This window comes from Emydura macquarii, unplaced genomic scaffold, assembly GCF_026122565.2.
Source record: "Emydura macquarii macquarii isolate MOO-44397 ecotype Brisbane River unplaced genomic scaffold, CSIRO-AGI_Emac_v2 contig_1363, whole genome shotgun sequence".
Classification (NCBI taxonomy): Eukaryota; Metazoa; Chordata; order Testudines; family Chelidae; genus Emydura; species Emydura macquarii.
The window spans coordinates 13,289,963-13,411,858 of record NW_027131500.1 but is presented as its reverse complement, the minus strand read 5'-3'; the positions used below and the strand labels follow the sequence as shown (position 1 = coordinate 13,411,858).

The following is a 121,896-nucleotide window of genomic DNA, read 5'->3' as shown; positions in this document are numbered from 1 at the left end:
TGGTCATATAGATTTATATTCTTCAGAAGCACCATGGGCCCCAGGGTGACTGTCCCCCCCCCTTACCCCCATCCCTGCATGAATTCACTCCATGCGTCTCCTTCAACCCCCGGCTCTGCAGCAGACTGCTCCTGCCTGGCAAGGCCACCCCCGCAGGGGGGTGCGCTGTCTCCTTCCCTGCTTGCGGCGGTGGTATCTCCTGCCTCTCCCCGCCGCGCTGCGGAGAGTAGTGCAGCCTGCGCAGGTTCTGCCTTTGCCTCTGCTTCCTGGCCGGCTCAGGTTGAGCTGGCGGAGAAGGTGTGAGCGAGCCAGGCAGCCGGGGCAGAGGCTGGGGAGGAGCGCGGGGAAAACAAAAGAGGCAGCTGCAGCCGCTGAGGGGCGAGAGGCTCAGCCCGCGGCACAAGAGAGGGCAGAGGGATGGCCGGGGCCAGGGGCGCGGGGCTGCTGGCGCTCTGCGGGGTGCTCGGTGCCTGCTGGCTGCTGGGCGCCGGGGCTGAGGAGCTGGAGGCGGCCGGCGGCGCGAGCCGGCGGCGGCGGCTGAGCCAGGAAGGCGGCATCTCCTTCGAGTACCATCGCTACCCGGAGCTGCGCGAGGCGCTGGTGGCCGTGTGGCTGCAGTGCCCCTCCATCAGCAGGATCTACACCGCGGGGCGCAGCTTCGAGGGCAGGGAGCTGCTGGTCATGGAGATTTCGGACAACCCCGGGAGACACGAGCCTGGTAACAACGCCGCCACCCACCCCCCAGCCCGCATCCCTCTCCGCCCTGAGACCCCCTCCCCGCCCCCGCCTGAGCCAGCATTAGTCCTGCGACTAGGCGTGGGAGGGAGGGAGGGAGGACGGGCACTGCCAGGGCCACGGGGATCATGTCCGTACCACTCGCAGGGCAGCCGGAGTAAAGGCAGGCTTAGCCCTGGCCGGAGGGGACACGCGTCATCCCTCCTTAGCCCTGATAAGGCGATAGGAGCGATGCACTCCTTAGCAATTCGCAGGCCGGAGGAGCGCTGTAATATTAGTGCGTCGAGGGCAATAGCGATCGCGTTATGTTACCACCATGGAAATAGCAATTAGTATGTCAAGGCTACCTGAATCATTGACCAAGTATGTCTTACAGGGTATAGGAATCCTAGCCTGGGCATAATAGCACTTGGAGTGCCACAGGCAGAATATAAAGAGACTTTCAGTGCTTTCCATTTTCAAAGCTCACTACAAACATTATTGCTAAAATCTTCTTCCCTTTACCAGCAGGGATAGAGCTAGGGGAGCTTCTCCCAGCATTTTAGCCCGGTATGTTTTTAATTTTATCGTTAAAATTAAGACCATAGGATTAACATCCACTAAGAGCAATATTAGGAATCCTAGAAAACAATGGGCCTGATAGGGGCTGAAAATTCTGTTTTGTGAGGGAAAACCTAGTGCGGACATTTTGGAGAGGTTGGAAATTACTCTATTTCCTGATGTAAGGAAAATTACAATTTAAAATCTAACATGTCTGTGTAGAAATCTAGGTCACCTTTGAGTTGTGTAAAAATGTTGTATTGTCTGTCGGAATCATAGAAATACATATTATTTCAGCTAATGATTCGGTGTTGCACCAATTAGATTTCGGGGAGAGAAACTAACACCTGGTTATTTATCTGTACTTACCTTTTGAGATAGTTAAAACAGGTGATTCCAACTGACACTTATAGGAATATCGTAAGGTATATACAGTGTATTTGTATTTCTAATCAGTGCAAGTGTACTCATTGGTATAAACATTTGCTGTCAAATACTGTGTTTTTAAAGACCTAATGCTGAAAGATGCTAAGCAGCTGAGGCCTGATCCACAGCCCTTTGCAGTCAATAGGAGTCTTTCCATAAACTTCAATAGGTTTGGGCAGCCCACATTAGCACTGATTTCAATGGGAGTTGTGGGTGCTGAGCGCCCCTCAGGTTCAGGCTCCACATGATTTGAGCTTTATCTATAATTGTCTTTTTGACCTCAGGTAACCATACCCCTGTCTGGCATTCTTTGGAAATTAGATGGCTTTTGACAGCACCATGACTACTGATAACAGTGTTAAAAATGAGAGGTGGTAGGATATCGGATATAATAAAAAGGCAAAATAAGGGAATATACAGTCTAACATTAGCATAATTTTGGAATGAAATGTGAATATTAAAAGTGGAAGTGAGAAAGTATTTTATCATTGGGGTCATTTTGACAGCAAGCATGATATTTAAAATCAGAGGTAAGTACAGTTTATTATTATTACTTAATATACACATTTGAATGATGAGCAGATGTTACTGTGGCTTTTCTGAGAGTTATTACTTTTTATTTTTATGTATTTATCCAGCATTCATTCAATCTATTTAAAAAAGGAAGAAAAAGACAATTTTATATATTGTGGGGTGGGAGAATATGATTTGCACGGAAGCTCTGATCCTGTCCCCTTTGAACTCACTGGGTGCTTTACTAGTGATGTCAGGGGAAGCCTGATCAGGCCCTATGTCAAGAAATAGAATTCATTACTTTGTCCTTTAACAAAAATGTTTTAATGGACTATGGGTAAGGAGCTTTCTTTGCTATTGATTCTGTAAATGACTGCAATGGACACCGAGGATGTTCACCACCTCACAGGAGGATCCCCTTGTTGTAATTAAAATGTTTACACTCAATATATTGTTTGATAACCTCTGATTCAAATCAGACCTTGTGTAATATGATGTATCCTAGCAATTTGAAGCAGCCAATGCTGAAAATGTGTATTTTTTTTTTCTTAAAGATTAACCAGGATTTAAACTATGTGAGTTCACTGTTGGATAAAAATCTTAAGGTCTGATCCTGCAAGGTGCTGTGGCACCTCTTGAGAGGTTCTGAGCTCCCTTTACCTTCAGTTGCACTCAGGAAGTACTCGGCATCTTGCAGGATTTTCTTAAGATGTCTAGAGAATAATATCTTGTGCTTGGATATAAACAGTAACTAAGGGCTCGATCCAAAGCCCATTGAAATAATTGGATAAACTACTAATGACTTCAGTGGGCTTTGGATCAGACACTAACTGCCTAAATACTATTAATGGACATTTTAGAAATGTGTTCAGTAATAATTAAAATGCTAGAAACTTTCTTTTTTCAGTTTAGTAAACAATGTCACTTTTTATTTTCCTATGTGTGCTTTTGTGATATCTGTAGCAAAAGAAGTGGAGCCATGTTTTAACCCTGCCAGAAAATGTGAGTAAGAATCTGCAACCCTAACCTATGAGAGTAATCCTTGCTCATATCAGGAGTCCCCACTGAATTCTTAGAGGGTGAAGACTACCACATGAGGAAGGATTATTCATGTAATTAAGGCTTGCAGGGTCAGTCCCTATATGATTTATTTTAATCTGTCATTAAATTATGATTTACAGAATTTTGTGGCAGGCTAAGGAGTTGTGATCTAGCCTGTTCTTACAAGAAAAATACCCTGAGTCATTGGTTTTTTAAAACACAGTGGCCAAAAGGGTAGTAATCTGCAGAGAGCTGATAACTGTAGAGACTGATAAGAATACTAGGCTGCACTTTGAATTATCCAGTCAGCTGCTGCAGCAATACAAACATTTTCAGTCTGGGTGCATACTTCAGGAAGTTCACATTTCTTAAAGAAACTCTGATTATACCCTTGAATTGCAAAAGTAACATCTTTTTAAAAGTAAAAACTGTACAGAATCTATTTGTGTTGGTTTTAATGACTGTGAAGGAATAAAGCAGCGCAAATCAGGACACCCTTTGATTTCTTGTGCGAAGCTGAACCAAAAGGGTGGTTCTAATCAAGTGTGTCCTTTGCTTACTTTGTCAATGTTTTATACGTAGACACACACACCACACCAGCAGCCAGCTGGCACGTAAAAACATGTGTATCAGTATATGTGCACAGGTACCATGTGCATAAGCATGGGCATCAACCTGTGGTTTTAGGGAATTATTCATGAAAGGAAACAATTTAATTTAGGTGCAGTATAAGAAAACATGAAAAATGGAAAGGATATTTATGTAAGCATGTATTACCCAAGCAACTGGAATGATTCTTTAAGGCCTCATATTTGCTGGGATAAATATAAGTTAACAGGTTTTTTTAAAAAACCCATAATATGTACATTAGAAACAAAAATGACTTTTTTGGGAACAAGTCTGGTTTCTTGCATAAGCGTATAAAGTATCTTGGCAATCTTTAAAACACAGATTATACACTCAGAAAACAAGAATGGCTTTTTCTGAGCTGTTCCCATAGATCTGCTAACTATTAAAGGTCAGAGTATGCCAATTTTTACTTTGCCAAAAGTTTTTGACTGTGCATTAAACACTAGCAGAATGTGTTCAATTTTGTACAATGTTGAATACAGTACAATTTAAGAGATTGAGTGAATTTTTTTTCTCTCTTGTAATCCATGACCATAAGATTGGATTCTGAGTAAAAAGGAATTAAATGTACTTTTGATGGGGGCAATTCCTTTTTGATTACTACAGAACTCAGAGAGGAGAGGAGAGCCCATTGCCACTGACAAAAAAGTGTTGAATAAGTAAAAGTAAAACCAGGAGATGAAAATGCCTGGAACTCCAGGAAACAGTTTTGGATAGAGAGGGGTGTCAATACTGGTAGCAAAGCATCAAAACCAGCAATGAGGTCAAGGAAATGGAGAAGGAACCAGATTCAGCTGAAAGCAAATCATTAATCTCACAGGGCACTTTTATTGCTGTTAAGGTGATGGGAGCTGAGTCCAGTCTGGAAATGATCAAGGACATTATTTTGGGAGAACTGGTTAGGTGAGAAAAGGCAACTTTCCCCAAGCTCTCACTAAAAATGGTAAAAGTGAAGATGGGACAGTAGATGGTGAGGTGTGGGAAATTCTGGGGCAGTGGAAGTCGATTGACTTCAACAGGGCTAGGATTTCACCCGGTGTTTCTTTCCTCTTTTTTAAAATGCTTTGGGCTCTTCAAATGAAAGGTGCTATATATGTGTGAAAGGTACCTATTCACTATCTTTATTATATAGAAGGCCTTGGCTGAGAGGCTAAAGGGGTCAAGGTGAAAGAAAAAAGTATGGCATTGCTTTTTGTTTAATGACTGCATGTCCTTTCTCCATCTTGTATATGTTTGTCAGTTCAGTTAATACACAGAATGCTTTCCTCAGACAAAAAACTCAACAGTATTTTGCTGTAATTCAATTGCAGGATAAATTTGCCTATTGTTCTAAGGATTTTATGGGATTTCCCTTCAGTTTATAAAGAAAACTATATGGGCTCAACCTCCGGAAATATGATTTCCCTGGAACAAACACACAATAGATGCTGATGGACACTTTGTGACTGGTCCTATGTGTCCTTTGTGACTGGCCAGATCCTATGCAGAAGGTTTTATCTGGTAATAGCAATGATACAGAGGAGTTGATCTTGTGCCACTGAAGTCAATGGGAATTTTGCCATTGATTTCAATGAGAGCAGGATCAGGTCCATATCATCCAACTGGTCCAAGAGAATAGGTTTCTGGGCCCTGTAACCACAATTTATACAGTTAACTAATATATTACTACAGCATTTTGTGACTAAAATGTAATGTTAAAAAGTAATCAAAACTTATTTTCACTGGTTTCTCACAGATTAATCTCCTAATCCTCATTGAGGCAAAGCTTTTAGTGATTTTTACCATGAAATTTTGCCTGAGGAAGGAACAAGAAAGTGCAGCAACAGGAACTAACTGTGTACATTATTGCTGTCCTTAGTGCACCTGAGGAAATGGGTAGGATGGGGTAAAGGTGTCTCTGTGCCTTAATAAGTGGCCTGATTTTCAAGAGCGCTTAGCAACCAGCAGATCCCATATAGATGCTTAATTGTGGATTAGGAGTCTAATTTTAGGCATCCTTTTTTTGACTGTCTTGGCATTAAATAACAAAACCTAAATGTGGGCACTGCACCTTCACAATTCTAGGTACCAAAAAAAAAAAAAAAAGTGTTTTGTTAAAGCTGGATGAAAAATCAGCCCTACAATATATTTTAACAAACAGCAAATAAAGCTACTTCCAGCCAGTGAAGAAGCTTATACCTGATGCTTAAGATGTCACCAGAGAGTCTATTTCACAGCTGTGACATCAGCATAAAATACAACATTTTCTCCTATAAGATTGTAAAGTTAATAGTGAGTGGTAGATTACTTGGCAAAATTACCTGTGACATTAGAATTTCACTGCCTCATAATGACCCATTTCATAATGTTTTAAAATCAATTTGTAAATTTAAAAGACTCTACTCAAATTTTAGAAAAATGGTGAGAAGTTTTATCATACAAAAACCAAGCAAATATGGGGGAGGAGTGAATGACCTTTAGCATACTGTGTGGGCAAGATTCTGTGCTGTTTCTCTTAAGAGAAGTAGCACAGGAGGAGCGGGGGAAAAGGTGGCTTTATGCCACCTTTGTGCCATCTGTGCTTCTGTGGGGGCTAAAATGCACCCAGCATAAATTAGAGCAAATTGCTTTAATTTATGGGAGCCTTTCCCCAGTCTGTCTATGGGCTGTGTTGCATCCAGGAATCCTCATAGCCTTGAGTGTTACAAGCACACACATTCTTGCTCCTGGTCCACCATCTCCTTTTTCTAGGTCCACCCTACTTTGGGGCCTTTGAGAAGGGGCACTTAAATTGGCTTTATGCTGCTTCTCTATGAAGGAAATTCTCTCTTGGCCCATTGTGACCTGTTTAAATCTGCTGTACACTGCCGAAGTGGTGTATAGGGGTCAAGGCAGGGGCAAAATTTATGGCAGATTCAGCAACATGAAAATGTTTTGCAAATTCATTAATATTCCACCTAATTGTTCATTTAAATGTCCTGGCTCTCAAAATGTTCCCAATTTTCCATTTTTTTGGTATGAAGTGACATTTTGTTTCAAAATTTTCTTCAATGTTTTATTTTTAAAAAATTCAAAAATACTTAAAAATTGTCAAAACTGAACTCAAAATGATTTTTTAAATGTTTTTTGATTCACCAAAATTTTTGACAATCTTTGTTTTCAGTCCAACCTTGAATAATTTTTTTTCCTGACTTTTCAAAATTGCCATGATTCAGCTTTAGCAGGGACTAGAATCGAACCTGTGAATTTAATTAAAATATTTCTTAAAATCTTGAATGAATTGATCATAAAACATCTTAAGGAAAACTCTGAATTAGGCAATACATCATTTCAGCTTAATGTAGACATTATAAACCATTTAAGCTTCTTTTCCTTGGTTACTTTGAAGTCATTAGAACATCAGATATTATTATTTATAGCTTTATTGTTTACAGCTGAGTGCACTTAATTGTGTAGTATTTTGTTCCTTTCTGTGTCTTTTTCTGTCCCTCTGTCTCCACCTAGGAATAGAAATCCCATGTGTTATTTGATAAGATTTATTATCATCACCTTTTTTGGTGAAACCTTAATGCAAATTGAATATGGCGAGTGACTTGTTTTTAACACTGGACGTTAGAGAGAGGCTAATTTTATTATATTTTTAATGTTTAAGTAGACAGCACTTTTTGTTAATTGATAGTGTTTAGCATTATCTTGCTGCAGAGAGGTAATGGAGAACATGGGGCCAGTCTCTCATGTGCAAGATCACCGATGATGGAAGCTGAGCTTATATTTCTCCAAGTGCACTGAATAAAGCTGGGGAGTTTACAAATACAATAAAGAGGAAAATACTTTGATGTTTCTAGAGTATAAGAGGTGCTACAGAGTCATCAGATTATTCCATATTTTCTCTAATCTGTTGTTCAGTGTCATAGAATCGTAGGACTGGAAGGGATCTCGAGAGGTCTTCTAGTCTAGACCCCTGCACTAAGTATTTATCTGGACCATCCTTGACAGGTGTTTGTCTAACCTTCTTTTAAAAATCTCCAATGACAGAGATTCCACAACCTCTGTAGGCAATTTATTCCAGTGCTTAACTACCCTGACAGTTAGGAAGTTTTCCTAATGTCTAACTACACCACTCTTGCTGCAATTTAAGCCCATTGCTTCTTGTACTATCCTCAGAGGTTAACAAAAACAATTTTTCTCCCTCCTCGTATCAACCTTCTATGTACTTGAAAACTGTAATCATGTAATCTTCCCCTCTCCAGATTAAACAAACCCAGTTTTTTCAATCTTCCCTCAGAAATAATTTTTTTGGTCCTTGAATCCTTTTTGTTGCTCTTCCCTGGACTTTCTCCAATTTGTCCAAAATTTTCCTGAAATGTGATTTCCAGACCTGGATACAATACTCCAGTTGAGGCCTAATCAGTGGTAAAGTGGAAGAATTACTTCTGATGTCTTACTTACTACATTCCTGCTAATACATTCCAGAATGGTGTTTGGGTTTTTTTTTTTTTTTTGCAACAGCGTTACACTGTTTACTCATATTTAGCTTGTGATCCACTATGACCCCCAGATCCACTTCTACAGTACTGCTTCCTAGACAGTCATTTCCCATTTTGTATGGCCTGGTCTACAACTGCCAGCGAAATTTGGCAGCAGTTGACAGGAGTTACGCAAGCTACTCTGCGTAGTAGCTTCGTAACTTCCATGTAGCATGCCATTTCCACTGCGCTGTGCTTTTTGAGGAGGTGGTTTTATTAGATTGACTTCACTGCTACTCAGTCGAACTGGATAAATTGATTTAAATGTTGGTGAATTTGCCGCTGTCAGTATAGATATAGCCTATGTATGCAGCTGATTGTTCCTTCCTAAGTGGAGTACTTTACATTTGTCCTTATTGAATTTAATCCTATTTACTTCAGACCATTTTTCCAGTTCCTTCAGATCATTTTGAATTTTAATCCTATTCTCCAAAGCACTTGCTACCCCTCCCAGCTTGGTATTGTCTGCAAACTTTAAAGTGTACTTTCTATGCCATTATCAAAGTCATTGATGAAGATATTGAACAGAACTGGACTCAGAACTCATGCCTGTGGGACCCGACTTGATAGGCCCTTCCAGCTTGACTGATCATTACTCTCTGGGAATGGTTTTCCAACCAGTTATGCACCCACCTTATAGTAGCTCCATCTAGGTTATTTCCCCAGTTTGTTTATGAGAAGTCATGCAAGACGGTATCAAAAGCCTTACTAAAGACAAGATATACCCACATCTACTGCTTTCCCCCTATCCACAAGTCGTTATCCTGCCAAAGAAAGTTATTAGGTTTGTTTGTCACAATTTGTTCTTGACAAATTCATGCTGTTACTTATCACCTTATTATCTCTAGGTGTTTGCAAACTGATTGCTTAATTATTTGCTCCATTATCTTTCTGGGTACTGAGGTTCAGCTGACTGGTCTGTAATTCCCCGAGTTGTCCTTCTATAGCAGCTCCTCATTTGGAATCTTCTTTACACATGTGTCAGCCTTCAGCTAACCTCCCCCACAGTAATTTTTTTCACATTCCTGTTTCTTAGTTCTGATCTTCCCTCTTCTTAACTGGGAGACTATTTTTTTCCCCATTCTCTCCTACTTTCACTGAAAATTATTCCAAGGCAAACATTTTTGTTGTCATACATACATACATGCTCTGAAAATGCCAATTACTATCACTGCCAAAAGTAACCCATTTTTGTTGTCATACATATATATCATTCTCATTTAAAAGAAAACACCTGGATGGTCTGGAAAATAAAAAAGGGGCCAAATACTGGGAGGTGTTGAGCACCTGTACTTCCCAATTAAATTGGAGATTGGTTTTTATAGAAATAAAATCCCATAGTAATACAGGGCCAGATTATACGCAAGGGTCCTCACAGAGAAGTGATTCTCTGTACATGGATCTCCTTTGTATGTGTGGAGAAGTTTACTACCCCTGTGTAAGTCCTCTCCTCTTTCCTACCTACCCCTGAAAAGCACTGTTGACAGTTCCAGGGAATTTGTTCATTGTGAGGTAGTTGAAAATGCGGAGGGCTAGGTTGTAGCTAGGCCACCCAGCACTCAGGGGAACAGCCAGTGGCTGTATTAACTTCTGTGTGAAACTCCCTCTGTGCTGGTGAATAATTTGCATTATAATAATAAACTTTAGCTTACAGTCAGTCCTCCTTGCCCCAAATAGTGGTGAAGATAGGTCATGAAGCAGCACAGAGTTTGTCAGCTGTAGCCATAACTGGGGTAGGTGGGTGGATGCTGGAGAATGGAAGGGGCCCATAATGAGCCTTCACCTTCTGCCAAATCTTCTGCTTACTCCTGCTGCTTCCTTCTCTTCTGGGGCTGGCTGCTTTTCTCCTGCTCAGATCTAGCAGGGGAAGCAGCAAGAGAGAAATATGGCTGCCGTGTTGCTTGCGTAGTAGGCACCACCCTAGTTGCTCACAGCAATTCTTGGTCATTCTCTTTGCTCAACCAGATGTGTAGGATCTCAGCTGAGCTGCAGAAATGTGTGACAGGACCACCAAGTGTTTGTGTGACATTGCCAGCAGCCCTGCTATTCCATGGAGTGCTCAGTCTTTCGGCTTGATGATAAATTAGGACAGAAAGAAAGAAATTCACTTCCATTAGGAGGAAATGGCATTCTGGATGCTTCATTTAGCTAAGCTGGACTCTGCACTGAATTATTTTTTTCCATATGTATCTATGTTTTTGTTTTCTGCATAGGCAGATAGCAATATGCAGCCCTTACTCTAAGACTTTGTGCACCTCCAGCCCTAGTTCCCTTTTCCTATATAGCACAGCACAATCCTCCATCCACTTTCCCTGCCTGAAATCTCTAGATGGTCAGTTGGTGAGAGAAGTAGCTAAGGAAAGCTTTAAGTGTATAGTAGATAGAAAGGGGGAGATAGAGTTGGAGGAACACCAGATTTGTTGAGGAATATTATTTGTCTTTTTAAAATCCTAAACATCATCTGCCTATGAAGAAAAATGGTCCCCATATGTGGCATTGGGAAGGAATTTTCTCCCAAGTCAAATTATCAAGGTCCTCGGGAGTTTCCACCTTCGTCTGCAGCTTGTAAGTGCTGGTCACTTGCTAGATTATGTCTCATTTAAACAATTCCCTGGCATTGCTGAGTCCTCAGGCATTGGGGTGCCTCACAACCCCTGTTCTCTGCCAACAGTTTGGTCTCCTGAGGACTTTGGTCTACTTCTAGATGTTAGCTTGGTGTGGGGTTGGCTGGCTTGTGTTGGTGGCTTGTGATATACATGTGGTCATATTAGATGATCTTGTGGTCCCTTCTGGCATTAAACTCTATGACTAACAGACATGCTTAAAGGAACAACCAATCTACCCTCAGGGGAAAATAATCAGGAAAGATTCTAACTTGCTTAAAATCTAAATATCCAGAGTGCTTTGTTTTTCTTTTTGAACCTAATGGTGAGGGAATTTGTTCTTGTTCACATAGCAAAATGACTGCCTCCATATGCTGAGTGAAGTGGGGTTTTTTTGTTTGTTTTTGTTTTTTTTTTAAGTTTTTTTTTTTTTCAACTTCTGTGCTGAATGTAGTTTAATTTTGTAAAAAAATGCCAATTTAATTGCTTTGGAAAAAACATTAAATATTTTGAAAATTTTGTAAATTCAGAGGCATTTTCCTTCAAACAAAAAGGAAAACAGTTTTACCAGAACAAAAAGGGGAGTTTGATATAGAGCTGGCTCAGTTATACTCTCCCTTCAACAACCCATCAAGCAAAGGGAGAGGGAGCTAGACATTGCTAACCATTATTTTACTTTGTTTTTTAAACATTTGTGAATTCATCCAAAAATTTTATCTTTTGCAGTTTAAGAACACTTTTAAAGTCTTTCAAAAGTTCAATTAAAAAACAAAAGTATGTAGTACGCTTGATAATTTCAAGAGCCGAACTGTGGGCTTGGATGGCCTTGCAGAATTTCCACCAAAATCCAGGGGCCATGACACGCATATTCATGTGCAGAATTTCAATCGAAGTGAGCAATTTAGGGCCCTGATCCTGCAAAAACTTACACACGTGAATAACTGTAAGCCCTAGGAGTAGTTCCACTGAAGTCAATGGATCTGCTCACCACGTGTAAGGTTAGACAGGCACATAAGTTATTGTAGGATCAGGGCATGCTATTTTTATTTCAGGTTGTACTGCTAGTCAAGGTATTTAATTACCTCAATTTTTATTAAGATCATAATAAAACATGGATCATAGAGCCATACTGTCAGTTCTTTATGCTACCTGGGAAGTCTCTAGGCCATGGTATTTTTCAGGGGCTGAATCCAACCAGTTTACAGCCCTTTTATTCTGCTGGAGTAGCATAAAGTGGGGGAACAGACTGTAGGCAAGAATCAGGGCCCAGATCTCCATAAAGGGCATTATCCTACACCATTGACTTCAGTGGGAATTTTGCTATAATTCATAAAAATCAGGATTAGGCCCTAGCATACTATGGAGTGCTGGTGAGTTCTCTGTTCAGAATCTGTTATTGATATGTGTTTTTTTAAAAAGTTGTTTACATTGACTTGGTTTCTCATGGGCAGTGCAATCATCATTACTTCCCCATATCTGTGGAATTCATTAGGAATTTTTAACAAAAACAAAAGGCAAGCCTGTTGTGTCACTGGCTTGGACAGTCAGAACAAACCTGGTGTTGTATTGTGGTGAGACTAATGTGAACTCCAGGTCATTAGTAGCATGAGTTTTATAAAGTCTGATGATTTTCTAAGGCATCATGAAGCATTTCATGAGAAGCAGCAAAATACAGTTGTGTGATTCACAAAATATGATCTTGCTATTGTGTTAATTTTCCTTATGTGAGATATTTACTGCTATAAAATTAATTCCTTTTATCCATGAACAGTTCTGTATTCCATAATTTCTTCCCCAGTTTCTTGATGCTTTAATTAAGGCATGTGATGAGACATGAGGTCAGTGCCTGAAAGGCTTGCCTTAACTTTTCCTGGCAAGAAAAAGGGGGGTACAAATTTGTGTCTGCAAAAATGGAGGTCAAGTTAAGTCAGACAATGCAGTCTGTAAATTTGGCACTACATGTATAGTCATGCAATACATTTATGGTGAGGTAAAAGAAACAAATAATATTGCTTTATGTGCTTACTTTGGGCTGCATACTACTAATAAACCATGTATGGTGCTTTCTCACTGGATTCTCTATATGGTAAATTCTTAAACTTCATTATAATATATCCTAGGTACTTTTTCTCAACAGGCTTTGTTGCATCACTCTTTTGTTCACAGGATCTCTTTAAACAAAATTATCACATGCCTGGCACTACAGATCTCTAGCAAAGGTGCTCCTAAAGATATACAATGGGGGAGGTGGAGTACACTGGGCAAGGGGATTGTAGCCACCAAATGTATGTGGAATCAAGAAAAAGAAGTGAAAAGGAAAGTGTGTAACTTACGGCTGCCAATTCAGTTAAGTAATATGATGATTAGAGGTACTGGGCATCGGTGAAGAGGATGTATAATAAAAGAGGATCATAATAAAAAATGGATGGTAGAGCCATATTGGCAGTTCTTTATGCTACCTGGGAAGTCCCTAGGCCAGGGTGTTTTTCAGGGGCTGAAACTGCAAAAGATAAAACTTTTTTGGATGAATTCGCAAATGTTTGAAAACAAAGTAAAATAATGCTTAGCAATGTCTAGCTCTCTCCCTTTGCTTGATGGGTTGTTGCGGGGAGAATATGCATTTTGGAACAAGTTCCTGGGGTGAAATCCTTGCCTGACTGAAGTCGATGACAAAATTCCCATTAACTTCAGTGGGAGCAGGATTTCATTCCCGGTCTCTGGGAACCAACTTCAGAGTATCCTGGGTTGAGTGAGGGCATCAACAAGAAGACAGTGGGGACTTGAAGGGATTGAGACCTGCACAGTACTGAGCCCAGAAAATAGAATGGTAGCAGGGTCTGTAGGTATCATTGTTCTCTCTTATGACTTAAATATATATGTTGAGTAGGTACTGACATGTGGGTGTGGGTGTGGGTGTGGACTCAGGAGCTTTGGAGGATCAATAGTCTGAGAACATACTAGCTGACTTACCCAGGATGCCTCTAGGGTTACTGGAAGAATGCATCGTGGAGTAGGAGCTTTTGCCATCCTATATTTGGTGTAAGAGATTGAAGTCATGACCTTGCCTCACCCCTTTGAGATGTCTAGTACTGGCAGGGGTGCTAGACTAACTCAACTCCCTGCTGCTACTGTGCCTGGTCCTGCTCACTGGAGAGAAGGCTCCTTTTTATGCACAGGGCCAGCCACATCTTGTCATTGCTGTGGCAAATGACAGGATGTTTGTTTGAGTAAGCACTGCAGTATTGGATCCAACAGATGGCCAGACATTAGAGGTAAATGTATGTAACGCAAAATTGTCAGAACAGATCTGTAAATAGTGAGCCCTGTGTAATGCAGTTCTTGGACAGTAAAACTTTGTTTTAAAATTAATTCAACAAGGATGCTGTTCAGTCTTTTCCCAAAGCCAGATGGGCTTTTTTATAATCGTATAAGCCATAATCAGTTTTTAGTCATCATATTTAATCTGGCCCAAGACATGGCCTGTTTGTTTACTCAGAAACTAAATCCTGTGATGTAGCTGAGATAAATTAAGAGGCAGCTTTTATGTGAAAACATTCATTGTCATGAAATACAAGCCGCTTAATTTGCAACTGTATACAGCCCTTGCTGTTACTGCAGAATGTGCATATGATCTATGTACTCATCATATGCTGTAGCTGTGGATCTGCATTAAAACCAGATAGAAAGAAGTTGTTTGTTCTGGTGAGATGTTGGGCCCTTTGTCTAAGATTTAATGAGGTTACAGTTTAATAACTGACACACTTTCTTTGGCAGGTATGTCTTTGCAGGAGTGTGAACTTTATGTCCTCATAGGTTTTTCCATATCTAACTGTGATCCTGTAACACTAATTTTTAACTGTTGGTGACCATTTTTCAGATCAGTTCCGCATTAACCCACCATAAAAAAAAAATGTAAAACAGAAATAATTGGGTATTTTTACTCTAAAAATAAAATTAATGTTGAAAAAATAGAAAAGAGGGCAAAAGCTTTTAATGTTAAGAACTTATTTTACTTTCACATCACATTAATGACTGATAAATAACAAGTATGAATTGTTGAATGTTTCTTTCAGGAAGTTTCTAGATGTAAATCATGTATATCCCACCTTCATAAAGGAACGGGTGCCCACACTGCACTGGTTCACAGGCCTGAACTGCATCTTCCCAGCACATTTATCTTTTGTAATGAAGAATTTTAAAACTTTTCCAACAGGAAAAGCTGAAAGCACTTTACTTATTTTGGCCAGTTCTACTTTTTGGTAATGCATAGTGCTGGAAAAAACAGCTCTAGGAAGATAAGCAAAATTCAGGTGAATCTAGAATCCAAACTTGTACTCCTTACACAGGCAAAACCTCTTATTTTAATGGGAGATTTACCTACTGGAGAAATACATGATAAGGTCTTTAGATGCAGATGTTAAAAATGGTCCTAGCTACAGTCTGATTTTCAGATAAATTGAGTGAGCACCTACAAGTCCATTGCGTGTCAATGGGAGCTGCAAATAACTAGTACTTTTGAAAATTGGGCCAAAGACACACATATACAAATGATGAAAAATGAGACCTGTGTGCCTGACTCAAGGGTATCCTTTTGAGAACATGCCTCTTTGTATATCACCGACAAAGGAAGGTTTGAAGTGACTTGGATGATTTACACAATTTCCTTTAACTTTATATTAATCTTTTTCGTAGATAAAGAATTAGCAGTTCATGTCCTTTCATGATAAGATGCTTGTTTTTCCATAGTTGGCAGATATGATATATTACCTATTTAAATAATTCTTTAGATGAGGAAATAAGTTGTTGAGTTAGGCTTGTGTTATATCCTGCTAGAGAATTAGATAATATCATTATAGGAAGTCATTCCATAGAGAGGAAGGGTGGCCTTGTGGTTGAGGCAATGGGTCTGCAGATATCCAGTTTCTCTTCCTGGCTCTGCACACATTTCCTATGTGTTAGGCAAGAACACCATCTCTCTGTGCCTCAGCTCCCCCTCTGTAATGCTTCCCTACCTGACAGGGCAGATTGTGGCTTTGCCATAAGCCCTGTGTATGGGACGTTGCTGAGTAGCTGTGCCACCTCTGAAAGCCACAATTCTCTTCCCATTTGCTGCAGTGGGGTGGGAGTAGTAATTTACTCCTGGCCTACACTAGCAGCAAATGATGACAACCCTTGTGGTGGCTCAGCTACATTGATAAACATAGTATCATAAAATTGTAGGACTGGAAGGGACCTCAAGAGATCTTATAGGTCAAGCCCCTGCACTTAAGTCAGGACTAAGTATTATCTAGACCATCCCTGACAGATGTTGGTATAACCTGTTCTTAAAAAGCGTCAATGACGGAGATTCTACAAGCTTTATAGGCAATTTATTCCAGTGCTTAACTACCCTGACAGTTGGGAAGTTTTTTCTAATGTCTAACCTAAATTGCCCTTGCTGCAATTTAAACCCATTGCTTCTTGTACTATCTTCAGAGATTACGGAGAACAATTTTTCCCTCCTCCTTGTAACAACCTTTTATGTACTTGTAAACCGTTATCATGTCCCTCCTCAGTCTTCTTTTCTCCAGACTAAACAAACACAATTTTTTCAATCTTCCCTCATAGGTCATGTTTTCTAGACCGTTAATCATTTTTGTTGCTCTTTTCTGGACTTTTTCCAGTTTGAAATGTGGCACCCAAACCCGGACACAATACTCCAGTTGAAGCATGATCAGCACAGAGTAGAGCTGAAGAATTACTTCTCATTTCTTGCTTACAAAACTCCTGCTAAGGTTGGCTTTTTTTTTTTTTTTTTGCAACAGTGTTACACTGTTTACTCATATTTAGCTTATGATCCACTATGATCACTAGTGCCCATTTTCATAGTACTCCTTTCTAGGCAGTCATTTCCTATTTTGTATATGTGCAACAGATCGTTCCTTCCCAAGTGGAACCGGGCTTTTGCATTTGTCCTTATTGAATTTCATCTTATTTATTTCAGACCATTTTTCCAGTTTGTCCAGATAATTTTGAATTTTAATCCTATCCTCCAAAGCACTTGCAGCCTCTCCCAGCTTGGTATCTTCTGCCAACTTTAAAGTGTACTCTCTATGCAATTAACTAAATCATTGATGAAGACATTGAACAGAACCAGACCCAGAACCGATCCTGGTGGGACTCTACTCCACATGCCCTTTCAGCTTGACTGTGAATCGCTGATAACTACACTCTGGGAAAGGTTTTCCAACCAGTTATGCACCTACCTTATAGTAGCTCCATCTAGGTTGTATTTCCCTGGTTTGTTTATGAGAAGGTTATGTGAGACAGTATAAAAAGCATGTCTAAAGCCTTACTTACATGATGGAGAGGAGTCAAGCTTTTTCCCACCCTGCCCACCAGCTCATCAAAGGGGATTAACGTGTGCACAGCATCCTCTTGAACATGTCTGTATAGCTTGGACAGGAATGTAAGGGAGGTTCTTCTTCTCCCTTATGACCTGTATGAGCAGGTAGGCAAAGTCACAATCTATCCCTTTATGTTTGTGGAACATTCAAATACTACCTTGATGGGCACCATAGAAATGCCTACAATTAAACAAATCACTGGGTGGAAAGACCAAAACTTCACCCTGGTGCTTCATGTTATGAGCAAAGTAAATGAAATTCTGCAGCTGTAGCCAATGCAAAATGAAAATGTACCTGATTGCATCAGACCCCTTGCTAGAGAAGTTTTAGAGCAGGCAGGCTCATTTGACTTGAAAATTGAAGAATTGTCTGAAATAGATGTTGCCATGGTGACAGAGAGGATTAGCAGTCTGAGACTGATTTCATTGGTCTGTTACTAGCACAAGTTGCTTGTTTGAGTAGCATTAATATGTTGTCTCCTGCTGCTTTATATGCCGAGACCATCTGGTTTGGTTGTATTTAAAGGTGCAGTTCTGTGGCAAAAAGAATTGGCTGATGTGATTTAATTTGTGTTTAAAATGCAGCTTATAAGAGTAAAGAAGTATTTAGAAAGAGTACTTGTGCCTTAAACATATTCTAGAAGTCACAGCACGTACAGTGATAGAGAATGAAGTGCCAGTTCTAGGCAGCAATACAGGGGATTTCTGAGATTTGTTGAATATTCAGTCAATGCACGTTTTAAATATTCACTGCATAAACATGTACTCTTGCACGTTTCTTTAGGTCCTGTGCATGTACAGCCACATTTCCCTTTTCAAAAAGAATTCTTGTCAATGTACACTGGAAAGTAGCTTGAGAACTACAGATAAAAGTCCTAAATAAGTGCTAAGTGTTGTTATTTTATGTTATAGTAAAGTATATCAATTATGGGTTAGTTGAATTTTAAAAAAAACCCAACTTAGTGCAGGATTCATTTTTCAAGAAGGAATTGACACCCATTTTATTTTGGAATGAATCTACGGTGTTCAAAAACACATTTTAAAATATTTTTTAGAAGACAAGAAAACTAAGATAAAATCCCAAATATCATTGATCTATTAATAAGCATCTTCCTTTGCCTTTACTGATGACTGCACACTCTACCATGGGAATTATTATCCTCTGAAGTGCTGATTTATCCAAAACTTATTTATAGTACAATACCAATTTACATAGGATCCTTCTGAATTTCGATTGATTTCTTTCCCTGCTGGTTTATGGTATAGTGTTTAATTATTCCCAACACTGTAGGACTAAATGAAAAAATAAAACCGTGTCAAATTCAAAATAAAAGCAGCTTCCATCAGAAAGCTTAAGCATTACATTTTTGAAATGTACTCTTTGGACCAAACGTTGTGTGGTTTTACACCCTTGACAGCAAAGTAGGATTGCAGAGGGAGTAAATCAGCACAGAATTTCGTCCTCTGTAGTGTACTGAAACCAATTTCAATCTTGATTATGAAAATATGAGGGGTATTGTATAGTATGATAGAAACATTATTCATATTCAAAACTTATTAACAGTGAAACTTCATAATGCTACTTTGCACTTATATATCACTTTTCATCCATGGATCTCAATGCATTTTACAGGGGTAAATCACTTTTGGCTTACTGTGCAAAAGTGCAGTTACATACAGAAAGGGGTCACAGATTTACTTCACAAATCCTTATTGTTAAGCCTTCTTGCTGAAGTTTTGGATTTAGTGCCAAAATCATTTTTGATTATAAAGTACACTTGAAATACAAGGCTTTATAGTTAAGCCTGTTGATGCTTTACATAGTAACAAGTACTCTGTTTTGTCCTCGGAAGGCTTTAAAAAGATTCATCTTTGATCCCTATTGTATTCACAACTCAGCCCTAGCATTATTCCTACTATATTAATTATAATTGTTGATTTCCAGTGTATAATAGCAGAAGGAATTTTTTTGCTATCTGAACTTAATTTATATTTAACTGCTGTAGTTCTGGAGCAAACAACCTTGCATTGCTGATTGTCATGATTGAATTCATATTGTGCGTATTTTTGGCCAAATGCTAACGTATTTCTTGTAAATATATTTGTGGTGGTGGTTGTTTCTGATCTCAGGAATCTGCTATCAGGATATTACTATCTAGAGGTTAGGAATGAATTGTAATTTTTTAACCAGTGGCTCAGTTCTACCACCTTTTATTCTCAATGAGTTGTCTCTTATTCCTCAAGTAGTCCCACTGAAGTTGATGGTGCTGTTTACAGATTAAAGTACTACTCACTGTAAGGAAAAATGGGCAGCAAATAAGGAGCTTAAATTGTAATTTGTCAAGAAATAAATTGGGCTAAATGAAAAAGAACAGGGCCGTCAGGCTGTCTGCCTGCCTGGAGCTTCAAGCAAGCTTTTTAAATTCATTGCCAACATGAGTTGAAGTTAAACAGGTTAATTTATCAGATATTTGTGGCTTCATTTCTAATCTTTTTGAATAGTGATAATGAAAATTTATGACAGCAAAATCTTAAATTGAAATAATATACCATATATGAAGCCATTGCATTACATGTGTAAGTATATATTTAAAAATACATCTGATCTATATATTGCATTACTGTGTTTGGTGTCAGTCCATATTATGGAGTTGTTATGGGTCTAACCACAAACCCATACTCATAGGAGTAATCCTTACCTACCTAGAGAGAAATTCACTGTTAAACCAAGGGCCAGCATAGGGCCCAATGTCCGTTAAAAGCATTATAAGAATTTATATTGGGTTTATGTGAGAGTATTATTTGTAGTCCTTGTGCTGGGTGAAATTCATCTTTAAGCAATATCCAGTGGGTAGTCCCAGTTAGTAAAGTGGCCTTGAAAATCAGGAAATAGTCCAGCAGTTAGGATGTTAGTCTAATACTTGAGAGATCCAGGTTCAATTCTCAGCACTGCCCCAAACTACCTTTGTGATCTTGGACGAGGTACTTAGACTACCTGCTTTACAGTTTCTCACCTTAAAATAGTGATAATAGCACTTCCCTACCTCACAGGAGTAATATGAGGATAAATACATTTAAAGATTTTAATGTGCTTGGCTGTTAAGGTAATGGGGGGTCATGTAAGTGCAGTCCAACTGTGTTTCTTTCCCTCTTCCTATACTGGGCAGTGGAAACGGGGCTGGTTTAGAGCCTTAAACTAATTTTACACAGTCCAGGATTATTATAGGGGATCTTGTTCTGCCCCATTTAAAGTCCCTTCTCTGCTTCCAGATCTGTGTAAAGGAGTCTTAGTGTAATTGAAAATCAGGCTCTTTGTATGTAGAGGTTGCTTCTTAAAGTATTATTACCTTTTTCTCTGTTTTATGTACTGTATCATTTTCATGTAGTATAGAACACAAAACCTCTCAAAAGCCCTTATTCATTTTAGATCAAAATATACTTTAACTTGATTTAGAGTTATTTCACAAATCCCAGAGCCTTGCAGCATAAATTAGGTTTTTAGTGCTACATACTAGACAAAGCCTTGAATGTTATTTTTAAGTGCTTATATAAAAATTCTAGAAGTCTAAATACTAAAATGGGTGAACTTGAGAGCATATTAAATGAGGATATTGATATAATAGGCTATTGAGTTCTGAAGGAACTCAAATGTGAAATTGCAGAATTACTAACTGTTGGTATGTAACTTATCATTTAAATCAGCTTCTGTACCAGATGAATGGAGGATAGTTGATGTGACACCAATTTTTTTAAAAAAAGGCTTCAGAGCCGATCCTGGCAATTATAAGCTAGTAAGCCTTACTTCAGTACCAGGCAAATTGGTTGAAACTATAGTAAAGAAAAGAATTATCAGATACATAGATTAATATGATTTGTTGGGGAAGAGTCAACATGATTTTTGTAAAGGGAAATTCGTGCCTTACCAATCTACTAGAATTCTTTGAGGAAGTCAACAAGCATGTGGACAAGGGTGATCCAGGGGATACAGTGTACTTAGATTTTCAGAAAGCCTTTGACAAGGTCCCTCACCAAAGGCACTTAAGCAAAGTAAGTGGTCATGGGATAAAGATGGAAGGTCCTCTCCTGGATCAGTGACTGGTTAAAAGATAGGAAACAAAGGGTAGGAATGAATGTTTTCAGAATGGGGAGATGTAAATAGTAGTGTCCACCAGGCGTCTGTACTGGGACCAGTACTGTTCAACATATTCATAAATGACCTGGGAAAAGGAGTAAACAGTGAGGTGGCAAAATTTGCAGATAATACAAAACTACTCAAGATAGTTAAGTCCAAAGCAGACTGCTAAGAGTTACAAAGGGATCTCACAAAACTGGGTGATTGGGCAACAAAACGGCAGATGAAATTCAGTGTTGATAAATGCAAAGTAATGCACATTGGAAAACATAATCCCAACTCTACATATAAAATGATGGGGTCTAACTTAGCTGTTACCACTCAAGAAAGAAATCTTGGAGTCATTGTGGATAGTTCTCTGAAAATGTCCACTCAATGTTCAGGGGCAGTCAAAAAAGCTAACAGAATTTTGGGAATCATTTGGAAAAGGATCGATAATGAGAAAATATTGTATTGCTTCTTTATTAATCCATGGTATGCCCACATCTTGAATACTACATGCAGATCTGGTCACCCCATCTCAAAAAAGATATATTGGAATGGGAAAAGATACAGAGAAGGTCAATAAAAATAATTAGGGGTATGGAAAAACTTCCATATGAGGAGAAATTAATAAGACTGGGACTTTTCAGCTTGGAAAAGAGAGGACTAAGGGTGGATCTGATTGAGATCTATAAAATCATGACTAGTGTGGAGAAAGTAAAAAAGGAAGTGTTATTTACTCCTTTTCATAACACAAAAACTAGGGGTCACCAAATGAAATTAATAGGCAGCAAATTTAAAACGAACTAAAGGAAGTATTTCTTCACACAGTGCACAGTCAACCTATGGAGCTTCTTGCTAGAGAATGTTGTGAAGGCCAAGACTATAACGGGGTTCAAAAAAGATAGGTTCATGCAGGAGAGGCCCATCAATGGCTATTAGCCAGGATAGGCAGGGATTGCTGTTTGCTAGAAGCTAGGAATGGTCAATGGAATGGATCATTTGATGATTACCTGTTCTATTCATTCCCTCTGAATCACCTGGCATTGGCCACTGTTGGAAGACAGGATACTGTGGTAGATGGACCATTGGTCAGACCCAGTATCGCCATTCTTATGTTCTTGTTGTTTTTCTAGCCAAGCAGTGTATTAACAAGAATTGTACTTCCCCAGTGTAACACCAGCAGAAGGTGAAAATTAAGAATGAATTTTTAGGGGGAATAGAAGAGATTCCTCCCTGAACCATAGCTGATTTCTAGATGCAGAATCTTATTTAAGATCTTACATGGTCAGGTTAGGGACTTCCAGCTTTTTTGTCTTCTTAAGATGGAAATGAGAAGTGGGGAGAGTAACACATCCCTGTACTCTCCCACAATAGGAAGACCTGCATGGGAGTTGGGATGAGGGGCATGTGGAAGGATTCTGGGGGATGGTTGTGTGTTATGAGGAGGCGAGACTGCAAAAAGATGGATAAATATTCATATCTGAACTGTTTGGGTTTTGCCTATCCCTACCTGAACTATTGCCTGAGCACTCTCTAGTAACAGTGAGAATATAATTAATCTTTCGATTCAGTGGCTGAACCGAAAAAAGGTCGTTTCAAACTGAAACTGAATATTTTTTGTTGCTGAAATAAAAAAATCAAACAAATTTGTTCTGGTCAAACAAAACATTTTGAATGCTGCTTCAAAATGACATTTTCAAAACAAAATGTTTATTTGACGCAATATTTCGTTTTGAAGAGGTTGTTTTGAAACAAAATGTCGAAACAGTTCATTTTGACATTTCTGAAATTTTTGTTTTCATTTTTTTTTGGGGGCTGAAACTACTTGCTGAATTTTGTCCTCAATCCCTGAGTAGTTTCAGTGCCTCCAGAATGTGTTTTTCAGCAAACACTATTTGCTGTAAATATTTCACCCACCTGTGCTCCCTTTGCTACTGTGTAAATATAAAATGGTAACTACGTGAACATTGAGTTGAACAGACTCCCAGTTCCATTTTTAAATTAAGTGTTGCACTGGCTGAAAGCCTCTTTTCTGCATGAATTTCTTCATGGGAGGGAAGGTTTAATTTTTTTAAGTAATTAGAAAGTTTTCTATTCTTTTTTTCCTCCCATTTTTTTCTCTCTCCCCATTGCTCTTTCATAACTCCTCTTTTACCCTTTCTCCTCTTGTTCTTGTTCATAAAGAAGCCTTTCCAAAATGCAGATAAGTTGGGACAATGGAAAAGAAACAGAAGAGATTAAAAATAAGATGTTAGAAGCATTGCTGTAGATTCATGGGGCCCTGATTTGGACTTGCATGCTACAGTATATGGTGGGGAATGGAAGAGAAGTCCAGACCCTTTGTCAAGAATTCTAGAAGGAAGCTATAACTATAGTTTAGAACAAGAAAGAAGAAAACTAAAAAGCAATCCATTTTTAATATTGTAGTTAGAGCAGAATGCACTCTTTCTCTAAGGAGGCTCATTAATGGATTCTGAGGAAAGTCAGAGCAGCTGCGAGTGAGCATTTTAGAAGGAAGTGTAAATAAAAAATCTGGAGAAGGGAGCCAAGAGATGCAGTGATCTAACATCAATAATAGTCCTGTTATTAAAGGCTCTATTCATATCTCTGAGCAAAGAAAAATCACACCTGTACATTTAGGTAGATACAGGAAAAAGATAGAAATAACAAAAATAGCTGTTCAGATGATTACAGCAGTTTATAACATTCCAGAATCTGTTATTTTAGTAAGTACTCAGACAGAAGCTGCCCCTCACATTCCACACTGAGTATATGAGATATCCAGGGCATACCTACTATGCACCCACTGGAAGAGTGAGTTTTAAAAAACAGCAATGGGCTAGCTTTTAGGGTATTGGTTTCTACAGGAAATGTTGGTAAAGATGGCACTGATTTGTTTACTGTGAATTTCTTAGAAAAATTTTACTTGAGTAGGGAGACTACTTGGATCCACCTTAGCTGAGGAATTCTTTGACCTTATTGCTGTAACCTTATCCTCCATCACCTTTTCCCTTCTCTGCCTTTGTTATACTCCTTTTCCTCACATCACATCTAAAATGCCACTGAAAGCTCTTTGGGGTAGGGACGTTTTCTTTCTATTTAAACTGTTTGGTGTGTACTGTAAGATGCACAGTAAAAACAATACATATTAAAAGTTCTGCATTTCAGTATTTTTTCCAGCTGTGGAAATGACTGGTTACTATTCAATTTCTCATAGATTTCAAGGCCAGAAGGGACCATTGTTGTCATCTGGTCTGACCTCCTGTATCACACAGGTCCTAGATCTTCCCCAAAATAATTCCTAGAGCATATCTATTAGAAAAACATTCAGTCTTGATTTAAAAATTGTCAGTAATGGAGAATTCACCACAACCCTTGGTAAATTGTTCCAATAGTTAATTACCTTCACCATTAAAAATTTCCACCTTATTTCTAGGCTGAATTTGTCCAGTTTCAAATTCCGGCCACTGGATCATTATACCTTTCTCTGCTAGACTGAAAAGTCCATTATCAAATCCTTGTTCCCATGTAGGTATTTGTAGGCTGTGATCAAGTCACCCTTTAACCTTTTCTTGTTAAGATAAATAAATTGAGCTCCTTGAGTCTATCACCATAAGGCATGTTTTCTAATCCTGTAATCATTCTCATGGTTCCTCTCTGAACCTGCTCTAATTTTTCAACATTCTTCTTGAATTGTGGGCACAAAACTGAATGCAGCACTTGCACCAGTGCCAAATACAGAGGTAAAATAACCTCTCGATGCCTACTAATGATTCTCCTGTTTCTGCATCCAAGGATCAGATTAGACCTTTTGGCCACAGCATTGCACTGGAAACTCATATTCAGCTGATTATCCACCATGACCTCCCATTCGTTTCCAGAATAACTGCTTCCGAGGATAGTGTCCCCCATCCTGTAAGTATGGCCTACATTCTTTGTTCCTAGAAGTATACATTTACATTTATCCATATTAAAACACACATTCTTTGCTTGTGCCCAGATTAGCAAGTGATCCAGATTGCTGTGTCAGTGACCTGTCCTCTTCATTATTTATCACTCCCCCAATCTTTGTGTTGTCTGCAAACTTGATCAGTAGTGATTTTATGTTTTTTTCAAGGTCATTAAGAAAAATATTAAATAGTGCAGGACCAATAACTGATCTCTGTGCGTCCTCACTAGAAACCCACCCGCTCAGTGATGATTCCCTGTTTCCACTTACATTTTGAGACATATCAGTTAGCCAGCTTTTAATCCATTTAATGTGTGCCATCTTATTTAATATTATACTATATTTTTATTCAAAATGTAATGTGGTACCAAGTCAAATGCCTTAGGCAAGTCTAAGTATATTACATTAACACTATTATCTTTATCAACCAAATTCATAATCTCATAAAAAAAAAATCAAGTTAATTTGACAGGATTGATTTTCCTTAAACCCATGATGATTGTCATTAATCGTATTATTTTCCTTTAATTCTTTATTAATCAAGTCCCGTATTGGTTGTGCTATTATTTTGCCTAGGATAAATGTCAGACTAGTAGGCCTATAACTATCCAGGTCATTCTGTTTAAATATTTTACCCTTTTAAATATTGGCACAACATTAACTTTCTTCCAATCTTCTGGAACTTCCCCAGTATACCAAGACTTATTGGAAATAAACATTAATGGTGCAGCAAGCTCTTCAGCCAGTTCTTTTAAAACTCTTGGATGCAAGTTATTTGGGCCTGCTGATTTAAAAATGTCTAACTTTAGTAGTTGCTGTTTAACATCCTTCTAAGATACTAGTAGAATGCTAAGAGTGTTATCATAATTATATGATCAGACTATCGTCTGTTTTTTTCAATACATTCAAGAATGGTAACATCCAAAAACCAGTAGGAGAGCACTTCAGTCTCCCTGGACACTCAGTAACAGACTTGAAAGTTGCCATACTTGAACAAAAAAACTTCAGAAACAAACTCCAGCACGAAACTGCAGAGCTGGAACTCGTATGCAAACTTGACACTATCAGACTAGGTCTGAATAGAGACTGGGAGTGGCTAGCCCACTACAAAAAATAATGTTCCTTCTTTTAGCATTCACGCCTTCTCATCAACTGTTGTGAATGGGACTCATCCACCCTGATTGAATTACCTCCTTAACACTCGCCCTCCTCACTGTGATGTAACTCACCCATCCTTGCATGTGTATATATACCTACCTAACTGAAGTTTCCATTTCATGCATCTGATGATGTGGGTTTCTGCCCACAAAAGCTTATGCCCAAATAAATTTGTTAGTCTTTAAGGTGCCACAGAACTCTTTGTTTTACTTTTAGAGTTGTGGAATACTTGAGGGCTATGCATTCTGGGTCCTTTCTTTGATTCACCTCACCCAGTTTTGAAAAGCTCCACCAGGAGCAATAGATCAGATAAAAGAGAGGCTGTACAGAGGGATCATTAGATGCTCACTTCTGACTACACCGTCCCACCTCCCTGAGAGGCTTCATCAACTCATAAAACTCATATTATAAAGATGTCACCTGATAGGTTATGACAGACTTTGATTGTGAACTATGCATTGCCCAAAACACATACTTGTTATGTGATGAGGATGAAATAGGAGGAGCGCTGAAAATATTTATATCAGTGCAGCAATATGTCTTGAACAAACATTAGGCAGTTATAAAGAAACAGAACATTTAGATTTATGAAATGAAAAACCAGGACATTTGGGATATTTGAAAAGACATTCTTAGGATACTGGGACATCATACGAAAAGCCAGGACTGTCCCAATCAAACCAAGAGGTATGCTTAGTTTACTGCGGTGCTGCATTGGAATCCAGTAGCACTGAAGTCAGTGGGGCTTTGCATGAGCTCAGGGGTCAGCTCATGTGGAGTAGCTTACAGGATCAAGGCTAATGTATGCTGTAGTATGGAGAGACCTAGTTGAAGTCAGTGATCACTAAAGAAACTACCAATTTCTTTCTAAAATAAAAAAATTACAGGGTTTTGAGCTTCAGTCCCTTCATTAAACCTTGGAATAATTTGACTTCCCTAATTCTTTGAGTGAAGCTAGAGGTTTCCAAATGCTAAATAGAGTAAACCATATTTAGATGTTCCTATTGCCTTTGGTTGTGATTATAGCTATTTTTCTCATATTATGGCCACTGCTGTTAATCGTGGATTTTTTTATCCACAATGTCCACACTCTCAGGAGACTATGCCTCCTTTCCATGGCAACAGCGGCAGTGCTCTGAGAAGTAGGTGTCCCTAGACATGATGTAGATGCACATAAGTGAGGCACTCTCTAATTAATGTAACTATTTCCATTTAAGTAACCGTTTGGATTCAGTCTTGAAACTTTGTTGCTAGGCTTGATATCTTTTCTATTTTTCCACACACCCTATGTCTCAGAGTGACCCAATCTGGCACAGTGTGCCTTTTCGTGCTTGGTAATTTTTTGTGAAAGGCACGCATTATAAGTAATTCCTGTAGTGGTCATTGCTCAGGCAGTTCTCAGTTGTCATATCATGAAGACTACACATTGCGTCTCATGCTTTGGATTATAAGGTTCACATTAATTTTGTAGATGGAATCTATTGAGGTAAAATTAACACTCAGCTTTTTATTTGGGAGGACACATTTGACCCTCAGGTATATATGCATTGGTAATCTAAAATGGTATGATATAAAGGATCTCTATAAAACAATAAGGGTTACCTTAAAAATTGTGTAAGGTCTGCAAGCCTTTAGAGGCAAAAAGGAGGTCAATCAGGATATGTTTGAAGACTCAGGTATGGCTATGTACCTGTAAGGCTACATCAGGATAAAAGTAGAGGAGATAGTATGTCAGTAATAATACCTTGCTCTTATATAGCTCCATATGAAGTCAAGGGAGTAGCAAGTGTTTAGCACTTCTGAAAAGCACTTCTCCATATTGTAAAAGGCAATGAGGCCACAATCTTGCTGGAGTCTCGAGGTATCACTAAAATACAAATAATTAATAAAAATGGAACTGATTCCAGGAGCTCATTCAGAACTCAGCCTGGTGGAAATACATGTAATCACAAATAGAAACAAACCAAATTCCAAGGCTAAAATTTAGCTGCAACTGAAGAGTGAACAGAAGAGGAGGCACAGTCAGCACCATTCAAGTGAATGAGAGATAATGTTCAAACTACAGTTTAGCAGATTTAGATTAAATCTCAGGAAAAACATCCCAACTATAAGAACACTAGAACAATGAAACAGACTGCCTAGGGAGGTTGTGGAAGCTCCTTCACTGGAGGTTTTCAAAAGGACCCTAGATAGCCATCTGTCTTGGATGGTTTAGATACCACTAATCCTGCGTCTTGGCAGGGGGTTAGACTAGATGACACTTGCGTTCCCTTCTAACCTCATCATTCTAGGATTCTATAATGTCATGAGTGAGTGAACACAGGCTGCTTGATGAGCTGGAAGCCATGGAACACATTGATGTGAATCAGGGATGAGGGTGCTGATCCAGTGCCGAGTTAAAGAGTGGTCTTTCATTTACTTCAGTGGATTCTGGATGAGCTACTCAGGAAGCAGGAAGTAATAAAATGGTTTAAAGAAATAAACAAGATGTTGCCAGGTGGCAGAAAGGGGACTAATAAGAATTGGAATTCAAATGTTCAGGTTGTGCCTAAAAAGCCTTAAACAAAGCACAAACCATGTTAAAGTCAAGAGGTTTGTATGTAATTTGGTGATTTCAAAGGGAAAAGTGTGGCTAATTGCTGGAAAATAAAAAGGGGGCTTAGAGAATGGGAACAGAATGTCAAAGGATAACTTTCTAAAGTTTTCTCATATGTTGAAGGGGTAAATGTAGAATGTGTATCTTGAATAAGCATGTAGATAGGTTAAATGTATAAGGTGCTTGAATAAGCATTTTGTTTATTCCTGTATAATTGTTAGTAAAAAGAAATAAAACAACATATTTTAAGGTTTGAAGACTCTTTAAATTAAAAACAAACAAAAGAATTCAACTGAGAGTGTTAGTGTGTAGCAACTGTGACTAACTGTAATTTAGTAATTGAAAGTGTTTACTAAGTACTCGCTGTTCTAAGGGTGATTTCTGTATGGAATATCAGAGGATAAGGAATAGTCTTTCTGATACCTACAAAAAAAATCTGAAATTTTGTTGGAGAATATTTGCTTTGAGTAAGTCAAGACAAGCATACTTACACAGAGCGGACAAGATCTTTCAAAGCTGCTGAAGAAATGTTGACAGTTTCATTATGTAATTGAAGGTTGCAACAGTTTTAATATTGAATCAAACTTAAAATATATATGGGTAACTATCCAATATCAAGGTAGTTTGATATCAAAGGTTTGAAAGAAAAAGGCAAATCCTGTACAATTGAATGTTTAAAGATTCATAAAGATAGAAGTTACTATTATTTATTGTATTTATATATTTCAAATTTATTAGTACTGAAGAAGATCAGTTAGGTTACTAATCCATCCCATTGTGTGGGATTGTTTTCTACTGCTATTGCACTGTTCTTCGGTGCTTAATCCTGACTTTTTTAAAATGAGTCACATGCAGGAGCTTTCATCTCTTCCCTTAGGAGACTCTTCTGAAGCTGAATAGCAAATTAGATTGTCAGACAATTTTTCCTGTATGTTCAGTCTCAGTCATTACTTTGGTTTAAATCTTTATGCATTTTGAATAAGCCCTTTGCCACACCATATCTAGGCATCCGGATAAAACTTTCTAAAGTACCTAAATCCCATTTTCAAAAGTAACTTAGGCAATTAGAAGCCTAAATGTAGGCTTGAAATGAAAATATATGCCTAAATCTCTGTCTTCCTCTCAGTAAAATGGAGATATGCTTACGTACCTCAATAAAATTTGTAAAGCATCTTGAGATGCTTGGAAAAAAAGTGATACAGATATGTGAAATATTATATAAAAGAACAATAATTTTCTTCACCACAGGAATGCATAGGGTGCCACAAAACAGGAAGTCTTCATGCAATGTGATTGCTCAAAGTAGAATTTGGACAGAAGACCAGAGTTAATATAATGCTATTCTTGTGCAAAGTGCTATGGGATTTTTCATGAACACAGATGGTTAATTTCTTAGGTCTACAGCTTATCTGAAAGGTGTTAACTCCAGTTAGAGTGCTCCCATGCAACATGATTGGTTTAAAATTTACTCAGTGAAAAGTGTGATCTACTGACTTATTAACACTTCTTATTGCAACACCCAGGTATTCTTTGGAAGCATTCCAGTTTAACCAAGTCAAACTCTGCTTACCTTGTGAGAGCTGATGAGTTCATTGCCTGAGATGGAATAACTGTAAACCCTTTTTGATTTTGTAATATTAACTCTGGATAATATCACAGAGATACTATGGAAGAGCCTTGATAACTTATTGGTGCTACACTACTGCTATGTTTTTACAATGGACTAGTCAAAATAAATATTAAAATATGATTTATTTCTAGTTTTTCCTTCCTCTAAGGAAAATCAAAATTTTGGAAACTAATACACAGACCTTACTCATATTAATTCCATTCCCCCAATTTAATTTTTTTTTATCATTGCACTGGTAGGAAAGTCCTGCCCTTTAGATTTTGCATTTGATGACTCAACAAATAGACACATTTTCAGTTCCAAACACGTCTCCTTAGGATTTCCTGAGGAACCAGGAATCCTGAGCTGCAGTTGCAGATATACTCTGTGGAATTACATTGCACTGACATGTTGAATGTAAGTAATGAATTATGAAGTGTTTAGAGTAAATTGTTAAGCACTATCATTTCTGGCACAAACCAGAAGAGGAAGACCTGGAAAAAACTTTTTATAGTTTTCATAATGATGAAATCACAGTATACACAGTGTGTTGATTAATTTGAGCTTTTAAAGTGCCCCATAAGTGAAATTTGGTGGCACCAGTTTAAAGGAATATTTGACGTGATTGTTAGATATATGGGACAATTTGTCTAACTCATATTACTTTTACCTGTAAATGAGGTTATGTACCAAAATGTGACTGCAAAAATATATCTTCCTACTAAATATACATAGGCCCTCTGTGTGATCATGTCATACCTGCTTACCTATGACAAACAGATTTTTGTTTTTGTTAGCATAGCAGAGAAAACCCAGCTATGGAAAAATGAGCTGGGATCTACTCTGGCTTGTGGAACATCTACCAAAGTGCCAAACTTTGATTGCAAAATGTTCATTACTGCTAATGATACCATGGTGATGAGTGTAATATGACAACGCAGAGACAGATTAGACAGGGTGAAAAGCAGTTTAATTTTTAGATTCCAGTTTGTCTGCAGGCTTGGCAGTTAGGAAAATTTCATCTTTTGATACGTAACCTGTGCAACACTTTTACAAATCCCCACCAAAGTGTAAATTATACCCCAGCAATCCCCAAAGTCCTTCACTGGGAGTTCACTGGGGCCTTGTGGCAGGCCCAGTGTTAGTGATTTTCAGTGCTTTCCCCTCCAACAGAATTCTGTGGGCGCTGAAGTATTTACCAGGTTTATCCCAACTATTGGTCACCTGATAGTTGTTGAGCAGGTAGCAAAAGTGACACCTTTCCCCCTGTATGTCCAGTAGGCATAAACAATGCAGGGGCAACTGAGTCAACTGGCAGACTCAGTGAGTAGAGCAATACAGCACAGTATCTCTTCTGTATGTGAGGGGAGAAGCAGCACACACTGATTGAGGGAGGAGTTGGGGAGAGACAGAAAAGAGACTAGGAACAGATAGTAGGGGTACTTAAAGGGGAGAAAAAGTGTAGAAAACCAGAGATAGAGGCTAGTGGTGAGAGGAGAACGGTGCTGAAGCATGCGAGGAGCCCACAGAGGAGTAAAGTGGATAACCAGCGAACAACAAGGCCAAGAGTAAGCTGTCAGCTCATTATGGAAACCAGGTGGATGTTAGGTTGTGGGTTGTGAGGTTGCAAAAGTCAGATAATAAAAAAGGGTCCATTTAGAAGTCTTGTAGCACATTTAATCTTGTGCTTCATATGCCACATATCGCTATGCTCCTGAACTTCATAACATTTCTATGGTCACTTTCTAAATTTAATTGCACTTTCCATATTACAGTGCTGCATCCCCCTCCTCCTCCCCAATCTTGGCTAGAGTCAGATTAAAACAAACACTTGACTTTCTGAAAGACATAAGTAGAATGAACATGTACTTTTTGTCACCTGAGGCATGCTCCACTGCCGACTAAATAAAGAATACCTGTAATCATCCACAGGCTATCAGACAATAGAGAATTTCACAAATATGTTATCTGCTGTATTAGGAGAGGCAGCACATATAAATTAGTCTATCCCCAAGGCACTAATAGCCAGTGTGATAAGAAGCCATAGTTTTCTTTGAGAAAAAATATATTTTTTGAAATTATTGCATTTGAATTGTATTATTTGCACCACAGAAAAGTAGCCAGTAGAGTATTACTGAAGAATACTGATGGTGGGGAAAGTTTCAGATACCCCCCTGAGCTCTGGAATACATGCTACTTCACCACTGCTCTCCATTAAGTAGACACTAATTACTGTGCCAAATGCAGTATTTTTCCATTTGGATAAATCACAACAAAAGACTAGGCTGAGACTGTGGTATGATCACACTTGCACACTACTTTGAGTTCTGAACACCCTAATAACAGCAACGTGATGACAAACTGGTGGAAATTTAGACAAGAGTAGCAAAACTAAGTACAAAAATATTGGGATGAATTTATGAGAAAAGATTGAAGGAACTAAATAAGCCAAAAACCAAGTAGGAGAATGATATGAGAATTGTCTATACATATTTGAAGAGTGTGACTCCAAGGAGGCAATTAATGTAAGGTGGTACAACAGAGCATGGGTTTGCTGAATTTAGTGTGCAGGTGCTGGGTGGTGGCCTGTGATATACAGGAAGTCAGTGTAGATGATCTGGTTGTCCTTTCTGGCCTTAAACTCTATGACTCTGTGAAGTTGGCTCTATAGCTTTCAAAATCTCTTCTATCCCTACCTAGAGCAGAGCAGTGGGGGAACACAGAGAGAAAGGAAGAAAGAGAATTACAGTATTAGTAGGCTAGGAGTTGGAACATGAATAGGGAAGTAGCAGGAGGGAAAGAGCTCTCTCTCCTTGCCTTGGCTACTGTTGGATTCTAGAAAGCATAAGATTCTTCCACTGGGCACTCTCTCTCAGCACAGAGGGGTGCTCCCCAGTCTTGTATTATGGAATAGTCTCTCAGGATTAGTGATGGAATCTACAGTTCCGTCTCCTGGTTTTATGATTCTGTGAACCACTATGTTTGTTCACTTGTAAACCACAAGGCAGAATTGAACCTACACCATCTGGAGCCTAAAAGAGTGCACACTATTTCCTCCTCCACTTCACTCTTCTCTCATTTGGTCACATATCCCATTGTTCTCTAAGCCACTTTCTTCACTCCCTTCATAACTCTCTTCTCAGTTGCTCCCATGTGAATACTTGAATTAGCTCTCCCTGAAGTCCAAAGCCCCATCTGAAGCTCTGCTTCCTGGGAGGAAAGCCTAGGATTTCCCAAAGCCAAGCATGAATATCTTTTGCATCATCTTTTACCTTCAGGAAATCCTGACCCTCAACACTGAAGAGTAAAGGTGGCATAAATTTGACATTGACATTTTGATTTTATTGTTTTCTACAGTAATTTCCAGAGGAAAATGTGCTTTGTAATAACATGCATAATTATTTGCAATCCAGCCCTATAAAGCATTAATATATTTTCTTCAGTTTTAAAAGGTGCTCCTTAAGCAGTTGCTTCTCCTGTGCCCTCAGTTGGTAGTTTAATTACTCCTCTCCTTATTCTCCTCATTTTAAAATATGGATTTATTTATTTAATTTTTGTAAAATGGAGAATAAATTGAAACATGACCAGGGTAATTCTGATGGTGGGTGGGTTGGTGGGATGTGCGAGGAGGTGCATAGAAGAAACAGCTATTGTGTTTAAAATAACAATGTGTAAATCAGTTTAATTCTGAATTAAAGACTGGTGACAATTCCATGTTCCTAATTCCTAATGGATCAAAAGGTATATCTTTCCATACCCATTTGGGCCCAGCCTTGCATTCCTGGTCTATTCAGAACTCTTATGGAAGTGAGTGGCGTTTTGAGTGCGCAGCAATGCAAACTTGGGTCGACAGAGACCATGTAACCTTCAGCAAGGCAGGGTGGGTGTGCTGAATTCACCCCCTCACTTAATTGCCTTGTGAATGACTGTACGTGATTCCTGTACAGCTATGAATACTCCAGCCCTCAAACATTCACCTGTGCAGATCCAGTGGGATGGTGGCTATGTTAGAAGTCAGCATACATTATGCATTGTACTTGGGAGATCTTTTAGACCACAATCCAGATAATCTCCTTTCACTGTCCTATCTCACCTTTCCCAGAGTTGTGGGTGGACTACCACTTATATTGTGCAAGATATGTGATTAAAACCCCTTTCTTCTCTACTATATGTCAGTTTTCATAGTTGTCAAAAACTTAATAGGCTCTTGACCAAAACAAAAAGGCCTGATTCTACCCTCATTTATATGGTGCAGCTCCCTTTAAAGACAATGGAAGTTGCACTATGTAACTAAGGGCAGAATTTGGTCCACATTTCATACACACCCTCCACTACATATCTGTGGGTCAAAATTCACAAAATAATTAGAAAAATATATACACTATAACACATTCTTCATGGAATGGGATCAGAGTCCCTCCTATGAAGAATTCTAGATCTGACTTGGTCCATCTCACCTTCCAAAATACCTGTGTGGATTAGTGGGCTTCACTTTGGTTCTTAGTGCATCTATCCAGGTAAGTGTTTCTGAAAAAAAAAATTAATTATGGGACCAAGCCCGCAAAAAATAGTGAGCACAGTGCTTTCTCAGGCTCACTAACTCTTCATGTTGTTGCAAAAGTACATTGATTCAAAAGCAGAATCTAAATTCTGTATATATGACAGAAGGAAAATATATTTAATGTATATAACATGTCCTGAAAGGATCTATCTTACTTCTTTATTGTTCTGAAATTAAAAAGTCACTGAAGATGTATTGTTTCGAGAGTAAATTATTTAGAAGAGAAACATCTGTTTTATGTACTTAACTCCCTCACATTGTAATGTTCCACACTCTGCGTGTGCTGCCATCTGAAACCAGCTGAGACTCTTTTTTTTTTTATGCCTAATATCTCTTTAGATTTTATGTATATTTACAGTCATATCTGACAATAACAAAAAATAAATAAACCCCTCAAAAATAAAACCAAAACAGAAACAAGGCCAGCAAAACACAAACCAGATCAACCAAATAAATAAAACAAACAAAGCTTCTTTGAATATAAACTAAGTGGTTGCTGCTGTTATGGCAAGGAAATAAAAAAAATTGGTAAAGAATAGAGAGTATTTCTTGTCTTCTGCCCTGATTCACCGCAGGACTTAAACACGTGTTTTATAATTAAGCATGTGAACTGGGGGGGTTTTGCACCTTTCTTTGAAGCATCTGCTACTTGGTACTGCGGAAAATAGGATACTGGACTAGGTAGACCACTGCTCTGATGCAGTATGATGGTTCCTATCTGAGTTGTCCCATTGGCTTCACTGGAACGACTCATGCTTAAAGTTAGGCTCAGACTTAAGTACCATGCTAAATCGCAGCCTTAATACTTCTATTCTCCTTCTTCATTTACAGAGGGCTAGGAGCAGAGTTTGAAGTGAGCTTGGCTAGGCAGGAAATCTATCCTGCCATCTCTCTGATGTGCAGAGTTCTCAATTTCTGCAGAATTTGAAGGTTTTTACCCCATGGGGGCATCCCAGGGCTCAAGGCTTCAGCTGCAGGAGGCGTCCCAGGGCTTGGGGCTTCTGCCCCATGGGAGATGTGCCAGATCTCCCACACGTTTGAAAGTATTTACCAGAGCTCTGCTCCAGATGGCTCCAGCTGAATTTAAGCCCTGGATGTAATAGATATTAGCTTTTATCTCAACATGGAGTTAACTCTGAATCCTAGTGATGAGAGTTTAAAAACAATCCCTGTTAATTGCAGGGTTGTGGCCATGCTGTTCCCAGGATATTAGAGAGAAAAGGTGGGTGAGGTAATATCTTTTATTGGATCACTTTCTGTTGGTGAAAGAGAGAAGCTTTCAAGCTTACACAGAGCTCTTTGTTAGGTCTGGGAAAGGTACTTAGAGTGTCACAGCTAAATCTCCATTGTTAACTATGGTACTGATGATGATGATTTTAGCAGAGAGCAGCTAAAATTTGTAGGAAATTAAAAGTACAATGATAGAATCTAATGTATTCCTCCTCCATTGATAAACATTTGTTTGGATACTGAAAGTCCAGGATGAACACAAGCTTTTAATTTGTTTGTTCATGGAATAAACAAAACCCTCTTTATACTTTGGATGACATCCTCAGCCCTGCTCCGGCCCCGTACACCATGGAAAAGAGCCAGAGCAGAGAAAAGGAGCCCCAAAAGCCCTGTCTACAGATGCAGGGAGGATTCATTCAGCACACGCTTTGTGGAAGGCTGCCTCCAAGGACACGGTGGCAAACCATGACATAGGACAGGGGTTGGCAACCTTTCACAAGTGGCATGCCAACGCAAGTCTTCATTCCCCCTGCCCCTTCCCCCTCCGTCACCACCCCTCTCCCACGTGGGCCCAGCTCCCTGGCCAGGAGGAACTGCTCCCAGCCCCAAGCAGCGCCGTACGGTGCCTACTCCCCGCTCCCAGCCCTGCCACTTCCACCCCCGCCCACCCCTCTCCCACCTGATGTGGGTCCCTTCCCCAGCACCCTGCCCTGGAGTTGCTCTCGGCCCCAAGCAGCGCTGTACAGTGGCCAGTCACTCCTCCTGGCCCCGCCCCTTCTCTCCCCACCCCTCTCCCATGTGACGTTGGCCTCTGCCCCTGCACCCTGGCCAGGAGCTGCCCCGGCATCACCAAAAATTATAAACAACCCTGGCGCCAATGGCAGTGTGAGTGCCACTCACAATCATCTCGCGTGCTATGTTTGGCATGCATGGCATAGGTTGCTGACCCCGGTATAGGAGGTATGCTGGGTTGGGAAGGCAATGGTGGCTTAAAGTCACCTCAGTCCATTCTTCCATTGGGCTGTGAGTTCTGTGCAGTGCCTCTTGCAGGTTCACTGAAGAATTTCACTCTTTATCTGTACATTTTAGATTGTAAAAACAACCAAGCTAGCCACAATTTTATGTTTAACTCTCTGGGCTAATGTTCACTCCCTCTGTTTATCCATGCAGGCACACAGACCAGGCGTGGGCGCCTTTGGAATAATATCTCCATAGTGGCATCATTTTTTTAAAACGTTATTTATGTCCCTTCTCTTCTGCTTTCTATTTGTATAAAATAGTTTAGCTACATTTATCAACTATTTGTTTTGAAAAGGGGAAGTCCATGCCCAACACTGCTTTGAAAGGATATTGATGATAATAGTGTAATTGGGTTAGATAGGGTGTTTGGTTAGAATAGGAAGAGGTTACACACAGATGTTAAGATCAAACAGACTCTTTATCAGTGAGACTTATGCGTGGAGATTAGGCTCACAATAAAACAGACTTGTATGGCAGCAGAGAGCTGAACACAAGAACTGTTTGCCCCAGTGAACGGGATGCATCCTACACTGCAACTTACAGAGAGCCAGATTCTGATATACTTATTTCCACTGATTCACACCTTACTCTCAAGCAGCCCCAATTTAATTAATGGGGCTATTTGTGGAATTATTTATGTAATCAGAGAGTCTAGCAACCCTAGTCGTGGAACAGGACCCCATTGTGCTAGGCACTCACCAGAACAATATGGTACTACTCAATGTGAGTAAGGGTGGTAGAAAGCGGCCCGTAAGTTTTCTTGGTGGTTCAGTTTTCGCCAGGCTGGCCCATCACTGTGTCTGTTGGCTCTAGCTGGCAGATCACCAGCTGTGTTCTAGTGAAATTACTGGTTCTACCAGGATCCCTTACTAGTACATGACCAGTATTTTCAAAAACCACATACTGTTACTAAGAATGATGAGATTTCTTCTTTCTGTAGCACGGATGGGAATGCCTAGAATACTGTTTTCAGTTCTGGTCACCTCAGTATGATAACAGATTGGAGGGAAATCAGAGGAAAGCAACAAATATGATTAAAGGGCTTGTGTTTGGGTTGGCTAAATGACAACTAGGGGAATATGAGAACCATGTTAAATGATGCAAATGCCAAGAGTGGAGTCAGAGGAATTGTTTAGAGAGGTCAAAGGAATAAAGGAAAATATCCTGCCAAATCTATTACACTGTTGAATAGTCTCCCAGGGAAATTATTAGAGCTCCACAGCTAGTCATTTAAAAATAGACTGGAGAAAAAGACTCTTGAGAATACTTTAGGAAAGAATTCTGCTGTAGCAGGAAGATAGACATAGTGACCTAATGTGTTGTTCCCCTCTCTAGTTTCTTGATTCCTGTCTTTTTCATTCACTGAGGCTTGGTCTACACTTAACTCCGCGATTCGGCGGCAGTCGATGGGAGTTACGCAAAGTAAGCAAAGAACTTGCGTAAGTCCTGCTGACTGCTGTGCTTCTCTTCTGTGCGCCGTCTTCACTGCACTGCGTTGACAGGAACCGTATTCCTGTCGACGCAGCGCTACGCCACTTGCAGGGGTGGTTTAACAGCGTGGACTTCCTGATCGACTGAGCGGCTCTTCACTGACCGCTCAGTCGATCCAGATAAGTCAATCTGATGGCGGAGTGTAGACATAGCCTCAGTGTCCAAGAAGAACTTGACTTGGTCTCACTCTCCCTTCAGGAGGGAAGGGGATGTGTGTTGGGATTTAGATCATTCACAGGGTGTCACACAAAACTGTGCAGCAAGGGCTCAGTGAACACAACAGAACTATTCTTTGGTTTAGATTGATTTACCTGGAAAAACATCACTTTGCAATGACTCACTTGTGAGTTCTGTTGAGCAAATGACATTGCTTCTCACATCATCTGCCTTGTGGGATGTAGGTGAATATGTGTGAGTGTGATTACAGATCAGAATCCTAAAATAAACCTGTTCATGATAACACCTTTTTCTTCCTTGCCATAAAGTATCTATGTTCCAGACTGGATTTGTCTGGGTCTGAATAAATAGCTACATTTTAGCTGTAAAGACTAATGAAAGAAAACAGCAACTGCAACCTCACAAACAATCCTGCTTTCACCTGCGCACATCAATGTGCTCTCAAAATGTCAGTTCTTAGTGTATTTTATTTGTGAAAATCTCTATAAGAAGTCAACAAAAGCAACAGAAAATGGCTTAACAGTACAGTTGTTGATCAAATTTGTAAATGAAATAGGCAAAATAATAACTTTAAACCTTCGTTTATAGAAACAGTGTTAATTTTCTTTTCAGAAGCTGCTCTGATTCCCAGAGGTAAATACAGTATGGTAACATGAAGTGAGTGCTGTTACAGAAAGCAAGTTGGTTCTCTCCTCAGTAATCACCTACTTAGTCTCATGTAAATGAGAGTTCTGCTTAGGTCTCTCTCTGCTTCCATAGGCAAAACTCCCATTGGCATCAGTGAAATTTTGCTAGAGTTTTGCAGCACAGCTTTTCAGTCCCAGCCACAGTCTGACCCTTAGGAAAGATTTGTCCATTCAGTTCATTTTGTCTGTATTTACACTTATTTCCTTTGTTACATTGGTGTTTTGTTTTGCTGTCCCCTTATTTTTGTGTTTTCTTTGTGTCCCAATGTAAAGATTTAGACCATCACTTGGGTTTGGGACTGGAGCTGGCTGCTGGTGAAAAATGAATTGCCATTTTGCCTTTGGAGACATATTCAGTCTTGTGAAAAGCATACAAAAACTTCAGTTTTTGCAGACAAACATTTGCAAAGTAAAATGAGAGAGAGCTTGAATCACAGCGGACCAGTTCATCACTCATGTAACTCCTTCAGCTCAGTGGAGTTATAGTTGGGTGAATTTGGACCAGAATATCATTATTCCAGCTGAAAAGACATAAATGCAGTATGATAATTTCATACTTGGACAATGTGCATCCCAGAAATCCCTTACATTTAGTTGCATTCTTGTTTCAAGTTTCAAGTATCCTGTTTGATTTCAGTTTTAATTGGAACATTATTTCTTTCAGTGAATGCAAATATTGGCTGCTCCTCACAAAATGTAGTTATCTTCTTTCTAAATATGGTTTCAATAAAAAAAAATCCTGTTTGCCCTTTTTCACATAACCATGTTAACTCAGATTTTCCTACCCCAAAGATTAGAGTAGTACAAAATGCTTAGAAACAGGTAAAGCCAAACCAAACATCCTCCCTTTCTCTGTCTCATCTGTTTCCATTAGAAACTCTTCAGGGACTGTTTTTTACTATGTGTTTGTTCACTGTCTAACACAAAGGGTCCTAAGGCCCCGCAACTGTCACCTTTGGGCACTTCTGCAATTCAGATAATTCATAATAATAATCATGGTTTCCAAATTCTTGGTACACTCAATCAAAATCGGGGATTTAAGAAGGTATGTGTTGATAAGTTTTTTTCCCCCTCCTTGACCTGTCAGCAGCCTCACACAAAATCCCAGTCTTTCTTGGCTTCCATGACTCTGTCCTCTCCTGGTTCTCCTCCTGCTTCTTTAAGTGTTCCTTTAACGTGTTCTTTGGAGATTACTCTTTATTCCATCTCCAACTTTCGGGGGGGATTTCATAGGGCTCTGTCCTTGGTCCCTGTCTCTTTTCCTTCTATACTATATCTCTGGGTAATCTCAAAGCAACATCTTTGTGCCTTCCCTGATGCTGTGGCATGCTTGGAAGGAACTCCCTGTAGACATCCATAAAGCTGCCTTATCATCCTCCTTCAACTCCTCCTTAAAACTCTCCTTTGCCATGATGCCTATAAAAACATGACAGCAGTGAGGCTGCTCTTGCATTGAGTACATTGCCTATAATGCTGACCAGTATTAGCTCATTAGTACTCCCCCTTATGCCTACTCTATACATCTGGTGTCTCTTGTCTGATACGTAGATTTTAAGCTCTTTAGGACAGTCACCATGTTTGTGTTCTGTGTTTGTACTGTGTAATGGGGTCCTGGTCTAGGACTGGGGCTTCTAGGTATTACAAGTAATACAAATAAATAATAATAATAACACTGAAATTATCACACTTTAGAGTGGCAGTCTTGGGAGGAACATAAAATATGGTGCCAGAGTACCTGACATAGCTGTCTGTGTCACATAATTGTGTGTGTATGGGAGTCTGGGCAGTTGGATAGGTCCGCTATTTCAAAGAGCACATAGTTTACATAGAAATAAGAGAAGCACTGGGTATGTCTACACTGCAAAAAAAAAAAAAACTCCTGCAGCAATGAATCTCAGTGCTTGGATCAGCTGACTTGGGCTTGTGGGCTCATGCTACAGGGCTAAAAATAGCAGTGTAGACATTCCTGCTCAGTCTGGTGCCCGGGCTCTGAGACTTACCCCCATCTCTGGATTTCAGAGCCTGGGCTCCAGCTGGAGAAGGGACGTCTGTTACTTTTACAGTCCATAGCACAAATTCCACAAGACTGACACTCTGAGACTCGCTGCCACAGGATTTTACGTGTAGACGTACCCTGTGTTAATTCATATTTGTTCATATCATTATTTCATCCCCAGCTTCCAACTAGCAATTTTTGAGTTGTAGGAAAATATCCTGATCTGTCTGGTGAATGATCTATATGTTTGCCTGGTGCAGGGAGCAGTGAATAATTTCAGGTTTGATATCTCATGAACAACCATGCATAAAAACTAATACCACCTCCCACGGGAAGGCTGGTATATAGTATGTTGCTTGTAGCCTGGTGGGTTACAAGATATTCGACCTCAGTATAACACATTCTGATGAACCAATGCTGTACATCATCTATACATTTCTGATCCCAGTTTTCAGCCTTCATCTCTGACTGCAGCAAGACAGTAATAAGAATGACCTGATTTTCCAAGTCTGAGTGTCATCTAATATATTAGATTTGATGCTTATGCTGCTGCTTCTGGCATTATAAGCAGTTCCTGTTTCCATATTCAAGAGGAGCTACAACTGCTTAGTGAAGTTAATTTGAGAATATATTCAGCATTGCAAAAAGAAAGTGAATGAAGTCTGCTTTACTTCATAGGACTGCTATAGCTCTTCTTGAATGTGGAACTAGGAACTGCTTATGATATCAGCAGCAAAAACATGGCACTCAAATAGATGCTCAGACTTTGCTGGTACGGGCAACCAGCTGAGGGAAAAATAACTTTTCTTCTATTTTTTATAACTGTTGAAGTTTTTTTCATAATTAATGTTCAGTAACAGCAAATTATATTTGACAGTGGTAGATGGAGCTGTAGATGTTAAGTGCAATACCAACTGTAAAAGAAAGAAAATGAAATTTAATTTGGAAAAATAAAAGCAAAGAGGAGACTCTGAATTAAAATTAAACTAAGCTTTAGTTTTGAAGTAGCTGGAGTATAATTTCTGTATACTAAAGATAAAAACTTAGTTTTAAATTAAATGTAGGTAATTTTAAGTTTCGGTTTTAAACACACACAAGTCAGAAGATGCCTGAATTAAAGTCGTCACAATGACCTCATGCACACTGCAGATACAGAGAGCTCAATCCTGTATTCCTAGCACACCCATTGACGTCAATGGGCTTTTTGGGTATGCTATGAATGCAGAAATATTTATTTAGATTTATACACAACCAAAACACACAATACAAAATAGAAGGTAGAGGACTGCTTTGCCCCCACCTTAGCACAGAAATAAATGTCTACCAGTTATTAATAAACCCAAATGTCAGATCTGCTCCTCCACAAAAGCCTGATAGAAAAAGATGGAGTGTGCAGGATACCAAGCTCCAGCAGACCAAGGGGAGAGCAGTTGTAAAGTTCAGGATATTTTCTGGAGGACATAGCTCCCTCCTGTTTATAAGAAAGGGAATAAGGCTCCTAGGAGTTAATTTTGCCCTCAGTTGCATCTATGCTACTTCTTTTGAAACTGGTTTGAGTTTGCTTGTGCATATCTGAGGTTAGAAATAGGCCCCTTGAATATTATGGAAGATATTTAATGGCATAACTAGCAATTTAAAAAACACTTATAAGTCAAGTTCATTGCCTGTTTTGCTTCAGTGACATTAGTGGAATTACACCAGAGATGGGTTTAGCCCAATATGTGCAATGTAGACGAGTGAAGGTTACCATACCATATTCATCCCTGGTATAGATAAATTAGCTTAACTGGGAATTCACCGGGAATAACTTTGGTGCCTTACATTTTATATTTCATAACTCTGGAGGGTTAAAATTGTCAGCTCAGCATGGCAGTGATATAGGATTTTAAATATAATTTCCCATTTTTTTAATAACGGAAGAAAAACAAATTTTAGTGTTTTCAATCACTTTCAGCTGATTTCACTGTGCATTTCCACAGCTGATCAGTAAAAAAATTCACAACTATAGAAAGCCACAATAAAACAGGAGCACAAAAGGAGACTGATGTAAGTAATGTTGCTATTTTGTACGCACATTAATCCAAAGTCCTGTAAATAGTATCATGCCTGTAAATTTCATACCATGTGTGTGTAATCCATAATAAATCTGTTGGTTTATAACTGGACTGGAGATTAGCGCTCAGTGAAAACAAGACACCTGGAAAGTTTCAGCTTGTGACGTTCAGCTGTTTCCTGAGTTCTGCATGTACAAAGAAAAGGTCTTATAATATTTTTTTAATAGGAATCTTATTTTTTCACCCTCACATAACTGGGTAAACAGGTCCTGATCAAGCTTTTTCCTTAAAATAAACATAAATAAGTATTTTTAAAATCACCTTTGGATAGAGACCAAAATTCCACCCAAAAAAGAATCTTCTGAAGTAAGGGCCTGACCCAAAGTTAATTGGTATCAGCAGAAAGACTCCTGTTGATTTTGATGAGGCCATATGCACCAATCTAGCAAAATACTAAGCATGTGCTTAACTTTTTCAGCCTGAGAGTAATCCCATTGAAGTCAATATGTGTGCTCATGTACTTAAACACATGTCTAAGGCCCAGATTTTAAAAGCTATTTAGGCACTGTGGCACTCAGTGTTGGAATGCTTAACTGATTTAGGAGCCTAAATCTCATTTTCTAATGGGATGTAGGCACTTAGGAGCCTAAATCCCATTGACTATCGAGTGCTTTGCTGGATCAGGGTCTAAATGAGCATGGGAAAATGCAGTTATAATGGAAATCTCCATATAATTTTAATTATAGCTTTTGCTACTAGTAGAGTTATAATAAAAAGTGTGGCTTTACTAGATACGCATGCAGACCTTTGCAGTTACCATTAGAGAAAGAGTCAAGTCAGTTCAAGGAGCAGTGGTACATTTTTGGAAAAGGAGAAAGATAGAGGGCATTGTCACTGCCAATTGAGCTAACATAGTATTTGGATAAGATCTGTGTTGATTTTCCTTCATAGGTTTGTGATATTCCATTCATTACTGGGCGTAATGGACAATGTGGTAATCTCCTGCCCTTAGCCATGTTTCTGTATTCCTATAATTTGAATGCATTTTTTAAAATTTTATTTTAAATTTTGAGCCTAAGTTCTCTTTTCCTTTTGTGGCTTGGCAGACATCTGGAAAAAATATACTGAAACATGCTTTTGGCAGTCATCATAGATTTAGTCATAAAACTTAAGCTCAAGATGAGAGAAATTCAAGTAAAGTGCATTTTAAAAAAGGGAAAAGAAATAAAAATATGTCAAGATCCAGATTTATAATATTGTATAAAATGATCCCAGCAGTTTTAAATTAATTATTTACTAAAACAATAGCTTGATTTGGAATGTAGGGCTTTTCTTTTACATTGTGTAATTAAATAAAAATGAATCACTGGATCGGAGGGCATAAGGGGATTAATGAAGACCAGTAATCATGGGGTTGCTTCCTAAAAGAGTTCTGTTTCTTTCTCTTTTGGAGTCATGTGGTTTGCATTCAGTTTTCAAAATGTTCCAATTTTTTTCTTTTACTTGTGATTTTAAATATCTGTAAATACTATTCCTTTACTTTAAAAGTAGACGTTTGTTTTATTATGAGTACTTAGAGAACAGCGTGGCATGCAAAATATTTACATGAACTTGGAATGACCTTCCTAACTCCTGAGTAGCAAGCAGAGTGAAGGATATTGGGTGTGTGCACTTGTGTATATATAATACAAAAATCCAATAATATATAAACGTGTATCTAAGACCCAAGGTGGTAGAGAAAAATATGGAGTTCAGTTTTCACACTACTCCACAATTTTTCTTTGTTCTATAAATTATTGGCTTTGGCTAAACAGTTAGTCAAATATGTATTTGACCATACCTCTCACCTTTCCTCCCACTTGTTCTAAGCAATATTTTTGTAAACTCTCTCTTCAACTCACATTAGGAAGAGAGTACTTCTCCCATAACCATGTCATTCTCTGCCATAATAGTCTGAAAGAAATAAAATATGGGAAAGAGAGTGAGACGGCTGGGTTTGTGCAAGTAATGGGGGTGATAAAGAAAAAAACTGCACTGGAGTAGACTGAGAAAGAAGCAGTGGCAGAATGATCTATTAGATCATCTCATCCTCCTCCTGCTAAGGTGGGATTGTTCCGAATAGTGGGTGAAATCTTGGCCCCATTGAAGGCAATAGGAGTTTTGACATTGATTTCAGTGGGAACAAGACTTCATTCATTATATTTATTAGTGCTTTGTCCAGGCTAGATGCTGGGATAAGATAGAATGAGAAGTGAGAGAGAAGGAGGATGCAGAAAGAGCCAACCAGGAAAAAAAGATCACTTTTATTTCACCTGGCACTCCATCATCAGAGGTACCAGGGTTCCTTCTAAAACTACCTAAGATGAGTCTTAGCATAAGTACAATGCTGTTTGGACGGCATCACCTCCTCAGTGCTCTCAGCTACATGCTGAGAGTCCTGAGCTCATTTCCAAATGTTTATGCTGATTTTTTTGGTTTTGTATTAAAGGAACCTAAAAAGATAGTGTGTGGGGTGTGTGCGCGTGGTGTTGCATGTACTTGTGCTTTTAGGCTTTAGAAGTATTTTGGTAAATCTACTTGGCCTTTAAGCTGTCTCATCCAGATTGGATTTCTGCAGCTTTCTCAGAGTTATATCCTTGTGTGAAGAAATTGTTCATGTGGCTTTGCTGAATTTACACTTTTGCTTACAGAGATTATTTGGCCATCTGCATACTGTATCACCTTATCTGTGTATTGAAGTTTTAGCTACAGTTTACACTTCTCTTTGTCTCCTGGTGCTGTTTGACATTTTCCACCCACACAGGTTCCGGAGATGCGTCATCTCTACTAATTCTCTTCTGCTGTTGTGTACAAAAGGTGCAATTGGAAAAGTTGTTCAGAAGCAAGGTGATTAATGAAGTTGGATTAAAAAGTTAGGGCTCTTAGTGCTTCGCCTATTCCTACTCTAAATATTTTAACGGTCTTTACCATTTTTCATTTGCTTCTTAAAGCTACTAATTTTTTTAAAAAAGGACAGAATAGGAAAACTTGCAAAGGACAATCATAAAAAAAAATCTGCATAAATCACAATGGTTACTGGTTTGCACTTCATCCAGTCCCTGTTTTAATTATAAAAAAATTACTGATATTGTCATCTATTTGAGACTCAGGTAAAAGAGGGTGGTCTGTGTATCTCTAGAAATCAGAGGAAGAAGAAAATACTATAACCAGGGAATAACCATTTCTAATTTTCTTTTCAATAAACAGGTGGATAATTAATTATATTATTCTATTGAACAGGGTTGGTCAAAATTTTTCCATCAACACTGATTTTCAATGCAAAACTGAATTTTCAATTAAATGAAATTTTTCATGAAAAGTGTCTGCTTTCAAGGGATAAATTTGGCTTTTTGTCAAAAAAAACCAAAACACCTGAAAACCAAAAAATGTTGATTTGAAATGCCACTCTGGTGCTTCATAGGAGTTGTAGTTCAGCTGCTTGTGGCCCCATCCTTTTCAATGACCAGGTTTCCCAGCCAGACTACATTGGTTTTCAGCTGAAAAAGTTTGATTTTTGATTTTTCACCAATAAATCAAAATTATCTGTGGGGAACACCCTTGCCCCATTTTCCAACTAGCTCAACTATTGAATATTTATTAACGTACGCAGGCATACAATACACATCACACACACACAAAAGGGATGTGGCCCTAATTTTTCATTGCCTTGCACCTTGTGTAGTCATTTATACCTGTGTACCATGAGTGTAAGACACTATCAGATCAGAATGGAAGGGCACACTTGGCCTCTTGCTTGCAGTGATTTTACTCTGGCACAATCCCATTGACTTCAGAACTTCTGATTGAGACGAGCACGACAGGAAAATCAGGGCTGTAGTGTTTTGTGTCAAGCCCAAAGTGCCTGATTCTGCTGCCATTGAAGTCCAGTGGCAAAACTCTTCTTGATTTTATTGGTGCAGGATTGTGCCCTTAGATCATGGAAAAGAAAATGTTAATTCTCACCAACCTGACTTGTTTTTTCATGCATTGGCAAGAAAGAGCCTCTGTGATGAGTTGCTAATACCATAAAAGGGACAGAAAAGTTTGAAAGAGATGAAAGAAACCACAAAATAAAGATGGATTTACTGCAGCTCTTAATGTTTCTCAAAGGAATTAAAAAATGAGACGGTGCTGGGAAGAGATCCTGCTGTTGTCTGAACTTTGATATGCTTGGTCTAATGGAGGCAGACTGGATAGAATTGTAGGAAATGGCTATTATTCATCCTTTGTAAAGAATATGCCTTGTTACTTTTAACTAGGTCTTCTGCCTTTCTGCATTCAGGGGTATGAATCATCTAGATTTATATTGTATCAAATTGCATGAAACAGCATTGTCACATGGAGAGATCATTATACAATTGCCTAGTTATAAATTTCAGGATGTTCATCCTGCAGTTCATTCACTGCCTTCTTACGGTATGTGTATACTGCAGTGTAAGCCCAGGTTAGTGAGACTTGAGTCAGCTGACCTGTGTTAGGGAACCCTGGGCATGAGGATCTACACTGTATTTTAACTTTACATTAAGACTGTTCTAGCCAATGCTGGAACCTAGGGCTCTGGTCTCCACACCTAAGGCCTGGTCTACACTGGTGACTTAAGTCGACTTAAAGTCACTTAAGTCGACTTACTTATACCCACGTCTACACTGACACCACTGTTAATTCGAATTAAGGTGTCTCTAAAATCAACTTAATAAGACTACCTCTGCAAGTGGCATAGCACCTAATTCGAATTTGTTAAATTGATTTAGTGTCAGTGTAGACACAACGGAACTTAAATCGAATTAATTGACCTCCAGAATGTATCCCACAATGCCCCATTTTGACCGCTCTGGACAGTTGTGCTGTGCTGCTCAGTGGTCGTGCTAGCAAGAAAAATCCCCTCCGCTCAAGCCCCAGGAAGATTTGAATTTTCATTTCCTGTGCTGCCAGTGTGGGGAGAGCTTTGTCACTGTTCTCCAGCATGGAGTCGACCAGAGGTCTTAGATCTCATCGGGCTGTGGGGCGAGGAGTCCATTCTGGCTCAGCTCAGAGCCAGCAAAAGGAATCTGGACATTTATGGGAAGATATCCCAGGGCATGACACAAGGGACACAAGGGGGATGCTCAGCAGTGCCGCATGAAGATCAAGGAGCGGTGCCAGTCGTATCAGAAAGCCAGGGAAGCTAACAGCCGTTCTGGCTCCTCGCCCAAAATATGCCAGTTCTGTGATGAGGTGCATGCAATTCTTGGTGGCGATCCCACCACGGTGCCTCCCCGCAGCATTGATACCTCTGCTAGCTCACAGTCCATGATCAATGATGAGGACTCTGTGGATGATGATGATGAGGAAGCTGAGGATAGCAGGGTGCAGGAGAGCGGGGTGTCTGTTCTCCCAGAAAGTCAGGACTTATTCCTGACCTCCGAGCAGTCCAGCAGCACACAGAACAGCACAGATGATCTCGAGGAAGGCACATCTGGTGAGTTTTCTTTCTTATTAGAATTTCTGTCCCTTTACATTGGTTGGGGGACGAAGGGGATCTCAGGCATTTCAGTGACTGTACTGAGGTGTTACCCAGGAATCAGTTTATTTATGTGATGAGAAATGCTACGTTTATCATCAGTTGATATAGTAACTTTCATGTATGTCATCTGTTATCCTTCGCAAAACTTTTCAGGGGAGGGCTGCCTTGTTCCCCCCTCCACGGTAGGATACTTCGCTGCAATCAAGATAGCCAGCATCATGGCGGAACACTGCTGGGACCCTGCGGGGTCCAGAAAATATGTGTTTTAAACATACCCTCCCCCCCCCCCCCCAACGCGATCTGCAGTTCCTCTCTGTAAGAGTTTAAAATACAAGCAGAGCTTCCCCCCGCACCCCCGACACCACACTGTCTGCAGTTCCTCTCTGTAAGGGTTTAAAATACATGCAGAGCTTGTCCCTCCACACCACACCACGTTGTCCTCAGATCCTCTCTGAGCAGACCGTTCTGGGACGTCAGGAATGGAATGAGCCTCTGTGTTTGCCCTGTGCACTGCATGGGCATTATTGTCTATATTGTAGCAGGGGATCATTTTCTACATTGTATCCCAGGAATCATTTGCTACATTTTTTCAGGCGATCATTGTCTAAATTGTTACATTTGTATCATTTTCTTCACAATGCTAACTGTGGCTAACTTGTTATTTTTCTTTCATTCTGTAGACACCTCTGCATTGGACTGACCCTTAAGAAATGCTGTGGAAAGACTGTCTCAGATTAGAAAGAGGAGGGGGGGGGAGAAGCAAAGATGACATGTTTGGCCAGCTCATGAACGCCTCAGCTGCCGCACAGACGGAGCAAAGAGCGTGGAGGCTGACCTTGTCCTAGAATATGGACATGGACAGGGAGAGTCGCCAAGAAATGATGGAGCATGATCGCAGTACCACGTAGGAAATTCTGCGAATCATGCAGGACCAGGCAGACATGCCGGTGGCTTATGGAGCTTCAGGAGGAGCGGAGGCAGGACAGAGTCCTGCTGCAGCACTTCTATAATGCTCCTCAACTGAGGGCTTTGTCCCCCTCCCCCGCCCCAAAGAGGTCTCGGAGGAGAATGGTCAGGCTGCAGTACGTGCTTGCCTCCACCCCGGTGGAGGCAAGCAGAAAGCTGCAGTGGACACGCTGACAGCTGGCCAGCAGGCTACCAACCTACCCCTTGAGACAGTGAATGAACCCTCCCCCCCCTTCCCCCATTACTTGAATGTTAAGAAATAAAGTTTTGCATCATTTCAACACATTTCTTTATTAAATCGTATCTTCTTCAGGATGGATTTGGTGGGCACAGATATCGTTGCGTGAGGGGCGGTTCACCAAGGCAAACATCATACAGGAACAGAAATCAGTCCTGCATCTCATTGCAGAACCTGGTTTTCAAAGCTTCCCTAATGCAAAGCGCTCCGTGGTTAGCTCTCAATGTACTGCTGGCAGGTGGCTGCTCATAACTGGCGGCCAGTCTTTCTGCCTCTACAGTCCAATCTTGGGGGAACCTCTCACCCTTCCCTTTACATACATTATGAAGAACACAGCATGCAGATATCACAGAAGAGAGGTTCTTCTCAGTCATGTCCAGCGTAGGGAGGAGACTCCTCCATCTGTCCTTTAAACGCCCAAAGGCACATTCTACAACCATTCTGCAACTGCTTAACCTCTTATTAAAACACTCCTTGTCACTGTCAAGGTGATCGGTGTATGGCTTCGTTAGCCAAGGGAGCAAGGGGTAAGCAGGATCCCCCAGGATCACTATTGGCATTTCCACACCCCTGATGTAAATTTTTTGCTCAGGGAAGAAAGTGCCCACCTGCATCTTAGAGAACAGTCCCGAGTTACGAAATACATGAGTTTCATGCACCTTCCCCGACCACCCCACGTAGATGTCAGTAAAATGACCCCTGTGATCCACAAGCCCCTGTAGGACCATGGAAAAGTACCCCTTGTGGTTTATGTACTTGGTCGCTAGGTGTGCAGGCGCTAAGATAGGGATGTGCGTCCCATCAACGGCTCCTGCTGCAGTTTGGGAACCCCATCATGGCAAACCTCTCCACTATATCCTGCACATTTCCCAAAGTCACTATCCTTTGTAGCAGAAGTCTATTGATGGTCCTGCATACTTGAATCACGGCGGTGCCCACTGTAGATTTACTGACTCCGAATTTATTCCCAACCGAGCGGTAACAGTCTGGGGTTGCCAGCTTCCACAGAGCGATGGTGACTCTCTTCTCCACCGTCAGAGCTTGTCTCAAGTGAGTATTCACGTGCTTCAGGGATGGTGCCAGCTCTGAGCACAGTTCCAGGAAAGTTGCCTTTCACATACGAAAGTTTTGCAGCCACTGTTCATCATCCCACAGCTGCATAACGATGCAATCCCACCAGTCTGTGCTTGTTTCCCTGCACCAGAACTGGCGCTCCATTAACTGCAGGTGACTTGTTACAGCCTGCAGCAATCGGGAATTGTTCTGCTCGATGGCTTGTAGCAAGGCAGCCTCGGTGGCATTGCTGTTGTGTGTGCTTCAGATTCTTGCTTTACTTCGAAAATACTCAATGACAAGCCGCGATGTATTTGTGATGCTCACAATGATAGTGCAGAGTTCAGCTGGCTCTTTGCAGCAATGGTGAGTGTGTGGAGTAAAAAACCTTGTGAAAATACTTTTCCTGTTTGTTTGGGGGGGGGGGGGGAGAAGGAGGGGGAAGAAGGAGGGGGAAGCAGCGTTGCATCATGGGACGATGACACTCATCCCAATAGCCACTGCGGCTAGTTGCACTGTGGGATAGCTACCCACATTGCACTGCTTTGCAATTCGAATTAAGAGTCAGTGTAAACGCAGGAGACCTGTGCAAACAGCATACTGTATACACACTGCTGCGACTTCTAAAAATTGGCCGCTGAAAGTCGACGTAAAGTAAGTCGACTTCAATCTGCAGGGTAGACATAGCATGTCAAAGTAACCATATTCTAGGATCCCTAGCACCACCTCCCCGAAATGTGGCCACGTGAGCCCTAGGACTGTGATGTACTGTGGTAAAACTTTACTGCCCACCCTGCATGTTACCAGACAGCAATTTTCTCTGCAAAAGGCTTGAGTGGTTCACTCTCCATTGCAAACCCAGGAGGTTCTCTAATAGTGTGCTGGCAGACTGGTGATCAGAAGAGAATGGGTAATGCTGATCTGAGCTGCTGCTGTTAGCAAATGGAGGGTGGCTTCTATTTTCAGTAGAGTGAATTGCAGGTTTTTGCAAGAGAGAGGACTAAGGAAGTTGTCCCATGGAATTGTGGAATATTTCTGGTTGACTCTGCGTCTACACTGCAAAGCAATAGGGTTCGGACCCTGGGTCCTAGATTAACTTGAGCTCGGGTTCTCCAGTCCTGCAGAGTCCTGAGACCCTGTGTCCCTGCCCTGGCTTGGCACAATTGCCGTGTAGATGCAAGAGGGGTTAGGCTTGAGCCAGGGCTCAAGTACAGGCTTACATTGTAGTTTAGACATACCCTTAGGTGTGACAGATATTGCAATTTCTGCTGTGGGTGGGTACTTGGACTATACTCCCATGCCTGACTCAGCCTTCTCTGAGTTCAGAACCCCCCTGATTGCTCCTCTAAAGGCAAACTCCAATGGAAATTCTGTGAGGGAAACCTGAGAGCATTTACCAATGCCTTATATCTTTTCCCATATAGCGAACAATCTGGCTAGTAGCAGGTCATTGTGATGTGTGTCCCTGAGCAGACGCGAAAGCGGTTACAGACTGTTTGTTAAGCAGGATGAAATCTATATACATTAATGAACTTTTGCAAATGCAATGCTGTGTCTCAGCTTCCAGATCCAAGGTCACTGTCCATCTGGCATTCTCTGCCTGGCAGTCCCCTGTGTGGGGAGGAAAAACAAACCAACCAACCTCTAGAAACATCCCTTTTTTTCCATTTGCTATTGAGGCAAAGGGTTTAGCCCACTAAGTGGGCTGATGTTGTTATTCTTGAGTCAACAGCAAGTAGTACAATTCACTTCTTCCTCTTACGCACTAAGCTTGATTAGGTTAGCTTTTACATCAAACTGTTTTCTTCTCTTTATACTTGGCTTAAATTATCATTTCTTTTCCTGTTATAGGAGAGCATTTTATAAGGGTTTCCATGTTTCTAACAAATATGTAAGTAGGGACATATTGGCCCAGGGAGCATTGCATGCTGGTCTGGCCATACGTGTGTGTGTATTTGCCTGGTTTGAGGGATGAATAACTCTTTGAGGAAGGATATCAAATTAACCAAGAGATTAAAAACAAATGCTACATACAATTAGAGACTGGGAATTCTACTGTTGCAACGGTGCACCTCACTGGATATTTGGACCTTAAAATCAGATCATTCTGATTACCATTTTGCCTCTATTTTCCTTCCCTCACAATTCTGGCCTGCTGTAGTTGTTCCTGTCTCAAGAGCTATTATCAAAGCTGCACATGCTCTAAAAGTTTGTAAACTCAGGCTCCAGAGAGCATAAAAACATTCATTTCTAACTTCAGAAGTTTGTGAGAATATGATCTGCTAAAAGATGCTGAAATGGATCACAATGACCTGCTTTAAGAAGCAGACATTTCACCTAACTTATTAGGTTTGAGTCCTGCACTGCTGCTGAGGTTTTGTCTCCTGAATCAGAGTCAGTCAACCTGCAAGGATCAAAGGATTCTGATTTTGAAGCTTTCTTCACTTTTAAACCAAAAAAAACCTGCAGATGTCATTGCTAGTGACTTTTTTTTAAAAGATATGTTCTGGAGTGAAGACAGGAAGAACGAGACCTCTGAAGTGGTTACATGACACTGTTTTGTTATCTGAAAAGTGTGCAAGAGACCACTCTTATTAGGTGACCTCCTTTTTAAAGATATTATCACAAAGTACCTTAAAAGATATTGGGTGTTACAAGATGATAACAACTTACACCTCAGTTTTTCTTGGTCACTGTGTATACTGAAACACATCAAATCATAAAACCTAATATTCTGATGTAATTTGTGTCCCTTGTTAGTACTCATAGGTTTGTGTTTCATAAAGGCAGGTTTTCTCACCTGGTTAGCTTTTGCTCTTTGTCAGCTTGCTTTTCCTATTATTGATCAAATAAAGATTGCTTTTCACTTTAAAAATCCTTTCACAAACTTCCTGGCTAATAACAGTAAATATAAGCAAAAGTTAATAAGTATTAGGGCTTGTCTGTATGGGGAAAGCAGAGTAATTATTCTGGAAAAAATCACTTTTAAAAAGTCCATTTCCCTGGATAAACAAGTCCTTAGTCATTGGCAATTTCCAGAAATAGTGTCTTAAAATGCATCCTGCTGCTGAAATACAGAGTTACGATAAGGCAGGAGAGAGAGGAAGATAGAGATTATTTTCAAGAAAACACATTTAATTGCCATAGGGACAAATTGCCATCATTGCGAGCAAGGATCCATCCATGATCAGGTCTGAGGCATATTGTTGGGGCAGTGTCAGGAAGCCTCCCATGCTGTACCTGTACTGTAGGCTTGTGCTTCAGGATTCCAGGGCTGTCGGTCCAGCCACTCTTCAATAATTACAATTCACTTAAAAAGGTGCTTTCCGTGTGCTGCTCTGTTTTTATCTCCTAGGGCCAGATTCCACACGCTCCTTCTACAGGGGCATGGGAAGCAATGGAAAGACCCTGAAACCAACAAAAGAAAATGCAGCCAAAGCCAGCAGAAATCCCACTGCACTAGTACTTGGAGGCAGGAGCCTTGGGTGTGATGGGGATGAAGGAGTGTCATGGAAGGTGCAGGCATAAAGCTGAGGAGCAGCTGCTCTACTCGCAATGCATCCCTGGAAATGGGATGTAAACTGCAGGGCAAGCTGCTGTTAGGTCCAATCAGCATTATCTCCCCAAGGACAAGGAGGATCACAAATGTGCTGCTACAGTGAGGCACAAATGGCATTGTGGTTCCTGAGGAAGCCACCAGGGAAACGGGGGAAGAAGTCTGGAGAAAGGAACAGAGGATTTACAGTGGATGTCCCTGGATCCTCAGGCTTGGAGTCTATTTTCACCAAGGATCTGCAGGATTTCAGGGCTGTTCCACTTCCCTGGGGCCACAAATTCCTTTCCACTAAGGCTGTGTCTGCGCTATGAGCTAATGGTGTGATTCCCCTGCTCGTGGACACATACTTGCGTTTGATCTCATCAAGCTAGTGCAAGTATAAATAACAGTGTAGCGGCTGTAGCACTGGTAGTGGCAGTGGAAGGCTCAGGCTAAAGCTGTCCTGAAGGCTGCCATAACTTGCATCTCTGTTGCAGTGATGCCTATGGGTCTGTACAGGGGCACAGTATTACTGAGGCATGAGACTACCCTGACTTTGTGCCCTCTTCCCTCCCTGTGTTCCCTCTCTCCTCTGGCCCCCCTCCTCCAGGTGCTGCTGCGGAGGTGGTGGTGCAGAAATTCCATGAACTGGGTTTATTCCTGCCCTTTTGCCAGCCTCGCTGGTACAAAGAAACTGCTGAGCAACGTTGAATTGGGCCTATACCACTTCCTGGTCATGTTTCCCTTTCTCAGGGTCCTTCATGGAAAGGAAGTATTTTGGTCTCAGTAGTGATTTTCTTTGTTTTCAGTGAATAACTTACAAAAAGAGTAGAGAGAGTTCATTTAATTTCTTGCTGTTTTTCTTTGTCTGTTGTCTTATTGATGCCTCCCTCAGATAAGATTGCATCTGGACCAAATGGACTATTTCAGCTTAGTGTTTGCCTCATAAACTCAATGAGGGCAATTTATTCTCTTATCAGCCATTAATGCACAACAATAGGAAAACGGACCCCAAAGTTCTGAATGTCTCCCCGCAGATTAAATTATTTTTCTGGCAACTGGCAAATCCATAAAAAATCTGGCCAGGCCAGTCAAATACCGGCCAGGTGGTAACCCTAGTTGTGTTCCGCAGCTAATATTCATGGTGGTATGCAAACACTTGCTCATACAGTCCCTGCACGACCAGCATCTACCTCCAGAGAAGGCAGTCTTGTTTAGCAGTTTAGAACAAGGGAGTGGGAGACAGGAAAGCTGGGTTCTACTCCCAGTTCTGCCACTGACTTGTGTGTAGACCAGAGGAAGTCACTTAACCTCTCTTTTCCTTACTCACCTTATCTTTAATGTGGTGTTAATAATACCTGCCATTGTAAGGATATAATGGATAAAAAGTATGATATAAGTGTAAAGTATTGTTATAATTTTTCTTTCTAAAGCACTTGGGAAGAATTTGAATATGATAAATACAATATAGAAACCAATGATTAATCTAGTCTCTTGACCAAACCCATCAGAGAGAGATTTATTGCTTTTAAAATTTTAATTTAATTTTCACTCATTATTTAGCTGCTTTGAAATTGAAATGACCAATGCTAGCCATATCATTACTAAACTTCTAAATTTTTAAGAAACCAGGACTTTGTGGATATTGAGTTATACCGCTTCCTATTTGGATGAAGTTTTTCAGTAAATGAATGAAGCTAGAAATTATTTCAAAATAAGTCATAATGTGAAAGCATGGTTATTTATTTATTCATTTACGTAGCATCAGAAGTGTTCACAAAGCAATATGGCCTTGTCTTCACTGCTAAAAAAAAAATAAAATTCATACCTTGTACCTCATGGTAAATAATATGCATGAGCTATCCAAGGTAAAAACACAGTGAAGACTAGGCACTTCAGTTTTACAATATGCAAAGCTGCAAAGTAAACAGCCCTTCACCCCTTTCAGGGGTTGACCTCGGTTCTTCTTCATGGTAAATGAAGTGCCTGGTCTGCACTGCGAGGATAGCTCACACGTATTAGTTACCCTGAGGTAAAAGGTACACCTTTATTAGCGGTGAAGACAAGGCTTATGTGGACATGTAATAGACATATGGCTTGATCCTATCATCCTCTGAAGTTAATGGTTAATGCCCACAATACCTAACAGTCTAATTCAGATGGGTACATCAGATACAACTGAAGTGTAAGTACCAAAGGACCCATCATGAGGGAGAGATCAGCATTGGAATGTTCATGAAAGATGAGGTCTTAAGGAGGGATTGTAGAAACGGAGAGATAGGATGCTTGGTCCACATCATGTGGGAGGCTGTTCCAAGCATAGTAAAGACTTGTCTACGCATGGAGTTATTCTGAAATTTGAAAATGGATTAAGCTAAACAGAAATGAGGCACTGTTGGAGATAATTCATAATAATTATTAGTTCCAAGGCCCCTTAGTGTTGGTTACATCCAAAATATGAATGTAAATATATACATCTGTATATCCTATACTCTAGCAACAATACAGTTATAAGCATTGGCTGAATATTCACAACTGGATCAGGCCCGGGGGATGCTTTCCCACCATGGTGTAGCACCAGAGGGGTAAGGAAAAGTCCTCTTGAAAACTTTGCTTTTTATACACTATAACAAACTAATGAGGTCATTACTGGTTATTGAAGTTAAAGTCAGCTGAAGCAGTTTAGGGATACACTCTGATTTCTTCAAGGGTTTCTTCTTATCTTATTTGGCTATATTTTCTCCTAGCTGCTGGACTACACATTTCTACCCAATTTACTACACCTAGTGCCCAGTTGACCATGTTCTCTTTATTTCTATTGCTTAGCCCAAACCCCCAAAATAAGATAACACTGCTATTCTGAGGGTCACTACAAGTTCAACACGAACAATTCTTTCTCATAAATTCATTCTTTTTGGTCACATCTTCGGGCCTGTCACTTATGTCAAAATCCAAACTCAATTTAAAACCATAATTTACTCAGGTCTAATGTGGTCCTATAGGCACTCTTATTCTGGAAAAAGAGTGTCCACAAATGAAGTTATTCAGGAATATTATTGTGTCTTAAATTTACATTCTATTTTAATCTGAAATAACATTCAAGAGAAGATAGCCCTTAGTAGTGGATGACGAGAGACAGAGAAGAACTAACGGCAGAAAAGCACAGTCATGAAAGCCCTTTATGAAAACATCTTTATGGAGATGACTAGCATGAATACGAAGCACAATGCACCTCTGCATTTCCTGGTTTTGTTCAGGAGAGAAGGAGATGGAAATACCTGGAGAACAGCTAATCTTGTGAGCTTCATTTCCAGATCAAAGAGGTTTGGCTCATGTTTCAGACACCATATTGCAAGCATAATTAGATTCTCTGAACTTTTTGCATGTTCATTAACCCAGTAATTCTGAGGTGGCCTCTTACCTTATAAATGCCAAGGTGAGCTGTAGAAGTTCAGCTGTTCTATAGGTTTACCTCAGAATTTAATATGCTACACAAAGTTAATGGTTCAATTTTATATTAATTTATTTTAATAATTACTTTTCAAATTCAGATAAACTGTTTGGGACCTGTCTTGAATGGATCTGTTGCTTTGCTTCAAAGCAGCCATCTGCTAAGGGCTTCATGAATTTTTATTTCTGTTGCCTTCTGATCTGAGTATTTTCTGGTAATTAATTGACAAGAATGTAAAGGATGGGATTTTTCAAAATCTTTCGATGTTTACTTAATTTGGCTCTCACTAACATAAATGGTAACACTCCTGTTAATTTCAATGGGAGCAGGGTTAGGCTAAACAACTCCCTAAAATTATCTGTGGCTGCTAATATATAATGATTTAGAAAATAATATTGCAGAACTTAAATTAAACATACTCGGCATTGACTTCACACAATGGAGAGAGAGAGATCAATGCTTCCACTGAAATGCTAGTAAGTCAGATTGCAGTCTTTTAGTTTCCAGGGTAATAGAAAGCTATATTTTCTCTTTTTCTCCTCTCTCTAAATCTCTTCCTTTTGATCTCATTTTTTTTCATATGGACCAGAGAAAACCATTACATAATCCCCTGATTTTTCATTTGATTGATCTCCAGAGAATTTCTGTTTCTGTGAACAACAAACAAAACCATAGGTAAATGGAAGGAATCAAATACATTAACCCTTTTACCTCAGGAATATTGCCAGCATTTTCCTAGGAAATATGAGAGAGCAGAACAAGGATCCTGTCTTTTCTAAAGTTATTTCCAATTCACTTGCAAAGTCTTTATATAAACCACTTTAACCTCTTATAACCACTTTATAAACCACTTTAACCTTTCAGCAGTTACTCTTCTTCATATGATTTTCCCCCCATTCCATGACATGAGTTATTATACATTTTTTTTCTCGGTAAATTCTTAACATTACAACAAATGTATCTGATTTGTATAATCTTGACTCATAATACACTTGGCATCTATTAATCAAATATATCTGCCCACATATGAGTTCAAACACTTTAATGCTCCAGGAACTTCCCGCACCAATATTTTAAAAGCAATATTGCCTTTGAACGTGCATTCAAAGAATTATCTGGATGTGTTATTTTTTAAAAAACTTGCATTACAGATATAGCCTTATTTGAAAATATAAGAGGTTATTCTATAAGTTATCTTTAGTTGGACAATCTAATGTTAGTTATGTACGTTGTGTTTCCAAGAAATAATTGAACAAAATCTTAGGTGACAGTGCCTTTAGAAGTGGTTAGTGATATGTAGCAATGCTTGTCTGTTTGTCACCAGAAAAGCTTAACATTTTAAAACACTTCTTCCTTAATCAGCCAGCAGGTATCTGACTTTGGAGGTCAGTTCAGGATCGATGTAAAAGCCCTCTGAAAGCAATAGCAGCTGAAGAAGTTTGTGCTTTACCAAAGATATTAAGTTATTTTAGAAAAATTGGGTACTGGATTAGCTGCTTGTTCTTGCCAATAAAAATATTGTCACCTTTTCATTCAGTTTTTACTATCAAGAGCCAGTTTTAAAAAAAGAGGCTTCTCTAGAAGCAGAAATAGAGAGAAGCTGGTTCTGTTTTTTGATGACCTTGCTAGCGGATGATGGTAATAATAAGATATTTTAATAATAATAGCATTTATATAGGACTTTTCATCCATAGGTGAAACTGAGGCACAGAGAAGTAAGGCCCGTGTTTTCAGAAGTAGACTCTACTGTTGAGTGCTTCTAATTCTTTGTACTCAGCTTCAGTTATCTCAGGGTCTAAGATTAGACATCCAATCACTGAGCACTCAAACTTAGATGCTGCTTTTGAAAATTTGGACCTCAGAGACTTGCTTAAGGTCTCACCAAAAGTCATTGGCAGAACTGGGAAAAGAACCCATGTCTCCTGATTCTGAATGCAATGCCCTAGTGACTAGACCCTAACTCAGGTCCCATCCCTTGACTTCTTTTCTCTTCTACTCTTGAAGGCTGCCTCTGAGCTGCCATATCCTCTGTGGGGCCTGTATAAGGTTGGAAAAGTGGCTAGCATTCACAGAAGGGTGGTCAGGGAAGAGGCAAGCTCATTTGTTCAGATCCCAGTTGCAGACCATCAGACCAACCTGAACACCTGCAGTGTTGGTCAAACAAGTGCTAAGCTCCTTTATGTGGGAAGAAAGGATCTGTTTGTCCCTCAAGATCTGGCCCAGTCTATGGTGGGGAATGGGTCGTTTCCTAGGATCACCTGGAAATACCTCACTACATCAGTTCTCTGCCACTGCAGGGGCCTCAGACATTGGTGCACCTCGGTCCCTCCTGTTCTCTGTCTGTGGCACACTATAGTTTAGTCTCCTGGGCTGTAACACTTTGATTGTTGGGTTGGAATGGCTGAATGGTCTTAGTGGCCTGTACTATACAGGAGGACAGACTAGTTGACCTGGTAGGTCCTTTCTTGCCTTAAACTCTATTAATTGTGTAAACAGTTAAAATGTCTTTCTCCTGTAATAAATGTTCTTTCTTAGAACAATATGTTATTGTGAAAAAGACATGATCATTTTCAAATCAGAAAATTAATTTCTTTACCTTTCTTATTCATAATAGTTTAGATTGTTCAAAATATAAAAGATTGAAATGACTCTTTTGGATTTCTCTGATCCTGAGCCATAGGGATCAATACAGTCAATTTCATGTTTGTTTTTAGTCTGTTTCACTTTTAGAGTTCTGGGTTGCAAACACTGCAGTGGAATTCTTCATTGAAAACTTGTCTGCAGATTAAAAAAAAACCCCACAGCATGGAAACATTTATACTGGTTTTGGCAAAGCTTAATTTTTGCAAAAATCTACATTTGGCATCAAATTTGAGTTGATAGTGTCTTTTCACAAAAATATGATGTTATACGAAGAGATGATAGTTGTAGTAGTCGTATTCAGAAAGGGAGCATGTGATACTTTCACTTACTCTTCAAGTGCCTTATATCACTGACAAGTCACTTACTTCTTCCTGTTTTAAATTATAGGGAAAATAATTATGTTTCCACCAGGTAAACTGAATGTTTATGTGCCTAATGTGAACGAGCTCTGCAGCTGAAATGCCAAAAGTGTAATATTGAGTAAACTGCAAGTGTATGAATGAATGTTGGTTTGTTACAATGTCACATAGAAAAATACTTTGGTAAATGGAGTGAACAGACAGAATGGGAAGAGCATGTGAAATCTGATAATTTCAGTGATTGATTTACTTCTTGTTGGCCAAGTGAAGTGTGTGTCTGCCTGTAAAATGATAATTTTTGAAGACCATGTTCAATTAATTCCAAATTATCAGGGAATGTTCTAGGGCTAAATGGGAAGAACTTTATTCATTTTGGTGACAATGGGAAAACTGGAACAATGGAAAAGCCTAATTTTCCCCTTTGGTGCTGCAGGCAGAGGCATGTTGTGACATCGGAAGTAACTCAGTCATCACTCCCTCCCTCCAGTTCATTTGCATAGTTCAATCCCATTGCTTGAAATGAGTCAGCAAATGAAACTGCAGGTCAGGACTGAGGCGCTTTGAGGGGGTTCAGGACAGGAATAGCAGGGCTTATTTCAGATCAGGAGCCAAAGAGGTGGAGTAGGAAAGAGAATAGAGATTTGCATTGTGGCTCCCTCCACACTATGGCTGGTTCAGGCAAGATCATTTACCTTTGCCTAGCCAAAATTGTCTTAGTTCATCTAAAACCGTGCCCACCTAGTGCTGCAGGCAGAGCACCAAATGGGCATTGTTAAGGGGAGACATAACCAAGGCGGGCAGCAGGGGTTAGGGTTATTGGAGGGAGTGAATGATAAGTAGCTGAATGATAAGAATTACCTCTATCACAGTGCTACTGCTCACGCTCCTATGCTTGCAGCACCAAAAGGGTACTGTCAAAAGGAATTGGTTATGAAACCGATAAAACATTGAAAAGAAGAGGAGGAGTTGCTTAGAGGGTTTAACAATAACATTTAGGTTTAGTGGTAGTAATCTGTAAAATTGCTACATGATCAGGGAAAAGACTGCGTTCTTGTCCCTTCCACCACCCAGCAGCTCACCTTACATAAGCAACAAAGAGTATGACCCTCCAGTTGGAATATAACTAGGTAATTGGCTGAGAAGCAAGGTCCTACGCTTCACTGGTATTTCTTTGTTTGTCTGTCTATAAGGCAATAACTTTTGAAAACTGCACTGATTGATTCCAAAATTTCTGGGAATGGTCTAGGTATCAATGGGCAGAATCCTATAGATTTTGGTGAAAATTGGCAACCCTCCATGGGGGCCCCTCACTCTCCAACTCTAGTCAGCTCTCCCTCAGGTAGGCTCCTCAACTCCAGTTCAGCCAGCCCTTAACTGGGATTCTCACCCCATCCCAGCTAGTCCCCTGGCCAGCTCCCCCACCTGGTCCCAGCCAGGCCTGTCAGTTATTGGTCTGTCTATTAGTGTAGACTTCATTGTTCTAGAAAAAGATTTAACTATAGTTTAAACAACTTTAATTGATGTGCGAAAGGTCAGCTTGAGTTGCAGTTTTCAGTCTAATTCAAGGTAGAAAAACATAAATGCAAATTAAGGTCTTGAATAATTGGAAAATAGACTCAGTAGATGCTAGCCTGTGGAAGCTCCTTAGGCCTCTCTTGTTGTAGTGGTTCTAATCTCTGTTCCTCAGTGGAGAAGTCATGGTTTTCGCAGTATTGTGCACTTTTTCAGAACAGAACCCCTGACTTTGCCAAAGAATGCCATTCACTTCATTGGGGAACCAAGAGTGAGTATGCTGATAAGAATACTCTAGATAGTAGTAGGCCTGAACCACACAGGCCCCACTGAAATAAACAGTGAAATTCCCATTTATTTCCATGGAAGCAGCAGCAAATCATAAATGTGGGATGGGCTTTTTCATCTAGCTCACATAGGAAATGCACATCACTGAACTGAAGAATTATGAAGTGTTGCAACAATCACAGGGTGCAACACACTGACTCTTTAAGAAGGAACCTTGTGTTTCTCCTGCATCTTAGAGACAAGGAATCAGGAAGTGCTATGACACACTAGAGAGGCATCTAAAGCTGAAAGTCAGACTAAGCACAGTGAGCAGACCCCTGGACCTCAGAAATTCTGTAAGGGATGAGAGCACCTTAACAATATGCTTGACCTAGGTATCCTTTGTGTGTATGTAACATGTCTGAATCTCAGGAGACTGTAGTAATGTGCATTCAAGGACTTTAGTAAATGGGAAATCTGCAGACCACTATTGGGGTTTGTGTGATCTGTGGTTTCAACAAGAGGATCAGCTGTTTATAAGAGGCTCAGTCTAACTCATGATGGCAGGCAGAGTCTTTCATGACTGGGACGTGCATTTTTCAGGTCATAGGGAGGAGACATTATACAATGCATGACAGTTATGCCTCTGATTCCTATAATATTAAGAGATGTGATTGGCTAACATTTAGCTACTCTATTTGGTTGACCTTAAGAGTGGATCTCTGAAATAGGGAGAGTAAAGGGGCCAAAGATATCTTATTTTTTGGAACAAACAAATACCAAACAGGCCATTGAGAAGGGCCATCTGTTGCTCTATCAGTTCTTTAAGATGATTTGAATTATGGAGTTTGAGAACTAACAGTAATTAGCAATCTTTTATCTTCAAAATGCTTTGCAAACATTAACTAATTAATGCTCACAATAACTATTTCAGGTAAGTATAATTGCCTCTATTTTTTAATGAGAAAACTGAAGCACAGTGGTAAAATGATTTGTTCATAACCAAGTGGAGACCCATTGTCCATACTGGGATTAGAACACAGCAGTTTTTGATTCCCAATATGATGTTTAAAAGTAGAACACTAGACCATGCACCTCTCTCTGATGTTTATAGTCCTGGTGTATGTGTTATGTAAAGAGACTCATGTGAGCCATGAGAAGAAGAGGAATATTTATTAACGTTTGTTATTCAGGTTCAATTCACTCCCAGCCCCATTATCCTGCTCAGATCACCCCAGATCACCCACCCTGCTCTCTTTTCTGGAACAATCCATACTTGCAGGTATTTGTGCCTGAATCAGATCTATAGTCCATCTAGTCCAGTATCCTGTCTTCAACAGTGGACAGCACCAGCTGTTTCAGAAGAAGGTGCAAGAAACCTGTCAATAGGGAGATGTGGGATAATCCCAAAGGTCTCATCCTAATCCCTGCTCAGAAGAGATTGAAACAGCTGTAATATGCTATGTGACCTGATTCACACATTGCCCACGCATGGACTTTGTTGAATATTTTTTGCATCTGTCTAAGGGATGTTCGTTCTTTGTGTTGCAGGGGAGCCTGAATTTAAATATGTTGGGAATATGCACGGGAATGAAGCTGTTGGAAGGGAGCTGCTCATTTTCTTGGCTCAGTACCTATGTAATGAATACCAGAAGGGAAATGAGACCATTATCAACCTGATCCACAGCACACGCATCCACATTATGCCATCCTTTAATCCAGATGGTTTTGAGAAGGCAGCATCTCAGGTTTGTAAGTCAATGTACATAAGAATAGTGATCACTACCTGTGTCTACCTTAAACTCAATGAAAAACATCACTATATATAATAATATATCACAATATATCACAATATAATAAGCTAAAAAATATATGAATTTTCATCAGCACTGCAATGATTTTGACTAGTGTAGCTTAAACACTATTTTTAATAGTACAATACCTTGTAACTGTCCTCTTTAATAAGGTGTATGATACAGCTAAGAAAATAAAGCAAAAAGTTGTCTGCAAATATTCATTTTAGTTTTTTTAACCAATTCACTTCATTCATGATCTTTTTGTTGTCACTTTCCATAAATATTCTGCCAAATAAGTTTACAGACCAGAATGTTTCCCCCCAACCAGCAAAATTTAATGGAATATTGCAAAATATTGGTGGAGGAGAAAGTTTAAGTAATAATTAAGAGTGTTCTCACTTTAAACCTGATCGAAACAGAGCTAAAATTGTATTAATGGATTACTTGTGGATTTTTCATCCACCAGTTCTGCATTTATGCACACTTGTAATTTTACTCTATGAATATACCCATTGAAATAAATGGGACTACTCACATGTTTAAAGTTAAGCATCTGCAGAAGTGTTTGTAGGACAGGGGCTTTAGTGTATGGTCACTACTGAAAACTATAATTGCACCTCATTATTATGATTTATATTATAAAATAAAAGAGAAATCAGAGAACTATAGTTTAGGTTTATAGTTGGGGTTGGTCCTGCTTTGAGCAGGGTGTTGGACTACATGACCTTCTGAGGTCCCTTCCAACCCTAATATTCTGATTCTATGATTTTAGGTCACTAACAAAATATATTTTCATGAGATTTTGAGTATATTCATTTGAATGATTACTCCTATAGTAATTTTGAAACTTACTACATGAAAGTTGTATATATTATTAAATAAGCCAGATTCTGTTTCTTTATTTATTGTTAAACTCATGGAAATGAAAAGCATGTTTTGAATCCTTACCATCACTGTTTCTCAAAAATGTTCAGTATTAGAGCTCCCTCTAGTGGCAAGGAAATGGAAGTAATATTTTCCATAAATTACCAAATGGTGGCAATACATTTTACTCATGTTAAAACACTTTTTGTAAAGCTTTGTTTTAAAATGGAAGGGGATCTCTTTCCTGTCTTCAGAAATAAACTGGTTTTTACAGATGAACTTTCAAAAATACTTTACATGGTTTGTATATAGAAAACAATTTTGGTTTAGTGTTACTTGAATTTTATTTGTATAATGCTGCTGTACACGGAGCTTTCTGGCAGGTTTGATATATCCCTCGCATTAAACCAAAACAATGTCTTTGCTCTGAATTTTCCATTAGCTAATGTCATAATGAGAGAGAATACAAATAATCATCAGAGAGTAGTTATGTACATGCTATCACTGGTCAGCTTCAGGGATATGGTTTTTTTCATGCAAACTGAAAGCATCATAGCTAAATCTGGATGTCCTTGCTAATGCAAAACTCACATTGTTCCTGATCCCTGAGAAATGCTAAACAGCTGCAACTTTTTTCTGGATCAGGACCATTGACTTTGATATGAGTTTGTCTGTATAAGAACTTCAATATTTGGTCTTTTAGAAATAATGTGACCTGAAACAGGATCAGAGGAGGATTAAGATTTATTGGGGCCCTGGGCACAAAGAAAATTTGGATTCCCCCCACACCCCATTAAAAACCCATGTTCACCTACTTTTTAACATGGGTGTAGTTTGGGGGGCAGATGCGGAGCATCGCTGGCAGGGGTTGTGTTCATGGCAGAGGAGCTGATAAGGTGATCAGCTCCTGTGAAACGCAGCCCCTACTGGCGGCACCAGCCTCTTCCTGGTGTGGGGGTTGAGAGGTGTCTTCACCACGAGGCCTAATCCCTCCCTGAGGCTCCATGGCCTGGTGAAGCCAGAGCTGGGCTATGGTAAAAGCTGCACAGGCGCCCGGGCTACTGTGGGGAGCTCTGGACCCTCCCCTTTTCCTAGGACGGGGACACGGGCCAGGGGCTGCTCTTGGGCACCCTGGCTCCCTCCCCTGGGCAGGTGGAGACTCCAGGGCTCCCCACAGTGGCCTGGGCTCCCTGGGCGACTCTTACCACAGCCCAGCTCTGGCCTCTAGCCTGGATAGGGGGCAGGCACTCTTAGAGGGGTGGGTCCTCATGGTTCCCCACCTCTACCGAAGTTCCCATGCTCCTGCCAGGAGTCCCCAAATTGGCCAGAGACCCGTGTACGGGCCCCATGGGCCCATGTGTTAATCCATCATGAGCAGGGTAATAGACATTTGAGCTTTCTGCCATGCAAGGCTGCCCTTCCTAAGAGAATTTGCCTTTAACCTCAGCATTAAACTACTAACACTTACTGCTCTGCAAATATCCAACTCTAGGGCCAAATCCTGAAGTGCTTACACAATACAAACTCAGGTAAAACACTATTGACTTCAGTGGGAATTTTGCCTGAGTATGAACTGAATAGAAAATGAGTGACCACTAAAGCATTTGGTCCAAGGTGTAAGTTTATTTTATGTTTGTGCTGATTTTTTTCTGTATGACATCTCAAAGATACAGCCTTCCTTACCCATCATACAGCTAAAACTCTCATCCAAGCTGTCATCATCCTGCTCTCTGGCCTTGACAAATGCAATCTTGCCCCCCTCATATCCATTCAGAATGCTGCTCTTTAGATCATTTTCCTAGCCTATTGTTTTGTCCATGTCACCCCTCTTTTTGAATCTCTCCACTGGCTCTCCCTTCTCTATCACATCAAATATACGTTGCTAGTGTTCATTTTCAAGGCACTTCATAGTCAAGCACCACCCTACCTATCATCTCTCATTCACTATCGACCTGTTGCTGCTTTCCTCTGGCCAATGATGTCAGCCTTCACTATCACCCACCTGTATTTTGAGACAAGCAGTTTCATGCCTTCTTCCATGTTGTCCCTCATGTTTGGGACCTGGTTCCCTTAAACATCTGCAAAGCTCCCTCATTCTTTACCTTCAACTCCTTACTCAAAACTCTCCTTTGCTATGATGCCTATAAAAAACATGACAATGGTTAGGCTCCTGGTGTGCAAATCACCTATTGTCTCATTGTTTACTTGTACTCCCCTGTCTGTCTAAATCCATCTGTTGTCTTTTCCTTATAATTAGATTGTAAGCCATTTGGGGTAGGATCTGTTTTTGTTGTTCTGTATTTGTATAGTGCCTAGCACATTGGCGTTGTGGTCTAGGACAGAGGCCCTTATGTGCTACAGTAATAGAGATAAATAAATAAAAACGTGTGTTTGTCTGTATAGATGGATGGCCTGAATTACTTTTGCTTTTCCTTTCTGTTCCCTTTCCCCTTTCAGCCTGGTGAACTCAAAGATTGGTTTGTTGGTCGAAGTAATGCTCAAGGAATAGATCTGAACCGTAATTTCCCTGACCTGGATAGAATAGTTTACGTTAATGAGAGAGAAGGTGGCCCAAACAATCATCTACTGAAAAACATGAGGAAAGCTGTGGACCAGAATCCAAAGGTAAATAATGTCTGTAATTTCCACCAAATCATTGGAGTGCGTATTTCATTCTTTTCCATAGAGAGGCTGTCTTGCAGGCTCTTACATCAAGAAGCCTATGTTTTTGAATAAATAAGACAATGATCTGCACTTGGGATTATTTTGTTACTTAAACTGATCTATTTTCTGGTCTTAAATCTGTCAATTCCGAGTGTACCATAATTTTCTTCTAGTGAGTGTTCACAAACTGGATTCCTCATTTTGTGTAGAAAGTCTTCTTTGGTCCATTCTGTTAGTCCACAGTTACTCTCCTTAATTCCAACCTTAATTTTTTTCTAAGACCAGAGCTCATGGAGTCATCCTTGACTTCTTTGTCTCCTATATGTCCCTTATCGGTAAGACAGTCCTGGAGGCATTCTGCATATTGCCATGTGTGGAACACTGCCAGAATTCTTGTACATTGACATTAACTCAGTTCTTGTTTATATACCCATATTCATCTATCTATCTATCTATATGGGTATAACATGTCGATAGGTTCTGCCTACTTCTGATCTCCACATGCAGAATGCCTCCAGGAACTATTACTGCTGCTCTGACACACACCCTCACGTGGCTATGACACTAAAAGCCAACTTTTGACTACAGATTTTGACAATCTGTTGATGAAAAATGACTAGCAGCTCAGCGCAGGCTTAATTTTACTATCTATCTGTTGTAGTTACCATATAGTATAGAATGTACAGTGGATGTCATTGAAATCAACATTTATTTGTCATTGTTTTCCAAATTACCACAATATTTGCAATTTCCTATGCTATGTGTAGCAGGATAAAGTCAAACACTGAGATGTAGTAAATACAGGGTCTGATTCTGATCTGATTTACACCAATTTTATTCTGATTTGAATCCACTGAAGTCGGTTGAGCTACTCCAGATTGACATCTGTGCAAGGGCTTGATCTAGCTTCCCTTGTAGCCAGTGGAAAGATTCCAATTGACTTAGCTGGATTTGTCCATAAGTGAGATCAGAATCAAGGCTGTAATGTATATTTAAAAGGCATTAGACTACTGAATATGTTACTACATGGAATATCAAGGTTAATTGCTGTATATATATGTTTTGTTGTAGCTTGCTCCTGAAACGAAAAGTGTGATTCACTGGATTATGGATATTCCCTTTGTCCTCTCAGCCAATCTTCATGGAGGAGACCTTGTTGCAAACTATCCATATGATGAAACTCGCAGTGGTATGTATTATACATTAGCCTCATATGTCCAAAGACACAAATAGCATGTATATGCTATCCCTACATGGCTGCTAACTAAGATTCACATTGTAAATCATAGAAGTGTAGGACTGGAAGGGACCTCAGTAGATCATCTAGTCTAGTTCCCTGTGCTCAAGCAGGACTATGTGATAATTAGATTATTCCTGATAGGTGTTTGTCTAACCTGTTCTTAAAAACCTCCAGTGATGGAGATTCCACAACCTTCCTAGGCAATGTGTTCCAGTGCTTAACTACCCTGACAGTTAAGAAGTTTTTCCTAATGTCCAATCTACACCTCCCTTGCTCCAATTTAAGTCCATTGCTTCTTGTCCTATCCTCAGAGGTTAACGAGAACAATTTTTCACCCTCCTCTTTGTAACAACTTTTTATGTACTTGTAAACTGTTATCATGTCCTCCCTCAGTCTTCTTTAGACTCAACAAACCCATTTTTTTCAATCTTTCCACACTAGTTATATTTTCTAGACCTTTAATCATTTTTGTTGCTCTCCTCTGGACTTTCGCCAATGTGTCCACATTTTTCCTGAAATGTGGTGCCCAGAATTGGACACAATACTTCATCTGAGGCCTTATCAGCATGAAGTAGTGAAAATACCATGCAACTATAAAGTAATGACCCATTCAAGTAGATTATTCATTAATTAGTTACATTTATTGGTTCACAGGTAGTTAACATGTAATCTTGCTCTCTAGTTTTGAAGACACATTTTCTACAATTACAGGGCCTGATTTCAGTGGAGTTACTTGGCATATAATTGGTGAAATAGAGTGGAGAAGCAGGTTCAGAAAATTGTATCCATTTGCATTATAATTTTAGTGTGATATGTAAATATGAATTAATTGGCAAGAGCCTGAAATGGTTACCCTACATTATATCCTTTTAGTCAGATACCAGATTTTCCTAATCAGGGAGAGGGGAATGGGTTTTGAGGCTTTGGATACCTGTAGTGAAGAAATGGTATTTATATATTGAGTCATAGTCTAGAAACTTCCCGGCAAACTGACTTTCTAGATAGTATAATAGCAAAAGCAGCCTGTGTGAAATCCTCGTTCTTTTGAAGTCAGTGGGACTTTTACCATTGACGGCTGTGGAGCCAGGATATCAACCCTAATGACCATGATCTTTAACTCTCCATATCATCATCCTCATCATCTATCTGAAGTATAATCCACATATCTGGTTATTACCTTTAAATATCCTATCACCACATGACAACTAACAAGTAGTTATATGTACAATAGCTGACATGTAAGCAGAGACTGTTTGTTTGTGGCTTGCAGACTAAGAAATTAGTGACATACCTAGTGGAAAGAGTTCTTTATGATGTCAAGATTTAACTATTGGTACTTAAAAAAATGCAGTCATGGAAGGAATATGTATGCTAGTGAAAATAACGGTATTGTAGTTTCTCCTTCACTACTGCTCGACAATATGTAGTCTGTTATAAAATGGTTCACACTGCTGCAGAATCATTTTGTCAGTTTGCACATAGTATTATTATTGTGATATTATTTCAGCCATTAACATGTGCGCAGGCTTAAAATGAATAATGATCTAATCTTATTGTTTGTAACCCTTGTCCTCCTTCAACCCATTTTCTCCCTATTGTTTGCTTCTTTCACTCATCATATCAATTAATATTAGATTTTAAACTCTTGAGGGAGAGACTTTTTTGTTTGTTTGGTCTGTAAAATGCATAGCATTACTTTGGGGGTGTTTGTACTGTAAAATTAATAACAACAACAATATCAATACTGGTACATCTATAATGAATAATATTAACATTATTGATATTATTTTATATAATAGTAATACAAACAGTGTTAACATATTAAACTTAATACCATTATTATTAAATATTAATATTAATTTTACTCTGCTGTATGTGCACTTGGTACTTTACAGAAAAGTAAAAGACACATTCCTTGCCCTAATGCATTTATAATCTAGGATGTAGTCCCAATCTGTATGACTAACCTGATAATCTATGTGTCCGACTTTCTATTCCAGGTAGCACTCATGAATACAGCTCCTGTCCTGATGATGCAATTTTTCAAAGCTTAGCTCGGGGCTATTCATCTTTTAACCCAGCTATGTCTGATCCAAACAGACCACCATGTCGTAAGAATGATGATGACAGCAGTTTTGTAGATGGAACAACCAATGGTGGTGCTTGGTACAGTGTTCCTGGAGGTCAGTGCCACTTTATGGTACAATTTCAGTTGCTGTGGAGGATGGTCAGTATTTGTGGTTACTTTAAAATCAGATATTCAGTGACAAATTAATAGAATGAAATTGCAAAAGTCTTCCATTTTTGCTGGTGTAACACACACTGTATCTAAGATGGATCCTTTAGGGAATATTTTCTTAACTACTATAGCGGTAAAACTCCCATAAAGCCAATGGGTGGTAAGCATGGAACTCCTTATGTACTCAGCTCAGAGCGTACACAAAGTAAAAAGGGAAACTGACCATGATGCGTGTTAAAATATTTGTTGTCTTTCACCCTACGTACCTGACAGACTCAGAATGTTTAAGCAATTCAGTTCTCAGACAATTCAAATAAGCCATTTTCTACAGTTGCTGGGCAATTAAAAATTATTTGCTTTTTTTTTTCATAAAAAGGTCTGAACACTGTTTAATCTCCAGAGTAACACATCAGATAGGTTTGTAACAGATAATTCAGAGAATAAATGTTAAAAAATAATGGATGTATAAAGAATTGAAACATTGGGTTTACACGTGCACAGTAGAAAAATGTCCACTAAACACAGAGTTACACTATTACTTATGGGCGTATGGAATAATTTATCATTATTGACAACATAAGACAAAAAAAGAAAGACACCTGATGAGGGATGGCAGACTAACTGCCATTCACTGTGCACCCAATCTGGAAAGGTGCAAAGTGCCTTCTTGGAGGTGCTTAGGGCCTCATTCTGAGTCACTGCAGACAATGAAAGTTTTCCCATCAATTTCAATGGGAGCCCAATCAAAATCTTAGATTCCTGCTTCCTGTTCTCACTTCTTGTCTCCTTCTTAACAGTGGATCCCTAGACTCATGCAGAGCTCTCTGCAGAGTCCAGGGGGAGGGGAGGAAGAAAGGGTACACTTTACCAGGGCCTGGCCCAGGCTGCAACCCCCATTACTATGAGGAAAAAATTGAGACTAAATTGTAGATCATGCCCTGAGGATATTTATATAAACTTATTTCTCTGTATCTATGTCCCTATTGTCCAGATCTTGTGAGATTTGCTGGAGCCAATCAGAAGCAGTGTTAGAGCAGTCTCAAGCAACATTCTAAACAGCGAGTTGCTGGGTCTGCTGGCCCAGCCCAGGCCCTTCTCTAGAATAGAGTGTGTGCTTGTGCAGTTAAACTAGGACTTGTAGTTTGAGACTGAGAGACAGAGAGATTTATGCTCCTCTCTGTGACATGGTCTATCATATGAAGATCAAGAACTACCAGTCCCAGAGTTCCTTGTGCATAGACAGAAGGGAGGGACAGCTGGTAGGAGGGGCAAAGCAAAGCACCATAAGACAGTGGGAACCAGTGCTGCTGCTTCTTCTGGTAGAATTTGCAGGCCCAAAATATATGTAAGTGTCTAACTAACACACACACACCCCTTACTGTCATGTCTGGTGGTGGCTATAAATACAAATCAGGCAGCCAGAAACGTAAGGAGATAAAAGAAAGGGAACTGAAAGAAGCTAAGGAACACCAATCTATACTCCAGTTTTTCAAATCAGACAAGGTCTTCCTGCAGTCAGGCAATATACTAACTAGGGAAGCAGATGAACAAAATCAAGAAGAAAATGATTTCAATATAGAGACTGTGTCTGTGGCACTGGCAATTGATGACAAAGAAAAGTTGCCAGAACCATGCATCATGTGACTCCAATTTAATGCTTAAAGATAGTCAGGTAGTATCACCTTTAGCACCACCACATTCAGAAGGTTTACAAGAAGCTGGAGAGAGTAGTGTTACATTATCTGATTCTTGTCTTTTCAAAGATCCACTTATCTTATTAAATGAGATTTACAAAATACAACTGCAGCTAATTTTCAGTGAAGTGTGCGTAGCCCTATGGATTTTTTGCACACTGCCAGTGACTGTGTTAGAAGCTGAAAGAAGTTTCAGCAAGCTAGCACTCATCAAAAACTGCAGGTGTTGTATAATGGGTCAAGAACGGTTAACCCACCTAGCTATCTAGTCTATTGAGTGTGAACTTGCAAGAGAAATTGACGTTGGGGGGCTAATTCATGATTTTGCAATGAAAAAGGCCAGAAAAATAAAGCTTTAAAGTTAATTGGCCTAATTATAAAATGTTTGCAGTCACACTGGTCCATTAGAATAAAAAAAAATCCAGACATTGACAGGATATAATACCTTTATAATGACCAAAAAGTTACAAAATAGTCAGCAAACTTGTAGCACTCTCAGGCTGATTGTTATGTTAAACAAAAATAGCAAAGGGGGAGCATTTTTCAGAAATGTAGAATATGTAACAGTAATTTCAGAAATCAAACTTTTTTCATGGCTCATGAGATTGTATGTATGGGATGAGGGATTGTATGTGTGTGGGAGGGAGCCCGTGTTACAAATTTGAATTGGGCCCAAAAAAATTATGCTTGGGCCCTGTCCAGGAAAGGTGGCAGGACAATGTGGTAGAGGTCGTTGAACCCCTTCACTACTTGGGGAAGGGAAATATTTCCACTCATCGGCTTCAGGGGCATGAACTAGATTTCAGTTTTTAACTCAGTTCTTTGCTCAGACAGAGCTCCCATTTAAGTCAATGGAAGTTGGAGTTAGTTAGAAAAATTCCAGTGAAACTTTTTTTTTTGGTCAGAATTTGCTAATTTATTGAAATGTTTGGCAGAGAGGGTACAATTTTGATCAAGTTCCCGTGGAAACCAGACAGCTTTCCAATGGAAACCTGTCTAGTTTTGTGTCAGCTTGCCTGCCCAGTTCCCTGGCAATTCCAGGGTTCGCAGCTCCAGGGCGCCCAACCAGGCAGACTGCCTCAGAGTTGGGGATCCCAGGGCTTCCAGTGTCTGTAGCTTTGGAGCACGATGGGCTCCAATTTGAGTTGGGTCTTTAGGTGCAATCCCAGTACAAATAAATGATGATACTTCAGTTGAAAAGGGGCAGATTCAAACTTGATGAAAGATAATGCTTTCATACAACACACACAGTTAGTCTATGGAACCCAATAGCATAGCCTGATACAGTAATGGCAGTTCCTACGAGTGTATGAGGTTTGAATGTTGCTCACTAGGAACTCTCCCGCTCTGGGTGAATCCTCATCTGGGGAAACATGGCTAGTTTCCACTCCTCTTTGTACTTCCTGGGTGGTGCAGAGGAAGTGGAGTGGATGTCACAGAACCTGGTCCAATGAATATAATGATTCACGGAGTTCTGGGAGATGAACATTCAGATGCGTAGCTAATCAAAAAAACTACTTTTATAATATTTTTAAATTCTTCTAATTAAAGTTGCATTAATAATGTTTTTCATTTAACACAGTCAAATCGAGTCCCCATTTCTTTTACTCTGGTGCTGAGTCTGAAAAGACAAGAAATGTAAATGCTATAGCTGATTGAAAATTACGGCCCTCCCCATCCCATTCCTTTGGAAATGTCAATGAAAATGGGGAAAAAATTTTTTTTCTCTTTTTCCCCCCCCCTCCAGAAAATCATTGAAGATATTTTCCATGGAAGACAGATACTGAAAGTTTTGTGATGAAAAACAATTTTTCATTGAAAATCAAAATTTTGACCAGCTCTAATAAATGCCTCGTTCAAAGTATTTTTGTGATGTTTTATTTGCTTTGTCATTCGCTGTTAGTCACAGGTTTACAGTGCACATAATGGTCAGTTTCTTTTTTTCATCTGGAAATAATTGAACCACACCTGATAATTGTTTTCCATTTCCACAAAAGAAAAAAAGGGCTTTCCATGCCAAGTGTTCCATAGGAATATGCAGACCAGATGCACGGTCAGATTTGGTACAATCATTACATGCAGTCATGACTGCCAAGAAATTCAGAGTTTTCTGTGAAATGAGCATTTTCAGTGAACTCCCTTTTTTTTTCCCTCCTGAGAAACAGTATATTGGCCCTGATTCACCTCTCTTATTCTGGTTTAGCTCCAGTAACTTCAGTGGAATCGCTCTAGATTTACACCAATAGGTGAGGAGAATCAGGCCCATTGTGTTTAGTACAGATTTCTCCTAATTCCCTACAGCATCTCATAAGTCCCTCCTTGCTGGGAATTCTACTTTCCCCTCGGACACTGTATCTTACCTCAGAGCAATGCAAAAGTGTCAACATCTCTCTCTGCTGATATTGCAGGAATGCAGGACTTCAATTACCTCAGCAGCAACTGCTTTGAAATCACAGTGGAGCTCAGTTGTGAAAAATTCCCACCAGAGGAAACTCTGAAGAGCTACTGGGAGGACAACAAGAACTCACTTGTCAATTATATTGAGCAGGTAAATGGTCAAAATAGAGTTTTGTATAAAGTAATGCAATAAAACAGAAACTTCCAATTGTGTTAATCTGATTATATATGGTAGTTACGATTACTTGACACACATCTATGGCGTAAATCTAGAACTAATAGGTTATTAAAATTCAAACCTATCTAGATCTAGATTAGATTTTGGCTAGATACGATATAGTTAAGAAGTATATGCTTGGGATTAAGATGTGAGAAAAATAACCAGCAAGTACAGCTGTAGAAGAATGGGACACATTTATTCTTGAATAATTTATTTAAGGAAAGATGTTAAAGTTTGCCAAATAAAATATTTGCAGTGAATAAGTCACTGAGTTTTGCCTGCTAGTTTTATGTGGGATGGAGAAGCAGTATATTTGCACTTACAGGATTTCACCTTTTTGCTATAGAATCCCCCTGTTAACTGTCTAAAAAAAGCTTCAGCTTCTTTGCACATGGATTAATTTTCCAAAAATCATTGAAAATATGGTCTGTCATGGAATTTTCAGGCCGTAGATACCATGGTACCTTAAATTTTCCATTTCTGTAGAATTGCAAGCTCGGTCACCAAATTTCAGTTGTTCTCAGCTGATAGAGGATTTTACCCACCTGCTTGACTTCACTACATGATATTTATTGGCTAGATTCCCAGCTATGGCTGAGGAGTGCACAGTGTTACCCAGAAGAGGATACACACATGGCCTTTCTGCTCTCCTTGTGCTATGTGCCAGGCTAATCCCTTGGCATAAATTAGAACAGTTTAAAGGATGTTGTAAATTATACCAGCTGTTCATGGTGCCTAAATAGAGTATACGGAAGCCTCAGTTGCACACCCTATCCCCACTCAGACCTGCTGCATCTGGCAGCAGCTATGCCTGCTAAATGCCCTATACTGGTTGCTAATGCTGGTTTTAGAGCCACAGTCCAATCATAATGCAACACAAAATGGCTATGTTGCACCAGAGGACTGGGGTACAGTCTCCAAATGAGGGTTCATGCTCTACTGATGTTAATGTGAATTTTACCATTAGCTACAATAGGAGCAGAATTGGATCTTGTGGGCTCAGTCCTCCAAGGTGCTGAGTCCTCATGTAAAGGAGCTGATTTTATGGGCAATAAAGGCTGCTCACATCTCACATTAAATTCTTAATGCCTTGCAGGATCAGACCCTAAATTCTTAGATTTGAGAAAACGTAACAGCTTGTGGGAAAGATAGGCTTCAGGCTGCCTCCCAACACCTTTCATCGAATGTGTGAATACCCAGTAACAAAAGGATTCAAGGGACCGCATATTTCCCTTCATAGTTTGCTGCATATTCGTGATGAATGCTGCACAGCACAAACAAATTAGTCATATCAACAGCTGAACTCTGTTGGCTCAATCACTTTGTAGTATTCCACTGTGAGGTTTAGAAATTATTCTTGCTGCTTATTTTCAGCCTGGAGCTACGGGGTGGATAACATGCCATCTCAGATATTTTGCTGACTAAAACAGCTGTCTTTTCTTTAGAAAACATCCATACATAATTTCCCATGTATCTCTGGCTTTTTCAGATACATCGGGGAGTGAAAGGATTTGTTAGAGATCTTCAGGGAAATCCAATTGCAAATGCTACTATTTCTGTGGAGGGGATAAACCATGACATTACATCAGGTGGGTGTCACACCTTAGGTAATTAAATAACAAGGAATGCTAGAATGTATTGCTATGCCTTTGTAGCATGCAACATGGAGTCACAGCGTTTCACATCTAATCAGATATTATTAGATAAGCATGGTCAGGCTGCATCAGTACTTAGATGAGAGACATCCTGGCGTTAGGAAGAAATTTTCCTTGTGGGCTGGATATTTCATATCTGCCATCTGCAGAATTTCTTACACCTTTCTTTGAAGCAGATGATAGTGGCTGCTGTTGGAGACAGGTCTGGACTAAACAGATCACTGGTCTGACCCAAGTAGCCAATACTTTTAGTTCTAATCTCAGGTGCTACATGAAGTATTATTGGTGGCTCAGTAGGTGACACCTTTCCCTCTGACGATATGTCTAGACTGTAATCACGGGCTGTGATTACAGCTTAGGCTGACACCCCCAGCGTAGATGCTGTGGCTTCACTGTTCTTGGATTCTAGCTAGCAAGATAGTTTTAATCTTGGGTATGTCAGTTTCAGCTGCAAACACACCTGTGATTCCAGTCTAGCCATACCGTGAGTCACCATGGAACTATGTTATTGAGCAATGTACTTTTGGAAGTGCCATGTTTAGGATGAAACTTAAAACCAGGTTCAAATCTCTTGTGAACATTAAAGATTCCATTGTGCTTTTTGCAGAATTAGGAGTGTTAGCCCACTGTTTCAGTTAGATGTATAATAGATAGAAATTCTGTGCAAAATCAGTCCTTTTAAAGAAAAAAAATATGGGGGTACTTTAGTTTGATGCCTCCTGAAGCCAATAGTCTTTAAATTAAGGCTTTTTGAATTGGACTTTCATGAATTCTGATTGTATTGACACTGTCAATTGTAACTTGTGAGCAATTAAATAATATTCCTCTCTATGTGTACAAGGTTTTTTTTTTTTAAGTGCCTATGTAGTTGCAGAACTGCTCAGCAAGCATTTAGGAAAATACTGCCATGGCAGTGACTCTTTTTTAGCCTGGTATAATTAGTTTCATTTCTGTGGATTTAATGTTTTTCTCTCTCTTCAGCCAAGGATGGGGATTATTGGAGATTGCTTATACCTGGAAACTACAAACTTACAGCCTCAGCACCAGGCTATCTAGCAATAACTAAAAAAGTGGCTGTTCCCTTTAGTCCCGCCATTGGGGTAAGTAGTCCCTCCTTGTTGGTTTGTCATCCCTTGTGAAAGAGGGATAATGGAGTATGTTTTTTATATTATATGCATATACATATGTTTCATAAAAATTATTAAGTCTAAAGCAAAACCCTAGCTGCTCTTCATTCATAATTACACACCCTCCCTCCCTCCCCCCAACCTGGTCAGTTTAGAAAATGAGTGGAAGTCTACTCAGACTGCACACTCTCTAATGCTTGTTGGCTTCTACCAAGCAAAAATAATGTCGTTCGAAAGAGTCTCCTTTATTTTGGTACTGGTCCTGTCTGCAACTGGGAAACACACAAGTGGGTAAAAATTTACCTACACGGATGGATGGACATTAATGTTTTTATTTAGATTTGATATGCTTTTACCCAAACTGGCAACTGAATATTCAGTTAGGATGAAAATCTCCTTCACCTCTGTGCAGAGGGCCAGCACTAGAACACTACCCTAGGTGAGTGCTAAATAAATTTTAAAAGTACGGATTTTAGTAATGCCTAGGTTTTGTTTTGATCCTCTGCACAGGAGTAAATTTCCCCCTTAAGAACTGTGGATGTAAAGCCATAGACTATGCCCTAGGAAAGATTTTAGTGCTTGTCTTTAAAATTAGGTCTCAGACACTCAACAGTGAATCAACAGAATGTGACACCATTAATTAGGACATACTACAGAACATGGTATATTGTAGCAGGGTCACCATTCACTGAATGCCGCCTCATAGCCAGAAATGCCTCTGTAGTGTCCTGCTTCCAATTTCTCCTCCCTTCAGGGCTCCTCAACAATGCACAGGTAATTAAAACATTCCCCTCCTGGGCTCTCATTTATTGAGTCCTTACATACTAACTCTTCAGCTTCAACTTCAGTCCAGTAAGTCTCCTTTAGGTAGAGACACCCCAGCCCTTCTTCCCAGAGCTAAGTCCAATTCAAAGTCTCTCAGGCTTTACCTGGCTGGAGCTTTGCCTTCCTCAGCACCTTTAGCTTCCAGGGCCCCACACCCTTCTCCCAGTCAGGGTCTCTAGTAAGAGCTGGGCCCATTATTCTTGGGCTTTACCTAGCTGAAATTCAGTCTTCTGGTCTGGCTTCTAGGCCCAACCCCTTCTCTCCCTCAGGCTTTATAGTAGGAGCTAGCTGCTCACTGCAGTATCTTTTTATCAGAGCTCCCTTATTCTCAAGGTCCTCTCTACAGGATCCTGTCATATTCACTGCAGTCCCTTTACAGTTTATTGCCTCCTGCTGCTGTTTATAGGGCAAGCACCTAGTCTGCCCCAGGTGTGTCCCATTCTGTAATCAGGGCTGGCTAGCTCCAGCCCTGAAGAGGCAAGCCACCCAATTACATACCTAAAACAATATGTTGTACCTACTGATTGGGAGTGGGAGGGGGTGATAATGCAGAATACTTGTTTTGCCATGCAGCGGACAACCACCTGAATTCTGAGCTTGGTGTTTTACCCCCCTGTATTGGTAGGTGGTGAACAAAAGCCACAATGGCAATATATATCATTGCATGCTAAAGGAATAAGGTGCCCAACTGTCACTGAATTTCAGTGGAAGTTGAGCACCTAACTCCTTTAGAGTCTTTTGAAAAATCCAGCCTAAAATGATGGAGCATGCCCTCAGATTTCAATATATATTTGCTCTCTAATAATTCCTTTCAGTTAATTAATCCAAACATGGAACTCCCTTCCCTCCCCTACATTCCCTGCAAGATGGGTTTAAAAAGTCACCTTTTGGATTGTTTCTCTGACTTAGGTTGATTTTGAGCTGGAGTCACTGTCTGAAAGAAAAGAAGAAGAGAAAGAAGAGTTGATGGAGTGGTGGAAGATGATGTCAGAAACTTTAAATTTTTAAGTGAAGTCTTTGAATTTACATCTTTTAATCTATTACGTGTTGATTTAGTATAATGTGCTATGTCAGACCCTATATTTTAGATCTTGTTCACAATATTTAACTTTGATTTTTTTTCCCAGTAATCTTTTGATTAGTAACAGCACTATTTAAAAAATCTACTAGGCAACTTGCTAGACAAATAAAAATTATTAATTTTTATTTCATACTGTTAAAGAAAATTCACTCTTCTACATATATGGTACACAAAAAAATGAGTGAATGTCTCAGCAGCCTAAGTGGAAATACAATCTTATATGTGTAATTTGCAGGTCCAGAATGTGTAGGTTAACTCTGGATTTAAAAATACCCATAATTTGTAGTCAGTTTCAGATACTGCCAGAAATATCTGGCAATACATATGAGCAGAGGATGTTCTGTATTGAGTTATAATGAATGTAGTTAAAAAGGTGTATAATAACAGTTTGGTGTTGTAAGTAATGTTTTACAAGAATTAAAATCCAGTATGAAATTCTCTGTGTCCTTGATGGGGAAACTATTTAAACAAACAAGAAACATAAGTACATAGCTTCATTTTAGTAATGTGGAAGGAACTTATATAAGCATTTTTACTGAAGAGGAGCCAAGATTAATAACAGGGGATAATGCAACTTTATCCCTTAATCTGTTACTGATACTGCAAAATTGGATTTGGGGTTTTTTGGCTCCTCACTAACCAAATTAAAATTCTGAATGGCTAAAGAAGAAATGCTGCAAAGTGTGCATTTTGCTAATATGCTTCTTGTGTTTGTGGGGTGGTGTTCAGTATTTCAGATGATATATAAATACTAGACACCTAGCTGTGGAAGAATTGCTAAAGGTTTAGTGTGGTTTGGATGAGCAGCCAAAAGTTCCAGTCCTCATCAAAAGCTATCTGAATCTCTTCAATTTACAGTATGAGCTGGAAATCTACTAAGGAGAGGCATTCTTTCACGTGCTCAATGGTCTCAGTTAGGCAGTAGTAGTGTTGTTTGAACCTCTTGTTTGTTCTACTGTTGGTCTTGTCTAAATCTAGGAGAAACACAGGTGGGTAAAAGTGAAAAATACGTACTAAAATTTTACCAAAAGATTTTTGATGAAAAATATACATTTCAGTCCTGGACAGATTTCTGGTCCTCCAATTTATTTTTAATTATCTGAACCAGTTCGTTTCATTATTTTAGGCAATGAAAAATGAAACTTTCAGAAGTCACAGTATGCATATAGATCCTACCAGTTCCTCAGCTAGTGTAAACTAACATGATTACATTGAAATCAGTGGAGCTATGCTGCTACATACCAGCTAGGATCTGGCTGAAAGTTTAGAGTGTATTGCTGTGTATCATTTCATTTAGAATCAGGTGTTTGACTTTTTTTTCACCAAAGTGTGGAACAGAAGAACTAGAATATTGTATCCTCTCTCAAATAAATCTGTACCTGCCTGTATTTTCAGTCAGTGAGGGTTGCAGGACTCAAAAGCAGGTCATCAGTGCCCAATCTTGGTGCCATTGAAGTCAATGTGGAAAATACCATTTACTTCATGTGTTTAGGAACAGGCCCTAACTTGATCTGCTTCAGATTCTAGCTTGACATTCACAGGAAATGGTGTCCTTGGACTTCTTGCAGTTCGGAAACAAACATGGCTCTTTGACTTTTAAAATAAAATGTCCAAGGTACTGTGTGTGTTCCTACATTGAACATTAATAAAAATGAATAACCTGATTCCTTCTGAACCAAAAAATGACTGTGCAGCATGCAGATCAGTGCCACAGTAAAGCAATAGACTGTGGTCTACAGATCCCAAGGGAACCCTTCTAGTAAGAGTTGTAACAATGGATTAAGCAGAAACTCAGTGAATTTTGTAAGTATATCTCAGTCATGCTGAACAACCTTTGTCACAAACACAAAGTAAGACATCTACACACAGACGCTGATAAAAAATGTAACCTCCCTCTCCTGCCCCAGTGTGTGTGTTAAAGGTACAGGACACACACAAACACCTACTACACAGTCGCTTAAAAAGTCGAAACATTAAATTCAAACCCATTTGTCTGTATGTTTATATGTATGGAACTGTGTTCAGATAAGATGGACAAATAAAAAAAAATGGTATGAATTAAAACAGAATAGTGCTGGCATTTGGCAATTGGCTACGGAGTTGTTTTCAGCCTGTAAATTATTGTAATAAGGCATATGTACATTTGTACAAAAAACAACACAAAACAGCCTAATGTTAGGCCAGAAGATGCTGTTATATGATGAAACTCCTGTCATGCGCCCAATTTTTCTGCATAGGGGATTCTGAGGTATAGTGCAGACATTACATCAAACTGAACCTCATAATGTATTTCTAAGCCTTGCTTGCATTCCATGCATGTCATTTTCTGATCTATTGTTTCATGCATTTGTAAATTAAATGTAATGTCCCCTAAACTATCTTTGTTTTACTTCAGATGTCTGCTTGCTATTAGTTGTACTGAAACAGGCTAAAGTAATTAAATATTATAGCACCAGAACCACTGCCACTGTTTTTCCTGTAAGTAAAAACACTTAAGAAAAGCATAACCAGGACTGTCAATAAATAGTTTGTTATCTCACTTCTCTAGCTGAACTGGTCTGTGTTGTAGGATTGTGTATATTGCAGTGGAAGATTAAACGTGTTATGTGATGCAGAGTTATTTGGTTGAAAAAGGCACATACTGTACTATTGTACAATAAATATACAGGTCTATTTAAAATGTAAAATGTATAAGTAATTTAAAGTGCAAAGTGCGACTTTTTTTGCACGTGTATTAGTAAAGGATGCCATATACATTTTAGTGACTTGTGTGCCAATGCATCCACTATTTTAATAGAGATCAGTGATGGGATTAGAGCCTGTATTCCCTAGGGAGCAATCTCCCAAATTCCTAGAATATCATGCCAGAGCAGACTGTTTTATGCTTTGCTGCACATGGTTCCTTACATTACTCCCCTGCCCCCATATAACCTCTATAGCCCATGTGGGTGGGAGTAAGATGGTCTGGATCTGTATAGGGTAGCCTTGGGAATGTGTATGTAAAGGCAGGGAATTCATTTTCATTAGTCTCTCCCGTGGTGCTTCCAATCCTCTTCCACCTTTCTCTACCTATTCCCAGGATTGATTGACCCAGCGCACAGCCTGTTTACACAGCCATGTGGTGCTACCACATCTCTTATAACACCAGGGTCAGGATTTTATCCTTTAGTATTAGAAATGAAGCAAACATAATAAATTGAATAAAATTACCACGTTTCTATAATGTGTTTTCCCCCCTTTACATGGATATTGTCCTCACATAGAACTGTCTGAAGTGGAATACAGTGTTGATCATCCTCGACCTTTTCTGAGCTGACAAATAAGATGAATGAAAAATTAAACCAAAAAGCCCATGGTATTTCTTTCAAGAGGCATGTCTCGTGGGGGGTGGGGGAGTTTTCCAGTTTTCTCTCTATGATGTTATTTTTTAACAGCTCCAACAGGCGTTGGACTCTCACTTTAAATAAATGCCCCGTTACAAGAAAGGTATTGATAAACTAGAGAAGATAAACAAGAATGATGCAAAAGATTAAGAGTCTGGAGAAATGACATTTCAGGGAAGATTAAAAGAGCTAGGTACAGTGAGTTTGATTCTGTCCTGCACCTGAGCTCTGCTCATCTCAGGATGCAGAGGAATGGGAATCAGAAAGATGATTTCTGGAGCCAGCCCTGACCCCAGTACAAGTTTGAGTTGCTTTCTAGCGGCCCTGTCTAGCACAACCAACACAGAGTCCTTGATGGATTCTATGCCAGTGGAGGATTGCCTGAGTGGAGCAGAGTCTCCTACCTCTTGCCTGCCCCAACAGGTTCTGTGGGTGAGCAGGAAGTGCAGGCCCAGATCCAGCAAATCCTGGACATTCTAAGATGGTCAGCTATGGCCAATTATTAGCCCCCTTTCATTTCCTGAATGCTGCAAGGCCCCAGAATTTGTGCCATGTTTCAGATGTTTACCTTTCTGCGGTATTTCTAGGAATCCCTTTATTTAGAATGGCAGATACCACGGTTAACAATACTACAGGTAATAAACGTCCAGTTATTAAGATGCTCATTGTTTCTATATTGCCAACCCCAGCATTTAAAAATCATGAATTTTAAAAGTCCTGAAATTAAAAAAATACATGCTGGGTTCTTTTTCTTTTGGTTTCTGAGTCTCTCGTATGCACTCAGTTCGTGTTTTCAAACTTTTTCTATACAAGCATGAGGTCTAGAAATGTACTTTTAAAAAAAAATGAAAATCAAGGTTCTCACGTAATCCTTTGCCTCCAGGAGCGAAGGCTCTAAGAAAGACATTACACACTGCAAGACTTGCAATAAAATTGCAAGAGTTGGCAACATTGCTGTTTATCTTTGATAATAGTGTTTAAGGGGATTGTAGTAACTGTACTGGGTGCCCTTCAGACACTTATATCTGCTTAACCTGTCTCCTTCAGTTTCCCCTCAGAGTCCTAGATATTATATTTCAACATTCATTTTTACAACCTACTCATAAACAACTTTTATTACCGTTCTAGACCTACACTGAATTAAATGTGAGACTGAAGAATGCACTCAGTATTGCATCATTATGGTCTTTAGATGGTTTTCCATTAAATCAAGCTACCACAGATCGTTGCACTGAAGACATATGAAAGAAATCATCCAGGAGAGAAGCTGGAGGTTTTAGGAGCTGTGTAGGGACGGTTGTGGCTGTCAGCACCTAGAAAAGTTACTGGAAACAGTTCGGCAGTGTGCTATAAGTACATTAGCTAGTTCTTTCTGCTAAATATTCAGCCGTAAAATACTACTGGCAGATTGGAGCCCTAGAATCAATACAGTTCACTGTCTTATCTGTACATTTAGGGCCTGATATAAAGCTGGAAGAAATGCAAGGGTTTAATTAGGCTGCAACTTATTAACTTAATGCATATGGGAACTAATTAGCAAAATCTCATATAGCACAGGTCATGATTCCTTCTTTAATCATTGCCACCTGTGGAGATCTGCAGCTAGTCACCTCCCTTGCCACAGTGTCTCCCAGCCCATTGCTGGAACCCCACCATGCTCCTTCATAAGAGGGTTGAGAGAAGAAGAGGTTATTTCCTTGCTCTACTAGACATTAAGAGTTTCAAACCTGTTCCCTAGGTTCTTTAGAGATGCTTTCTCCTAAGTCCATTTTCAAGTCTAGTTCATCGGGGACCTGAACACCTACTACCGGCTAGCTTTTTGTAGGGTAAGCAAAATAAATACATGCCTTTTCCTTGGCAACAATTTGTTGAATTTTATATTGAAGGGAGGAGTGTCTCTGGATTGCCTCTTCTATCTTCTCAGTAGTGGTCTCCCATTTATTCCTAATAATAATCATTCTTTACAAACATTGGCTAATTAACTATTGCAACATCTTTCTTAGGCAGGTATTGTCTGTGTTTTACAGAAGAGGAAACTAAGTCAGAATGGTTAAGGGCTTTATTGTGCTCTGAAGGTATAGTCCCACAGTGGGGGCACTGTGGTGGTATACTGCCCTAGTGGGAACTCACAAAGACAAATGAAATACTGCTAGAAGTGAAGTCACTGGCAAAATTCCCATTGACTCTTTGGGGCCAGGATTTCATCCAATATACCTGAAATGGGCATGGTATCTCCTAGAAGCTGGGGTTAGGGGCCATGGTAACAGCAGAGAGAATAGGGCTTTGGTCTTGGCATCTCCCCATTCACTTTGGGTTCTAGTTTTGTATTGTCCTTGGGCTCAGAGGAACATAAAAACCACTCTGAGCCTGGAACCACACCCCCCCCCCCCCCCTCCGCCCAGGGTCTCGCTCTTCCTTTAGGATAGGGCATGCAGCCTCAGTGCCTCTGAGAATGAGGCTCAAGCACTCCTGTTTCACACTGTGAGCTTTGCCCAGTGAGGCCAATGGAGATAGATTCTTAGTCAGAGGCTTGTACACACTTCAGGGTCTAATGCACCTCTGCAATTATTTGCTGTGCCACCAAGGCAGTGTTTTCAAAACAGTAGGATTTATTATTCAACTGAAAGTCCTTGGGTTCAAATAGAGAAATAAAGGTTAAGATATAGTCCATCTGGCCAAGCCAGAGCATTTCACTAGCCACGCTGTAATTGACTCCATTTAGGCTCTTCCAGAAGGCCACCATTTATTCCCTGCTGGTCACCTCTCAGTCCTTGGTTTCTAAGCTGGTTTCTGCTCAGCATCCTGCTGAGAGGTGGGGAGGACATTCTTCTGCTTGGTCATTGATTGCTAGGGCTGAATGTTCTGGTCATTGGCCCTTCCCATGGTCTTGTTTGGATTCTGACGATATGGATCTCTTTCAGCATATTCCAGTCAGTTCCTTAATGACTCATTCCTTGTGCCCCAGAGAGCAAGACGATACACCCCCTTATGTCTCCTGTGCTGCACCAAGAGCAGACTTTAACTCTTTCTTCCCCTGGATAGCAATGTAAAGTACAAAGGAAAAACTCGGGCACACACAGGATTCATCAGAATATTACAAAAAATCCCCACTTTGTTACACTTGGGTGCAAATGGAAGGCATCTTGTGCCCTGTCTGCTCTTGAGCATCAGCACAAGGCAGTGCATAATCTTTACCTCTTCAGCTTTGTTCAGTTTCTTAGGTCGTCATTGTTACATGGAGCAGAGCACAAGCATTCATTAATTTAAATCCTATGCAGAGGCCATTAGACCACTTCTTAGAACATAAGTGCCTTGGGGCTTTCTCTTTGTATGTGTTTGTACAACACCTAGTAAATGGGACCCTGGTTCTGTGTGGGGCCTGTGGGTGCTACTTCAGTAGAAATACTTAATAATAGGAAAACCACATTGCCTCACATTACTGGACTGTAAAATAGGCAGTGTAAATAATCAAAAAGTTACTGTCAAATAGTGAAAGGAAGCAAAAGCAGCACTCTTGCACAGACAGTATTGTTGGACAGGCTCTCGCTCTGTAGTCAGTGTATTCTGTGATTAACTATCTAACACATACGGTGCAGTATCAACAAACTTCATCCACATTCCAACAAGATTAGCACCCCAGGTAAAGTAAACAAACTCCAAACACTAAAGGACTGGAGGTGATAGTAGTATAGGTGATAGGAATTTTGCAAATGAGACTAGTTTATTAAAGATAGTCATCTGAAAGGTATGCTTGTGTGATTGCCATAGTTAGAATCACATTGGTTCCAATCCAGCAAAATGCATTGACTTCAAGGGGACTTCTCTTGTGTGTCATGTTAATTATGTGCGTAAATGCTTTGTTGGATTGATACCATGATATTCTGAAAAGGAAAGCTTTGGACTACAGGTGAGGCTTCTGACTTGGCCTGCCAGTATTAGAACTTCCTGCATGTCTCTATTTCCCATGCACCTGTGATCAAATGGAAAGCAGAAAAATAAGGCACTGGTTTTGAATTATGAAAAGGAATAATTTTCTTGAGCCTTCTGCAGCAGACTGCAAGACTGAGTGAAGAAGGAAATTACTGTCGAACCATATCACAACAGGATAGGATACATTCCTTTCCCAGTAAAGACAGAAACTCTCTGTCTTGAGCATTCCCATTCCATCTTGATCCAAATATACACTACAACCCTAACACACTTTTCAATTCATCACAACAACCTCCTGTCTTGAGACCTTCCTAAAACAGCCCCAAGCATGTTAATTATAGTTCTGCTCACATCTTAATTCAACAACTTTCCCTTGAACAATGCCCTTTTGTATATGTGATAATATGCTATCTCAGTTTCAAGACATGAAATATTTGCACAATCTTGTGATCATTTTTGTACTGTCTTAAAAGTTGGGCATAGCTTGAAGAGGATTTTTTTTAATAAGGTAAACACAATTTTTTTTAGAAGGAAAACCAAAAAAACCGTACTTATAAATTAGGTCAGTGGATATTTGTTTGCTGATGGTATTACAAGATGCTAGGATAAACCCAAATTAACAAGACAAGTATTCACTAGTGTTAGGTATAGCTTTACATAAATTTCTGGCATATTATCTTACAAGTGTGCTTAGTTAATAGTTTCTTGGAAAACTAAACCCACAGCAGTTAAACTGAAAAACTTCCTCATAGACTTCTGAAATTAATTTCTCTCCTTACTTTAAATATGAGCCATTTATAGCCAAGATGAAAACAGAAAGCATTGTGCTTTCTAAACTACAAATAGTCCTAGGACACAAATACACAGATATGGGGTAAATGTTTCTAAAGCATCTAAGTGAGTTAGGAGCCTATGTCCAATTGAAAATCCACTACATTGGCAAACAAATATTTGCTGTAGTGTATATTATTAAAAGGCAATGGAACTTAGTCTCTTTAGTGTCATAAGTGCTTTTAAAAATGGGACTTATGTTTGTAAGTAACAGAAGTGCTTTTGAAAAATTTAGATGAGAACTATGCAGTTCTCAAAGATCTTCACTTTCTAACATCACCATCAGTCTTTATAGTACGTATTTCCCTGTATTTTAAGTATATAACCTAGGTTAGAGGGATAGACTGTTAAATGACTCACTGGTCTGGTCTGTACAAAATAAAATACCCAATTCCAGGGGTAGTGCTGGGGGGTGTTGCAGGGGCTATAGCCTTAGCCCAACGTAGCCACCCCGCCCTCTGGCCACCCAGCTCTGAAGGCAGAGTGGATGGAGAGGCAGCTGCTGGTTGAGCACCCAGCTCCAGCAGCAGCATAGGACTGAGCCTGGGTGAGGGGCAGGGGTGCTCAAGAGCAGCCCCCTGGCCTTTGACCCTGCCCACTAATGCACGCTACCCAGGGCAGGTGGAGTCTGGGGCTCCCCACAGTGGCCCAGACTGACCTGCTCTGGCTTGGGCTTCTGGGTCCCAAGAACTGCGAGGGCTCTGCTTGTCCTCAAGCTGGTTACCCTGCCCAGCCTTGTACCACCTGCGAGCAGCCAGCTTGCACACTGCCTGGCTACGGTTTCCAGCTTCTGAGCTGGCCAGGGGGTGCAGCTTCTGGGAAGGGAGAGGAGGGGCGGGGGCCTCATGGCAAGGGGGAGCTAAGTTCTACCTCATTCTGCACCTCCCCTCCACCCCCACTCGCAACAAAGAAGAGCTAGTGCTGCCCCTGTCCAATTCGCTTTCAACTTGACTCTTCATTTATTTTTAAACCACCATCTGAACTTTTAAAAAATGTTCTGAACTGTTAGAGTATAGTGGTAACACTTAATTTTCAAACCAGCAAAATGTTTTTTCATTAGGGTTCTGTCCGTGTTCCCCAGTGTGTGAATGGAAATCTCTCTCTAACTAACAAAGCTTTTAAAGCATAGAAGAGGGCTCTTCAGTCTAGCAGACAAAGGCATAACAAGATCCAATGGCTGGAAACTGAAGATTGACAAATTCAGAGTAGAAACAAGGCACAATTTCTTTGCACTGAGGGTAATTACCTATTGAAGTAACTCATCTAGGGGTGTGATTGATTCTCCATCACTTTAAGGCTATGTCTACACTGCCAATGGCACTGCTGGCAGTGCAGGATTGATTTTGTGGGTTTGATTGAGTGGCAGTAAAGACTGGCTCAATGGAACCCAGAAATCGACTTTGCAAATCCAACCCAGCAAGTAGCGTGGCGCCGTGTCGATGGGAGGGCATTTCCTGTTGGCACAGTGCAGTGGAGACACTGTGGTAAGCAGATGTTAGGAAGTCGACGAGAAATATGCAAGTTACTGTATGTAGCTTGCGTATCTCCTGTCGACTGCCGCTGAAATCCGTGGCCAGTGTAGACGAGGCCTAAGTCTTTTAGAAAGACATCCTATCTTGATTTAAAGATATGCTCTGGCCTGGCCATTAGTTATAGACTTGATGCAGAAGCCACTTAGTGAAATTCTATGGCCTGTGTTACATCATAATGGTCTCTTCTGCATCTAAAATTTATGAGCTGTAGCACCTGTGCCAACTGTAGTGGTGAAAATTCTGGATTCCAGCTGCTCAGGTATACAGCTGATATGTGTCTTGCTAGTGACGCATTTAGCATCTGAAAGGTGGGATAGGCTGGCAGCAGAAGCAGAACAGTCACAGAACATCCACTGCTCAGCAGTTATAAGAAGCAGCCCAGTATTCTGTGCCTTTGTGCAGGAATTATTAAAGGGATAATGAATGAATGAATGGTTTTCATATTTCATATTAACACAGTTTTTTGCTACTTGTGATTATATTCATTAACATTTTAACAAACAGTTCCAGTGATAACTAAATTTTCTACTGAAAACTGGCTTTATATGTAGCTTCTTCCAGCACAATTCTAGATTCTTGAAGAGCTATTTTTCTGTAAATTTAGAAATTCAGTAATTAGCACTAGAACAATCTCTCACAACTAGAAAAATAACTGAATATTTTCTAGTTATGCCGTTTTTCATTCAAATTTGAAAAATATTCACCTTCTGCTAAATCTGGATTATCTTGTGAAAATACATGCACAGTTGCATTTCTTGAGCTATTGTTCAAGGGAAAGTTGTTGAATTAAGATGTGAGCAGAGCTATAATTAACATGCTTGGGGCTGTTTTAGGAAGGTCTCAAGACAGGAGGTTGTTGTGATGAATTGAAAAGTGTGTTAAAATTATAAGCAGTCACTTTAAGCATAAGGGGTTTCCTGGTCTTGCCTGCAGGCTAGAGGACTCTGAAGGGAAGCATGCTATCAAGTCTTATGCCGTCTTTCTGCAAAAAGCCAGCCTAGAGCAAAGTGGGGTGAGTTGTGCAGCCTGCTTTGTCTTGCTCTGTTTTGGGTTTTTATGCATCAGGGCTCTGGATTCTAAGGAAAAAAGTAGTTAGGTTGCAACCTTCCAGAAAGAGTATTTGTTGTTTTTATTTAACAGTTCCGTGTTTATGCTATGAACGTAATAGTTGCCTAATAAGGCTGACCTGTTGGATAGGTTTCATTATATTCCTGGTTTATAATGAAAAGAAAGTTCAGTTAAAAAATCCTGATTTAATCAGCTGTTTTTCCCCCCTGGGGGATGGGGTAGCTTCTCTGGGATGAGGAGGTGCAGATGTGACGGTAAGTAGGGGCTTCCTTCATGTGATTACAGGCCACTGTGGATCCCCCATTTTGTCTCCATTTACACACAGTTCAGTACACCATCAAGACTCCTATGTTATGGCAAACTATAGTATATGATTGTGTATAAGAATCTGGATAGATAAATAGGTAGACCATATAGTAATAATTACCCAAGGATGGCGAAGTTAAGGTCATGCATACATCCTTAACTTCAGCTTTCTGCAACTTTGAGTTCTTCACCTTGCAACCTAAATGTTCTTTTAACTTAGTGTTTTGTGTGGAACTGAAAATAAACAATAAATCTGAAGTTGAGCCTCAGAGCTTCTGTTCTTTGTTTGGGCAGCGATAGGCTCATTGACTCACACATCCTCCTGACCCTCGCTGACCCAGCCTACAGAGAAAGGGAGGGGTCCTGTTTACAAAAAGGCCCTGTGAGAATCATGATGCCAACCATTTTGAAATGCTGCCTCTTTAATTGTCTAGCACTTTTCATTCAGGAGTGGATGACTTAGCCTTCAAAATGTCTGTCTGACACTTCCCAGCTTAAATTGCATGACTTATTTGTCTCAGAGAGAAAAAGCCTTTAAAAAGGGCCTCCATCAGCCCCCACTAGTCTCTAATTCACCATCCTCTTCACCTAAGGAGAATAATCCTTCAGGGTAGTTTAAACTCCTCCTTTTTTCCCCCTGGGCCTTCTGAATAATTTGGATCTCAGGTCCAAACCAAACAAGTTTTCATAGGGGAAATATTAGGAGACTGTGCACTAACTCAACTCTAATGTTGAGGGCCTGTGATGGGGTATCCACCCCATACAAGCCCTGGAAAGATTAAGGTGGTTACTTGGGCCAATTAGCTCCACAGGCTGCACCTGGAAGAGGAACCAGGGCTTGATTAAATGAAGGGCAGCTGGATAGGAACCAGTGGGGAGGTTGTGTAAAGCCCAAAAGCTGAGCACAGAAGAAGGTGCAGAGAAATAGTCTGCAGCTATGCTCTGAGAGAAGGAAGGTGTGTTTGGGATTATAGAGGGGAATTCATTGTTACTGCTTTAGAGGAGGGAGTCTGAGCTGGCAAACTCAGAGTAGGGAGAGCCAGAAAGGTTCAGGGAAAAAGCAGCAAGTTATGGGATAGGGCAGACCTTACCTACTGATGAGGGTTCCTCCGCTGGAACCCAGAGTAGAGAGCAGACCAGGGTTCCCTTACCAGCCACTGAGGAAGTGACACCATCTATGCAGTGAATGGGAAGATTGTCTGAGACTGTGTAACCTGAAAGATTTTGATACACTAGAAGGGGTAAACAAGCATTTGGCCAGAAGGCCAAGTCATGCAGAAGGAGTACCTGGAATTGCAGAGTCAAGTGGAGACACCACTAGAGGAGGGTACAGCAACTGAAAGGAGCTAATCCTCATAAATGGCCAGGAGGAGGTGCCTGAGTGGTAAGTGGACCCCCATGACAGGGCTCTAAATATAAAGCTAAAGAAAATATAAGGTGGTACTATATCTTTAATCTGAGACTAATTTTTTTCCTTAAAAGAGAAGTTCTATTCTGGGTCATCCAACAATCATGTCATGAATTTTCACAGCTGACTGGAATATTAGTAGGATATGTCATTTTCAGAATGGAGTTTTTAACACCCCCCACCCCCCCAAAAAAAAATTGCATCTACAAACTTCTCAATTTACTGACTAATAATTCTCAGCCAACTTTCCTAATTCATAGGTCATAACTTCTATCATTTAGTAGCTACCTTTTTTAGCTCATATTTTCTTTTTAGGTAAACATTTCTTCAGAATAAACTGCTATTGTGAGTTACAGGATAAAGATCCTCAGCTGATGTAAACAAGTGCTTCTCAATAGAAGTCAATGGAGCTACTCCAATTAATACCAGCTGTGGATCTGGCCCAAGTATACTGTAGTTCCACAGTGACAAATGAGGAACTGACCACAATAGCCCTGCAGAAATGTAATTAGAAAGTTGATGGCTGATATTATTTAAAACAAAAAAAGTCTATTCTATTTCTGAGTAACACATGTCCACTGTTAACCACTTACATCCTTGTAAAGTTATAGAGGGAGGGAGTTAGCCATGAGGAGGTGTAGGGTCCATCTTTTCACAGCTTGCAAACGCCATCAGAATTTATAAATCCACAGGTGTATACCTTAACTACATCTCACTTGGGACATCAGAGCTATGATGGTGAGAGAGGAAAAAACCCAACTTGACTTTCTGATCATGAGTGTACAGGGATGGCAATTAGGATACAAAACAAAGCGTCTTACTTGATTCCAGTCCATTTTTAGAGAGTCAAAGAAAAGTACAGTTTCTATTATAAAAGGCAACTATCTGTGCTTTCTAACTCTGAGAGTATAGGAGGGTTTTTTTTGAGGAAATCATAATGCCTTTAAGGGCAACTGATGTAACTAATGAATCTTTAAAACCATAGCTCTATCTTAACTTTGTTTTTATGGAGTGTGTGTGTGTGTGTGTCTAGGAATGTATTCAGTTATCTAAGATCACGTGGGAAGCTGACAAATCATAATTTGCAATGATATGAGAAATTTAAAAATTGAATCCTTGTAAAAAAGAATATACCAGTAGTTAAAAAGATAAGGTCCAAATTTTGCAAATCCTCTCTCACATGGGTCATCCCTATACACATAGTCCTGTTGAATGATCACTAAATTTCCAATCTTGTAGGCCTCAGTTAGCTAAAAGTTTTTTCATCTCAGAAGGATGCTTCACTGATGCATAATTTTACAATGACATTTTAGAAATGGTTCCAGAACTGTTCTCAGCATTTTTTTCCAAGTTTTGTTTGGCTTTTTAAAATCGGCCAGGTTATGCTTCTTTGTTTTAAACAAGCATGAATGACTTTTTTATAGCTGTAGTGCCTGTGGCTTTTTTGAGGCTTCTAGTGAGGAATATTCTTTGATTATTGAGAGTGAGACCAGGAGCAGAGTCATATCCTTAGCAGACAAAAGAAAAAGCTAGAGTAATAAAGACTGACCACTCGAGTTCTTTGTGCTCTGACTAGAAAGAGGGGTCATTCAGGGTCTTATAACGGTGCATCCATTTTCCTAGAATTCTGGGTATTGCTCAGTTACAGAATCCCCTGTATATGCAGCTAACCATTTGGACACTTTTATTTAGGTAGGGGTATAGTTGCGTATGTAAGACAAAGCTCTTTATATTGGGATGGTCCTGATAATATTGGGACATCTAGTCACCCTACCCGTCATCGTTTCCTGTATCTTTTTCCATCAGGGTCTGAAGTTCCACATAATTAACTCTGTAAATATCATGGCTTTACATTTATGGGAAAATGTTTTACTGGCATAAAGCATTTTCTTCACAGCCTACACACTGGGGATGTTACTCATGTAATTCTTTCAGTTATGGGAGTGAGAATTAAATCAGTACAAAACCTCAGATTTCCTGAATTGCACGTCAGACCCTTAACCACAAAACCATTCTTTCTCTCAGGCGTTTTCTAGACTAGGATTTAAAAGTGTAGTTAACACACACTATCGTTAATGTGCTAACCAACACATTTTAAAAGTCTTTAGTATAGACAAGGCCCATTACGTTTAACACAGGCTAACCTAGTCAGGCTAAAGCCTGGCGGAAGCCTCATGTCATTTGTAGGCCCATTAGACACTAGATGGGAGTGAGGGCCTATATCTTTACTTGACAGCGTCCAACTGTAGTTGATGTACCCGTGATGAGTGTCTGCTTGCAGTACGTGTGGCTCCTCTCACAGCCTGGGTCCCTTTGGTTGAGGCCTGAGGCTCAGTGCTCTGTTCTCCAAGTTTTCTAGCCAGGAGCTTCTTCCTGCTGGACTCCGTATCCAACAAGCTCTTCTCCCCTGCAGGCAGTGATTAAAGTAGGATGATTTGCTCTCACTGCATGAGCCAAGCAGGAGTTTGTGGGGGCCAGCTGCTTCCCCAAGCCAGAGAGAGGAGGGGGAATGCTCCCTCTGCTTTTAGCAAAACAGGGGAACTGTGCGTCTCCCTGCTTGCTCTTACACCCACCCCTTTAGGTGGAGGTGTAAGTATTTCCTACAGTGTGCCTGCCTTCAACTCAAACCTCCCCTTGAAGCTCCTAATGTCAGTGCACGCATGGCTGGGTGAACCTATCATTAAACTCTCATAATGTCTATTAATGGCAATGGAAACTAGACATCCACATGAGAAGGCAAATTAACCCTTCTGTGCAACCAAGTCCATAGCTTGCTTCAGACAGTCTTTCTGCAATGGTAAAACAATCATTTTAATTAGGTACACTGTACATTATCATGTTAACCCTTGCAGTAGCAAATGTTATATATTCAGCTGAGGCTGCACAGTTTTGTTCACTGTAAGCTCCTGTTTACTTTCAATTCCCTCCTCTTCCCCCTCCCACACACACACACGTCAATGGGGATAACGTATCTTTTTTTTTTTTATAAGATGTTCAGAATAATACTAAGGTTTGAAATTCAGTGCCAATTAACTTGATCTGAAGGGTACCTCCTTAATCCTTTACTGCCAAGATACTTTAAATGCCACTCAAGGTGAAATGGAATGGAAAGGTGGGGTTTCAGTTTCCCTTCTGCAATATTTCCTGACTGTACTAAGACTTTTTTATTTGACATTGGACTAAAGTAGTTTACAAACAAGCTGACTTGATGTAACGCTTACTTCCTCATGTAAAACAATGATGTCCCTTGGGATTCTAATTCCTCTTTAGCTGCTTTAGCTGATGACATGCAAATGTTAGGGGTTTTTTGGTTCTGATTTAACATTGCATAAATGTATTACCAGAAGTTGTTCATATAGAAAAACAAAATTAATTTTGCTGAACTAAGAAGTCTTGTCTTCCCTATGTGGGCATGTAGTTTCTATTGTTTCTAATGGGGGTTATAGAAGCAATCAGAAATAGGATGATATCTCTATATGACTATTATAATTTGAGAGTGGATTTTATTGGGTCAAAATTTTGCCTTCTAAAGTCAGAAACAGAAGAAATTTCCATGCGTGATTATCAACTAACGCTTCATCAAATACATATGTAACAAGAATACCCAAGTGTTTATATATCGGCCTCTGTTAGAATGGTGGTTGTGCTTATAGACCAATGTGATAGGTGTCATCTTATTACTTATAACAGAGGGGACCCAATTCCATATTTAATTAGTCTGTGGACCAGCATATACATTTACTACTATGGTAAATACCACCCTCTATCCACAACCAACTCACTTTAATGGTCTTAGTGCACACTTTCCCATTGACAAGTGTAGATTTTTGTGAAAGTAAACTTTCATTATTATTTGGTTCTGTACTTTATTGTCTCAGCATCACTCAATATAATAAAAAGAAAAATGTGTAGTTATCTGCATGTGAGGATGACTTCTTCTAGTAATTGACTTCTTAACTCACGATAGAAAAAAGGCAATATTAAAGTAAACCAGATGTGGCTCACTTCTCCCAAAATGCAGTGCTCCCCAACTCCCACTGAATTTAATGGAAGTTGAGAGCGCTCTGCATATCACAGGACCAAGACCTATGGTCCAATCAAACTCCCTTCAAAGTCAGTAGCCAATTTTTGCTCTGTTTCTATATGTAAATCCATCAACTTGAGTGGAATTTCTCTGGATTTAGAATGGTGATATTGAGAGTAGAAAATGACTGTGTCCCTATTTTTCTCCACAATGATCCCCTTTCCCAATTTTCAGATGTTATTAGGCATGGCAATTTGGCACATAGTACTACTGCATATTTCACTCCTCATTACCTGCTTCCTCTTGGGTATGTATATCTGGCCTAATGTCATGTTCCAAAAGTGCCACATATATTTGAAAGAGCATGTTCCAGAAACATCTGGTTATGAGAATCAGTTGGCAGAGATACTGGAGCTGTGTGAAAAAATTCACATTGCCACAGTAAAACTGAGATATTACACTTGTTTTCCTAAATATTATTGTTTTGCCTCAAATTTGACTGTTTCCCTTATAAAACAGAAACATACAGTAAGTACATGAAACACTACAGAAGGACAGCTTTAAGATTTATTCCTAAACATTTCAATTTAGAATATCCTAGCTATTTTAATAAGGGGTTTCAACTTCAAATTTCTTTTTTTTAAATAGGTGAAAAATCTTCCGTTTCAATACAAGACTTTGTTTTCCCAGTTATGGGTCCAATCCTCTATTCACTGAACTCAATGGAAATTTTGTTGATTAAATAATGACTTTTCTGAAAATGGTCAACTTACACCTAGAACAAATGTGTGGAAATCATGCATTTTGTTCAAATTTTTACCATTAAAAGGTGTCTTACTGGTGGAAATAATGAAGTTCTTGTAACATGTTTTTTTTTTTTTACATGCCAGAATCTATAAAGTAAAAATTAATTAGAGTTGTGCAAAACTAATAGGTCCTTTTCAAGTGCAGGCGTGTGAGTATCAGCACTTTAGAGGGGCTGAGAATTTTCTTTCTTGAATCCAGTGGAAAAGTTGGTGAAAGTGGACATACAAAATTGATACATAAAGGTGCACTTGGGGTCAGTTTTCATATCATGCTTTACCTGTCTTAGAACAGATTAAGCAACTATTATCCTCTTAACACTGAGAAGTGTCTTGCCCTAATTCTTACTCATGAGTGTCACACATTCTTACCATGCTCACAGAGTACTGTGAAATTGCCTACAAGTGGTAAAATTGGTTGCCGGTTAGAGTGCCAAATAGTGTTGTTACAATTACCAACCTTAACTAGCCTCTAATAATTTACCAGCATGCTAGTGATGTCTCCATATCATTAGTCACCTGACCAGAGAAGCTAAACCTTCTCAGACTTTTATACTTAGCTTCACATTATCCTCCCCTTTAGGATTTAAAAATAACTGTTAAAGGATCCAATTACGCAGTTGCTACTTTTCCAATTGACTAGTTAGGAAATACTTTATTTTCTTTTAGCAAAAATATGGCAATTAACGCTTGTTACCCATATTGTTTTCTTTCCCAGTGCCTCAGTATTCAATTCTCTAGGTGAACATGTAATTACTATATCAATAAGCTAATCATTTGTGAGTGGCTTTATTTAATTAAAAGCTGGCTAAGTATTTGCCTTTTGTTTTTTCATAAGATTATTGCTCGGATACAGTAAGATACTTAAGCACAAGTCTTATTTTATGCATGCAAGTAGTCCCCTTGAAATGAATGGGACTGTTAAAACATTTAAAAATGGGCATGTGCTTATGTATCTTGCTGAATCAGAGCTGAACACATTTGGTACACAAGAATTAGCTTCTATCCATCTTGAACTTAATTTACAATCAGGATGTTTTACTCTTGTCATAGTGCTATATCATGCTATCACAACCAATGCAGAGCTCCCCGTTGATTTGGTTCTCCACCTCTGAAAGTCGGGGCACTTCAGTGTCTAAATAGAGATGTTAGTACCTAGCTGAAGGGCATCACGTTGAAAAGTGTTGGCCTAAGTGACATGCCCAATGTCATACAAACAGATTGTGGCAAAAACCACAAACAGAATGCCAGTCTCCTGATTCCCGCTCCCGTGTCTTAAGCACAAGATCATCCTTCCCATACAGAGGGTGTAATGTAAATGGCTCCTGTAGTCTAGTGGATTGGTATTAAAATCACAGCATAAATTGTTTTACACTAATTTTATGAAGCATAATTAAAGCAGTGTGTGCAGTTGAGTAGTAAACTGTAATTTAAGTTAGGTAAGGGCAAATATTTTGAACATTAGTTGCAGTAACAGCAGATACAAATGGGATGACTGAGCAACCCAGTAAATTCAGAAAACAGGCCATGAAATAAATATCATGATACTGCAGCCTCTGCAACAGCTTAAAGTAAACAATTAAAATGAAGAAATAAAATAGTGTGCTAACAAGGCAGACTATTAGTACAAAGCCTTAAGAGCTAGAGGTGAGATAAAATCCACAGGTTATAAATTAATAGTATTATATATATCTTGTTAAAAATGATGAGGCACTAAAAAGTTGCTATGAAAGTGTACATATGTAGTTGATAGTAGAAACTAAGTGGTGGAAGCTTAGTAAGTTCTCTGGCTCCACAGCCAGAAAATCTGACTTTGATTCCTTGCTTTCATTTTTAAAAAAATTCTCTTTGGCCATATGAAGCACTCTTTCTCATTCCCCATCTCCAGTGCAGGATATGTTTCTCCTTTAGGTCAGTTGCCCTACAGGGCAATTGGGCAATGGTCATTGACTTGGGTAGCTCAGTGAATACTGGAGTTCAGTGAAGGTCCTAATATGAAGGTGGGATCACTGCCCAGGCTGATTCTGTAGGTTGAGTAGACTACATGTAGAATTGGAAGCTAGGAGCTCTTCCGTTCTAATCTGGTTCCTCCATTCACTTACTGGGTAGCCATGGATAAAGCATAACCCTGACTCAGGGTTAGATAATTTCTTCTTTGAAACAAACTAGTCCACCCACCCTCATAAGTGAAAAAGGAGAAACGGGTTGTCGTGAAGATTAATTTAAGGTTGAATGATCTATTCAAACAATCACAGAACTGTGTGCGCACTATGGGCCAGTTTTTTAAAGGTATTTGTCCACACAGTGTTGCAAGGCCTTAAGTGATTTAGATGTGTGATTACATTGGTTATTATACTTCCTGGGTTTCACAATATACACAGTGATCACTAGATGGCAATACAGCACCTGTTGAAATAAATTAGTACTGACTGACACCACACATGAGTTCTTTTTCAGGTATATTCCAGGAAGTTCTTTTGAAGCTGTAGTTATCCCTGTGGTATTTATCTTCTAATGAGTCACATTCACCCCTGGCATAAGAAGGTGCAACTCCATTGATTTTGTTGCAGTTGTGCCTGCTTGTGACTGGGTTAATGTAATTCTATCTGCCTAGTTCTTTTCAGAACGATCTATGCTGGTCATGTCTATTGGCCCGTAGTAGTTGTTCCTCATATTAAATGCTACCGGTGTACAGAAATTTAGCCTAACGTCCTTCATTTAGGTTTGTATTCCATACTCCTATTTGACACTAGCTCAAATAGCTTTGTAACATCCTTCCTGTGTATTCCCTTTAGAATCTTTTATACTTAACAGATGTTCTTTTCATTTCCTCTTTTCTGATGAATGTATGTCTATTTCATAACACAGTAACAGTTTGGGATATAAGGAGGCTATGTGGCTGATATACTCTCGGTCCACTCACCCTTTTTCTTAGGCTTGACTGTAGTCTTCTGAGCCGCAGGCCGAATCCAGTAAAACAGAATTTTTTTTAACTTAACACACACCATACCCTACCTATTGTTGAAATAACCACCTCACTCAACTGACTGAACTTTATCACAAGTTTTGGTAGAAAGTCTTACATATGTAACTATTCAACGGTGCTTTATAATGTATTTAGAAGTTTCGTTTGCCCATTTGTTTGATATTAAGGGCTATCACTCACTATTTAAATGCTATTATAGCATGATCTGTTACCCTGTGGTTCACAGCAGAGCACTTGATTATTGCCCAGATAGTTCTGAAGAGCTTTATAATATCAAAAAGAATCAGTCAGGAAAACCCTTCTATCATAGCACTTGTGTTATAAACTCAAGATATACATTTTAAAATCATAAACATGATAGAGTGTATGCAGTTTCATTGTTTGTTCTGTTTCAATACATACCTTTTTCCATGGGTGGCATTCTTATTGCATGATCGATATAAAACATCTTTTTTAAAGAAAAATGTTTTAAATTTTCAATGGTTACTTTAAAGAAACAACAAAATATACTAGATAACACATCTATGCGTAGTATTTTACTTCTCTGGTAGCTTCTGGTATGAAGATACACTGTACTCTGAGGCAAGCAATAATCACTCCAAGCGGCACCCTGTCAAATGCCCTTCTGCATTCTATCCCTTTGCTTAATTTTATCTTTACTTTCCAAGTGTTCATTTATTCTGTCCCTGATTAGTTCTTCCAGTATCTTCCCCAGTAGAGAAATCTCTTCTGCTGTTTGTTATTTCCGCCCTGTCCACCCATCTGCTTATTTTAGCTACTTCTTTCTTCCTCCCTGCTGGCTTCTGTATGGAACTTACAGGGACCAGGGACTTGCATATCAGATTGATTTGAGGGAACCCAGACAAGAATTCAGTCATTTTCTTCCTTCAGGATTTGGTGTGCCTGTTGAAGTAAGTGGGGTGACTGTTTGTTTGCCTCTGGTGTGGGACCAAGAGGACATTTGTTTCCCTAAGCATCTTCCTGAATATGAATCTAGAGATCAGTATAAAACCTATTGTAATACCATGCTTAGCACTGAATCCTAATAACTGAATATGCTCCTGGACTTATCCAAACCATGTTTATTCATTGTCTTCTAATATAATGAAAACTCACTGAGCCATGCTTCATCCTTAACCTCAACTCATTGCAAGGTCATGCTCTTATTGTTGGTTCTAAATACTGTATGAACATGAGCCTCCATTACAAACCATCATGTATCAGTGCATTACTAGGGACTAGAGAGACACACTGCACACTTGGTTTAGAAAGCTTATTGAACTGGATTCTAGAGTTTTTGTGCAGCATTATCCCATTGTCTCCTCTATATAACCCCTCATCTTACACCATTTCAAAGATTGACCTCCTCCTACAAGTATAAACTTCTTCAATGGTTATATGCCCCCCAAAACAAAGTTTCCTTCTGTTTTGTGCCAATTATTCAGCCATACATTCAGATCTGATCTTCAGTCCTCTCTTCAACATAATGCTGGTCAGGGCCTGACTGTCTGGATCACAGACCAGAATGCAGTGCTTTGTACATATGACACATCTGATGTGCTGATGCTCCCCTGACTCTGCTGTCTGACGCAATATTGAAAACAAGCCCTCAGAATCTGCTCTTTACTCCGGTTTCCTAATTCCTCACATCTATTTGCTGTACCTATAATCCACTTCAGTACTACTACGACTACTACTGTCCATGTGATGTCTGCCACTCTAATATCCACTCAGATTGTACTGAACATTACAGTATCATAATATTGCTGCTTCCTTTTTTTTTTTTTTTTTTTTTTTTTTTTTAATGGTGAAGTACAAGGCAAAAGTGAAAACTGAGTTAAGCCAGTAATATTTGCTAAATGGCTCCCCTAACCAGGTGGTGGGGCATAAATTAAGCTACTTTTAAAAGTCTCTGTGAGAACCCCCTCAGAACTTTGATTTGCTGAATGCAATGGACCCACTTGTGGTGTCACAAATACCGTAGGATGCATGGGTTGTAACAACATTTCTGGCATTTGTGGTATTTCATTTTTGTGATAGTACTAAGGGAATATGAAGAAGATGGCACAGACAAGAAATAAGAATTTTAAAAAGCCTTATTACAATTTATTTTTGGTTTAATCCTACGCAGCCTGGTTAGAGAAGGTATTTTGCACATATTTCTGGGCTTAATTCAATTTCTGTTTGCTTTGGTGATTATTTTAATGTTAAGAAATGAAGGTTTGTCCTCTTACTTCTCCAGATTAAAGGTGTGCCTAAGAGATTATTTTGATACAAGATTCTCTATCTCAAAAAGACATCTTCCCCAGACCTGTAAATAAAATAAGATATTTATGGAGTGGAATTACACTATTTCACAGGTGAGTAGTGATCTTCAGTTTGCATGTTGTCTTTTTCTTCATACCTATTGCGTTTGGCAATATATTATAGATAAGGTTGGGGAGGAACCTGAAGAAGAGATCAGTATATAGCTTGAAAGCTTGTTGTTATCAGCAGAAGCTGATCCAATAAATGATATTACCTAACCCATCTTGTAGTCGTGTTGGTCCCAGCTTATTAGATAGGCGGCGACAACACTGCAAGCAATGGAGATACAGTGTAAATACTAGATAGCACATAAATTGTGCAGCTTGTGCTTTGTTACACCATAGGACTACTTCTTGACAAAAAATAGGAGCTGTTCTGTATGTTCTTTGCTTTTTAAAAACACAGCTGTAGGTTAGATTAAGGAGCAAGAAGTACTTGGTTTAGCTTCAGAGCAGTGGCTGCAACATTAAATATTCCTTTGTATATATATAAAAAAAAAAAACTTTAACTGGTTCATATTGACAGATTCTCCAGAGGGGCTTCCAGAAACAACTCCAAAGGAGAGAGGAAAATCACTGTTGAAAACTTGTTCTAGTGATGCATTGATTTGGCTCTAAAACGGCTGAATTTTGGGGCAGAACCAAAACACATATATGCACATGTTCCTCTATGTCCACAATTCCTTCAACACTCAGTGTTAGAAGCATCTATTTAGTTCTGGATGGTTGAAGTGCTAAAATATCTAACACTTTTGCAATGGAATTTAAGCCAGCTTGGGACTGTGCTACAGTTACAGGCTTCTACAGAAAATCTTATCCCATTACTCCCCTTGGATTTCCATCTGAAATTTTGTTCTCATTGCTCTGTTTCCAAAGCATTATGTAAGGAGTAACATTTTGCAGTTTGTCTCTTGTGGGCTTTATTTTTCTGTTCTTCTTTGCTTTAAGTTAGTCATGCAGTCTGATTCTCATCTCAGTTACGCTGGTATATATGGAATAACTCATTGACGGCAACGGAGTTGCTCTAGATTTACAGTGGCCTATAATGTTGTGAAGTAGGCAGTGTTTTTCTTACTTAATAGGGTGGGGTCTAAGTTTTTTAAAAGGTTTCCTTTAACTTAAAGGATGGGTCTATAATTAAAAAATGTAAATCTCTAAATATTTATTAAAATCATCCATAGTTTTAAAATCTTTTTGCACCCAGTCAAGTCATCTAAGTTCTCCTTTCAAGCAGTTAAAACTTGCAGGTCAGACTCCTGTCCCATCTGTTTTTCTGTGCCTGGAGAAACATGGGTCAATTCTGGCATTAGTGCAAATCTTGATGAGTCTAGTTACTAATTCCTTGGTTCTAAAGGTGATCTGTAGAGGTCTCACTAAGCATTTAAAAAAAAAAAAAAAAGCAGCTTTTTTGGAAACATTCCAAAGAAGAAAAAAGTTGTACAGTTATTGATTAAAACAAGTAAAAGTACTGAATTTTAAGAGTTGAAAAAATCTCTCTCTCACTCACTCACTAATCCGACTGTATATGTCAGGGGAAGAGCCTGCAACTTTCAAGCAATTCTGACTTGTGCCAGTAGTCCCTTTGATTTCGCGTCTTAGTTAAATTCACCAGGACTACCTTGGTGAATAAGGGTTAAGAGTTTAATGCCTGGCCATTACAGTGACATTACTAACACCGTACTGTAGGCTAGGATGGAATACTGGGGATATAATTGGTATCATTTATTAGTGGTTGAGATCAGATGTTTTGGAATTGAATATAGGAAAAAAGGAATTGTTCTCTTTAAAGATTTTTTTTTTTTTTTTTTTTGGTACTTTTGTTTAGAAGAAAATCCAAGTGATTTTTTTCAGATTTACTTGTCGTGGACTTAAGGCCAAATTTTTAAAGGCATTAGGTGCCTAGAGGGAATTTCAGAAATGCCCAGGCACTGAACTCCCATTGGTTTCAGGGGATCTGTAGGTGCTTTTGACAACCCCAGTAAGCACCTAACTGTATCCTTAGGTATCTAAATACTTTTTAAAAATCTGGTCTTTAGTCCTCAGTGAAGTTCCTTTGACATATCTGAAAGAATGACTTTTTAAGAAGTTTTAAGTTATTGAAAATTACATTCTGGCCATGTGCAATACTTCAATTTGTGTCTTTTAATCTCTGCTGGAGAAATGAGTGCTTCATTGGGCAAAAGAAGTGGGAAAGAAGTCTTTTTAAAAAGAGTCCAAAACCAGGATGACTTCTTTGCAATCCAGGGGGCCTGCTGGGTTTCTGAGTTGGTGCTGAGAGGAAATAGATAACGATTTTGTACTGCAGCTGGGCTAGGCCAGGCCATGACAGTCACTGTTTGGGGAGAATAGGCATAGCCAGCTTGTTCGCTGATTATTTTAATGGAGGGAATTTCAGAATAGAAATGGTCAATATCTGTTGACCTCTGTAATCTCAATGGAAAATTGATTTTTCTAAATTAGAAAAATAAATGGGAAAAGTTTTGATGAAATGGTTTTTTCTCTTCCCCCCCCCCCCTTCTCTTAGAATCATAGACTATTAGAGTTGGAAGGGACCTCAGGAGGTCATCTAGTCCAACCCCCTGCTCAAAGAAGGACTAACCTCAGCTATACCATCCCAACCAGGGCTTTGTCAAGCCTCAGCTTAAAAACCTCTAAGGATGGAGATTCCACCACCTCCCTAGGTAATCCATTCCAGTGCTTCACCACCCTCCTAGTAAAAAACTTTTTCCTAATGTCCAACCTAGACCTCCCGCCCTGCAACTTGAGACTGTTGCTCCTTGTTCTGTCATCTGCCACTACCGAGAACAGCCTAGCCCCCTCCTCCCTGGAACCCCCTTTCAGGTAGTTAAAGGCCACTATCGCGTGCCCCCTCACTCTTCTCTTTTGCAGACTAAACAAGCCCAGTTCCCTCAGCCTCTCCTCATAAGTCCTGTGCTCCAGCCCCCTAATCATTTTGGTTGCCCTCCGCTGCACTCTCTCCAACTTGTCCACATCCTTTTTGTAGTGGAGGGCCCAAAACTAGACACAATATTCTAAATGCGGCCTCACCAATGCCGAATAGAGGGGAATAATCTCTTCCTTTGAGACTTTTGTTAGCAGAGACATCTTTAGGATTTCATAGACTTTTAAAGCCAGAAGGGACCAGTGTGGTGGTCTAGTCTAGCTGCGTGTGGAACTCAGAAGTAATATAATTTCACCCACTTTTCAGTCCCCACTTGGAGGAGAGAGAAGGAGGGAGAATCTGAGCCCATTGCTTAGTGAAGCCCGGCATTCACATTCTCCTTCTCCAGCTGACTTGTTGAGATAGAATGGCTCCTACCATTAGGGGCCATTCTATCTGTTCTGCTGAACAGACAGGAGACTGCTTTCTGGAGCCACAACTCAGTGGCTGGTCCCTTCACCACAACCAGCTATAAATACGGAGCAGGGGAGCCCAGCTAGGCAGGCGCAGGGGGCTGCACTGCCTCTAGAGGAAAGACTGATTCTTGATGATTTGCCCACAAGTAGCTCCTCCTCCTTTTGCTTCCCACTCCAGGAAGGAGGTTCAAGTATTAGGACAGCACCAGAACTCAACACAGGAACCTGGGGAGAACCAAAAATGGCAGGGAGCTGAATGGAGCTCAGGTTCAGGAGTGAGTTTTGTGGGGGTAGGGTGGTGGGCTTACTGGGAATTCAGTTTTAATGACGTATTTTGAAGAGGGGAGTTGCTGAAGACACAACCATGGGGGCATTCTTAGAGGGAATGCACCATGGGCAGGACACAAGATTCCTTTGGGGGATACGGACTTGGGGGAAGTCTTAGGTTAGGGAAGATGAGGTGTGTTATGAGGGGGAAGGGGGGGATTTTTTCTGAGGGGGGAAACTGGGGTGTTGGGGGAGAGAGGGAATGGTCAGCAAAAGGAGTTTGGTGGGAGAGGGAAGGGAAACTGGAAACTTGAAGGGAGGGGAGGAATATTTGGGGAAAGATAAGGTGGTAAACACCGAGGTGGGGGGGTGGGTAGGAAGGAAGAACTATATTTGGGGGGGGTAAGCAGCGGTGGAGAGGCGCATGGTACTGTGAGCTTCAGTGCCACTTCCCTGACTCTTCTGGCAAAGTTACTCTGCTGTTTGCGGCTTTAAGATAGGAATCTAAAGAACTCTACAGTATTTTTACACACACGGGAGGGGGGGCTGGGACTGGTCAACTTCTGCTATCCAAATCTCCATAAATGCTCCCAGGCATTCAGAACAGCAAGGGGTATGACAATGGGCAGCAGGAAAGTTATGAAAAGTTATAACAACAAAACATGTACTACAATCACATGCAATTGCCTAAATCTAAAATGATACATCTTGTAAGCAAGATCTTAAATTTCACCTGATGATGGATTCTTGTGCTGCAAAGGGCCGTGTCCTAGCAAACTGTATTGAACTTAGAATGGTATAAAAGATTAACAATGGAAAATATCCAATACAGAATGCTGAGACAGCATTTACAAAGAATGGCTAGTGGCATTGCCAGGCTTGGTGATTTACAAGCATGTAACATTTCTTATGTTTTTTAATCTTGCTGCAGCATTTATGCTATTGATCACTGAAATTTATTGCCTTACCCATGCACATTTGGTCTTTGTGGAATTGTTTACACAATCTATCCTCATTAGACTATAGGAGGATTTATGCCTTGTACACTATGCCAATTCATATCAGTGTAACTACATCAGTGTGCAAAGTGGGAGTTTATACAGGTACAGTTACACTAAAATAAACAACACCGGTGTAAGCCCAAATTAAGAATTTGGCCCAGTCTAACATCAGTGTGGTTACCCCACTCTGAATCCCATTAATGTAGACTATAACTTAGTTTTAAGAGGAAATATATAGATGAAGAATTTAAATGGTTATTTTCGAGTACTGAATACAAGAAATAAACTTCAAGTTGAGGTAGTAAAGATCAGATAGAGAGTGTCACATAGGTATTTAAGCATCATCCAAAACTGAGTGTACAAGTCCATAACAAAAATGGTGTGAAATAAAGTACTATATAAAAATATGGATAAATTATTAAACATAGATTATGTTCAGAATAGTGTAATAAGAATAAAAATCTCAGCATCTACTGAATAATCTTTTGTGCTATGTGTAACATATTGTTTAAGGCCCCAATTCAGCAAAGCACTTCAGCATATGAAGAGTTCTATTGAAATCAGAAGGAGTTGGGCACCTAACATGCTTAATTTGGTTTTGAAAATTCTACTAGATGTTTATCTGTATCTTTAGGTGCCTAACTATCTTTGAAAATATGGCCCTAAGAGCTTTGGGCCAAGGTACATAGAGGCTCCAATTTAACAATCTAGCAACCGGTCTCATACAGCCTTGCAACTACTACCAGCTAGCAGAATTATGACTTTAGCACAAGTAGTAGAGGGCTGCTGCCCTCACAGTCTCATTCCCTGGACTTTGACCTTCTCTTGTCCCTTGTGTGTCCATCTCGTAATATCTAAGGGGCCACCATCTTGACTGAAAGAAGTTTGATATTTAACCCCACTGAAAACCTTGGGAGATGCTGGCCTATTTTTTTTTTTCCTGAGGGCAGCCTCATTTTCATCTGCAGAGGTTCAAATGAGATGGCAGCCATCTTTCGGAGGGAAGCAAGTGGGATCAGTCCCATTTCAGGTAAAGGCAAAACTTCCCCAGACTGAAGGCAAAAATTAATGACCCTTAAAATGTCTGAAATATTGGGAACACAAATTCTTGTGATTTAATTGTGAAATAGTGTATAGACTGCTCCAAATGAATAACTAGTAAAACCAAACCAATGGAGTGAAATTTCTTTAAATGCTGTACCAGATGATGAATCTATTTAGGGGGGGTAATAACTTTATATGCATTGCCTTATATAAATATTTACACTTTCATAAATTATAGTTAATCCCATTGCCTCAATGAATACCAATTACAGAGGAAGTTAGTTCTTTCACATTTTTGGGATCAAAGGGTAGGCAAAAGAGGATGAGGTGTAATCATACACTTCACTGATTTGACTTAAAAACGTAAGTGGCATTCATCTCTTTTCCCCTACAATTTCCATTTTTTAATCCTGGTTTTAGCCCTATAGCTATATTGTCCCACATTCAGATTAACTGCCTGATTGTGGCACAGGCATAAGTGATCTTCTGTAAAGATGCTATTAGTGAAATATTCTATTTTGTTGTAACTCCTAGGTAACCATAATCAATCTTATTTATCTAGAATAGACACTATGCATTCTGTATATGCAACTCTACATTTGCAAGGGGGGATACACCTTTCTTATATTTGGTTAGTACTGTAACTGCTCGTTTATTTTTCTTGTCTAAGACAAGTCCGGAGAACAAAGAGACTCTTGCATCTTAAATCTACAAGGATTAGAAAAACTCGGATCTACAGAACAAATGTAGAGAAGGGACTAAACTTTCAGATAATAGCTGTATACTTCATTTCTGTATGTAGCAAAATCAGAGTACTTGATAACAAATGTCAAGCCATACAACAGAGCTGTTAGAATAGCTATTAATTTGAACACTGCATGGTGCATTACTGTTGTTAAAGTCAAGGTCACTGTAAACTGAATAAGGATTGCCCTTTCACCTGCTATTTGAGAAGTAATGCATTTTGGAGATAAGATAGCAGAGTACATTTTCTCAACTAATGAGTATATCAAAGTATATATCAAAGAGGGAGAACAGCAGGTCTTGATCCAATAACCAGCTAACGGTTGTCTAGGTGTTTTTTCATGATGAATCAATATTTGATATGGTCAGCAAAGGCTTTTCAAAGCAATACTCTTCACATTCACTGTGAATGGTGACTATTAATCTACAACTGGAGCTGTATGTTTTTCTAAAATAGCTTGTTACTTCGCCTACCTTAACAGGCATATTCAGTAGAGACCGCTTTAATTAAACGTGTGAAGAATAAAAGAAAAAGTCCGACGGAGGTTTTGGCATGAGGGATCAAGAACTGCTAGTTTTTTTGCATAGAAACATTTTGGCAGAAATAATAATGCACAAATGTTAAATTTGTTGAAGGCCAGTGTTCAAGAAATTTCAACAATAGCAGAAGATTTAACACTCAGGTTTGAGAACATTTAGAAAAATTATATACATGGGTCATTTTTCAAGTGAGACTAAAAGTAAAGTTAAAATCAGATCCAGATTCTTGAGGAGAAATTGTATGCCATTTTGGGCTCCTGTTATGTGATGCAGTGACATACGCTTGGCAGTATGAAAAGTAACATTTTATAGAATTGAGTTCACACTCCTATTAATTCCAGCTCTAGAACTGGGACAACGTAACTGGCAAAGAAAGATGGTTATAATGGATAGGATTGAGAGAAGGCAGAGATTAATCATGTCAGAGCAGAGAAAGAATAAGCAATGAAGAGAACTGGGGGGAGAGGGAGAAGGTTTATGAAACTTGGCATAGGGTTGATCCTGCATTCATTGAGGTCGGTGGCAAGGCTCCCTTTGACTTCAATGTGTAGCATCACGGTCATAATTTTGCAGGGCATCTGGGCAAGGAGGAGGAAAGTACTGAGGGATAAAATATTCAATAGGAGCAGGGAAACCTGGGAACCACTAATGCTGAAAAAGACACAGGTTCACTATGGGCAGCCAATTGAACCTGATTATCTTTTAATAATTCACTTACAACACAACTCCTCGAGCAAACTTTATTTTTGTGATTAAAACTTGCAGTGACAGAGATCCAAATGAGGTAAATTATTCTCTTCCATTTGTCCATCTTCCTATCTGCACTTGTATAAATGGTATGCCAAATCCTCAATTGGTGTAAATCAATGGAGTTTTGGATTTGGCCAGTATGTTTGTGGTTTTGTATTTGTTGTATTGACTCTATTTGGTGTTCAAGAGAGACTTTTTTGTGGAAGTAGCACTTTCAGAGACAATACTTTTAGAAATTATGAAAGATACCACCCACTTGTTTGAAGCCAGATGAGATAAACACCGGTGCTTTCCTTGCCAGTCTTTGAACATTATTTGGAGATCCCTGCTCTGAAGTGAATATATATGTAACCCATTTTTTTTTAAATCCAGTCAATACTTTTCTTTTACTAAATACTTTAGAAGTGGCTGCAGGCCATCTGTGAGGAAACAGGGTTGGCTATACCTTAGCACACTTACTTGCATTGCTGTGCTAACGCAACTGTGGTAGAGTGAATAGGCTTCAGGAATTCTGGGAAATCAACACTAGGATTTGATTCAAAGTTCATAGGTTTAATGACTTGTTCTAACTCTGTGTTGAATGTGCCGTTAGAATACTTTCACCCCTAAATTATGTCTCACAGGGTATAAAGTCATGCACAATTGTTTATACAGATGCTGCAGCAGTAGCAAATTTGGAAACTTACTACTAAAGTTTAATTTGTACATTGGAAAGCAGTACAATGCTAGTCACAGAACAGTTTTGCTTATACAACAGGGTGAAAATACAGTGAAGTTTGGAGCCAAATAGCTAATGTATTCCAGAGCTGAAACCACTCATACAATAGATGTTTTCTGTGGATAGTAAAAAGGTGGCTTTGTCTTGTCATAACTTCAGTGGCATGGTCACAAATTTAGTGATGTTTCACTAGCATCTTAAAGGAAACAAGTCTGGAAATAATAACAGTATGATCTACTAGCCATAAACCTGAATTCATGCTGTTTTGGATTATTTGTTTCAAATATTAACATTTCATGGACCACTGAAGCCCTGTTTGATTTTTTTAAGAGAACATCCACTGTTACACAGACGTCCCATCGCATCTTCGCAGCTTGAAGAACAGAAAGTCTGAAGCATATTTCAGTTACATTCTTAGAACTTGCCATTGATTATATCAAAATTGAATTGTCTCAGCCAGTTTGACGCCCAGGGATACTGCATAGATACCAAACAAAAACTGACGATATTGCATTTATACAATTCCCCGCCTGCAGATTAGATGAGTTTGCCTGGTTAGCATGACTGCAGTTATTTCTCACCAACTATACAATATGTGAGTACTTACTCTGTTGTTAACCAGAATACAGAGGTTTGTCTAATTACATTCAGGTATTAACTAATACTAATTATGTATATTTCTATCCTCTTTACTATATGCCCTTGCACAGTGATTGACTTTTGCCTTCAAAACCACATGTCCACAACATAGCTGGCCTTCTTAATTCCTGTTCCCATTTCACACCTTGCCTAATCCCAGATATTGATTTTTGAAGTGGCTACTCTTAGTGGAAGATGAGAGCCTCGGCCTTACTGAAGAGGCAAGAAAAGACAGAGGAGGATGGTAATGAAGATCTTGATCTGAATGTGATGGATATCTGAGGTTGAGGGGGCCAAGCTTGCTGGGGGCACATTGATAGCTACTGAAAACTCTTCTGCCCTCAGAACACTCCAGGTACAGCGTGGGTTTGAAAGGAAAGAAAACACTTTCATGTTGTTCAGGATAGGTATTAGACTTACAAGAATGTGTTTGGACTCTGTGGAATACTTGTAAATTGAGGCATGGATTAATGTCACTTGTAATGTCTGTATTCCATGCTATAATGTATAAATTTTGCTTTATATCACAACTGTAAAAACATTTGCTTTGAACCTGTGAACCCAGTCAGGAGGAATGACCCACCACCGATCAAGGAGGACTAACAAAAGTAAATAGGCCATTGTGGCACATCACAATATAAAGACTTGGTTAGTGGCCCTCTCCAATCCATGAAGGTCCTATGTGCAAGGCAGCCCATCTCATCAGCTTGAACACTGGAAGAAGGGGGTAAAACGGACGCAAGAACATTTTGTCTCCCTTTTGCAGTTTGGACTCTCTCTCAGCACAGGAGATATGAAACAGAAGCAGAGATCCCCAGGGTCAACCTGGATTAGACTTAAAAGACATTCACTGCTGACTGGTTACTACAACTATCACCTTCTGGAACTATAGACTGTAATCCATTTGCGTATCTATGTTGCCTGCTTTTTAACCTGTAAATTGCTCCTATTTTTTCCTAGTTGTTAAATCCTATAGTTAGTGCACTATAGGATTGGCTACTAGCATTGTCTTTGATGTGAGATTTCAGGTACAAATTCACCTAGGGAAAGTGACTGGTCTCTTGGGACTGGAAGCAACTGAATCTTTTGTGATCTTTGGTGTATGGCAACCAACAATCACTAAATCCAGCTTGCCTGGGTGGCAAGATAATCTGGAGTGCCCAAGAGGACTGTCTGACTCCATGGTAAGATTGTTATAGTGCTTCAGGAGTTAACACTTATTACTGGATTGATGAAATCGAATTATAGAACATACCACCAGTTTGGGGTGTGTCTCCTGCTTTTTGATGATCTGCCTTGAGGCTGGGCCTCATGGTCATGAATCACTCCAGACAGCATGACAGTGTATACTAGTGTTTGATAATTACACTATTAGCTAAAGGGTTGATCTCTGTGGAGCTCTCCTCCTCACAACCTCAGGAAAGGACTATGGATTTCAGATAGCCAGCTGTCTACAGCACTTACAAGACAATGACAGGACTGCTCCCTTTGATGGTCTACCTCCACACCCTGGTTTGCTCAGGAGGTGGGTTTGGCAAGGGGAAAGGGTCCAAGCTTGTGGACAAATAACAAAGGGGCCTATCCAGTTTTAAAAATGCATACTCCCTGAAATTCAGGGGAGAGACAGTGTCTGGAGAAAAGCAGACTGTACTCCCTCCCCAGATATTGGGGTGTTTGGGTAAACTAGGTCTACCTAAATGTTAGCTTATGCTATTGTGTGTGAAGCCGTTTGATTGTTTTAACCTTTTTTAACTCTGGTTGCTCTGCTTCTATGAATAAATACTTTTGTTTTTGAAGAAGCTGTTCCTGAGTCACTGCAGTTACCTACTGACCACAGCTCCTGAAGAGAAATCTTCTGCAGGTGTCCAAACCAGTTGGGCCTGCTAAAGAAACTCGGTTGATAAACAGGGGTGCTATAACCTGGAGACCCAATCTAAAAGTATGGTGGGCTGTGGGATTCCATTCTGAGAAAAGTGCATGTGCTGGGTCTGCAACTTGAGAGGAGCCTCTCGGGAGGACACAGAGAGATGTTTGTGACAGAATCCTTAATTTTTATGGGAGTATCAGAAAAATATTGGGATGACTATGAAAAACTGAAAAGACAAGTTTAGAGCCTGCCTATTATTCATTGGCATAATCTCATTGGAGTCAATGGAACAACTCCTGTTGACTTCAGTGTGCTTTGAATGAGGAACTAAAGGCTATATCCATGAAGATATTTAAGTGTTGCAATGCCTAACCCCTAGACACCATATCATTTCAGGGAATCCTCAGCTCTTAAGTGCCCAGGCTCTTCCTCTGAGGGAGAGAGGATTCTCAGCCCAGAATCCTCTGCTGTAGTTAGGTGCCTAGGCCAGATCAGCTTGTGCCTTAGCAGATGAAACCTAGACTTCTCTTGTGGAAAAACCAGAGAGAACCATTCCCACCCCCTACAGATTATAGCCAATAGCTCAGTGGTTAGGGCACTCACATGAGATGAGGGTTCAAGTCTATGCTTCAAATCAGATGGAGCAGAGACTTGAACTTGAGTGAGTGCCCTAACCATCAGGTCAGGACATACTAACCAGTCCCCAAAATTCTTGACCTGGTTGCCTTTTATGCAGGGTCTGATCTTGTAGGCATGACCTGAGAGTGCCTATGGGATTGAGCCCCGCAAGTGAGATAGATGGGGAGACACCTAGTTTGAGAATCCTGCCTTTGTGGATCCAGCCCCAAGTGCTTAGATATTTTAATGTAATTCTAACTGCCCTCACTGCTCTGAATATTTTGGTATTGTAAGGCTCAGCTCAATGAACAAGACTGTTGCAAGACTCTCTCAATCAAATATGGACTATAGGACTGACTCCATGTTTCATTACTAGTTGTGTTTACAGAGAGCCATGGGTATTAAATTAAAGGAGTCTATTGTGAAATCTTTAATCTGCAGCACCTAGATTTGCTTGAATTATGGGCCTAAACTGAAATTAGTATGGTAAAAATGACTTGGTTGCAATGGAAAGAGCAGTGAATTTTAGTGAACTACCCATTTCTACAGACATTGCTATAATTTTGAGCAGATATTTGTATACATTCCATGTCACCTGAATCACTTCTAGACAGAAATGACGAAGCTACAGAAGGCTTTTGTCTCCTTTTAATAAAGGGAATAGTACAATGATTAAAGCTCTTAATTCTCAGCATCCTCTTTCTAAAGGTATCTTATATATAGATGTCTATGTTGCACTTAGTTTTCTTCTCTGTCTAAAGCAAAGGAAGAAAAGGTGTGTGTGGTTTTTTTAAAGTCATGCCAGTGTTTACTTGATATACGTACATTTGACATATCCTGTGTCGATAACTTGTGACAATGTAATATTGTCCACTGTTCAGGAATAAATCTGAAAATGTGCTGATGGCAGTTGTAACAGACCACAACTTAGAAAGTGCTTACTAGTACACTTTGTATTGACCCTACTTCTGTTTCTAAGTAAACACACCAGTTCTGCTCTGCCTGCCTCAGACCTTATTTCGCTGATCATAGTTTAACAGAGTACAATAACATAAAATGACATCAAAGGGCAATAGCTTGCACTCTAAAGCAGCAGCAATTGTACCAAAATAAACTATAATATTCATGATTTATGGTCAGGCAAACTGCTCCTCTTCGATTTCAGGAGATCTTTTCAATGGCATGATCTCTCAGTATAATCTTCACAAACCAAAACCACTTTGACCTTCTATTGGCTGCAGTTCCCTGCTCAAAGCAAGTAGTCCTTCCACATTGTAAGGTCAAAATGTTGCATCAGAATTCAGAAAACTATTTAAAAATATTACAGTAGGAATCTTATGGAAACAACAGTTTTCCCTTCAGCATGTGCCAATGTTAGAAGTCCTAACATTTATTACTAGGCCAATCTTTTGCTATCTTAACTGCCTTCTCTGTCACCCACGTAAAGTGTCAGCAATAACCATCTTATTTGTATTGTCACCTAAAGGCCCCGGTTGAGATGGGAGACCCATTGTGCTAGGTGATGTACTTGCATGTAGTAATTGATCATTCCTGACCTAAAGGAAAGAAATATACAAAATGGACAGAGGGCAGGAGAAAGGGAAGATTATTACTATCTACGTTTTAGAGAGAACTGAAGCACAGAGATGGAATGACTTGCCCGGTATCACACTAACAGTTTGTCAGAATTGGGAAGGAGAACCCAGATCACCTAAATCCAGGTTAGTGCCTTCTTCACAAAACCCTCTTGCTCATTTGACCACGTGGTGAATTCCTCTTCAAATTCAGTGAGAATGAGAAGAGTTTTGTCTCTTGAGTTTGGCAATTTAGAACTAATACTAAATATGTGTATAGTGGTAATCCAATAGCCTCAAATAATTTATTACTTTCCTCCGTTATCAAAAATCCTTTGACCTGAACTTCCTTGTTTAATTTCATGTAGACTGAACATTTTGATACATAGATATTCACCTGCTTGCTCATTACTGGCAAGAGAAACCAATTTTGAGCCTTCTCTTAGCACATCTCCATTCCGAAATCTGCTGCACATAATATTTCTAACATTTCCTATGTCTCGGTACTAGGCACAATTGCTCTTTATCCTTTACAGGGCAGATCAACATACACAGAAATCTTGTCTGAACCAATATAGTGACTTGATTCTGTGGTGGTCTGGACCTGAATTATAGCCATCTGTGTCTCACTGCTTTAGCAAGTTTCCTCTGTTTATTGTCAAGTATTTCCTGCACTCTGCTTTATACTTGGAAAAGGGCAATATAGTTCTAGTGCCTCATCTAGATTATTTGTTCTATTGGTCAAGTGTATGTTCAATTCATTACCAGGTGTGTTTGCTGCTCGATTCCTTACTCATGTTATGGTGAGGCATGTTCCCATCCCAGCATGGAAGGGTTTAAATAGCTCTTCTAGGCGCAATCTGCTCCTACCAATGCACCTGTGGCTGTCAAACCTGGAGAATGGCAGCTCCTTAAGAGAGAGAGAGAGAGAGAGAGATAGGAGCACATTATAAGGAGGCAGAGCTAGAACTCTCTAGGCTCCTGAAGCAGGGGTGTCTTCATGAGGGAAGCTGTTGAAGAGCCTCTGCTATCTGGAGAAGTAGAGGGACTCTATTTTGTTTTTCTTTTCACTAGAGCTCAGTGCCCTCAGCCACTCAGGGTTAGGATCCCTGATCCCCTTCAGAGAATATTTTACCTTTTGCTTTGTGAGGAAGAGTGGCCTTGAGGCCTGCAGGCTCAAGAAATCCAAAAGACACATCCATGCTGGCTATTCCTTATAACTCTACTGTCCTCTCTGTGCTTACAGATTGATGAATAATTTGTTCGGGTATCTGTCCAGGTATCAAAGACTGGTCTATAATTTCCAGGGTCCTTTGTTCCTGTTTTTTAAAGTCAAGTAATGTTCACCCTTCTCCAGCCCTGGAACCTCACTTGTTTTCTGAGATAATTGCTAACGATTCAAGATTGATTCAGCTAGGTCCTTACATATCCTAGGATGAATTTAATCAGGCCCTTCTGATTTGAAAACATCTAACTCATCTAAATATTCTTTAACCTGTTCGTTTTTCTATTCTGGCTTGTGTGCCTTCCCCCTTGTTAATATTAATTGCTGAGTATCTGGTCACCATTAACTTTTTTTTTTAGCAAAGACAGAAATGAAATAAACATTATGACATCAAGAAGGCTGTGTAAGCTTTTAGGTCTCCTTCCCTGGTAAATAGAAGATCTACATTTCCTTTGTCTTTCTCTTGCTCCTAATGTATTTGAAGAACCTCTTCTTATTGACTTATGTCCCTGACTAGGTCTAACTCATTTTATGCCTTGGCTTAGACATTCTGATTGTTTCTCTATGCTTGTGATAGTCCTTTAGTTGTCCTCCTTAGCAATTTGTCCATGTTTCCACTTTTTGTAGGATTCCTTTTTGATTTTCAGGTCATTAAAGAGCTCCTGATGGGGGGGAGACTTGCCTCTTACTATTCTTTCCTTCACAACAGGATAGTTTGCAGTTGTGCAGATCTTTCTGTTCTTCAAAATAGGCTCTATCTAGTTTATGCTTTTAATAAAGTGTGAGGCTGATAACTGCTGCAGGTGCAGTTGGAGTTTTCTTGATGATCACATAATTATTTTCAAACAACTCCATCACAGTATTCACTGCCAATTAGTTCCACTGGCAGCTATAACTTCATAACTGTGTCAATAGTACATAATGATAAGGCTTTTTGAGAGCATCTTTGACATTTCCTTTGCTCACCTCATGTATCAATTTTTTTGACAGCCAGTTTACAATAAATTAGTTGCTTTGATATATTCTTCTTTCAAACTTGTGGACATGAGCAGTCCAGTCAAATTAAACTTTCATTAGAATTGCTTGATTGTGAAACCACAATACTGCTGGATATATTATCTTGCTACTTTATACTGATGAGTGAAGGAGTCTCTTGTGGCAGTAATCTAGCTCTCTGGCATTACATTAGTAGTTAAATTCATGTCTCTGTACCATACATAGTATGAAAGCACAACTGAGTTGTACATTCTGATATGCTTGCAAAAACAATTAATTGTTAAGAATATAAGAATGGCCATAATAGGTCAGACCAATGGTCCATCTAGCCCAGTATCCTGTGTCTGATAGTGGCTGGTGCCAGATGCTTGAGAGAGAATTAAAAGCACAGGGCAATTTCAAGTGATTGATACCCTGTCATTCAGTCCTAGCTTCTGGCATTTGGAGGTTTAGGGACACACTGAAGCTTGGGGTTGCTTCCCCACCTGAACATGTAGCCAACCAAAGGCACAATGAGCTTTCTACAAATGTGATTCAACAGGACTTGCATAGGGTCTATTCCAAGGTCCTATGAAGTCAATGGGAGGCTTTCCATTAACTTAACAGGACTTGGATCAGACTTTTAATGAAACAGCTCTCCAGTAAAAGCTCCACCACTATTACTGATTCTCCCTGTATGTAAAAATAGGAATTAATATAATTCTGCTCACTTCTAATTTTGTCATAAATGCATATTTTTTCCTCTGTGCATAGGTGCTGGAACTAGAGGTCCTGGGAGTGCTGCCACACCTCCGGCTTGAAGTGGTTTCCATTATGTACAAGGTTTACAGTTTGGTTCAATGGCTCTCAGCTCCCCCACTCTAAAAATTGTTCCAGCACTCTTGCCTCTGCATATGGACACGTGTTTCAGAGAAGAACGCCAACAGGCATAACTAGTGCTCCATAGCAGCTGTAAGATCTTGGGAAAGAAACTTACAAGGCTGGTTCACTCTGTGGCCTTGTAAGCAAAGCATCCTGAAAACTTGGTATAAACAGATTGATAAGTGTTGCATAGTTTGAAAAATACGTGACAAAACTGCAATTCTGAAAATCTACAAATACATTTTAAAATGTTCAATATTTAATTTATTGCGGAGCAGAAGTACTTCATCTCCTTTTTAATGTTCTTTATTTTACTTAACTGCAGAACATCTGCATTTTATTTTGTCCACAAGCATTATAAATTACCTGTATTTGATTCACTCCAAGAATATCTGCAGTTGTATTGAAATCAAATTGCATGAGCCAGTCAGATCAAAGGGGTGCTGTATAATTATTGATTCTTTTGTACAGTTATTTCTGTTATACAATTTCCTGCACTGGCTGAGGAGATCTGACTTGCTTAAATTTATGTGGTGATTTATCACTAATGTAAGACAGCTGTAATTAGCTAATGAACTATACAGTAACTATGCAAATTCTTCTGCTGTGATTGGCTGCTCTCACAGACCTCCCTACGTAAATTCCCAAAACAAATATGGTTGCTTCACATGCTGACTCCTTTGAACCCCGGTTATTAAGCATTATTTTACAAAGGAATTACCCAGTTGTGATGGATATGGCAGTCTAATCTTTATTTAAGGGCCAAGGTAGAACAGTGAGTTGACAGTGAAAAGCCTGGAATTGGCTGATGAAATGGTGGAGAAAGAAGTAGCTGTGGCCATTTGGTGGTAAAATGATTCCTGAGGAAGAAGCCTATCAATGTGCGAGTCTGACAGGTTCGAGAGCACGGTCCAGTATAACAACTCAAGGGCATTGTGTTAATTCAGTATTGGTTAATAACCAGGTATTGATTCTTCTCCTTTGCTCTGACTTTATTTAGCCCAAGATATTTGGTTAACCAAACAAACTAAATTATTTCAATAACTTTTTGTGGCTCTTTAAAACTATCCTCTAAGTGCAGTTTACAGCTGTATCAACTAACCATAACTTGCAGTACACTTTAAGGGACCATATATCACTACCTGGACCCCATGAAGACACAGAGATGTAAAGCCATTGAATTAACCATAAATGTAATGCCAACTTTCAATGACAACCTAAAACAATAATAGTGTAGGGAAACAATGGCCCATAAAGAGTAAACGATACTGGAACATCAGGAGTGTTGGCTGTCCTTGACATTCTGACAACGTGGGAGTCGGTTAGGAAACACAGATGGAGCCAGTCTGTATTGGCCCCTCTAGACTCACTTAACTCAAACAGCAGGAAAAAAATGAACAGTGCCAAAGTCTGAATGAGTCACTTAGCATACAATAGGAAAAATCATGGAATAGTGAAGACCACCTTGGACATGAGTTATAAAGAAAACGTGTACATATCTTCCATGTGCTATCGATATAGTTATAAGCCCTTCTTTGAAATTATTTGTACAGATTTTTCCAGGAAAACGTGATATATAAATAAAAAGAAACCCTTTAATTTATGTTCTGTACTAAAATGTTAACAGTAAGGGCTGAAAAATAATCAGGGATATATTTAAAAAAAACAGAGATGGAGTTACATTTCAGAAAAGGTTGACTTAAATTCCCATCTATCTCCCATTGGCAT

At 39.6% G+C, this 121,896-nt stretch overlaps 1 protein-coding gene and 1 long non-coding RNA gene across 2 annotated transcripts; one reads left to right on the top strand and one right to left on the bottom strand.

The window, feature by feature from the left end:
• The first annotated feature begins 274 nt into the window (after positions 1-274).
• CPE (carboxypeptidase E) lies at positions 275-83,929 on the top strand. The gene is made up of 9 exons (XM_067551787.1): positions 275-718; positions 65,140-65,336; positions 68,706-68,873; positions 69,984-70,101; positions 72,153-72,335; positions 76,494-76,633; positions 78,192-78,291; positions 79,339-79,457; positions 81,219-83,929. Exons 1-9 carry the CDS (start codon positions 418-420, stop codon positions 81,315-81,317), a joined length of 1,425 nt encoding a protein of 474 aa, XP_067407888.1. The 5' UTR covers positions 275-417; the 3' UTR covers positions 81,318-83,929.
• On the bottom strand, positions 75,019-80,686 carry LOC137155482 (uncharacterized). The gene is made up of 3 exons (XR_010920486.1): positions 80,414-80,686; positions 76,446-76,590; positions 75,019-75,706 (listed from the first exon to the last, which is right to left on the bottom strand). It is a non-coding gene; the product is annotated as an uncharacterized lncRNA (long non-coding RNA).
• Positions 83,930-121,896: the final 37,967 nt, after the last annotated feature.

Excerpts from the sequence above, each read along its gene's own strand:
- CPE (XM_067551787.1), top strand. The coding sequence starts at position 418 with ATGGCCGGGGCCAGGGGCGCGGGGCTGCTGGCGCTCTGCGGGGTGCTC. Across the intron at positions 719-65,139 it reads CCCCGGGAGACACGAGCCTG|GGGAGCCTGAATTTAAATAT; the intron begins GTAACAACGCCG and ends TTTGTGTTGCAG. Across the intron at positions 70,102-72,152 it reads ATATGATGAAACTCGCAGTG|GTAGCACTCATGAATACAGC; the intron begins GTATGTATTATA and ends TTTCTATTCCAG.